This window comes from Ochotona curzoniae, unplaced genomic scaffold, assembly GCF_017591425.1.
Source record: "Ochotona curzoniae isolate NIBS_2020 unplaced genomic scaffold, NIBS_Ocur_1.0 contig_3819, whole genome shotgun sequence".
Classification (NCBI taxonomy): Eukaryota; Metazoa; Chordata; class Mammalia; order Lagomorpha; family Ochotonidae; genus Ochotona; species Ochotona curzoniae.
The window spans coordinates 11,681,239-11,825,417 of NW_024466004.1; the positions used below are offsets into that span (position 1 = coordinate 11,681,239).

The following is a 144,179-nucleotide window of genomic DNA, read 5'->3' on the forward strand; positions in this document are numbered from 1 at the left end:
ACTTGCAGTTGCTATTTGGCTGCTGTATTGGGGTTATGTAGATAATTATTACCCCTGAATTATCTATTTTGGCTGTTATCACCACCCTCATTTGCTTGGCAGTTGGGCATTCTACACTTTATGCTTGAGCTGTTGCACTTGACTGGTCTCAGAGCTGGAGGGTTGTATTGATGTTTTTAAGCTCCATGGGTCATGAATTTGAATTGCAGTAAAGTATGTACTAGAGAGTTCTGGAGTGAGAAGTGTGATTAAATGACCTCTAATGTATCTTGGATTTACATAATACTCTAGCTCTTGGGTCACAGACATGTGGGGCTTTTAAATTTTTTTTTTATTTAAATTAAAAGCAGGCAATTGAAGGACAATAACTCAAACATGAGTCTGACTTTGATAGAGGTTGGGATCTGGTTTCTCAGTAGGAGGTTTCCATGTGGGCTCTCCCAAGACAAAGGCAGGACAGGACGACGCTGAATCCCCTGCACCCAAACATGACTTCATGTTCTCCCACTGGTTCCCTGGTTTGACTCAGTCTCACTCACCTATTTTCTTCATTTAGAGTCAGTTTCCCAGGATCTAATTTTACTTTCATGCTCAAGTATGGCCCACCCAGTTCTCATCCTCATTCATAAGCACAGTCATGCCTCCATCTCTAAGGATAGATCTAGTATTAAAGAAGGAAAGCTGATTTTCTAAATACTGAGAGCCTTGTAGCCCTATGTTTCACCTCCCTACACTCAGACTTTGAATAGTGAATCAGGTTTCTAACCCTTTCCTCAGCTGCTTCAGGGACAGGCTGCCCAACACTTGCCCCTAGCCTTCTTCGTGCTAATACTCTGTTCTCGGGGCATTGACTGATGTCTCATCTTGTTCCTGCTTGCATCCACGTCTAGATTTTAATCTGTGAGACATCAGAAATGATCCTTGTGACCCATAGGTCTGAAATCCCAGAATCACATAGCCTCTGGATTCACCCACACACTTATCGTCCAGCTAGGTACCACGTAGACCTTTAGACCCTGTCATGAGGACAGCTCAGCTGAGCACAATCCCTCGGTCTGTTCCAGCCCCTACTCCAACTGAAGCCTCACTTATGACCCTGGCCCCAAGGAGAAAGTGAAAATGAAATCTCAGACCTTGCCAAAGCCTTGCCTAAGTTAAGATTGCTACCTTATCATCTTCTGGTTACTTTTCTCAGCTGTTGCTTTTCTTTCTCAAATATTCAAAGGTTAGTCTGTGATCCAAAGTTTGACCTGACTATGATAACAGTGTCTGTGTGTGCCTCTTGCTTCCTTGCAACTCTCAGAGCCTCCTAACCTACGGCAGTATTACCTTACCATGCCGCTTGCCTTGGATTTACTCAGCAGCTCCTAGCCCTGAGAGTCCCTGCAGCCTTAGGCTAGGGACTTTTCACCCAAGCAGTGTTATAATCTGTTTCAGTATCTCGCAGATGCTGCTCTGGAGAAGACAGCTATTCCAGGAGATAATAGACATTTGTGAAAAGTAAACAGAAATTAGAAGGTTCACTTTAAGTCAAACGTATTAAAAGATCATGTGTATCTGGGAAATTCTGTACTATATACTAAATAATAATAATAATAATAAATAATGCTAAATAGATTACTTCACTATAGCCCTTCACTATTCACTTTATATTTCACTCTTGGTCCTTTGCTCTGCCACTAATGAGCACTATTATAGTTAACTGAGAATTGAAGGGGAAAGAGTATGTACATAGATTTTTTTCAAACGTCTTGACCTATAGAAGTTTTGTTTTGTTTTGTTTTGATGGAGCACTCTACATGTCTCGCTAGAAGTTCCTGAAAACACCATATGGGACAAGCTGAGTGATTTATGTTCCATGGTGTGACACAGAACCAGAGACACCCAAAATAATTTCTGACAGTTGCAGTGAAGCAGGGTAAAACGTCTTCCAAAAACATTGGAATTAAACTGGCCCCTTATCATACACCATATCAAAAATCTACTCTACAAGTTTAAGAAAGTAAAAATGCCCTGTTTGATTATTATACAATGTATACATGAAATACAATATTACACTATATCCCACGCAAATATACAAAATTTTAAAATGTAAATAAACCCAAGTGTATCAGAAACTTAAATATCAGACCTAACACTCGAATAAAATCTAAGAAGAAGCATAGGGACAACCTTTTTACATTGTTGTTTGCAATGATTTCATGGAAGTGACACCAGAAGCCCAGGCAAGAAAAACAGGAACATACAAAAATTTCTGTACAGCAAAGGAAAATAAGGAAGCAAAATTAGTAGACCATTAATCTTTCTTTTAAGCTTTATTTTTATTGTACTCAGATATACAGAGAGAAGGAGAGACAGAGAGGAAGACCTTTCTTCCACTGACTCACTCCCCAAGTGTTCACAATGGCCAGAGCTGCATTAATCCTCAACCAGGAGCCCAGAGACTCCTCCACGCTTCCCACATGGGTGCAGGGTCCCAAAGCCTTGGGCCATCCTTGACTGCTTTCTCAGGCCACAAGTAGGGAGCTGATGGGAAGCGGGGTTGCTGGGATTAGAACCAGTGTGCATATGGGATCCTGGCGCATGCAAAGTGAGAACTTTAGCTGCTAGATTACCATGACAAGAACGAGACCAATTGAAAACCAAGAAAGCTTAATATAACGATATTAAAATCAACAATAGTGTAAGTAGATATTTATCCAAGGATCACTTGTAAGTGGTACACAAATATGTAAAGATACTCAATGCCACTAATGGGCAAATCTAAATCCCAATGAAATATCAGTTCACTTTTGCCAGGCTGATTCATAGAAACAAAAAGAAGGCAGCAGTGTTGGTGAGGATATGGAGGAATTGGAACCCTTTTATACTGGCAATGGGCAGGCAAAGTGGTACAGCCACTGTAGAAAAGAGTAGTTTCCTCAAAGATTAAAAACAGAGTTGCCTTAGGAGAATCAAGACGGCAGAATAGGAAAAGGACACATTAAAACAGACAGAGAAACATTAGCCACTGTGAACCAGAGAGGACATGTTCCAGGAAATAGGAGAGGATATAACAACAGTAGAGGGAAACCTGGAACTGACAGACACAGGAAAGCAGCAGATATAACAATATGGTGTTGCAGTGACTGATACCCCAGCAGCATTCAACAAGCAGAAATCTGAACTGCAACAGCAGCTGGAATTCCATGAGCAACAAGATAGGAAGAGGTGTTCACCATGAGCTCAGCAGGTGAATCAAGACAAGGAACTGCCCATCCTACTGGTCTGTTTGATTTAACCAGGAGCAGAGACAGAGTAGCAAGTCCCAGATAGGTGGTGTGAGAACAGGGTAGTTTTCACAACCCAGTCTGCCCTCTAGAGCCAAATTTGGCACCATTTTGTATAGAGAAACAAAGGCTATGGACAGCACTTTGCATTTACTGAGCTGGGAGTGAACTCATTCTGGCTCAGTGGATTGCAACAACATGTCATCTTACAGGTTCAACCTAAGATAGGTTTGAGTAACCCTCACACCTGATGGCTAGCAGATCAAGAACTCTAGTACTGGCACATCAGAAGCCATTTTGTGTGGCGTGGAAAAACGTTAAGACTGAAGGAACAACATTGAGCCACAATATGTTGGGCTGGGAGGAAACTCACTGAGCTCAGTGCGTTGCACTGATACCACAGGAAAAAATAATACTGACTTTGGCATCATACTGGCCAAAATAGGTCTAGGTCCATGTGGATCTCAGACCTAACAGCCAAAGGTTCTGACAAGATCAGCACCACCAGCAACCTAGTTATATAGGACTGGTGTCTCCCTAATCCTGGGAACTGCTCAAACCGAAAGTGGGAGAAAGGTTGTACAGACAACAGTGCAGCCTCAGCATGGATCACAGTAGGTGGAGAGCAGTGATCCAAGATATGGGGCTACGGAGACTATACTAGAAGTCTAACATAAGAACCCAGATCTGGAGCTCACTGGAGGGAGTGGCACAAATGACCTAAAACAAAGCCAAGTACTTACTGCAATAAGTAAAATCGAACTGTAGACCTGTGGGTGACACAGCTTAGAAATATTCCCTGAGGAGAAGAATCTGATAACCAGAAGCACAATGACCAAGAGCAAAAGAAGAGACAGAGGCACAATGAAAATTACTGAAGACTCCCCTGCAAAGGAGTTTGCCAAATTCCGAGTTAACTGAGGAAGACATTGAGAAATGGGGGATACAGAATTCAAAGCACTTGTTACAAAGTTTCTCATCAACAACTAGAAACACATAAAGCAGGCATTCAAGAAATATGTCAGACTTGAAATGAATCAAATGAAAGCTGATATATCAAAGATGAAGAATATATTGGAGCAAGTTAAAAGTGTCTTCAAGAGTCTCATAATAGAATGAAGGAGGCAGAAGAAAGAATCTCAGAACTGGAAGATATGTCCTGTCATCAGGGCGAAACAAAAAGCTTGAAGCAGAACTAGATCAAGATTTAAAAAAAAACTGTTTAAGAATTAAGAGACACTATTAAAAGGCCAAATATAAGAATTATGGGAGTCCCAGAAGGTGCAGAAAGAGAAGCTGGGTTTACAAATACATTTAATGAAATAATAGGGGAAAATTTCCCTAGTCTAGAGAAAGAACTGGGAAACAACATCCAGGAGGGGCACAGAACTCCCAACAGGCTTGACCAAAAGCAGTCTTCACCATGACACATGATCATCAAGCTCTCTTCAATTGAACATAAGGAAAAGATCCTTAAATATGCATGTGAAAAAAATCAACTGACATATAAGGGAATGCCAATTAACCTCACAGGAGACCTCTCTCGGGAAACTCTACAGGCCAGAAGAGAATGGAGAGACATATTCCAGATTCTAAAAGCAAAAAATTGCCAGCCAGCCCAGGATAACGTGCACAGGAAAGTTTTCCTTTGCCTCTGAAAATGAAATAAAATCCTTCCAGAGTAAAGAAAAACTAAAAGAGTATACCTCTTGCAAACCTGCCCTACAAACGATACTTCAAGATGTTCTCTTGACAAAGAAGAGGAATAGCACCTGCCGAAACCAAAGGCAAATGGGAAGAACATCCCAGTAAAATGACAACAGAAGACTAAATCAATGAACAATCCATTGCTAAAATGACAAGACCAAATTACCAACCATTCGTTTTTAACCTTGAATGCAAATGGATTAAACTCATCAATCAAACATCATGGATTAAAAAAACAAAACCCATCTAGTTGTTGCCTATAGGAGACACATCTCACCAGCAAAGATCAGCAGAAACTGTATTCAAGGATTTTGATTTTTTGTGTTAGTTTCATCTCTTCAAAACACTTTCTCAGATTAAATTCTTCAATGAATCATTGATCACACAGAAGCATAATTTTCTTCAAGAAGGTTCTTGATTTTCTTTTTTATTTATTCAGCGACACATTAGCCACTCACCAGCATGTTATTTAACTTCATAGTGTTGTAAATTTCTTCTTTTCTTCCTGTTGTTGATTTTGTTTTGTGGCTTTTCATTTAAGGGGATGTATAGTAACTATGTAATGGAGACTATCATATCCAAATATGAGGATACCAAGCAGTATGCATCTCTACTTCCAGATCAAAGATGGACTCCCAATGAAGCTGTTTACTTTATCTTGACAATAGGATGCTGGACTCTGCCATTGTCCATGCCCACAATGACGGACATATGTCTGTTTATGAACAACTATACTATAGTGATAATATAAGAGAACTCAGTGAGAGGTTAGGGAATTGGGGAAGGGATAAGGGAAATCCCAGGACCTATAGAACTCTATCATAAAATGCTATTAATATTTAAAAGCATATAAAGTGAAAAAAAAATAGAGTTCACTTAAGGTCCAGCATTTCCATATCTGGATCTTTATTCAAAAGAACTAAATTTGGGATCTCAAAGAGAATTGACACTCCCATGGCTATTACAACTATTTTCACTGTTGTCAATACACAAAAACATCTTAAATGTCTATTGACAAAACAAATGAATTTTTAAAATGTGGTTTATATATCCAATGACATATTGTTCAGTCTTAAAAGAATAAAATTCTGCAACACATGACACTATAGACAAACCTGGATGGCATTGGGGTATTATTCACATAAAACCAAGCATTTCATCATACCAGCTGCGCAAGGAATCCCCAAGCAATCAAGTTATTACAAAGTGTGGAATGGGGCCTGGCGTGGTGGCTTAGCAGCTAAAGTCCTCCCGGCAGCCCCGCTTCCCATCCAGCTCCCTGCTTGTGGCCTGGGAAAGCAGCGGAGTACAGCCCAAAGCCTTGGGACCCTGTACCCATATGGGAGTCCCAGGAGAGGTTCTAGGCTCCTGGCTTCAGATCAGCTGGCTCAGCTTTAGCAGTGTAGGTCACTTGGGGAGTGAATCAGCGGACGGAAGATCTTCTTCTCTGTCCCTCCTCCTTTTAGTATATCTGACTTTCCAATAAAAATAAACCAGTCTTTTTTTTTTAAAGTGTGGAATGATGGTTCCTAGCAGCAGTAGGGAGAGTGAAATGAGAAAGTGTAAATCAATGAGCATAAAGTTTCCATCTAAGCAAGATTAATGAGTTCTAAAGAATTGCTGAACAATACTATATGTCAACAGTTAAAAGGATAAACCTCCTGTTAAGTGTCCTTTCCAGAGGAAAAATCATTTAAGAAAAAAATAATGAATACAGCTAAAGAAAAGTTAATGTAACAGAGCTAATATTTTTAACTTTTAAATTCTTCACTGCATGTCTTCATAACCACAAATTCAGGTGAACTACTATGGGCCAGTTAGGATAACTATAATAATAAAACTGAAAACCAAGGACTAGCAGTGACACGGAGAAACTGGCTGCATTCTACATCAATATGGGAACATGCAACAATACTACCGCTATAAAAAAAGTTTGACTGTCTATTATAAAGCTAAGCAAATATTGCCCATTCCAACCAATAACCCTAGTCCTTGGTATTTAACCAAAAATAAAATTTATGTAACAGAAATAGTTGCAGCAGCTTTATATATAATAGCTCTAAACTGCAAAAAAGTACTGATGTCAGACCCAGCAGCGTGGCCTAGTGGCCAAACCTCGCTTTGAATGTGCCGGGATTGCATATAGGCACCGGCTTTAATCCCGGCGCTCCACTTCCCATCCAGCTCCCCGCTTGTCGCCTGGGAAGGCAGTCATGGATGGCACAAAACCTTGGGATCCTGCACCGTGTGGGAGACCAGGAGGAGGTTCCTGGCTCCTGGTTCCAGATTGGCATGGCACTGGCCGTTGTGCTGACTTGAGGAGTGAATCATTGGATGGAAGATCTTCCTCTCTCTCTCTCCTCCTCTTTGTATATCTGACTTTGTAATAAAAAATAAATCTTAAAAAAAAGTACCGATGTCCTTCAATGTCTGAACAAATTTAAGAAAACAGAGGAACTTCAACAGCATGAAATATAACTCAGTAGTAAAAACAAACACAGAGCCTGGCACAGTAGCCAAGTGGCTAAAGCCCTAGCCTTGCCTGCACCAGGATATAATATGGGTACTAGTTCTAATTCCAGCAGCCCTGTTTCCCATTCAACTCCCTGCTTGTAGCCTAGGAAAGCACAGCCTTGGGACCCTGCACCTGTGTGGGAGAGCTGGAAGAAGCTCCTGCTTCTTGGCTTCGCATCAGCTTTGCCCCAGCTGTGCAGTCACTGGGGGAGTGAATCAATGGATGGATGATCTTCCTCTCTGTCTCTCCTCCTATCTGTACAACTGCATTTCCAATAAAAATAAGTAAATCTTAAAACAGCATTGATATATGCAACAAAATGTGATTTGAGTTCAAGAGAATAATCGGAGTGCAGAACAGTGCAACTCAGACTATACCCTGTAATGTTTTTCTTTCCATTAATTATTTTTATTTTTTAATGATTTCTACAGAATTGATGAGGGTGATAAGGGTCAAGAGCTACAGGAAGGTGGGTGAGATCACTATTTCCACATTCTCTCTTTTTCCCTCCTGTATATGAGGGAAGTAAAGAGGTAAGGAGAGAAGCCACCCAAGAGCTTCCCAACAGCCTCTGCACCCTGGGATGGCAAACAGCCACCCGACAGCAGCCCAGGGTTCCTGATATGGGGCATGCTCTGAGGTCCTGCTAAAGAGGTTTTGATAGTTCAACAGTTCTGAATTCCTGCCGATCTTGCCGCCGTAAGCATGTTGGAATCACTCCAGAATCCACTGGTTGACGTAGTTGTCCTTAGTATCTCCGTTTGCCCAGATATTCATTGTCAACACTTGGCTGGAGTAGTCCATCAATTTGTTCTGCACTCTCTCTTGTTGTGGTACCAGGTGTTCTCTGCAGACTTCAATGCACTGCCATGTCCTCTAAGTGCACTGCTCCATCTAAGCTGCAGAGGAGGTCCAGCTCTGACACATGCATTCCATCGTCAGGCCATGGAACCTGCAATTCTCTCCATGGCTGGGGTTCTGAATCCAGCAATTCAGTTGTGGGATCCCCAAAGAAACTTCACCCGAGGTGATCCCAGACCTGATTCTTGTATGTGCTTGCCAACACAGGCTCTGGCATCTGTCACCCCAATCAGCTATGCACACGCTGGTGATTGCACTTGCTGGATCAGTTCTATCTCCAGCCTTGTCTTCTACATAAACTGATGGGTGTTGTAGCCCAGCCCAATCCTGCCCATCACTCAACCTTCATGTAGGCCAGTGGGAGCAGCCACCTAGTAGGAGTGACCTGCAATAACCCTCACCAGGCCCAGCCCTTGCCCTGATTCCCATGCTTACCAGTGTGTACAGCAGACAGGTCCAGATTGTCCTACATCCCATTCAGCTCTCATGCATGTCAATGGGCCTAGATCAACCCAACCGACCCCACTATCCAGCCCACACTGGTGCCAGCAGGTGTCACTCTCTATTTTGCCATGCCTGTCCCAGTCCTGATTCTCATTCCCACCAGAGTGGCAACCCAAGGAGGTGCCCACTGCTTCCTTAATGGGACCACTCCTATTCCTGAACTGTGCACTTTCCAAGTGGTTCTGCAGTTTAACTTGACAGAATTTGCACTCTCATACCAGCATGTGCCAGCTGATGCTATGGTAAAGCCCAACCAACCCCACACCACTCTGGCTTATGCATACACCAGAAGGAACAGTCAACCCAGTCTGGATTTCCCTAATCCAGCTCACATGAGGCCAACAAGTGTTGTAGCCCTGCCTAGTCTGATCTGTCCCCATCCCAACTCACACTCTTCAGTGGGAGTGGTGGTCCAGCAGGGAAGCCCCTCACAGCACCCCTACCAGCTTTTCCCCTGCCCACCCTTGGTCTCACATGTGCTGGTTGGGTGTTGTGGCCCAGTCTGGCATGGCCTTCCTCATCTCGGCATTTGCCAGTGAGTGCTGCAGCCTAACCAGGCCCAATCTACCCCCAATTACAGCTCATGCTGGTGGGGCTACAGCCCAGCCCAGTCCAGCCCAGCCCAACTTGGCCCTCATGTGAACTGGCTTGTGTTGTGACCCAACTCAGCTAGACCCACACTCTACTCTGGCATTTGTATTTTCCAGTGGGTGATATGAATTGGTTCAGCCTGGTTTGCTCCCAACCTGCACCAAATGTATGCTGATGGGTACCATTGCCTGGCCTGGTTTGGGCTACTCCCTCTCATGGTTCTTGCGTTCTCTTGTAGGGACTGTGTCCTAACAGAGGAGTTCCCCAAGCTCCTCCATCAGAACTTCTCCCAATGTCAGATCGCGAGCCCAATAGTGGGTCCTTGGGCCAACCCTACTTAGTCCACATCCTGTCCTAGCAGGAACAGTGACCTTTCTTGACTGCCCTTCACCCATTCTGGTTTATACTGTTGGGTGTTACAGCCCAAGCCTGGTCCACACCCAGACACAGCTCACACATGGCTCTGCAAGGGCAGAGACCTAGCCTAGCCCATTCTACACTTACCTTGCTTCTCATGAGCACCAGTGGGTCCTGGAGTCTGGTCCAGTCTGACGTACTTCAGACCCAGTCCACACGTGTCAAGGGACACTGAAACCATGTAAAAAACAGATAGCAGCCTCCACTCTGGCCTTTGAACTCACCAGTGGGAACCCCAGTCTAGCCAGAGCATCTCCTTTGCTCCCCAACGAGGCTTGTTCCCAGCCACAGATCTTGTGTGTGTCAGAGGTTTCTCTGACGCAACTTCAAATAGTCTGTCACCTGTCTTGACCATTGCCTTTGGATGCTGTAGCCTGGCCTGATCCAGCCTGCCCCCAGTCACAACTCTCATGGCAGGTCCTGGAACCTAGCCCTGCTCAGTGTACTCCCATCCCTGGCTCATGCAAACCAACATGTGTGACAGCCTAGCCCAGCAGGACCTGTGCTCCAACTTGGTTTCTGCATTTGCCAGTGAGCTAAGGTTTGCTCAGCCCTGCCCTGTCCACACTTTTCCACACATTAGCTATCAATTGGAGCTACCTTGTCCAGTCTGCCCGACTGCCAGGCCTGGCATACAGGCTCATCAATGGGAGATATGACCCATTTGAGGAGTTTCCCATGTTCCGCACTTGGCCCACTCCCAGACCCAGATTTCACACATGCCAGCAGATGCTAGACCAGTGCCCAGCATAGTCTACCCTTCCATTTTGGCCTTGCATGATGTGGTGAAATGTTGTGACCCAGCCTGTCCCTACACCCTGTTTTAAGATGCACATGTGGGTGCTGCAGCCTGGACATGCCCAGACTATTCTCGGTCCCTGTATCTGTGAGTGTAGCAGGTTTCATGGTCACACCTAGCTCAGCCCATCATCACTCCAACTCTTGTGCTAACCAGAGGGACTTTTATTTCTACAAGGTTTGACCCACATATTCCCCACAGAATCTACCCTCAGACATGGTTCTCTCGTGTGTTGTTTAGTGACATGAACTTGCTTAATGTGATCCTTTCCACGTTCTGACATTCTGTCTGGTACTGGGATCTAGCCCTGCTAGACAGGTTTCATCTTCATTCCCTAAGCTTTGAAAGACGTGAACAGTGACAGTCCTTGTTTTGACATGATTTTCTTCAAAATTAGTAAGAAGGAAAGCTTTGCACCATTCACTCCTTTATGGGTCTTTGGTTTCTGATTCTCCTCATGTTCTTTCTACCTTACTGTGACTTCATTTGGATGCACATGGTTGCTAGGTCAGTGTTCCAATTTCTCTTGCTGAGTTGTAACTTCTGGAAACAAGTAGCTTAGGTCGATTCATTAATTTAATATGTAAATAACTCAGCATCCATCATGTGGTAGGCATGCTTCTAGGAAATCAGAATACAGCTGTTAAACAAATCAATGCCCTGTTCTCCTTGGGAGTTAAGAATCTTGTATCACATTCTTTTGTGTATGTCGAGCCCTAGTAGAGTTCCTGGCATGTGCTCAAATGTTTCACAGATGCATGAGTAGAGGAGTAAACTGTCTTCATCAGTGGGCATACTGTCTTCAAGATAAAGTAAGTAAAACATGGTGTGAAATCAGCTGTCCTTGGCTACTGGAAATAAGAAGCTGCTGCTGAAGGACTGTAGGAAAGGATGTTTTAGCTTCTTTCCTTTTCTGTCATTCTTCCCGTTTTGCTAAGGAGAAAGCAGCGGGTGAGTGTAATGAGACACTGTCACCACAGAGCAGACACATCTCATTTGGGAGCGGTACAGAAACCTCTCTTGAGCAATCTTTAATCTTTGTTTCATAAAGATATTAATTAGGAGGTTCCTGTGCTAAGGAACAGAAGAAAGATATTTTAGCCAGAAAACAGCTGCTGTGCTCTACCTCTCCAATTCCTAGGTTTGAATTCCCTCCATCTGAACTTTGCCTTACTTTTGTGTTGGTTTGGAAACCAAGTCCAAGAAAAGCATCCATCATTCTCAGGAAGAGGTTGAGGAAAATTAGGCAAAGGTTGCCACGTGTCCTGACAGCAGGGCAATGGGAGGGTTCCTTTGCAGATTTTCCTGATGTGCCCCTCGCAAAGCAAATTCTAGCACTTGAGTTCCTGAGTCTCACCCTGGGTTTAACAGGTGTACATGTCAATAATACATTCAATCACCACAAGACATAAAAGATTCAAAACAACAAATTGTGCGAACAATATGCCCTTTCTCTCCTTTTCCTACCGCCTATCTCTCCTGCCTACAGAAATACATTAGCTTTTTACACATCCTTGCAAGATAGCTGCCGTATTTGAATCCAAGACTATATCGCACAAATGTGTTTTGTGTAGACGGCTATTTAAAGGCAAATCTGCAGTGGGAGCAGTGTTGTGGTGCACCACATTAAGCAGTCACTTGTGACGCTGGCAGCCAAATCGGAACACCAGAGTCCCAACTCCCTGCTATTGAACCTGATAACGTAGCAGAAGCTGGCCTACATGCTGGATTCCTGCACCCATGTGGAAGACCTGAATGGAATTCTGGGTTTCTGGTTTCAGCCCAGCCTGGACTGTCGGAGTCATTTGAAGAGTGAACCTCTGCTTTTCTGTCTCACATATTTTGCCTTTCAAATAGATACATCTTTTAAAAATAGGGTAAAAATCTTTTTTTTTTTTAAAGGTATGTTTAAAGTCTGGTGCAATGGCTCTACTGGCTAATTTTAAAAGCACCGAATCCTATGTGGATGTTGGTTCATGTGTCTGCTGCTACACCTCCCATCCAGCTCTCTGCCTACGGCATGAGAAAGCAGTAGACGATGGTCCAAAACCTTGGGACCCTGTACCCTTGTGGGGCACCTGGAAGAAACTCCTCTTCCTGGCTTTGGATGGGCTCAGCTTGGCTGCTGTATCTACTTAGGGAGCGAATCAGTGGATGGAAGATCTTTCTACCTTTCCTTCTATTTGTAAATCTTCCCTTTCCAACGAAAATAAGTAAATCTATCTATTCAAAAAGCAGAATAGCAAAGAAAGGGAGAGACAGAGATTCTTCATTCCTCCATCCCACTGGGTTATTTTCCAAATGCCCAAAGCAGCCAGGAACTGGTCAGGCAGAAGCCAGGGCCCAGGAACTCCTTCTAGGCCTCTCACCAAGGTGGCAGGAGCCTACCTCATCCTCCACTGCCTCCCCTCCTGCACAGGAGCAGGGAGCTGAACAGAAAGCAGAGTGGCTGAGAATGAAGCTGGCACTCTTAGAGAGCATGTGAATATTCCAAATGTCAGCTGGATCAAATGTGTCACACCACCTATACAGTAATACTCTTTTTAAAAAATATTTATTTGGTAGGCAGTTTTACAGAAACACAGACATTGAAAAAGTGAATTTCCTTCTGCTGATCTTGCTCCCCAAATGGCTGCAATGGCCAGAGCTGAGCCAATCCAATGCAAGGAGTCAGGAGCTTCTTCCAATCAGGCATTGGCTTGCCTAGGAATCTCTTTGAAAGAGATTGCTCATTCCCTGTTGAGTCTTATTTACATGAGTTTGAGATTCATTGACCCAGGCCCAACTTTTTTGCAGAGTAGCAATCATTCGCTCCCTGAAGGGCAGCTTGAACCAACTGCATTTACCTTCATCAGCCCAGAGGAAACCTTTCACTCTTAGAATTCTCTCTGCTTTCACCTTTCAAATGACTGAAGCAGCGTTCCTCCTGCCTGCATGGTCTTCACTGTCAGGCTTAGCAGGTATCAAAAAGGCTCCTGATTCTGTTTCACACTCTTTTCATTGTGCCCTGCCTCTCCATTCCTGGCCTGGAAGTCTTTATCTGCATTCACTCCTCCATCAACCCAAACAAGAGAAAATCTCTAAAATGAGCCATACAGCACAGATATGACACCATCACTGATTCTATTCCAGAATTCTGTGATTTAAAATATTATTTATTTGACAGATCACACACACACACACACACGGCTGAGGAGATCTTGGGTGGCAGTTTCTTGAGCCATCACCTACTACCTCCCAGGATCTGCATTAACAGAGAGCTGGAGTTGATAGTGTAGCTGGGTTTCAAACCCAGTGCTTCAGAAGTACATCTGAACTGAAATCTTACTCCCTAGGCCAAATGCCTGTACTACAACTTTTTGCTTTTAAATAATGAGGCTGAAGATTGCATTTATTTTTTATTTTTAAAAATTTATTTGAAAGGCAGAGTTACAGCAAGGGAGAGACGGGAGAAATCTTCCATCTGCCATTTCACTCCCCAATGTCTGCAATGACCAGAATGAGCCAGGCCAAAGGCAGAAGCCTGCTATTTCATCCCAGTATCCCATGTGAATAGTAACAGTCCTGGTACCTGGACCATCTGTTGCTTTACCAGACACATTAGCAGAGAGCTGGATTGGAGATGGAACAGCTGGGACTCTATCCAGTGGGGGATGACATGGGATGCCAGCATAGCAGGCAACAAATTAACCTGGCCCCAGTAGTACTTTCATTAGCAAAAAAACTGTGTTATTATACTATTAGGCTTCAGTTTGACCATAATTGTGATAAGCCGTTTCCATAGGGCATTAACACTGTCACCCTATTCCTGCACTTTCAGAAGCATTTACCGAACTTGAGTCTAACACTTTACTGATAGCCCAGAAAAATCTAGTGACCGATTTCTGCCCAGTATTTCAACCAACAAAATGTTTCTCTACACTGGTCCTGATTCAGACCTGATCTCTCCAACTTCAGCAGAAACAATGAGTTCCTGTACCCTTTATTAAATCTGTTTTTTCCTCTGCAAAATGAGCATAATAGTTTACCTATTTTATAGAATAGTTGTGAGATTCAATAAGATAATATAAGAGGCACTTTGTAGTATATAAAGCTGCATACATTTTCAGGTTATTAAAATGTGTCCTCAAGCTACGAATCCTCTGCAAACTTTGTTGTAAAATGCTGTTGCTTTATTTATTATTTTTCACCCGCACACAAAATAAGTTGCTGTCTTGAAATCTGAAAAACAAAATCTGTCTGCCCCTCTACCATCTCCAACCCATCCAGCTTTTCTTTGTGAGGAGCTCCTGTCTTCTGTCGACAGAAGGAGATGTACTGTGAGCACCAGTGAAGCCATATGCCAGGGCGGTTCTCTCGAAACCAACCACCCAGAAGTGGATGAAACCAGAAAAACACTTCACGCTGCCAGTGTGGGTGTCGAAATGTTCAGACAGTTTCCTCACCGAAAGAGGAACTTCAAATTGCTATGTTCGTGACAATCGGAATTTTCTAAAGCCAGGACCCCCAAGTTAACGGGACATGCTATAAATGACATATACATCCCACCACACAAGGCCTTACCCCGCCTCACTTCCAGGAAAGTCCTCTGAAGTTACTCAGAGGCAATGAGGTTCATACAGAAGCCCGTGACCTTATGTAGACTTTCCCATGAGTGGTGCACTTCCTAGGGAAGTGGGGAAGAGCATACTCCAAAGCATGCTTTCTAACTGAACTTCTCCACGCTATTTCCCATCCCATATTTCTTACAACAGGAATGATCTCAAAGCTAGAATCTTCATGGTTAACCCAAAAGTCTAGGGCATGTTTGTTCATTTTCCAGAGTCCTTCTCTGGGAACTGCAGGTACCTTTCCAGGGACAGACTTTTGCTAATTTTCACAATTAACAGAATAAAGATGCCAGGGTATTTAGAACACACATGCTTTTTCTTGATATTATTCAAAAAAGTTATAACATGAGCACATGTATAAGGCAAGAAAGTTAAGAATTAAATACACTCAACATACTCTAGTAACAAACACCTAATATTTATTAATAAATTAGTACACTTGAAGGCATTTTTCTGATCTCGGTCCCTTACCGCAACCCACAAATGCTGCCCACACAAAGGGAGTGGATGCCACCTTTGCATTAGAATCTGGCAATTGAGCATTAGAGGGTACTTTATAAATGGGAGCATAGTCACAAATATGTCAGACAAGGGATCTTAGAGCCGCAGCCATTTTTAATTAAAGTGATCAAATGACGAAGGAACCCCTCCAAGACCAATGCCTCGAGGGTTAGACTGCATCTATTGACTATGGATGTATAAAAAAACAAGACATTTTTGAAAGCAAAGCTGGCAATTTTCTACAGAAAATGTGCCAATGGTGCCGAGTTCTGATGTTCCAAAGTGCAGCACTATGTTCCAGGACCGCCTAAAGGATGAAGTTCAAGATCTTTGGTGGCCCAGTTGTCAAGCCACTTACATAGCAAGTCCTGATGGCTTGAGGATGTCATTTCTCCAGCCAATGGCAGATCAGCATGAGGAGCACAAGGAATCAAGCATTCCGTACAGTGTCTGGGGTAAAACCCGACACTCAGCCATGGCGTGGGCAAGTGTCAGCCATGAATGGGAAATCTACAAGAAGACATGTTGAGAGGATAACTCAAGGCCTAACTGTATTACAGTAACTCAAGAGAGCCTGAAATGCTAATTCCTGAAGAAAATCTATAAAGGACAAACAATAAAAATCATCATCATCATCATCATAAAACAGGTGTGGATTGACAGTGAAGACTGCTTATAGAATCACAAGATGCCATTACACTTTGAAGAAAAGCCTCACAATCCAGTGTGTAGGAAAAGTGACACTGAACTGAGAGCAAATGAAGTGAATTTAAAGTGCATGGAACAATTATGAAAATGCCTAGGAAGGCAAAACAAAGAAAATAAGGAACTGAAAAAAGCATTAGTGGTGGGTATCTTGTAACAATTACACCTTGAAAGGTTCATAAACTAACTTCCCAGAAGGATGTAGCAAAAAAGCAAAGCAGAAGGAACTTAAACACTGGCCATATACTCTCTCTCTCTCTCTCTCTCTCTCTCTCTCTCTCTCTTTCACACACACACACATACACACACCAGAAAACAAAATGAATCAGAAATGAAACAAAACAAAAAAATCCCACCCTGCCTCTAAGTGAGCAATTTCCAGAATGCAGTATCCCTATGTTCTACAATAGATCAGGAAGATGGCTATAAACAGAGTCCAGGAGTGTCTGGCTGGCTTCCTGGCTCTTGACTCCAATAATCTCGAACAGCCGGTCCAGTTTGTCCTCAGCCTGGGGAATCTCTTCGATCACTCGCAGCTCCTCTGGATTCAGAATGTGCAGCATGTCATCAAAGATGGGCTGCAGGTCACAGGGATCCAGGCGGACCTGCCGCAACACTGTGTCCTTCTTTTCTGTACGAAAGACAGGCAAGTGGTAGGGACAGTCAGAGGAGGGCGATAGTGGCGGGTGAGTGACAGTCCCACTCCCACCCCCTGCCCTCGCCCGTGAAGTGTGCTCTGAGTGACCCTTGGGCCCATTGTAAACAGCACAGGAGGGTTCTTTTTTTCTTTTTCTTACACTTCATTGCTTATAAGATGGCAAACAAAGTTCACCTGTTCAGACAAGGATCTGCTGGGGCGGGTTGTTGATGTGTCTCTAATGTGACATTTGCTTAGACTTGAGTGACTTCTAAATTCTGCTAAAATAGGAGGAACTAAATTGCTTAAAGGAACTTAAAAAACGAAATATGACTTTGTTCATTCACATCGTACACCTGCCAAGCACAGACACTGTCAGTCGGGTCTTCTCTTTTCCAAATGAAGTGAACGCAGATTGCTTCACTTCTGACTTTCTGATTACATCACAATATTTTAAAAGCTAATTTATTGAGACAGTAAAAATATGTAAGAAAATGCAAATTTATAAACCCTAACATTTTATAAACATAAACTATAACTTTCATAAAAACATAACCGAAATTATTTAAGTCGGGATTTTTACCCTCACTAGTCCACTCCCCTAATGGCAACAATGGCCAAGGTTAGCAGGAGCCTCTAGGTCTCCCAAGTGGGCGCAGGGGGGCCCAGGCACTTGGTCCATGCTCCTCTGCTTTCACACGCAAATTAGCGGGGAGCTGGATCAGAAGCAGAGCAGCTAGGATTTGTGCTGGTACCCATATTAGAAGTCAAAGTCACTGGCTTCGCCCACTATGCCTCAATGTGGCTCCCAAACTAGGAAATTCCTCATCAAACTTTGTCATCACTTTAGTGTGTATGTTCAACTCCCCTTCTATTACATACTTAGTCAATTATTTCCCCCCAAAACAATCAGTGATGTTTATAAGATTTTTATTTAAAATCTAGCTTAGCAGTGTGAATTTTAGTCAGTCTGTGTCAGTAAAACCTATGTTGTACGTTGACTCTCAAGGACTCCAAGCAAGCCTGGTAAATAATTTTCAAAAAACCTGCCCAGCTGCATTTTATCAGACACTTCCTGAAATTCATTTGATAGCAACATCGAATGCAGGGTGACCTATACCTCTGCAGCTGGTCCTCATTAGGCAGGCAAACTGTATAGATTGTCTAGGCTAGGTATGTCCCCATGGACTGGTGATATGGTTTCTGGGGCCAGCCTTATCTCTGTGGGAGTACGAGGCAGGTCTCCCGGGGCAAGTCATTCAAATGACTCAGCCACAGCCATGCTGCTGAACCGCCCAGGGAGAAGTCCCGGAGCCATGTTGGGGAGCCCTCCCTGCGGCCACCTGTACCTTTGGTAATAAAGGAGCCGGTCCTGCTCAGGGCTGAGGAGCCACTGGATGTGGAGTCACAGCGAAGAAGGGGCTCAGACTCATCCACGAAGAAGCCCTTGCTCTTCTCCTGCGGGGACGGCTCCACGGTCAGGAGCGTGGAATTCTCAAGTTTGGTGTTCGGGCTGGGAACGGGGCTTGGGCTCAGTGGACCAGGGCTCATCGGAAGAGCCAGTTTGTCGGTTTCCAGCTGTGGGAGGGAAAACGATACTTACTACGCACGTCAGAGATCATACAGGACACCAAAGGCACTAAAACTCCTGAACAAATTTTCTGAATATCTGTTCTTTCATACATAACCTGTCCCATTTATAATCATTTCTTATGTAATTGTTAGAGAGACCCACTTCTGAATCCTGTAAAGACACACATGAGACCATATATGAGTATTACCAATCAGGAAGTGTGGACCCAGCCATTCCCTCTGGGGTGGAGCTGCACACAGGTGCGAGGAGAAATGCACAACTTCACATCTAGGTTTGTTAAGCTGGACGGGGTGTTGGCGCCCTAGATCTTCTCTGCTGGAACCTACAATGTATGCCTGCCGTCAATAATTCTAGGTTGACATTTTAATTCCCAGTATCTCAGATTGCAGCCATTTCTGGAGACCCAGCCTTTAAAGAGGTTACTGCAGTAAAATGAGATCGTCGTGAGGTGGGCCCTTGCCCAGGAGATGAAGGGGTGTGTGTGTGTGTGTGTGTGTGTGTGTGTGTGTGTGTGTGTGTGCATGCACACATGCCTACACACAGGCAAATGAGAAGAATCAGGGAGAACACAGCCATCCACAACTCAGACGCGTCTCGGATCCTGCAGTCAACTTGACGTCACACTTCCACGCTGTGGCATGGTGAGAAATCCCCAGACACTGTCCAGGTGGGAAACTGAGGCAGGGAGATGTGAAGCAGCTTCCTCAGTAAGGGCTACCAGAAAGCAGTAGCACAGGACCACAGACCTCAGGTCTTTGGAGGTCCCTTTCCGACCAGCTCAGGCAAGAAATGGCTAAAAGAAAGGAGAAGGGAGAAGAGCACAGGCAAGCCCAGCCCGGAGGAGTGAGCCAGCAGAGCAGCTCCGAGGAAATGACAGGACGGTGAAGCTGGGCTTCTGGTGTGGCAGGAGGGGCTGCAGAGGCTGGAAGCTGGATAGCACAGAGGGTTTCCCATGCCAGGGGTTGGCAAAGCATGCGACCAGCTAGTGTGCTTCTGTGTGGCCAAGGGAGGAATGACTCTGGCTTGCAAACCAGGGCAGTGTAGAGAAGGGGAAAGCGAGAGGTGATAAAAACCCCATTTTACAGATGGAATTTTTTGGGGGGTGGTTCACGTTACACATTTTACTTGGATATTTTCAAAATGTACAGTACAAATTAGTATCTCAGACAAGCTAAAGGAAACTGAAAACAAAGTCCTTTTAAAATAATGTCACTTTGCCTCTTTCGCAAAGGAGCACATCGTTGTGCCTGGCACCTGCCTATTAGAGCACGGCCACGGAGCAGTGGTGGAAGGACCTCAGCGTGCCCGTGCCCCCAGGAGGTTGGCACCAGCTCCTCACGCAGGTAGCCCTGCCCCCACGGTGTGCGTCTCTCCTTCCATACAGAGGCATCACTTCTGAAGCAGATCTGAGAATACCAATTCGTCAGTGACTCTGTCCCTCCCATATCTGTTTATAAGTAAAGTATCACTCTGTCTGGGCTCAGTTCATCCTCAGTGTCTGGGATTGTGGGCAGCAGAGCAGATCAGGTTAAACCCGAAAACTTCTGGGGTGCCATGTCTTTCTTGGTGGCTGTAAATTTCCATCCGATGTGGCTTGCACAGATCTTGCACTGGGCAACAGTCCACACATACCCAGGAAACCAGCTGTGCTCTGTAGAAGGCCAGCCAATTAGATTCAAGTTGCAGGCCTCGTACATGGTAAGCATCTCGCGATCGTATCTGTGGGGGTTCACAGATTCATTTTACAGAAACCCAGCACAGGCACACAACCACCTGGCGAAGGCTAGCATTCAACTTAGGTCTGTTTAACATGACCACCTGGCTCTTTCACATGAGAAAATACTTCCGAAATCCGGCAGACATTGTGGCATCTGCTCATCTAATGACCTTATCTTATCACTGGCTTTTCCAGTTTGGGTGAAATACTCGAAGGAGCCAGATCACAGGGTCAAGGTTCAGGGATTCGGGATGGTATTGTGGTGCAGCCGGTTCAGTGGCTGCCTGAGACACTATCTAATCACTGATGCAAGTGCTGGCTGCTTCACTTCGGATCCAGCTCCCTGCTAAATGTCCCGTCAAAGCAGCATAAGTGTCCCCAAGGACTTGAGCTCCCGCCATTCACATGGGAGACCTGGAAGGAATTTTAGGCTCCTAGCTTTAGCTTGATTCAGAGTCCATCATTATAGCCATTTGGGGAGTGAACCTGAGGATGGAAGATCTTGCTCTCCCTCCGCCTCTTCTATGCTATTCTCTCACACACACACACACACACACACACACACACACACACACACACACACGTCAGAGATGTGCACACTTTTAAGAGCTGTTAATCACTTCTTAGAATGCCCGTTACTCTACTCACACACTTTAAGCTCTCCCACAAAGACATTACTCCTTTGTCAAAGTATTATATCAGTCAGATAAAGTCATAAGCAAACACAACCGTCGTTTGCAACTTCCAAGGCCTGGGCCATTCCTATAACTGACCAGAGACTGCAGAGACCAGTGATGACTGCGCATGACTACAGTTCTAACAGCCGTTGCCTCTGGATTACCACCCACGCCCTGCTTCTGCTTTCACTGCACCTTTCAGATTTGCTTCTGTTAAGAGTCCACTTTTGATCCACAGCAGGCTTTATGTATATGCGTGCAAAATTTCAGCTCAGCAGACCCTGGCACATGTCCCTCCTCCCTGAAAATGCACATGGCCATTCGTGCCAACACACTTTTTATTCACTCAATGAGACAAAGAGTGCTTGTCTACATTCTGGTTCTCGGGGACATTACATTGGATGATGTGGTCAGTCAGTATAGTGTACTGTTCTTGCTTTAAAAAAAAAAAAATCCCACCCACACATCACATGGCAACAGATGAAGAAGTCCACCCACACAGTTCCTGAACTCAGTTCAAAACTTTAAATATTTAATCCCGTCCCCCAATCCGGCCAGTTATTTAGAACTTCTTATCAGTGGAAATGAATCACATGGTTTCCAACATAAATTAGAAAGACAAAATGTTGAACTGATGGATTTTTATAATGAACAATTAGTCAAGTGAACATAAAATGTTCCCATAAGCACAGCTAAAGCCAGAGGCCATTTATTTGACAATCATTTTACTAGCAAATCTACTTAGCTATTAAGTGTATGTATCCCTCACTTTGTATAACAGCAGAAAGTTGTATTCCAAATACATCTGAAGTTACTTGTATTTTACTCTATTAAAAAAAACTGTCCACAGAAAATCACTTCTTTCCCTCCTTTACCTTAGCATTTACAATCATCATGAAATTTGGTTTCCTGCAGGGCAATTGCATTAGGCATGTGCTCCCTGAGACTTCTATAACCAGAAAATTGAGTCAGTAAGATGTGGAGTGAATTCTTAGTTTCAAGAATGCTGAACGTTCATGGTTCAGTAGTCTGAGTTTGTAGCAAACAAAGAACATCCATCATGTAAAGTTAGATATGATAAACCAAATACCCTAAGCAAGAAGACAGATTTCCACTGAGAAGGGTCTTTTATTTAAAAGTACTAACTGATAATTATATCTTCCTTCTGCTAATTTGGAAAATGTTTTGGCCTGACAGCTCTTATCAATGTTGGCAGCAAGAAACAGCTGGAGGTTGTTGGTAGCAGGAAGGTAGCTGCTGTGGCTGAGCTCTCCATTCTTATCTAAGTGGTCCTGGATGCAAGAGTGTGCACAGAAAATGGAGTTAAAGGATTAAGGTTTGTTGTATAGCAAAACCTATTTTGGGGGTCTTGCACCGTAGCACAGCAGGTTAGAATGCCACTCTTACTGTATCGCATATCTCAGTGTACTGCTTTGAGTCTTCACTGTTCCAATGCAACTCCCTGCTCTTGTACCTGCAAAGCAATGGAAGAAGGCCCAGGTACTTAGGTTCCAGAAGTGCGTGTCCTGCTCTGGTGCATCCCTGGCTGCAGTGGTCATGTGTGGGAATGAACCAGAAAAAGAACAACCCCTCTTTCTCTCTTTCCCTCTCTGTCATTCTGCCATTCACATAACTACCTTATAATTTAAAAAATCCATCAAAGGGGTCCTCAGAAAGCTCAAACAAAAACCATGCATGAATTTAAATTTTGGGCACCGAAATAAACATTGCCTAATCAGATTTTGCACAAACTTTTTAAAGGGTCCTTGTACACACCCCCAACTCACTGCAGATGGACAGGAGGACTTGGAACTACACCTACCAGGTATCTGAAAGTCCTTTAGAGAAACCTGCAAACTATAGTTTCTTCACTTAATAACCATAAGATAATCATGCTGTGTTGGAAAACTCACTGGAGAAAGCTGTAGATAGTTGACACAGACTGAAAATAAGAAGTGCTCGCCAAGTATTCAAAACCAGAATTTTCTTGTGTGAATCTCAAGAGTGTGCAATTTCTTTTGGCCAAATAAGTCCCAATGTCCTGATTGATGTCCAGGCGAAGGGTCTTACTCTTTCCCTATCTCTACCAGCCCAGGCTGATAAGGGAAGAGAGATAAGTGACTTTCCCATTACTTCACCACTGAGTCACACTTGCAGCTCCCCAGGTAACCTATTTTCTTTCCCCGGTGTCAGCAGCGCTGAGGACAAGGACTTAGATAAACAGAGTGTTGTTTGAAATCTGAGGGTTTGAATATCTCTGGGCTACTGAGGCTTCCAGCGAGACAATGGCTTAGCTTGTATTTGGACTACACCAGAATGAGCCACACCTTCATTTTCTCCTTTCCCCAGCTGTGTCCTTGTAAATCCGACATTTCCACCTCAACCAGACTGCTCAAGTCAGAATGCTACTGTGAGCACTCATCCAAATCATATCTGAAACTGAAGCTCAACAACAGCTTTCAATTTGTCTTAGAAAAAAAGTGTCTATTTCAAGCAGACACACACCGAGCACCACCCACCCACACATACACTTTCTTTTCGCCGAGGTGTTCACAAACGCAGTACCATGACAGGTGAGACTGTCTCGTGGAAATCAGGACCTCACGACTCAGCTACTTCAGCCATCACTTTCTGCCTCTCAGGATCTGCTTTATTTTTATTTATTTTTAAAGATGAATTTTTTTTTCTTGGAAAAGCAGATTTACAAAGAGAAGAAGAGATAGAAAGATCTTGTGTCTTCAGGTTCATTCCGCAAGTGGCCACAATGGCTGGAGCTGAGCTGATCTGAAGCCAGGAGCCAGGAGCTTCTTCCCATGTGGGTGCAGGGTCCCAAAGCTTTGGGCCATCCTCAATTGCTGTCCCAGACCACAGCAGGGAGCTGGATGGGAAGTGGAACAGCTGGGACATGAACCAATGCCCATATGGGATTCTGGTACTTGCAAGGTGAGGATTTAGCCACTGAGCGCTAGTGCTGGCCTGGGATGTGCCTTAGCAGAAAGCTGGCGCACTGTCAGGTGTCCTGAGTAACCTCTCCACTGCTGGGTCCATGTCTGCCTGGATAATCCTGCACTGCCAGGATCAACTGCAAAGTCATTTCCCCGTTTGTTCACCCTTTCTGAGATGACATACTGTAAGAGGCTGCAGTGTCCCCACTGGAGATAGTGTCACATGGACAGTAAAGGAAAATCTGAGCTTTGCTCACAGTGAGGTGATCTTGAAACAAAAAGGCTTTGTCATCACCTGTTCTCACCCGTGGTCCACCAGCAGCTCTGAGTATCTGTGAGCAGGACTGTCCCAGAACTCGGACTCGGCAGCGCTTTTTCAGAATATCTTCCATATTCCCCACAACTTCCTTTCCAGAATCAAAGTCATGGGGATTCATTCCAAGGGAAGAAAAAAGGCGTGCCTTTAACTAGTTGTATGGCTTTAGAAAAGCCACTTCCTTTATCAGACCTACTTCCTCAATTCTAACTCATAAAGGGTACGTGAGGTCATCTCCAAGTTCCTACTCTTCGAGTTATGTCTTTTGTTTTTCTCACGGTTGTTATTTTCATTCTCACCATCCTATAGCCCCAACCCCAATGCTCTTTCCCCTCCAGTTAACCCCCATTAGTTCACACGACTGCGGTTGACTACTGTTACTTCCAATTACTACCGAGTTATAATCTATATGTTTTTATTTCTTTCATAAAAGTAATTAAGATCTTTGATGTATCAGTGACCCTCTTGAAATGAAGCATTCTCCTGGCCAATTGGCTAGCATGGCCCAATCTAACCCCTTTGTGCCCGGAACTATCCAGCTGGACGCTACCAGGTCTTTCGCTCTCTGATGTTGTTTGGATACACGGGATGGTTTCTAGAAGAAAATTTCCTACAATCAAAAGTGACACTTTCATCTTAACTTTTCCTCTCCAAACCTCCTCTAACCCTTAGAAAGAAGGAAGAGTTCTGTATTACATCTGTGAAAATCTCAGTAAGTTTGTAATGTTTTCTGCACTTGATCTTAGCCAAAAGGCTGAGAAGCGATTGCAACATTTTCTAAAAGACCGTTTGCTGGGGCCAGTGTTATGGCACAATGGAATAAGCTGCCACTTGTGGTACTCATATCACAGCACTGGTTCGAATCCGAGCTGCTCCGCTTGCATTCCAGCTGTCTCTAATATATCAGAAAGGGCAGTGGAGGATTGTCCAACCACTTGGACCCCTGCCTTCCATGTGAGTGATGTGATTAAAGACTTTAGCCGGACTCAGCCCTCACTGCTGAAGTTATTTTTTGGTAATGGACCAATGGACAGAAGCTCTTTCTGTCTCTCCCCCATCTTCCTGTGGCTGTCCTCTTCAAATAAATGAATAAATCTATAAAATCAAGAAAAAAGGGTCATTTTGTTAAATCTAGTTGAAAATAATTGCTATTGGGCCTGGCGTAGTAGCCTAATGGCTAAGTCTTTACCTTTCCTGTGCTGAGATTCAACATGGGTACCGTTTCCTGTCCTGGATTCTCCACTTGCTATACAGCCCGTTGATTGTGGCCTGGGAAAGCAGCAGAGGACAGCCCAAAGCCTTGGGACCCTGCACCCGCATGGGAGACCAAGAAGAGCTCCTGGCTCCTGGTTGCTGATCAGCACTACTGCATCCGTTGCAACCACCTGGGCAGTGAGTCAACAGAAGGAAGATTTTCCTCTCTGTCTCTCCCCTTCTCTGTATATTATATTCCAATAAAAATAAATCTTTAAAAAAATCCAGCTGTTTACCTCAAGCTTATTTCTCCTTTTGTCCCAGCTGCCCAATTTTACTTTACAGCCAGAAGAATGCATAGGTATGCTCAGATTGGGTTCTGGGTTTAAAAAAAACCAAAACAAACAAACAAAAACCCAAACGCTGTTCTCTTTTTATATCGGCATTTCATGATATCTGAATCTATTTGGTCTTTTTCTGCAGAGAATGATAATTCAGATATAGGGGATGCTATGTTACCTGAAGTGTCCATGGCTCTAGAATTTCAGAGAAAAAATGAACATTCAAATAAAGAGGTTTAATGGCCTAATTATGTAAGATTTACCTGAATCTACTGAATTTCTAAGTTAAGGTTTTGAAGAATATCCTGATATACAACTTCCTCCTAAATAAATAAATACATCTTGGGCCAGTGCTGTGGTGTAGCGGGCAAAGCCACTGCTGAGGTGCCGACAGCCTGTATAGGTGCTGTTTGCTAATGTGCCTGGCAAAGCAGTGGAGGACAGCCTAAATCCTTGGGTCCCTGCACCCATGTAGGATACCTGGAAGAAACTCCTGGCTCCTGGCTTATGAATGACCTGGCTTCAACACTGTGACTATTTAGAATGTGAACTAGCAGGTGGTACAGCTCTGTCTCTCCCTCTGTCTTTGTAACTCAGCTTTTCAAATGAATAAATAAAACTTAAAAGAAAAAAGAAAACAGATTTGCTTAGAGTCCCAGACAATGGCTATTTTTATCTATGCATTTATTTTTAACATTTAGTTTTCATTTTAAATGTCAGAGTTGCAGAGAGAGAGAGAGTTAGAGTTATTCTGTCTGCTGGTTTATTCCCCTAATGGCCACAACAGCCAGAGCTAACTTCATCCGAAGCCAGGAGTCAGGAGCTTCTTTTGGGTCTCCCACACAGGTGCAAAGTCCCAAGGCTTTGGGCTATCCTCGACTGCTTTCCTAGGCCATAAGCAGAGAACTGAATTGGAGCTGTAGCAGACAGGACATGAACTGGTGTCCATATGGAATGCCAGCACTACAGATGGAGGAATAGATTGCTAAGCCACACCACTGGCCCAAGTATTTTTATTTTCATATACTTGAAAGACAGAGTAATATAGAGAGGGAGAGAAAGATATGTCAGAGCAAAAGAGATTTTTAATGTTTAGGCTCACTTCCTAAATGCCTGCAGGCAAGGCTTAGCCAGACCAAAGCCAGGAACCCAGAACCCTCTCCTGGTCTCCCACAGGGGTGGCAGGGACCTAAGCACTTAAGCCATTACCTGCTGCTTCCCAGGGTGCTTAACAGGAAGCTAGGCCTGAACTAAACCAGTACTGACATGGGTTGCAAGCGTCCTAAATGCTCGGTAAACTCAACTCGGAATAAGGAGCCTTGGCGAGACTAATCCAAATTTACTTAGTACACCTTTTTGCTATTGTTGCAAACCGAAAGAAAAATACTTAAAATTTAGAGAGAAATTGGAAAATGCTGTGCCCTTTCAAGCTTTGAAAGACTGTAAGAAATGTGGGTATGTCTAAAACTGAGGCTACAGATTGTAAACATATACACATATGTTGAGTAATTACTGAATCCAAATGGTAAGTTCATAAGTGCTTTTTAATTTATATATATTACTTAAGGGGCCATAGACAGAAAGCTTTGCTTTCAGCTTTTTTGTTTTTGTTGTTTAATACATTTTATTTTTAAAAGTGATGAAAATGCTGAAAAGAAAGGCTAAAAGCCAAATAACCTTCACACAAGAATTCCCCAAACTTTTCCTAGGCTTGTGGCTGTCTGGCCAAATCCTTGTATTCTCTTTCCTCCTTTGTTCTTTTCGGGTCACCTACAGACACAAGAGACGGGTGCAGGGAGTTGCTCCCACTGCTTAAGGAGGGAAGAACAACACCTCTTCAATCTAAGCTATGGATGGCCAAGTGCACAGTGGAGACCTCCCACCGTGCGGCTCACCTGGGGTCACAGGTCAGGAAAGGCAAGGAGGAAGAGGAGCACCATTTCCACACTCTGCTCTCCTTCCCGGGGAAGCCTCAGAAGGCACAACGAACTCACCCACCCCTTTAGGAGAATCTCAGGATTCACCCGCTCCCCTCCTGCAAGATGCCCAAAGCACTGAAGCATGACTTACAGACACTAGACCTGTTCAAGCACAGGCTAATGAAAGTGAGCTTTGCTTCAAATGCAGCTGATTACATTTAAAATTAGCCCCAGGGGGGACTGGCCCTGGTGTATTCCTTTTCTATGCCCTCACAGCCACATGAAAGCAGCCGACTATAATTTTGCGGCAATTTGTCATCTCTCAAGTCTGATCGTTTCTAAGAGATAACTTCAAAACTGAACCCTGAATGCTACAAATCCATCCACGATTTAGGTTCAATGTCAGTGGCAAATCCTTGCCCTAAGGAGAAGTTTCTTTACAGGATGCACAGGGGAAAATGCACAGGAAGTCACAACAAGTTGGGCTGTTCAGAGCTGCCAAAGCTGGTATGAACCAGTTGGCTCCGGAGGGAGGGAGGGAGGACTCCACCCAACCGCCAGCAAGAGCGTCTGCAAGCTGTCCAGGCTGCTGACATCAACAGGAATGCTGTTGCAGCCTGGTGGTGCTGACTCACAGCCTAGCTTGAAAAAAAGGAAGTAAGGGCACAGCAAGTGAGCTTTCTCACACTGCAGCTTATCACCAAACTTTAGGGCTCAGCACTCCTGCTGCAGTAAGAGATCACACTCCACAGGCAATCACTTGCATTTCCCTAAACTTCACTCAGTGTCTATCAGGAATCCTTCCCCACCAAAAACAAAACAAAACAAAACAAAAAACAAAAAACAAAAAACCCCTCAATCATAACCATAAAAAAAAAGTTGTGTAAACCTTCTCAAAACTTGCCTTAAAACTCAGTGGATGCTAGACAGCAATTTCATAGGCCGTTCAAAATCTTGAGATTAGAAGGTTTGAATTCATGACTCAAGATTTTTAGAAGTTGACAATTAACCATTTTAGAAATGCGTTTGCAGCATTCTAGTTGTAACATACCTAACGACACAATTCTAAAACCCCCTCTGATTTCCAGGTCTCACCTGCTACTCCTCCTTCCTGGTGGTAACTGCTGTTATCACTTCCCTGTATACTGTTCCAGGGACAGTCTATACTCCGGCCATAAAGATAAGTACATATATTCTCCACCCTGCACCCTTATGATTTAACAAGAGTTTTATAGGCATCTGTATATATTTTACAATAGTAGTCCAATGCACACACCAGTCTTCACTTTGCCCTTTCATATGTGAAAACCACCCCTGAGGTTAGCACGTAAAATGCCGACTCATTCTTTTTGACAAGTGCCTACTGTTCCACTGCATGGATGCTCCGTAAATTGCATAACCAGTCCTCTGATAAAGGGCATTTGTGTGACGTCCACTCTTACGCTGTAATGAGCAGCATGCCATGACTACTACAGTTCTTGGGTCATTCTGAATGTACGTGAATGTGCGTAGGGCACATTTCTAGAAGTGGAATCATGGTCAGCTGACACATACCTCAATGGATACAACCAGATGGCCTTTCCCAGGAGATGGATTCCTTTATGTGCCCATCAGCCTGAATGCTGTTCCTCTTTCCTTAATTCTTCAGCAAGGCTAGACTCAGAGGTTAAAAATCTGTGTATGTTTGTGAGCATTCATTATTTCCTCGTTCTCCAGTTATTATTCTGTCATTTGTATCTGGTATCCTCTGCCTTGTATATTTATTGTTAACTAGTTGACTTTTCTATGTTTTCCAGGTTTTTCATCATTCTCACAATGAAGTTTAACTGCTGTGGTGATTTTTTAAAAAGGGAGCCCATATTTCTTCTAGAGGTTTTTGTTTGTTTGTTTGTTTGGTGCTAAGTCAATAACTGTTGGTCATTCTGTCTATTGGCTCAGTCTGACTTAATAAATCAGTTTCTTTTGTAATGATTTTTAAAATCGGAAACCCAGGATTAACAAGGAAATGGTGATAAACCAGACAGGAAAGTACTGAAATTGACAAGTGTACAATAAAATCTACTGATGATTGTGTATTAACTTCTCCTGAGCAATATACCTGTTCTTGATACATGCAATACAATAGACCAGGGGTTTGCCTCACAAAGATGGGGTGGAAAATAAAAGCCCAGGCTGGAAGCTACTGAGCTTTATCGGAGATGTGCTTTGCATTTAACAAAATGATGAAAATTGTTCCATGGATAAACAATGGAGAAAGTAAACCTCTCTCAGTACCGACTGGCCCAATGCAGTCTGCGAGAAAGTCAATCAGGGTGTGTGCAAGCAGCGACAACAAACAGATGCTCTTCTGAAGTTGCAACACTGTTTCTCAGGAAAACATCAAAAGTGCACTTTAATCCCACTACATAGCAGTTCACAGAACATATAATGCCTGACTCATATTTTATCTATCACTCCTATAAAGCTGTCACCCCTCTATAGAGTAGTTTCGTAAAAAGTATTCGAAAGTCTGACTCATAGATCTACATCTCCTATAAAACTGTCAGCGAATAGAAGAATAATCCTTTTTTGTGTTTGTTTTGTTTGTTTTGTTTCAATTTAGTGTCTCAGTCTCTTGTATAGGACTCAATATATAACTTGTGCCCAGTTCATGTGTAAATAAAATACCGGTGTTAAATCATCTTATTCCTTTTCTTTTTAAAAAAGGCTTACTTTCAAAGAAAAATTATTATTTTAAAGATTTGTTTATTTGAACGACTGAGTGACAGAAAGAGGGAGAAAGAGACACGGAGGGAGAAGAGAGAGATATCTTTCACTCACTGGTTTACTAACCAAATGGCCACAACAGCCAAGTCTGGGTCAGGCTGCAGTCAGGAGCCAGGAACTCCATCTGGATGTCCCACAGTGCATGGCAGGGGCCCAAGCACCTGAGTCACCCTCTGCTGCCCTCCCAGGCTCCCTAGCAGGAAAACGAATGGGGAGCAACCAGGACTCGGACTGGCAGTGCAATATGGGATGCTGGCATTGCAAACAGCAGTTTAATCAGCAGCACACCACCACCTCACAGTCTCAAAGCCAATAACCAAGTGTATGTTGGAAAGGGAAGCTACATCAACACTGAAGAATCTGTCTCCCAGACTCTTCTTCTCATAACATGTTTATATCAGGCTCACCTATTGTATTTCATTGATTTGATGATGCACATTGTTTTTCACATTTTAACATCTCTGAAATACGCATGTTTGTTACAACTATAATCAGCACTGGTTTTCTTTCTTTCTCAGTGGCACGTATGTTACACCTTACAACTGAACATGGGATTCAACAGCATATGGTAATCTATCTTTTTGAAAACACTTTACATATTTATCTGGCAGGATGTGAAAGAGACAGAAAGAGATCTCACATTCACTGGTTCACTTCCCCAAAATGGTCCGGGACGTCCAGGAGGCTCAAGCTGGGAACAGAGAACACAGTGGCATGACCCCATTACTGGAGCCATCTCCCCTGCCTCCACGGCCTGAATGAGCAAGAAGCCAGAGGGAGCAGCAAGCACACACTCAGCCAAGAGGACACAGGATGTGTACATCCTCAACAGCATCTGAACTGTTAGGCTGAACATCTGCCCCAGGAACACATGTTAATTATAACACCAACCTGTGCCTCTCAGGACTGTGAAGTTCTTAAAGTTAGCACAGATGTAAACCAATTAGACAGTGATTAGGACAACACAGATATTCATTCAACACTGGTCCATTTTCTCCTCAAGTGTGCACATACCGAAAACCGAGTGCTTTTGCTCTCTAGTTAATACAGGACGCTGTAGCATTCCAACACAGTAAATGGTCACTAAGATTCACTGACAGCCCCACCCTGTCAACTGCAGGATTGGGCATTTATGTACCTTATCTTCAGTTCTCACCAGATCTTCTCAAAGCTGCTACACACAACTTGAGACTTGGAAACACTGCAGGACTTGCCCAAGGTCACACAGCGAGTAGCAAAAGCAAGCCTCGTATTTGAAGTCCAGCTGGACAAAGCCAGAGGTTTCTGAAATGCTTGCTACTGAGAAATGCAAAACAAAGATTGAAGGAAAAGGAATGCTATTTGAAGAGTCAGAGGTTCAAGAAACCCTTCGAGTGAAAACGCGGATGGGCTCCCTTGGCAAAAACCAAAAAGGAAGTTGACAGAATAACAAAACACAACTGTAAAAACAACTACCAACTAATTTTTTTTTTCAACAGAATTTTCAAATGGCTAAATATATATCAGCTCCAGTTTTCTAAGTGTTTTTTCGGTGAGTACAAACTTCTTCCTCCTGATGCTATTTGTCGCTTCTCATACATTTATTTATTATGATACTTGCTTATATCATTGTGTTGCGATTACTTATAGATTTGTCTCCATCCTGGCAAATAAACTGTTGAAAAATCAAGACCATCTTTTCTTTTACTGAGTACCAGGAATCCAGTGGGTGGTTGACAAAAGATTGTTGAACAACTGAATGAGACCTTGAAATAAGATAATAGAATAATCTGACATGTCATCACAAATCTGAAATCTATTCACAGACACGACTTCTTTGTGCACAATGAAAACCTTAAACACAAACTTCATCAATGCTTCCTTGGACCCCATTGTGAGTAATGCCTTTACAATGCCTTTATAATGCTCTTGGGCCTGGCGCAATAGCCTTGTAGCTAAAATCCTTGCCTTGAATGTGCTGGGATCCCATATGGGCACCAGTTCTAATCCCAGCAGCCCCACTTCCCATCCAGCTCCCTGCTTGTGGCCTGGGAAAGCAGTAGTGGATGATGGTCCAAAGCTTTAGGACCCTGCACCTGTGTGGGAGACCTGGAAGAAGCTCCTGGCTTCGGATTGGCTCAGCTCTGGCTGTTATGGCCAGTTGGGGAGTGAATCATTGGACAGAAGATCTTCCTCTCTGTCTCTCTTTCTCTCTGTATATCCGACTGTCAAATAAAAATGAAAAAAAAAAAAACCTTAAAAATAAATACAATGTCCTTGTCTCACCACTCCAGAAATTCCCTAAAATTGTAGCCACACCCCACAAATGAAACACTTGACCTTGAACGATCCTTTGTGTGGTATGTTACACAGCAGAGGGCAGTGATTCTCTGTGCTCTAGTGAACGCACACATAGCTTTGGCTAAACTCTTAGGACCCTTAGTCTGTTGTGAATAATCCCTGATCTTCTAGAAGACGACCAACTAGAATGTTCAAGACAAAGACTGATTTGAACAGCCCAAGAAGGCAGCAGTTAAATGTACAGCTGGTATTTGCCTCAATTCACCCTTGCTACATTACATTTCTGAAAATAGCTGGTCTCAGAGACGTAGATAAGGACAGCTGCATCCTGCAGCTGCTAAGCAAGAAGTCAGTAACTAGAGTCCCCTGCGCAGCAGCAGCAGGAGCACGGCTCTCTCGCCAAAACAGAAGACCCGGGGCTTTCTCTAGCTTTAGGATTCTCCCAGTTACCCAACTGATCACACATGGCAAGGCCCCACGCTGCAACACAGAGCTTACTAGCAGAAAAAGAGGGAAAGGATGTACAATTGTTCTGTTCCTAGATACAACGATATCTGAAAGAAAATGGAATTAAAGGTATGAGAGTTTTTTTGGTGCCAGAATATTTTAATAATACATGGGAAAATGCACACTATGAAAAAAAATCCATGTATGAATAACTCATACTTTTAGTCCCATTTTCCAAGCATTTTAAAAAAAAGATTTACGTATTTTATTGGAAAGGCAGATGTACAGAGAGGAAGATCTTCCATCTCATGATTCACTCCCCAAGTGATCGCAACAGCCGGAGCTAAGCTGATCTGAAGCCAGGAGCCAGGAACTTCTTTCTGGGTTCTCCCACGTGGCTGCAGGGTCCCAAGGCTTTGGGCCATCCTTGACTGCTTTCCCATGCCACAAGCAGGGAGCTGGATGGAAAGTGGAACTGCCGGGATTAGAACTGGTGACCATATGGAATTCCTGTGCGTTCAATGCAAGGACCTTAACTATTACATTATCGCACCAGGCCCACGCATTTTTTAAAGTAGGATAGTAAATATTTTGTGGTTTGGAAGATAAGATAATAATATCTTACTACACACCAATCACCAACATCACTAGCATCGGTTTTTGGTTCTACTTACTGTTATATTACTGATATAATTTCAAGAAAAGGATTTTTTTGAAAGGGAGCGTTGAAGAAAAAGAGAGAAATAGATAGCAAGTTTCCATCCTGCTGGTTCACACCACCAAATGACTGCAATATATAGTAGGGATTGTGATAGACCAAAACCAGGAGCCAGGAGCTTCACAGGGTCTCCCTTGTGGGTGTATAGGCCTTCGCACTTGGACTAGTTTCGGTGACTTTCTCAGGCAGGGAGCTGGGTAAGAAGTGGAGCAACAGGATCTCAAACCTTTGTCCACATGGAATCCCAGTGCTGCAGGCAGCAACTTAACTTGTTGTACCACATCACCAGCCCCTGTTACTGAAGTAATTTTAATCAACTTCAGCTTATGGGTGCCTGATCAAGTACTATCAATTTGTGAATCTGGTTAAAAATAGATAAAACAGATAGCTAAGTTGACACTTCATAATATCTCATATCCCACTTGATTTTAATATAATTTTTAAAGGTATAGAAAAAAAAATTGTTCCCCCTTTTCAAGAGGGAACAATAAAGGGATGCTGACACCTCAATCACAATTACTTCCGAACCTGGCCACTAGGCTCCATGTTAATATCTCCCTTTTTGTGCATCTCAATGTTTAATAGGTACCTATCTCAGTTAGCTCTGATAATGACTCACAAAGTGTGAAGCACAGAGCATAAATGGCAAAGATGTCAGGCAGACACTTCATTTGTCCAGGATTTCCTATGAAAAGAGCCCTTTCCCCCTACCCTGTTTGTGCTGCAAAACAGAAAAAAGGAGGGGACTGCATTAGTAAACCCTGTCTGCATACAGCCACGTCTTAAAGAGGAGGTGATAGAAACCCAAAAAAGCAAACGGTTAAGACTATCTGAAGGTCTGATGGCCTCAAGCTGTTTCCCTTCTCCAGATGGCCATCTTCGAGGGAGCAGCCCAGCAACTCTACACATGCCATCAGTTGGCCTGGTCAGCCTTGGAACACTTGCTCAGGCAACAAAGAATAAATATTTGCAGTTGGCCAGCATCCCCTGTTCTTGGGCACTGAGAACCATGAGAGCCACCTTCCAGCCCCACTGTCCCTTGGACGTGTGAGACTCCCTCTACCTGACACTATGTGATCTGGTATGTGTGTGAACTGCAGCCAACTGGGAACATTCTTCCACTTCTCTAGCTTCTATAGTCTGGGAATAATTGCAACTATCAATAGAAAACATTCCTTGAATGGGTCACACCCTCTTAATGACCAGACAAGCACCCACGTTTTGATACTGTCTCATCAAGAAATGGGAGCAGAGAGGCCTGATAATTAATCCATGCAGTACCCAAAGCAACTCCACAGGGTAGCAACTGGACCGTTCCTATTGGATCCCAAATGGCTGCTTGCACATTCCTTCTCCAAAGTCCTGGATGCACTCCCCTGGGTTACATAAGTATGTATACATTTCTTCATTCAGCTCTAAGCTTCCTTGACAGCACTGACTTTGTCTTACTCATCTTCGCACTGCCCAAAGTGCCTGGTACCAATGCTGCACACCTAATTTGTTATGTAATATAGATTTAAAAATAAAACCACATCAACTCCTTTGCTATTTAGTAAGGAAAAGTTAAACCCAGGCCAAGGTCTGAAAAGCACCTGGCAAGCAAAAGCTTGGCTTCCAGTTTCCCTTCCAAAACTAAGGTGAACTAGCACGAGGAGCATATTTACTTGTTTTCTTGAGAATCTTCTGCACAAAGGGAAAAAAATTATGCTGGAAACCTTCACTGAGAAATATTCTTTAGGCTGAAGAAAAATAATCCCAGGGAGAAATGCTGAAGGAAGTATGAAGAACAACAGAAAAAAATCAATAGACAAAGAAAGCCTGTGTAAGACTGTGTTAACTATTACTTAGGGGGTATTCAATGCATTAGTATCACAATGCATGTCAACAAAAGCAAAGTTCTGGAGAAGATAAAGTAGGAATAACTTTTTTTTAAGGTTGCTTTATTACTGAGAAATGGTAAGCCGTACACATACATAGCATGTGTCTTATAGTGTCAGTGTGCATGCTGCAATTCCTAGGATACCCATTGCCAATAATGTATAAGAAGTCGAACTAACAAGCTTACAGAAGAGGAATAAAACCAAACAATAAATAATACTTCTTATGGGGTGGGTGAGTGGTCTAGCTGTAAAGGCATTGTTTGAGGCCCTTGTGTTAGGGCCAGCATTGTGGTATAAACAGTAGTCATATCCCATGCAATGCTGGCATCCCATTTGGGTGCAGGTTCCTATTTCAGCTGTTTAAGCCAAGCAGGACACCTGGATGAAGCTCCTGATCCAGCCCTCTCAGTTGCAGCCATTAAGGAATGAACCAGAGGGCAGAAGCTCTCTTTTTCTCTCAAATATATACATTATTCTTAAAAACAACACTGGTGTCCCACAACGAAGTGTCTGAGTTCAATATCTAGCTTTAGCTCCAGACTACAACTTCTCTTCAACACAGACCCTGGAAAACAGTGGTGGCAGCTCAAGGAATTGAGGTCCTACCACCTAAGAGAAAGACTGGGATTGAGTTTTTAGCTTCTAGGTTCAGCTTGGCCCAGTTCCTGCAACTTGGTGCTATTGGGAATGGTAACTAGCAGATGGCAAAAATGTCTGCGTCTTTTCTGCCCCCTCCCTCATTCCTCATCTCCAATAGCAAGTTTTCAAAAATAATAATAGAATTTTAAAATATATTTGTTTTTAAGCCAAAACAGGGCTCAATTTGGAAGATGGAAGAAAGCAAAAGGAAACAAATAATAAGATGGTAGATTTAAACCCAAATATATTAGCAAAGAAATCCTCCCACTAAATAGCAAAGTTGTTAGACTAGATTCCTGAAAAACTCTAAATACATACTCCTTACCAGAAACTTTCTTTAAATAAAGACACAAGGGAAAAAAAGGAGAACAGAACAAACTGGACAACTACCCCAAACAAACAATGACAATAAAAAATCTCAGTGAATGGAGTCAATGGACATTGGGAGGGTGACATCATCCTCGGATCAGTGAAATCAGCAGCATCTCAGAACTATCCAAACCACTTGGACAGCACCCTCGGAATATGTACACAGTGAGACTCTGGGTTGATATGAGGTGGCGGTTCCTCATCCCTGGCACTGGGATACGTGGAAAGTCATGAGTGGTCTCCCCCTTTGTCACTCCCCTTCCCCAAGGAAGAACAAGAAAAAATAGCAAATTTGGAAGCAATGAGTTCACCCAATTTTCCCTAAACCTCAATCCTTCCCACCCTGATCAACCATGTAATCATTATTAAAATATAAAATTTATTTAAAAATAAGAAATAATTTACATGCTCAAGATAAGTAAACTATAGAAGATACTGGAAAAGTTTATGAATTACATTCTTAAATTGTAAAGAAAAGATGTTCAAAAACTACATTCCAGTTTTCCCTCCTATTGGTTTTTTTTCTGAACACTATGCCTATAGTGGGATAAAAGGAAATTGAAGGAAAAACCCTAAATTAAAAGGTAAAGCTAAGTAACTCCAAAGAAAGAAAGAGAGAGAGAGAGAGAGAAAGAAGCAAAGGAAGAAACAAAGAAAAGAAAAGGAAAGAAAGAAAAAAGAAAAGAAAAGACAAATGGAGGGGAGGAAAGACAGACACACACAAGGGAAAAAAGGGGGTGGGGTGGAAAATGAGATGTCACAAAATTTGGAATGCTGTGTTAGGTGTTTATTTATTTATTTTTTGTCTTTGAATAGCTTTGGAAAATCCCAGTGACTTCCAGCTGTTATTCCACTGAGTTGCTGTTGCTCCTGCCTAGAAAGGGGGAAGCTGGGCTTGGTTTCAGTCTTGACCTTGAAGGAAGAGGGTGCTGGGAAACGCACCTCATACCACAGATAAAAACAGAGTCAGGTTCTGGATGTGTTTAATTTAAAAGTGGTGACTAGGCCACCATGGTAAACAAGGAACCAGCTGTTCTGCAGACGAGTAACAGCCACACTGGGACTAATCCTTCAAGTAGAACATAACACAGGAGCTCTCAGGCGCCTGACCGCCCTATAAAACAGCCAGTTTTAAACATTAAGTGTCCATTAACTCCCAGGGCAAATCCTGAATTCCCATCACCACCACCATACACAAACTGTACATACCCTTCTCATAAGAACATGTTGAATGATGCCTCTACCTTTTGATTTTCTTGTTTGGCTTAATCTCAGAGATAAACTAGGGAAAAAATCTCAAGCAGGTCTTATCAAGTCTTGGTGGCAATATTTCCTTTACTTTGGAAGTAGATTGTGAAACAAAGTCTATGGGAAATAAGACTCAATGCCCACATCTGTGCTTCATCCATGGCCTTTCAGTAGATGTTGCTCCCGAGTCTGGTACTAGAAACTACACCAATGACAATGACTGGGATCCCTTTGAGAACTTTGAAATCATGCCGACTCAGTCTTCACCCTGCAAATTCTGACTTGACTGGTCTGCAGTAGAATTCAACGCTAGCATTCTTTTTAAATTTTATTGTATTCATTTGAAAGACACAAAGGCAGAGACAGAGCTCTTTCACTTCTGGTTCACTCCCCAAATTCCAAGAGCTCAACACCGGCTTCCCACGTGACAGGTATTTGACTTCTTGGGGCCGTCACCTGCTGCTTCCCAAGGTGTGCACTGCCAGGAAGCTCACAAGTGGGGCCTGGATTCAAACCGAGGTCATCTGGTGAAGGGCACAGGGAGTCCCAAGCTGCATTTTAACCAATGTGTCAAATACCTGCCTTAATCAGACTTTTGAAAACATTCCTTAGAAAATTCTAATAGCAACGATTCAGAGTCACTGCCCTGGAAGGTCAGGGTGTGGTGGGTGTGGTGTGCTGTGGCTGTTGCATCATACCAAATACAATTCAAAGCACAAGGACAAGGGTTCCTGGCAGAGACACGCAAGGCCAGGGCTCCCTTACCTGGGTGGTGTCTTCCATCAGCCCACGGATCTTCTCCACCACATCATTGCGCCGGTGCTGGCGCAGGGCACTAATCAACTGGGCAAGGCTGGCTTCAGGGCCGCGGATGGTCCAGTGCTGCAGAGCCGCATAGGCCCGCTCATGGTCTGCTGTGTAGCCATTGGAGAAAGCAGCCACTTCCCTCTCGCTGGCATTGCATAGAAACTGATAGATATCCTTCCACTGGCTCCCCACTTGGGCAGCTACAAGTTTGAGGATGTCAATACCTACACCGGAGACAAAATAAATGAAGGCATGTGAGGGAAGGTGTTTGGGTTAGGCCGCTTCAATGAACTGGAAGAAGCAAGCTTCCTCACTGCTCTGTGATGAAGGAATCTACTGCCTTCTGTAAACACGTGGGGGCACTTTAATCACCCCCTGCATGTAGGGGAAGAAGTGTGAGGGTGGAAATACAACAAACCATGCCCAAAAGATGTTTGAAAGCGATGTTCAATCAAACAAGGTAATAAGCGTGAGGTTGCTGTTATTTCTAAATGTAACCAGAATCTCAAAAAATTAGAGACTCTCACACTAAAAAAAAAAAAGTGGTGACTCTACGGAATCCAGAAAACCCGAAGTGATAAATTACAACTGCATTGGACTTTATCCAGAACTGTTAGGAAGGGAGTGCATATTCTAGAAATAGTCCCTAGAAACAGATAGAAGTATTCCTTAAGAATATCTTACTTCCTATGCACTAATTAAAGGCCCAAAAGCAATTTTATGATGTTTATTATGCAGTGATTTAATATGATTTGCATGGTTATAATCAAGAGAATAGACAAAGTGACATTATAATAAAAGTGAACAACTTCCAGGTATGGGTCCAGGCTTTAGTTCATTGATTAGCTTTAAAAGACATTAACATTCCAACTGCACAGGTAAGAGGAAAAGCACTCAGAATTCTAAGTTAGGCATCTGGCTCCCTGTCACAAAGGTACATGGTTGTTACTTTAAAATCCATATATGGACCTTGCGTGCTGGCCTAGCAGCTAAAGTCCTCGTCTTGAAAACACTGGGATCCCATATGGGCGCTAGTTCTAACCCCAGCAGCTCCACTTCCCATCCAGCTCCCTGCTTGTGGCCTGGGAAAACAGCAGAGGACGGCCCAAAGCCTTGGGATGCTGCATCCGTGTGGGAGACCTAGAGGAGGTTCCTGGCTCCTGATTTCAGATGGACACAGCACCAGCTGTTGCAGTCACTTGGGAAGTGAATCTTCCTTTCCATCTCTCCTCCTTTTTGTATATCTATCTGCCTTTACAAAAAAAAGATAAATAAATCTTTAAAAAAATCCATATGTGTAACCATGCTTAAATTTGTCAATGCATACTTCCTTCCAAGGGAGGAAATGCCTTAAGCAAATGACCAAGGGTGGTTATTCTGAATTTCTGTCCCCCATAATTTAATATGCAGAAGACTCCCAGTGGATGACTAAAAGTACAGGGTACTGAACTCTAAAATTTAAATTTTTCCTTCTTAAGCACTAAGCACACCCTCTGAGACCATACCCTCTGGAGTTTGAGGCAAAATAACAAAACTAGCACAAATGTCTTTTTCCTTCTTCATAGATTAACAGACAGAGGGTTCATTCTTAGCATAGGTTTTAGGAATTTAAGCATATGATTTTTTTTCCCTTAGTAAGTTCAGAACTTACACTTTTGCACTTAATGAAAAGAATTTTGTGGCTTCTCTTAGGGTTATTTGAATTGCCAGTCACTATTCTTGCGTCTGGGGCCATTATTAAGTAAAATAGGGCTTGAACACAAACATGATGACAAGACAGTTGACATCACAGTCCAAGTGGTTTGCACAATTTGGATCCCAGGCACCAAGGAGGACACTGAGCCCAGGCAGGATGTACTGGGAAGTTCTAACATTTCCCACGTTACTTAAAACAACAAACATTAAAACTTATGAAATGTTTCTTTCTGAAAATTTCTATTTAATATTTTCAGGCTAATACTAACCACAGATGATCATTAAAACAGTAAAGAAGGAGGGAATTAATGTGTGTCATGCTGGCTCATTTGTCACTTAAAGTGCACGCATGTGTGTGTGTGTGTGTGTGTGTGTGTGTGTGTGTGTTTGGTTCCCAAATCTGCAAACTCATGATAAACACTGGGTACAAAATCTCTATGTGCTCAGGCACTCCCTGGCGAACTAGTTTGGTGTCTCTCACTTAACATCTCCTCTTTGCAATCATAAGTTGCTCTTGCCTGAATTTGTACCTAAGGTAGATGTATACACCCCACATAGGAAATGGGATCTGGTATTTGGCATCAATAAACTAATGAGTCCTCTGAATAAATACTAGGTCACTGAATGAGGTCATATTCATATGACCAGATACCAAAGTTGCTATAGTCAACATAGCTTAAATACTCATTATTTTAAAAAAAGAAGAAGAAGAAAGGGGAATGGAGTTACATTCTCAAATGAGTTTTAGAGAAGAAAGGAAAAGGAAAAACAAAGCAGAGTTTAGAGTTACTAAATTTTTAATTAACCAGAAGTTAACCATGACAATAACACTCTTTTCCTCCAACAAATTAACGAGGAAAATATTTATATGAGCTATCGTTTTTTTTTGCCTAAGAAAGCAATAGTATTGCATAAGTGTCTCTGAAAAATGGAGGACTTTGTGGTTCTTCTACATTAATACTTTCTGTGCCATGCAATTGTGTCAGATGACTTGGGAAAGTATAAGAATATATACAACCTAAATCCCCTAGAAATTGCTTTCAAAACTAAGTTCCCAGTAGCTGATCACATTTTTGTCAACTGCAACACAGTATAGTCCCACATAAAAATAAAAACTACAAAAAGAAAAGTTTTATTCCCAAACTGAGACATTACTGTACTTCTCACACAATTTTCCGTGGCACTGCAAGGTGTCCTTGAATCAGTGGCTTTTCAGTTTTCATGCCAGCGTACAGTCAGACACAGAACTTGTGATTCCAAGCAAAGGGATGCCTCAAAGCCCAAGTCCTATTAAAAACCCTGCAGCTACCTTTAAGGAACAAGCCAACTCTTTGTGGTTAATATGTTAGACTCATCCAAACACCCCAAAACTGGTTAGTCTTTGATTCCTAATTTAGGTCAATTTGACGAGGGCCTACAGTGTCTTACATGAAAACACGACTGTATTTTCTTGTAAGTAAGACCAGTGCTTAAATTTTCATTACACCAATGACAGTGTGGCTTTGGGCAAACCACTCTCATGTCTATTTCCTCACTGTACAATGGAGATACTCACTATGTTTTCTGGGGTTATGCTGATTAACATTTTCTGTGGAGTTTATTTTTGGAAGTAGTCTTATCATTATAAATGTTCCATGTACTAAGCCATAGAATTTAAGGCTCCATGAATTTCACATGCAAACATACAGCATTTATACACGTAATTTCAGAGTAAAAAAAAAAAAAGTGTCACAACAACTCCTTCTTCCACAATCCAATATTTATATCTTTAAAGCCACACCTAAAAGGGGAGGGACAAGAAGGAAAAAAGGAAAGTAAAATGCAATGAGATCTCCCTTCAACTAAAATTGGCTAAGAGTTAAATTTCAGGTCCACAAATCAGATTTCATCTTTTTCTCTTACTCATCTGGATTTTCCTACTACAAAAACGTGGAGTCAACCCTGCGACGTGCCTGAGTCGGCAATGTTCTTTGGCACAGCCCTTCCCATTGTGGAGCTGATACACCAAAGCTGGAGGAGACAAAGGCTCCCTAAGGTGACACTAGACCTTCCCCTCAGCACTTTCACAGACCTCTGGAGAAGAGTCCAGCACATGAGTCTGAACCAGTCCTTGCCCTCCCCATCACTGCCTTGCAAGAGAAAAGACAAACTTACTGGAGTGTCTCAAGAGTGTCCAGGCTGCACTCGCTGCGCTGATAACCTTTAAGCAATTGTAAGATAGGAAGAGTGCACCATCAAGAAAATGAAACAAAAAGGAAATACACATGAGCTGGGCTTTAAAAGTGCTCTGTGTTTAGGAAAAAAAGAGAAATATGTATATATGAGACAACTATAGAGAAAAGTAGCAGATGAATAATCAAACTGAGATGATTAACTCTGCGGGGAGGGAGGAGAATGTGTTACAGCAAGGAATTTAAAGTTCTGTGTCCTAAGATGATAATGGTGAAAGGAGTCTTCTTGTGATGTTATTACTTCACTTGATACTTTTATTCTTGTTTTCTTTTTGAAATGATGCATACAATACACAAGAATAGGCTTTAAAAATGTCACGGAAAATGGAATTGAAAGATTAGTTAATATTTTAGTACACTAAGTTTTTGAAATGCATGCATACTCTTCATGAAATCATCAAACACACACATATAAAGGACTGTATTTTGTAAGCACATAGCTCTTACTTTTAGGTTTTATTGGTAACGAGTCTCAGGGTGGTTGGCTCCTAGTGCCAGGTCACCCACTCGGCCAGTGGTGCCTCTGCTGTGACTACAGGGATTGCCACGTGACAGAGGAGAATTATTGTCTGCTATAGTCTAGATACAAACACCTTCTGGGCTGGCCATGGAGTGTATGTTTTTTCTCAGCTTGTTGTAAATGATTATTCACATGCTGGAACCGTTTTCTCTGTGGCTAACAAGCTCATTTTTTAAAAATTATCACAGCATCCTGAGGTTTACACAGCTTGAGTGTGTCTCCCAAAGGTTCATGTATGGAAATTCAGAACCCAGTGTGGTGGTGATGACAGGACAGCAGAATCTTTCAAAGGCGGCACCTCACGCAAAGTTACAAAGCTGGCCCTTGTCTCGGTTCTGGCCTCTGGTGTCACCAGGTACTGGTACTCCCACTGTTGAGAGGCCTCCGCCTAGGAGGCCCTCACTTGGCGACAGTTAACACTCGGTCTTTGAACCTCCAGAGCTGTAGGCTAAATAAAACTCTTTTGTTTATGAAGTTACCCAGCCCCAGGTAGTTTTATTCTATTGACACTGTAATCCTGTAATTATTTTTAAATAAAATATTAGCATATTTTCTGTAACAACAATAATAAATATTTTAGGTTTTGAGACCATATCATATGTCCTCTACTGAGACTCTTCATTCTGGCAGAGCTTGAAAGCCAGACAGCCCAAGTGAATAAATCCAGAAGAGGGCTGGATATGGACTGTTAGCTGTAGTTCACCAATCCCTGCAAATACTGCAATTTAAAGACCATAACAGAGCCATTAAATAATACGAAAGTTTAGAAAAGCATTTTTGTTGAAATAAACAAACAGAAAGCATAAAAAACATTTGTACCTGAAAGACAATACAACTCTCAATCTCAACTAAATGGAGACTACCTCCCTGCAAGTGCCTTGGTTATTTGTCCCGTCACAGTTCTGTGTTGTGATGTAGCACGTTAAACTGCCATTTAGAACATCTCATCCCATGTCAGAGTGCAACTTCAAATCCTAGAGGCTCTGCTTCCAGTCCAGCTCCCTGTTAACCATGTATAGCACCAGTATCCCACATCAGAGCGCCAGTACAAACCCCAGCTACTCTACACCCAATCTGGCTCCCTGCTCATATATCTGGCAACCGAAGGTTGCCCAAGTGCTTAAGATCCTGCCAAATATGTGGGAGACCAGGATGCAGATCCTGCCTCTTGCCTTTGGCCTACCCATTGCAGCCATGGGGAGTGAACCGGTAAAAGGAAGACCTAGCCCTCAATCTTGTTTTGTCACTCTGCCTTTCATCAATCAATCAATGAATCAATCAATCTTTGAAAAAGTTCTGAAGTTCTAAGAACTTTTGTCAAAACTCGAAATAGCACCATGTGTTAAAATTGTCTATCATCTAGCCGAACAAGATGCTTAGTCTTTTTCCTTATCTTTAAAAAGTTTCCCCCCTAGGGAAAGAAGATGGCCGACGTAGGAGGAAGGCTGTGAGGGAGCGTCCAGAGAAAGAGGGATAGAAAGTTATAGAAGCAGCAAAGAGGAACAGCAGGGAATCGCAGGGAGAGGTCCGTGAGGCTCCCTAGGACAGTGTGGAGCCAAAAAGATCCACACAACTCGGAAGAACAGCGAGAACGGAGCAGGGCAAAGGTAGAGAAACCGACATCCCACTCCAGACCTGCTGAGTCACTTTTGAAAACGGCCTGACGGGAGACGCGGACAGCCCGGAGGCGGGGAGATCGGGCGGATCGTCGCCGGCGGGAGGCGGAGGCAGACTGCAGCGGCCGGACGTTTGGTGAGCGGGGGGGGGGGGGTTGACGTGGCAGCCTCCGCATTCCTTGACCCCTACTGAGGTTCCAGCCTCTGAGAACGCGGGGCAGACAGACTGAAACTGTTGGGTTTGTGCCTTGGGAACTACGCACAGTGGTGTTGGTGGCTGAGGGGGCCCCAGGAAGGCGCCTCGGATGTTCCTACACTGAGGGGGCCAGTGCGTCTCAGTGCGCAGAGGCTGCTGGCGAGGATCTGGAGTCCTCCACATCCTGCCTGGTGGAAGCGCGAGAACATCAGGAAGACCCTGGTCGCTGCGCCGAGCGGACTAGGCGGCCCCGCCTGCAGCAGCCGCCTCCACAGCGCAGGTGTCAGGTGTCAGGTGTCAGGTGTCAGGAGAGCTTTGAGATTTGGGAAGTGTAGCGCTGTGTGTCCCCGACACGCAGGTACCACTCCCATAGGGTGAACTGCTCACCCCTCGCCTCCCACCCCGCAGTTCTGAGCGTGGGCGACCCACCAGGAGAGCTCTGAAAACTCCTGCACCACACTGACACGGTGTGAACCTGCCGTGAAATTATAACAGGGCGCCTGGGCCACTCCTCCGCTAAGGGCCGGTGTGAGAGAGCCACACAGGAGCAGGGGCTCTGAACACCCACACACCACGAGTGGTGGATTCACTGCACAAGAGCCACGCCTGGAAAGTGCCTCACCCACAGTCCCGTGTGTGGGAGACGCACCAGGTGGGCTCTGAAAAACCTTGCAGTCCCTGACACGGAGAACGCAGGGAGAAAGCACATAAAACCTTCTAAGTCCTGTGGATTCCCGTGCAGGGGGCACACCCAGAGAGCGCCTCCATCCCTCCACGCCCTGGGGTGTCACACCTGTAGAAGAGGTGCCCAGAGTGTGCCTGGAATCCACTGGGCCCCCAAGGTGGTGCTCTACAGCCCCGGGCCCTGAGAACGCACCAACGGTGCCTTGAAAATTACCACGCTCGGCAACACCACGCCTGCAGGCTCCAATCTCTACAGGAAAGCACCTGACAGCCCCTCAACACACGGGTTCATTTGCCCCACCAGAATTCACCAACGCAATGGGAAAAACCACTAGAAAGAGCTGTGCTCCAGATGAAAGAGCCAGCACCCCACCAAACATGGGCCAAAAGCCATTATCAATATCGGCGATGCGAGATGAAGACATGGAAGTGTTACCAGCAAAGGAATTGATGAAAATAATGCTAAAATCTCTCAGAGACATGGACACAAAGCTGGAAGACTACCAGAACCGCATAATCACCGAAATACAACAAATCAAAACCAAACTGGATGCCCAAGAGAATAAAATTGAAAGCCTCATCAACAGAATAAATGCGGCAGAGGAAAGGATCTCTGAAACAGAAGACACACAAAATGAAAGTGCCCAGCGAATTAAACAGCTGGAGACAAACCTCAGCAAAACTAATAAAATGATGCAAGAGATGAAGGATTACCTTAGAAAACTGAATATTCGGATCATCGGCCTCCCTGAGGGAGTAGAAAGAGAATCTGGGATGCAAGCAGTGCTTGATGAAATTATACAGGAAAACTTCCAAAACACTTGGAACACGAATCCACCCCGCATACAGGATGGACAGAGAACTCCCAACAGACATGATCCAAAGAGATCTTCACCCAGACACACGGTGCTCAGGTTCTACTCCAATGAAGACAAAGAAGGAATCCTGAGACAAGTACGAAGTAGAGAAAAGATCACATACAGGGGAAAACCCATCAGAATCACTGCTGACTTCTCCGAAGAGACCCTACAAGCAAGGAGAGAATGGACAAAGATCTTCCAAGTCCTGAAACAAAACAACTGTCAACCAAAAATAATCTACCCAGCAAAGATCTCATTTGTATATGAGAACGAAATCAGATACTTCAATAGCAAAGAAAAACTAGAAGAATATGTCTACACAAAACCAGCTCTGCAAAGTCTCCTTAGAAATGCACTAGTCCCGGACAAAAAGGAGGCAAATCACAAACAAAGCTGGCAAATAAGAAGGTCTCCAAACTAAAAGCTGCACAAACAAGACAACTACATAGGCAACAACACACACACAACACAATCACATGGCAGGGCAAAATTGCAAACTCTCAATTTTAACTCTCAACACAAATGGTCTAAATTCACCAATCAAAAGACAGAGATTAATAGAATGGATCATCAAACAAGACCCAACCATCTGTTGCCTACAAGAAACGCATCTAACCAGAAAGGATGCAAAGAAACTGAAAGTGAAGGGATGGAAAAAGATATTTCACGCCAATAGACGAGAAAAAAAAGCTGGGGTAGCTATCCTAATTTCAGACGAAATAGATTTCATTCTAACTAACATCAAAAGAGACAGGGAAGGCCATTTTATACTGGTGAAAGGAATGATCCATCAAGAAGCAATCACCATCATTAATGTTTATGCACCGAATCTTAATGCACCTAGTTACGTAAAGCAATTACTTACAGACTTAAAGGAAGACATAGACACCCGCACAATTCTTGTAGGCGATCTCAACACACCTCTAACAACAATGGACCGGTCTACGAAACAAAAACTCAACAAAGAAACAACAGAGCTCACACAAACAATAGAACAACTAGACTTAGTAGACATATATAGAACTTTTTATCCTAAGGCCACAGACTATACATTCTTCTCAGCGGTGCATGGCACCTTCTCCAGAATCGATCACATGATAGGACATAAAGCGAATCTAAACAACTTCCAAAACATTAGTATCATACCATGTACCCTCTCAGACCACCATGGGATGAAACTGGAAATCAACAACTCAAAACTCCCCAGGAAGTATAGGCACTCTTGGAAATTGAACAATATGCTATTAAACGAACAATGGGTCAGAGAAGAAATTAAAGATGAGATCAAAAAATTCATGGAAACCAATGAAAACTCTGATACAACATTCCAAAACTTGTGGGACACCGCCAAAGCAGTGCTAAGAGGTAGATTCATTGCAATCGGAGCGCATGTCAAGGCCCAAGAAAGACGCCAAATACAGGAACTAACCACACACCTCCAGGATCTGGAAAAACAGCAGCAGAAGAGTCCCACGCACAATAGGAAACAAGAAATCATCAAAACAAGGGAGGAGATAAACCAAATAGAAATCAAAAAAACTATACATAAAATCAACAAATCAAAAAGTTGGTTTTTTGAGAAAATAAACAAAATAGACACTCCACTGGCCCGATTGACCAAAAAAAAACAAGAGAAAGTGAGAATCAATAGCATTAAAGATGAAAAAGGCAACATAACAACAGACACTGCAATCATTAAGAAAATAATTAGAAATTACTACAAAGAACTGTACTCCCACAAATTTGAGGACCACCAAGAAATAGAAAAGTTCTTGGACTCCCACCACTTACCAAAACTCAGTCCGGAGGCAACTGCAGAATTAAATAAACCCATAACCGAGGTAGAGATTGAAACAGTCATCAAGGATCTCCCAACGAAAAAAAGCCCAGGCCCAGACGGCTTCACTACAGAATTCTACAAAACATTCCGAACAGAACTAACCCCAATCCTCTACAAGCTCTTCAAAACAATAGAGGAGGAAGCAACCCTCCCAAACTCATTCTATGAAGCCAACATCACCTTAATCCCAAAACCGGACAGAGAACCATCAGAGAAGGAAAACTACAGACCTATCTCTCTGATGAACATTGATGCTAAAATTCTCAACAAAATCCTAGCCAATAGAATTCAAAAAATCATCAGACAGATCATTCATCCGGATCAAGTAGGATTCATCCCTGGAATGCAGGGATGGTTCAACATTCGGAAATCCATAAATGTTATAAACCATATCCAAAAACTGCAAAACAAGAACCACATAATAGTTTCAATAGATGCAGAAAAAGCTTTCGACAAAATCCAACACCTCTTCATGCTAAAAACTCTAGCCAAAGTAGGCATAGATGGGAAAATCCACAACATAATTAAAGCAATTTATGAAAAACCCAACGCCAGTATCATACTGAATGGAGAAAAGCTAGAACCCTTCCCACTGAGATCTGGAACAAGACAAGGGTGCCCGCTATCACCACTGCTATTCAACATAGTCCTAGAGGTACTTGCAGAGGCCATAAGACAAGAAAAAGAAATCAAAGGCATACGTATAGGAAACGAAGAAGTCAAGCTTTCACTATATGCAGATGACATAATCCTATACATAGAAAAACCAGGAGACTCAATACAGAAACTGCTAGAACTTATACGAGAGTTTGGCAGAGTGGCAGGGTACAAAATTAACGAACGAAAATCAACAGCCATAGTGTATGCAAATAACACCAAGATGGAAGAAGATCTAACCAACAGGATACCATTCAAAATAGCAGAGAGAAGTATGAAGTATTTGGGAATAAATCTAACCAAAAGCGTAGGAGACCTATTCGAAGAAAACTACAAACTATTTAAAAAGGAAATTGAACAAGACCTCAAAAGATGGAATAACATCCCGTGCTCCTGGATAGGCAAAATCAATATCATTAAAATGTCTATACTACCACAAGCAATATACATTTTCAACGCAATTCCAATCAAATTGCCCAAAACATTCTTCACGGAACTGGATACAATGATTCAAAAGTTCATCTGGAAACACAAAAAACCACGAATAGCTAGAACCATCCTGAAAAATAAGAGGTTAGCAGGGGGAATCACAATCCCGGACCTCTGGACATACTATAGAGCAGTGGTTATCAAAACAGCCTGGTACTGGCACAAAGACAGAAAGGAAGATCAATGGAATAGAATAGAAGCACCAAAAGGGAACCCACACAAATACAGCCAATTAATCTTTGACAAAAAGACCAATGATAGCTCAAGCAAGTGGGAAGGCCTCTTTAGTAAATGTTGTTGGGACAACTGGCTGATAGCCTGTAGAAACAAAAGGATAGACCCACATCTATCACCATACACTAAGATCCAATCTACATGGATAAAAGACCTAAACCTACATCCAGAAACCTTCAAACTCTTGCAAGAAAATGTAGGAAATACACTGCAAGACCTAGGAGTAGGTTCCGACTTTCTAAGAAGGACACCAAAAGCAATAGCAGTTGAGAACAGAATAAACAAATGGGACCTCATCAAACTAAGAAGCTTCTGTACAGCAAGGGAAACAATCAACAAAGTAAAAAAGCAACCCACAGAGTGGGAGAAGATCTTTGCACACGATATAGGCGATAGGGGGCTAATTTCCAGGATATACAAAGAACTTCAAAACAACCAAAAAACCAAAACAAACAAGCCACTCAAGAAATGGGCAAGGGAAATGGGCAAACATTTCACAAAGGAACAAGTCCAAATGGCAAACAAACATATGAAAAAATGTTCCAGCTCCCTAGCAATAAGGGAAGTCCAAATTAAAACATCGATGAGGTACCACCTAACACCAGTAAGATTGGCCCACATAAACAAGAACACCAACGACGCTTGCTGGCGAGGATGCGGGGAAAAGGGAACCCTACTCCACTGCTGGTGGAGCTGCAAATTGGTACAGCCTTTATGGAAATCAGTCTGGAGAACACTCAAACAACTCGGAATCTGCATGCCATATGACCCAGCAATAGCACTCCTAGGAATATATCCAAAACACCTGATTTACGACAAACCAACATGCATCCCTATGTTCATTGCAGCACAATCAGTAATTGCAAAAACATGGAAGCAACCGAAATGCCCATCAATAGAAGATTGGATAAGAAAGCTTTGGTTCATCTACTCCATGGAATACTACTCAGCTATTAAAAAAAACAAAATGCAGTTCTTTGTGGCTAAATGGGCACAACTGGAAACTATAATGCTAAGGGAAATGAGCGAATCCCAAAAGATTAGATACCACATGTTTGCCTTGATTTAACCTGTAATTTATTGTTTGGTTGTTTGTTATTTTTTGAACGTGTCATTGATGCTGTCTCAACCCAGATGTTTCGAAGAATGGAACTTGCATTATTTTTAACATATTGTTTACCCAATACTATGTCAATTAATTCCATAATGTTGTATATTGATACTGAGGCCTTGTTGGGGCTTTTAACCGACCGGATCTTTACTCTGTTAGACCTATCTTCAGACCATAGAAGGTCTCCCCAGGAGGCCACTGAACTTATCTGGACAATAAGACGCTGAACTTTATGCTAGGCATGTGTTTGCAAGCAATGAATCTCAACTGAACTTGAACTATGGTTATGCAGCAAGGTGGAGGAATCCACCATGGGGGGAGGGATATGGGGAGGGGTGGGGGGAATCCCCAGCGCCTATAAAACTGTACTACATAATACAGTGTAAGCAACAATAAAAAAAAAAAAATAGTTAAAAAAAAAAAGTTTCCCCCAAAAGAAATCAAAGGAATCAAGCCCCAGAGATTGCACCTGGCCAGAGCTGAGAAGGTAAGTGACCACACCCGCTCAGGGAACCATAACTGGAAGGACTGAGCAGTGGGATAATTATCCATTCGGTATGGTTTCAAGTTTCTCCCTGGCTTGCTAGTTGTATGACCCTGGGAAAATGACAACCTCTAAGGGTTTTTGTGTCTCAAAAATGTTAGTAAAATGGAAATATCTGCTAGGGTGGTCACGGGCTCTAGAATTAGAAGTATCCAGTGCAAAGTCTCAGTACATTGTTGGTTCTCCTCCATTTCTGCGTGGACAATGTACCTGAAAGGTGGAAAGAGTTCTACATAAACATTGCTTTTAGCACCAGCATTGCAGGCATTGAACCACGAAGCAGAGCAATAGACTCCTGGCTTCCTGCAACCTCATACCTAGAGGCCTGCAGTAACAAACTGTGTGACTACGGAAGATATGGCATTTCCCAGCTCAGCATAAAACCCTGAATTCAATGTTATGTCATCCAGAGGACAACCTCACTTTGAGGATCGGTTTTTAAGTCCCAGTATCAGTTTCACTACCTATAGGTTAAAAACCTGACCTTTATAATCAAGGTACCAAAGTCCCTTTGCTTTGGAGATGAATCCCTGAAGTGAGAATCTTCACAGAGAACTCCTATGAAGGTCTTCCTTGGAAAGACATGAAGAACAGTGCAGATAGCGCTGGAGGGAGCCAAAGCCACCTGTCAGCACACAACACAGCACTCGGAGTTCCATGCTGTCCAGCCAAGCTTTGCACAGAATGGGCTCATTAAGAGATTAATAAGGGCTTAAACTCATTGATATTACCAAATCTATCATTTTAAAGGATGTAAGCTGGTTCCCGCGTGGTAGCCTAGCAGTTAAAGTCCTCACCTTGCATGCACCAGGATCTCATATGGGCAGCAGCTGGTATCCCATAGGCTCCACTTCCCTTCCAGCTCTGCCCTTTTGTCGCCTAGCAAAACAGTGGAGGGCAGTCCAAAGTCTGGGACCCTGGACCCGTGTATGAGCCCCAAAAGAAGTTCCTGGCTCCTGGCTTTGGGTTAGCTCAACTCTGGCCATTGTGGCCACTTGGGCACTGAACCAGCTGATGGAAGTCATCTTTCTGTCTTTGTAAATCTGATTTTCCAATAAAAATAAATAAGTCTTTTTAAAAAAAAATGAAAAAAGGATGTAAGCTTTTCTACTGCATCTCTCCTACTTGCCAAGTACATGTTAGCTCTCAATATTCTTGTAGAAAAGAGGACTGAATAATGAGAAAATTCCCAAGGAGGCAATTAACATTTAACCTTCTCCCAGGAAAGATGAATGCACAGTTATTCTCATGAGGATTTCTACATGCGAAAAACATGAGACGTGAGCTTAAACACAGCTTCCTTCAGACTCTGTGAAAGACACACTCTTAAGAGACAGCTTGTAATTCCAGGCTCTCAAACTGTAGATATAAGGGCAAAGACAAACACAATGTATACAACTTAAGATTGGCATATGTCAGGTTCAGGAACAGGAATAAATTAGCTTTAGCATTGTTGGAATCAGTATTCTATTCCACACAATGGTCACATCCTCTCAGTTGCTACCTCTGACCATCATCTGTCCAGTTCCCATATCTGCCTGGAATATTATTATCACCAGCTCCACCCAGAGTCTAGAACATAGCAGGAATATTTTTGAGGCACTGTATGAGTCCATTTAATGCATGATTTTTTTTTATGTCACCCTTGTCCTTTTGTCTGAGCCTCTCACCATCTGTAATCTCATCAGGTGTTACTTCAGCCCCTTGAGAACACGAGTGTCCACAGACCCATGCCATGCATCCTCACAGGATCTACACAATAATGAGGAGAAAGGGCCACAGTCCGTTCTGTATCCAAAGGGTGGGACCTGGGCTTCCTGGAACCCAGTTCTTACGCAAGTCAGCTGCCTCTGCCAGTGCCCTCTTACCACTGAGACCACAGGTCACACGTAGGAAAAATCTCCAGGGTTCCCTCAGTGAAGTCCTTCTGCCAAGATGAGTCACTCAAGCCATGGTCTCTGCTCTCAAAAGCAACAAGCCCACCTGTGTACCTGAGTACATAGCAAGCATCTGATCACAAGATGATTAAAAATGGTTATTTGAACAAGGATCATTCCCAGTTAACTCACTGCATAGGAATTGCTTTATCAGTGCTGGGAACATAGCATACCTGGTTAAAAGTACTCTTCCCTAGTTGAAGCAAAAAGTTGCTACAAACAGCCTGGATTTTATCTTAACTCTCCTAAAACGATTTCTCAAACAGAATTACTTACCAACTTGTTTCAAATTGACAATAACTATAAACTCAGCTGAATCTTAGCATCTCTAAAAACATTGTTTTGATCTCTTGAAGTTAAATGACATACTGTTTTCCAGTGACAAGCCATCAAAGCCATACGCAGTTTTCTAAATGGAAGGAGTTGATATCACTGATCCTATGAGGAAAAATAATCTTTGATTCCACTACAGAAAGAAAAACAGTAAAACAAAAGGCCTCCCTCCTCCTTGGAAGCTGTTAGTTTACTCATCTGGCAAACATTTACTAAAAACCTACTTAGTGCCTGACACTACTCCAGGCACTAGGTGGATGCCAATGAATGAATGAATGAAGAGTGAAGCAAAACCCCTTCCCTCACAAAGCCTTTGTCCTATTGAGAGGAAGTGAGAAACATCATCAAGTTGAGCAAACTGGAAAGTGTGTTTGATCTTGGGGATTGCTAAGGAGGGAAGGGGATGGGGTGTGGTGGTCTTGCTAACACTGAGTCATGACCCAAATGGGGCAAGCTGCATGGCTCTCTGGGGGAAGGGAGTTGCAGACAGATGGAACAGCAGGTGCAAAGGAAGGAAGGGTGTTGGCCTGTTCAAGGAGGAGCAGGAAGGCTGATGTGGCTGCAGCAAGCAAATGGGGGGAGCGGTGGAAGTCACTGGAAGCAAACTGGAGGGTGGGAAGGAGTTTGGTTACACTGGGTCTTTGAGGAAAGAAAAGAGATAATCTCACTCAGCATGTAACCAGCATCATCCAACTATTATACCAAGAACATGCTGAAGGAGGCACATGCAGAAAATGCAACAGCTAGTTGCAGGTCATGGTAAGACGGTAAGAAAGGTTTAGTCAAACAGGTGGCCATAGAGGTGACAGGAGGTCATGGACTTCTGGATCTACTGGGAATAGTGCTGGAAGGGTTTGCTAATAGATCAAATAAATGGTGGGAGAGATATAAAGGGGTCAAGAATATCTCTAACATTTTTTTTAGATATTTAATTTTTTTATTGAAAAGTCAGATATAAAGAGAGGAAGAGAGACAGAGAGGAAGATCTTCTGTCTGATGATTTACTCCCCAAGCAGCCACAATGGCTGGAGTTGAGCCAATTCGAAGCCAGGAGCCAGGAACTTCTTCCGGGTCTCCTACCCAGGTGCAGAGTCCCAAGGCTTTGGACCATCCTTGACTGCTTTCCCAGGCCACAAGCAGGGAGCTGGATGGGAAGTGAAGCTGCTGGGATTAGAACCGGCACCCATATGGGATCCCGGGCATACAAGGCAAGGACTTTAACCACTACACAATCGTGCCAGGCCCTGTCTCTAAAATTTTGACCTAAGCGACAGTAATTCAAGAGAACCACTTACTGTGATGATGGACTTATTTGGAAGTACAGTTTGGGATTCAGCATCGCACATCATTAAGAGTGAGCTGCCTGTTAGAAATCCAGATCTGTTAAGCAGACAGGAGGATATTCCAGCTTGAGCTCAGGGTCAAAGTCCAGGATTAGTTTATGCTCTTGGGACTACCAGAAAGTAGATGATATTCACAGCCAGGGGTCAAAAAGGGAGAAACACCATGTAGGTAGCAAGGAAGTGCAAGTGCCGTTCAGAGATCGGGGCGATGAGGAGGATCCAGCCACAGAGACAGGGAGCAGTCCATGATGTGGAGGATGTGGGAGCGTGGGGTCTTTCAGAGGCTCGCGGAAGAACATGAATTGAGGAGAAGGGAATTGAGAGTGCCAAACGCTGCCAGTAGGCCAGGAAAAGGAAAACTAAGAATTGACATCTGAGTTGGATCTGTGTGCTCTGAGGCAAAATGAGAAAAAGAGGTGACATTATGGCTAACATTACTAACATAATCCACCAATTCTAGCACATTTTGAATGCATATTTTAGCCATCACCCTTTACTAGTTCCATTGCAGGATCTTTTCTCCTTAGTAGTTTTGATTTGATGCAATGCAGTTTATTTCTGGTCTTCTGATTTTCGGTTTATAACTGGTTCCACTTATTTGTTAAAATTCTACATGTCACCAACAAATCTAATACATCGAATTCTATATGTACAGTGCAATGTAAACCACAAACCACTCATGAAGAATGATCAAAAAGTTTCTAGAAATTCCTTCTCCTCCACAACATCTACTTACATAATACCTGATCGTGTTGATTTAAGGACACAGATTTTCAGGGACTTTTTAATGTTTCTTTCCCTTATTTGCATCTGTGTGCTATGTGGGGGAAGATGCTGATTTGTTTTCCAATATTCCAAATAACTTAAATTCAAAAGCTGCTAGATAAATTATAGGATTGAACAGGCATCTAAAAAATTATCTTTTCTTTGGAAACATCCATTGGTAAGTTGCCTGGGAGGGGAGCATTCTGAACCCAAAGGTCAAAGCATGTCGCCAACCACTCGTGCATGAGACAATGTTTTTGTTTTGTTTTTGTTTGTTTGTTTTGTTTTTGCCATGGCTTTTCTCCTGCAATGGTTTTAAGTGCCTTATTATGCCTGGCCATCCCAAGAGGTTAAATAGAAAGTTGTGGTCTGCTGGAAATGGTATTACTGGAAGCAAAGGCGGAAAAGGCAGCAGGGTCGAGTGTACGCAGTGGAACGGCCAGCTCTTCTTGCCCTGTAAAATGACGTCCGGTTGCCCTGCAGCCTTGGGGCTGCAACGCTGGGACACAAGAGCCTCCTACACGGAATAAGCTGCTCCTTTCAGCCAGGCTTCCTGGTGTTTACACTTCAAGTCTACTTCCCATAGGAAATCGGGTCTGACAGACAGGATGAGTGTCTGGAATTTCTAGTCAAGCAGTCTACCTGGCAAAGGAGAGAAGGCCCTGTGGATGCAGCAGCTGTTACTGCTGTCTGGTGCTAGCAAAGTCAGACAGGACTCCTAGGAAAGCCACCGAGGTAAGCAGACACGAGTTCTGATTTGCAGGACTCCAGGCAACCTCTCTTGATCTGAAATAGGGTTTATTACTATATATTCTTTTACACAGTCCTGAACAGTCATTAGGAATTAGGCTTTAGAATTATTTCATTTGAACTAATGCATGATAAGAATAAGGATATTAGTGTGACCTCTACAGAGAAGTCATTTTGATATTCTGTAGGGGTTTTAATTCAGAACAAGCAGGGTTTTATGCAAGGAAAAACTATTTTTTGATTCAGTATGGTTTGGAAACACTCACCACAAAAGCTTACAAGGTTCTAGCACCAAGTAACTGATGAAAAATTCAGATTTTGGCTATTAAGAAACAGAGTCTAAAGTCAGTTTGATGCTGGAGTTTAAAACCTGGGTTGACAGGGGATAAGGCAGGTTAGATAATGAGCACCAAACTACAGTCAGAGAGCAGTAAGGAGCACTGGGAGTGGGCGTTCTGCAGAGTGGTTAGCAAGCCTGTACCCCACATCAGAGTGCCTGGACTTGAGTCATGGATGCATCCTACTTCCTCCTATTGCACAGCTTGGGAAGCAGCAGGCAATGGATCAGACGCTTGGATCTCAGCCTCTCCTGGGAGACCTGCTTTGGGCTGGGCTTGGCACCAGCTGATGTTGGCACTGGGGGAGTGAAACAGAGAGGGGAAAGAGCTCTGTCTCTCTGTGTCTCGCACATAAAATTAAAACAAACAAACAAACAAACAAACAAACAAAGGAACCTATAAAAGGAATAGGGGCCTGGCGTAGTGGCTAAATCCTCGCCTTGATCATCCAGGATGCCATGTGGATGTTGGCTCATGTCCTGGCTGTTCCACTTCCCATCCAGCTCCCTGCTGGTGGTCTGGGAAAGCAATGGATGACAGTCCAGGGCCTTGGGACCCTGCACCCACACTGGGAGACCTGGAAGAGGTTCCTGGCACCTGGTTTAAAATAGGTTCAGCTCCAGCCATTGCACCGCTTGAGGACTAAACCAGCAGATGGAAGATGTTTCTCTCTGCATCTCCTTCTCTCTGTATATCTCTGCCTTTCCAATAAAAATAAATCAAAAAAAAAAAAAGAAAAAAAAAGAGAAAGAGAGGGAAAAATAACAAGTTCTAGTGTTCCACAGCACAGATCACAATAATGTACTACACACCATATGTAGACCTCAAGTCAGGAGGAACTGCAGACTCTAAACACATATACAAAGAGATGAAAAGGCCTGTTGACTAGTTAGATCGGTTTTACCTTATGGGTATGTGTTGAAACACTGCACTGTAATCCATAAAATGTACATTAAATTGCATACTAATACATTTCTAAAATAAGATAATTTAAAAAATCTAACACTGCCACTTGCTAGCTATGCAGCTTGGTGGGGAGGGGTTGTTTTCTCCCCCAGATCTCCCAACTGTGAAATGGGGAAGTTAAGGCTCTGAAAATATAAAACTGAACAGAACACATCTCTCAGTAGGCAACCAGTTTTTGTTAAAGCAGATGAAGAAAAACCATGACAGCAGAAACTTTTTCATAAGATTAGAAACATATTTTAGTAGTCTCAGCTTATTATCTTTGTATCTGTAAATTTTCTTCTGATTTTGCCTGTTTTGGTGGTAGCAAACGTACTTTAAACAAAACAGTAGTGGAGAAACACACTTGGTTTCGTCTTCATTTGTGAACACTGTATGCTGTAGGTTTAACAATGAGGTGAAATGCTTTAAGTCATTTCTGATGCCTGATTCTAGAGTTTTTGATGATGTTTGAATACACCCAGGCTACATCCTCCAGTTGCTCAACCTCTCTCTCTCTTTTTAAAGATTTTCTTCCTGGCAAGGTTCTTTTTCCGCCACCTGTCAGTGAAGCTAGACTGGTCATTGCCTTTCTGAACGTGAAAGAAATGATTTCTATAACCCAGTTTTCAATCTCTATATTGGTGATAATTTTCCTTGCCTTGAAAGGGTTGGCTCAGCTCTGGCCACTGCATCCATTTGGGGAGTGAACCAGAAGATAAAGGATCTTTCTGTTTCTTCTTCTCTCCATCAGTCTATTCTGCCTTTCCAATAAAAACAAATATTTTTTCTTTAAAAAAAAAAAGTTCTTTTCTAGATGACTGAAAATGTAAGTACGAGGTGCCAACAAATTACAAATACACATTGCACTTAGCACACATAAAATTTAAGCTCTGTTTCCTAGCAAGAGAGTAATGGTTCCACTAATGAGTCTTGCCAAGAATATGCCAAAGTAAGTTTCAGTTCAGCTGAAGCCACATCACATCTGGGTGTTAGTGATTAGCTAGATGGGAAGGAGGGAATGCTGGGACACATGCATCCCAGAAACTACATGCTCCTTTCAGAGGATGTAAGGGGCTGGCTTCTCAACCAAAAGAAGAGAAGAGCAACTTTTTCAAAGTGCAGAAAACATTTACGAGGGATGATTCCTCCTCCCTCCACCTGTGACCAATGCAAGCCTATTGTCAAGAATCCAGTTACTGTTTGGGGCTCCTGCAAACACAGATAAGACCACAGACAGGGCTTCTCAATTCCTTTGCAATCAAGGTGAATGTTGGAATACTGTAATTTTTGGTGACACATATGATGGAAATGAACAATTTAAAATTTAAGTTCTTCCTATTTCAATCACTACAAAAATATCTCCTTCAAAGAACACAGTCATTGCATATTCTCTACCCTGCCCTTGCTCTACCATAAGTTCAAGGAAATCTCTTCCAAGCCCCAATAAGCACAAAGTCCTTCTCTGGTACCTAGGTGGAATTAAGGGTGTCTGCCTTCTTCTGACTTAAACAGCCCATGACTCCACATCACAGGACTCATGGTGGGTCAGTGTTTCCCTTGTCAGATGTTAGTATGCGGATGAGTAGTAGAATACTTACTTAAGGCAAAAATAGATCATCCCATTAGTCACCACTTGTACGATGGATTCAAGTTTCCCATTTACAAAAATGGCAAAGATGCAAAGAGAGAAAGTGTTTTGTCCAGGCCATCCATCCTTTCAGTACCAGAACAGATCTGGATCTCAGCTCTCCAAGCCCTTTGTGATTTTTTAAAAAAATCTATTTATTTTTATTGGAAAGGCAGATATACAGAAAGAAGGAGACAGAGAGAAATATCTTTCATCCACCGTTTCACTCCCCATAATGGCTGCCAACAGCTGGAGCTGCATTGATCCGAAGCCAGGACCTTGGAGCCTCTTCTAGGTCTCCCACGTGAGTGCATGGTCTCAAGGTTGTGGGCCATCCTCCACTGCTTTCCCAGGCCACAAGCAGGGTGCTGGATGGTAAATGGGGAAAAGTTGGGACATGAGCCAGTGGCCACATGGGATCCAGGCACATGCAAGGCCAGGACTTTGGACACCAGGCTATCACGCTTCATGATTTCTGTGGCTCTAAACTGCTGCTCAGTAACAGCCCAACATTGAAAGAATGAACTTGAGTCAACTATCACATGCTTTATAAAGGAGCTGCATTGCAGACATACTTCTCATGTGGACACACCTTGCATTCCTCCCAATGCTCTCAATGAGGACTGAGATACGATATTCTATGTAACTCAGTTAATCCTTTCCATTTCTCTAAAAGGAAAATGGGTTGAGCTGGAGACTAACACTAGGTGTCCATCTTCCATTCCTCCTGGTCTCACTTCCTCCTTACGGTGGAAGTTGACTAGAGAGTCTACTCTCAAACTGTCTATTAAAATACATTATCTAATTTTCTAACCTTTTAAATGGACCTAGAGAAATCAAAGGTCTCAAGTGAAAGCAGATGGCTAGGGAATGGCAAATCTAGAGTTCTACTGCTTTTAGAGGCAGAGAGAGATACAAGTGGACAGATAGAGCTCCCATTCAGTGGTTTACTGTCCAAATGTCTAGAACAGCTAGGGCTAGGTCAAACTCAAGTTGGGAGCCAGAATGGGATGGCAAGAACTCAATTACCTGAGTCATTACTGCTGCATTGCAGGGTCCCCATGGACAGGAAGTTGGAGAACTGAGAGCCAGGGATTGAACCTAGACACTGTGATATGGAGCTCAGGTGTTGATGCAGAACATAAGTATTTTAATCTCCATGCTAAATACCAACTCCTGGATCTAGAATTCTGGAACTCAAGTTTGCAGATATAATTTCAAGGTTTGCTCTTGCCTCTCTCCCAGAAGTCATTATCCCTATTGTCTCGCTCATCTTATCTCTGACCCAAACACATGACTCCCATAAGCCTCTCTTGCTTCTCTGCTTAAGGCCACCCATAAGACCAATTAGGTTCAGACTAGTTAAAAACAGTGTGTAAGTATTTTGAATTGGTGTATTTCCTACATCAATTTGCTCTGCGACATCCATAGTTTATTCTACTATGAAATAAGTAAATCACATGAGGAATATTGGCAAACTTTTCTGAACAGTTTCTAATCTCACACTTGAAGCCAATATCATGGAAGGATCCTTTTGTTTTGAAAAATAATACTTTCTGGCATCTACAGCAATTCCCTGCAAAAGGAACCCACCTAAGAGCTTGATTTTAAACCTCTGTCACCAATATCACATTAAGTCAACAGGAAAAAAGCTAAATAGGTCAATGGATTTAAAAACATTTCATCACTGAAGAGGATAAATAGGTTCATTAGCTCATGGGTGCTCTAGACCAATGCAACATGATAGAACTTTCTTTCGGTAATGAAGGAACTGTTCTATGTCTTTTCTATACAGTGTGGTTAACTATGAGCAATGGTGGGTGGTCCAGTTAAGGAGGCTGCATTTATAATTCGAATCCACTTTAATGATAAACTAAATAGCTCAGGTCAGCCCTATATGCCTCCTTCTCAAACACAGGGCATGGAGACTGGAGAATGGTCCACTGTCTGCTCTCTAAGAACTCACTGTGGGATCAAACGACACACCCACAAACACTGCAAGAGGCAACAGCCAAAAATATTAAGAAATAACCTCTTAAAACATGTCTTGTTTCACTTTGCCCTTTTGTTGCTGTGAATTCAAAACAGTTTGCTTGAGATAGTGTGTCCCTGTTGCTTTCACCATCTCTGAAGCAACCCATTTGAAGGAGACGGTATCGTTACATCAGATGCCTACATGGTAAGGAATGCCTTCTCTGGGAAATGCTTCCTATCTCCCTAAAGCAGAGCATGGAAAATGTGCCAATCAGAAACTGAGCATGGTTTGAACTGCATACATTCAGGCCTTTTGCCTCTCATCCTCTTCGTCTCATTTTTCTTTACATCCTTGAATGTAAAAAAAAAAAAAAAAAAAAAAGGAAGTTTGGGTAAAGCCAGAAACTCCCCACGTCACTGTGCAGAGCTGACTTCCGGAGAACTCTCAGGGGCATTTCCATATCGCACCTGCTTTGCAAACTTTCTACATTTACATGGCAACAGGTTACTGAGAAGCTTTTTCACACTTTGTGCAGAAGAGAATCTGAAAACATCCATGGGATGGAATGGAAACATAGAATGGAAACATACATTTAGGGCCTGGTGTGGTAGCCTAGTGGCTTAATCCTCGTCTTGCAACCGCTGAGACTCTATATGGGTGCCTGGCAGCTCTACCTCCCACCCAGATCCCTGAATGTGGCCTGGCAAAGTAGTGGAGAATGGCCCAAAACTGAGACCTTGTACCTGCATGGGAGCCCTGGAAGAAGCTCCTGGCTCCTGGTTTCAGATTGGTTCACCTCCAGTTACTGTGGCCACTTGGGGAGTGAACTACCAAAAGATCTTTCTCTTGGTATCACTTTCTCTCTGAAAATCTACCCGTACAACATAGATAAATAAATAAATAAATAAATAAGTAAATAAATAAATTTTAAAAAAAGAAACATATGTTTGTTTTAGTACCAAAAAACTTTAAAGTCTGTGCTTGCTTTGCTCATAATTAGCATTTTCGGAAAAATATTTTTTTAAGGTTTTTTTATTGCAAACTCAGATATACAGAGAGGAGGAGAGACAGACAGGAAGATCTTCCATCCATTGATTCACTCCTCAAGTGGCCGCAACGGCCGAAGCTTCACCAATCTGAAGCCCGGAGCTTGGAGCCTCTTCCAGGTCTCCCACATGGGTGCAGGGTCCCAGGCTTTGAGCTGTCCTCAACTGCTTTCCCAGGCCACAAGCAGGAAGCTGAATGGGAAGCAGGGCCTGCAGGATTAGAACTGGTGCCCATATGGGATCCCAGCTCATGCAAGGCGAGGACTTTAGTTGCTAGCATATCGCGCTGGGCCCGCTTTTCAGCGAATCTTGTAAAGAAACCTTGCATCTACAGATTTCAAAAAAGTTTTCATATCAAAACAAGTTTGTTGTTTAATTCCATATTCCACTCTTTGATGTACCCTTAAGATAAAGGGGCAGAAGAATGAAGAGGAGTGCATGGAGACTGAAGTAGGAAGAGGAAGGACCACAGAAAGAAAGGTAGTTTCACAAATTAGAACCAGCAATGCAAGAACAGTCAGTGGGGTCCTATTCTTAGCCACTCCATTATCATCTGACACCGAGACACTGTTTTGCATCTTCCAGAGATACAACCAAGTGAACAAAGTGACTGTGTTTGGATCATTTGAGACTTTCTCAGTGCAACACATGAACCATTGTGGGGAACCAAGTTTTACTTTTGTTCCCTTTATGACAAAATACACCAAATACGAACACTGTTTTCCATGTACCCTTCCAATCAATGTGACCCAAAAGTAACCTTTGTGAACTACCCTCAGACTTATCCCATTACTTTGGACAAAACATGACAAAAATAGGATAAACTGAGTGTTTACACCATAGATTTACAACTTGATAACACCTTGACTAGGAAGTAACCAAGCAGAATTTTGGGTTTAAGATATTTCAAAAAACTTTCTTTTCCATAGCCTGAAACACACATATTGAAACTGCAGTCCAAACCTAACCTATCAAGTGTAAAACTGCCCTGGCTTCAAAAAGAAGATGCACGCAATCTGCCGTGGCAATCCCTTCTCCCATCTTACTAGGCATTTTAGGCCTCAAACTGTGCTTCCAACACTAGGACTCAACGAAATCCAAATTGCAGTTCTGTGGAGTTCAACCTTAATTAAAAACTGTAATCCTGTGGTAGGTCAGTAGAGGTGGATGATAAAAGAGATCCTTGTTGGCAAGATAAACAAGAACCAGCAGCCTAGTTTCAGAGCACTGAGGATCTCCACGGCATTCAGGAGCAAAGCATGTCCGGTTTGGGTGGGCAGGGCTATGTGAGGCCTTACAAGACCTTGGATGGAAAGCAACCCAGAGCCATGTGGTTTCCTCCTATCCTCATGAACAATTCATTGTTGAAGAGACAAGGGCCAGAAAAAGGTCTTGTTATACAGAATCTACTGGCTGGCTGAATTCACTGCAATAACATCAATAAGACATTGTTTCTAGGGGCCTCTCTGAACACCTGGTGTGGTTTTTATTAAACAGAACCTCTCTTTGTAATAACAGGCTTTCACCTGGTTGTTCCCTTGAGACTATCACTTTGGGAATAAAATAAATCACTTAATAAATTAAAAAAAAAAAGTATTCTTCCGAAAAACTAAATCCTGAAGGGGAAGGTTAAATCTTTGGGAGAGGTAGTTACACCTGAATAAGACCACGTGATTTCTTCTGAGAATCGCATTACGGAAATACTGCTTTCGCTGAAGAGGATGGTGAGGTCTTGTTTAATTGACACTTCCATGCTGTTTACAAAATAGGATATTGTTTTAAGGATAGTGGCATAATGGTTCATAAGGTTAGTGTGGCCATAAGAATGACTAAGGTTGTGGCATTAAGTTTGTTTCTGCTGCTAGAAAAGTTTTTATTTCTGCAATTTGTTGTATTCTCAAGAATAAGGAAAACTATACTGAAAAAAAAAGTCTTGAAATGTAGCAGACCATAATCTATGAATACAACTGCTATAGAAGTAGAGATAATTCTTCAATAAAGTGAGAGGTCAATTATAAATAGTTGCGCTTACATTGCTTACTTGGTGCTTATATGCTTGTACATGCAGACACACACACATATAACACAGTTCAAATACAACACTATGGATAACAAACTATTCCAATGCATATTTTAAAATATGAAAGTTTATGTTTTTTAAAGAGGCAGCACATGAGAATGCAAAAGTTAACAAGAAGGAAATTTGGGCATAGATACACAGGTATTCTATATATTTGTAATTTTTCATTTTGTTTGAGATTATGTGCAAACAAAATTATTTCTTTTGTTAAAAGGGGGAAGTTGTGCCAGCACAGTGTCCTAGTGGGGAAAGTCTATGGTGCCAGCATCCCATGTGGCACTGGTTGCAATGCCAGATGCTGCATTTTCTGATCCAGCTTCCTGCTACTACGCATGGGAACGCAGTGGAGGAGGAACCAAGTGACTAGAGCCCTATAATCACATAGCTCCTGGATTCTGGCTGGGGATTGGCCAGCTGCAGTTACTGTGGTCACTGGGGGAATGAACCAGCAGATGGAAGATTCTCTCTCACTCTCCGTATCCCACCCTGCCTTGCAAATAAGCAAATAAATCTTTGAAAAATAATGAAAGTAGAGAGGAGGATTAAAGCTTTCCTGAGCTGGATTTCAGGTACACAGCTCATTCAGAGTCCATGCAGCATGCCTTCCTCAGCCTGGTTTTTCACTTGGCTTTGATCACTCTCCCAGATCAGCAAGGGAAACCAAAGTGAGGTTTATTTAAAAACTTCTTTAAATTTTTAAGCAACAACCGCTTATTACAGAAAATTTGGGGCAAGTATAGGGAGTTTTCTTTAAAAAAGGAAGTAACTATATGTAAAAACTGCTACATTAAAGAAAAAATTGTCATTTTGGCATATTTATTTTAAGAGAGCTAGGGTTATATTACATAGAGTATCTGTCTTATATTTCTTTGCTTTTAGAGTTTTATCTGTGTCTCCCACCTGGGTGCAGGCAGGGTCACAAGTAATTGATCTGTCTAATACTGCTTTCCCATACACATTAACAGGGAAATAAATTGAAAGTGGTGCAGCTAGGACTCAAACTGGCATCCATACAGGTTGCTGACACTGCAGACAGTGGTACCTCACAGTGCCACAGAACCAGTCCATGTTTCCTAAATTGGTATAAGCATTGTCCTATGCCAACAGTAAGAACCACAACTGTCACAGCACTCCAGCCTTGATCAATTCACATTGGCTACTAGGTAAGATATAAAGAGGAGCTCTGCCTCAGATGACGACCCCCGTGCTATGCTATGAGTGTCTATCAATTCAAAGACCTCTCACCTTGATAGAATAGGATCCTATAAAGATAAGTGGGGAAAAAGTGTTCATGTAGAAGAAGTGGTAAGGCTGTAATAGCAAGGATTAGATGCAAAGGGCAAAGTTGCGACAATCAGTTTTGTCCCCCTTCTTTCTTAGCTGCCTAGAGATGTAGAAAAAAGGGCTCCATCCGTCAGAAGACAGGCAGTCTAGCCCCATCTGTTCTGAACAAACTCTTGTCGGAGGAGTTCAATGCAGGAAAATCTCTCTGAACTTAATTTCCCCACTTGGTAAATGACAAGGTCAAACAAAGCCCCTAAAGATCACTCCATGTCTCCTGATTCTGCCACATTCTCCTGTTTAAAGCTAGCAGGAAAGATGCCAGTGTGTTCCCTCTTCCAACAATATCATCAATCTCATTTTTCACCTGACTAGATCAAGTAGTACTTGGCCTACAAGAGATTCCATAAACTCGATTTCTCAGTCCTTCAAAAAATACAGATTGGGTAGAAAGGCAGGGAGATTTTTAAGTAAGAAAAAGCGAGACGAGGCTCACCATGGCCATTGCAGTAGTAGATCCACTTCTCTCGGTTCTGGGTTGGAGTCACGGATTTCTTCAGCCCCGCCTTCTCCACAATGGCGCTGGGATCCTGCCGAGGCCCCTTTTTCAGAGTCCTTGAGCTCTTCCGAACACTGCATACCACAATCACTACAAGCACCAGCAGCAGGAACAGCACAATCATCCAGGGCAGATGCTCGTTGATGTCAAAGTGCTTGTGTAGGTTCTGCCTGGGGTGGCCTCTCTTGGGGCCCTTGACGGGCGTGCTGGATTTTTCACCCGCAGTGGCCTCCATGGATGGTAGCAGCTTCAGGATGTGTCTGTGGTGGGGGCCTTGCTGGTGGTTGACTACTTGGAGGACAGGGAGGGTCCTGTTGGTGCCTTTCTCCCCTCCTACTGAGCTTGTGTTGTCAGGGACTGTCCCTTCCTGGATGTCGCTTGGTACCTTTGGTCTAACAGAGGCAGAAGAGTTGGGTTCTGTTGAGTTCATGCCTAGAAAAAGAGTAAGGAGGCGGGGAAGAGCTTTTCCATATTTGGGGATCCATATATCCTTCTCTCCCTGGTCATCTCTAAATTGGGCCAGATAATCAAAGAGGAGATGACCTTCGGATCTTACGAAAGAAAAAAAAAATCACATTATGTGTTTTTATAAAGACTCTAACAGCATTTTTATGTGGAAGATAAGAACTCAATTGCACAGCTAATTTCACTTCTTGTGCCAAAGCTAGGAGACTCCAGGAATTAAACATTTGAATTTCATGGCAACCTCTCCTATATTTCAAGCACCAACTAGATACATGTATGTTCAGCATGCCAGGTAAGGCTTTAATTATTTTTGTTACTCAGAGGACTAATTCAAATGTAATGCCAACGTTCAATTCTCTTTCTCTCCGACTTTTTGATAAGATTCAGGATATGACTATGATGATAAAGAACTCAAATGCAAATCCAAATTTGCTGAGTGAGAGGTTTGGTGGGACAGGTCAGTGATTGAAATAAGATGGTAGGTAGATTAAACAAGATATGGCTGGCAGCTTAATTGGCTTAGTCAATTTCTACTAGAAAAGCTTCCACAAGTAAGCGGAGAGATCAGGATTCTGAGAGATAAGAACCTTAAATCTCCACAGATGGGACCTGGCTTGTTCCAGCCCTTGAAAAAACCTGGATCTCAACTGAACTTGAACTGTGGTTATGCAGCAAGGTGGAGGAATCCACCATGGATGGAGGGTTGTGGGAGGGGTAGGGGGAATCCCAGTACCTATAAAACTGTTTCATATAATACAATGTGATTAACAATATAAAAAAAAAAAACAAAAACTGGAGTGGCCATTTTAGTTCTTGGATTCCCACTTCGTTACTTCAAAATGGTGGCTGTCAGGAGGCTGTCTTTACAAAGTCATCATGAAGGTCAAATATTATCTCAGGACAGTACACTAGGAAACATTATTCAAGTTAGTTATAAGTTCATAGAAATGAGTTCAATCAGAAAGGATCTGAAAATAAAGGCTAATTTTAAAAATTTCTGTCTGGGAAAAGAAGGGCATTAAATTAAAACAACTGGGGGGGCAGGGGAATGCACTTAATATTTCCCAGATGTGAATGCTAGCTACCTTCAACCTGAAACAAATTTGCTTCCTCCCTGAAACTTTATCATTCCTTCCTATCCTTTACTTCGCCTTGGATTCTCTATCTACCCCTCTCTCTCAAATGTAATGAAAATTTCTCCCCTTTTTCATCTTCCTTTCCTTCTGACTGTATCTATTCAGGATGGACTCCATGCTGGAAAATTTTCCATCTGAAAAGAATGTGAAATATCTACAGTGCTCATTTCCTTGGTAAGTTTGAAATCAAGGCCTGAAGAGGTTAAATATCTTACAGAAGGTCACACACTGTCCTTATTTCTCTCAATTCTGATTTTCTAGCTTGATATGACCTAGTTTTTAAATAACTGGTCTTCTGTAATAGAAAACTTCCGAGTACGAATGTTTCTACCAAGTCCAAAGAAGTTAGATTTAATTAGAAGAAAAATGAAGGCCTCCTTCTCTACAGGATGACTTTGGAACACACAAAATCTAAAATTAAAAAAAAAAAAAAAAGAAGGAAACACCTTTGCTATAAGGCCACTCTTGGTACCTCCTATGGGTTCAAAGTGGTCTTCAAACAAATATTTGATGGTGATAAGTTACCTTTGGGAACGTACGTGGAGGAAGGAACTTCATTGGATTCCATGTGCTCAGTGCTTGAGGAGATGGCTGTGGCAGGAGAAGGTGAGGTCGTGCTGGAGGAGGGCAGGTGCATGCCACAGACATTGTCTGTCTCCTTGGTCCCTGGCTTGATCACGACCAGGTTCTGACTCAGACAGTCCGTGTGTGTTTTGCATTTCATCACACTAGAAGGCACATCAGAAAAGGTACCCCGAGCACACTGCTTACACCGGACGTCCTCGATCTCTGTTCCTTTCTTCCGTACACCCCACCCCACAGGACAAACTGTATGGGGGGCGCAGGTACCATTAGACTGGAACATGCCAGGTGGGCAAGTGCATTCTCGGTCAGTCAAGGCAGCACAAGGTAATTTCTCGATCATTGGCCATGGGCATGGCTGACTACAGTCATGGCATCTCTCAATGCCATTCTCATGCCTGGTAAAGGTCCCCGTGGGGCAACTGCTGCATACACGCAAGCTTGTGTTGGTACAATGCTCAGAGACATAGGTTCCTGCTGGACACTTGTCACAGGTTAGCACCTGGCCAGTGGCACGGTCAACATGGCGGTATGTGCCGATGAGATTTGGAGCCCTCTGTTCTGGCTGAGCTGTGGCGGTGCTAAGCAATCCAAGCTGGAAGAAATAAAATGGGAGGGGAAAGAACAAAAACCTCTGTTATGAAGGGGCAGAGAAACACAAAGGACAACAACTCCAACATCTGCCTCACTGGGCCTGTTTTGAACGTCTGGTGGTAGTACATCTTCTTGACACTACTGCTATACAACACAGTAGGAAGAGTGAAATCAAGACCTGGATCCCCTCTGTGAAGTTCTTTTTGAGTTGCCTGGCCTTTCCTCAACTTCCTGTTTTTCCTTTTGTAAAATGAAGCTGTCACACTTCTCAAATTGGTTATGAAGATTAAATGAAAACATGTATTTCAAAGCACTTTGTAGCTAGCATTAAAAATGCTACATAGATAGAATTCAAACTCCTACTGCAAGAAGAAAATACACTGGTGAGCAGTTGTCTTCTTATCCCTGACCCAAATCGTAAGCTGCTATTCCTTGATATCAGTACAAAGCAACTGAAAACCAGGATGGCATATATTCAAGCTGCTACTTTCAAGGCACCAGACTGCCTGTTTGGGGTTAACTAACAAATGTGGTATCACTTATAGGAGGCCAAACTTTTTGTTTATTAAAACAGAGAGGCCCTTGGCACTCTTGTGAATGTGCTTTAAACAATAATTAATGTTTTTTTTAAACACCTTGATGGTTTAGCCTTTGTGGGCCAGAGCCATAGCAAGCACGGACCAGAAACCAGAGGTGGGCCCAGTAAGAGAGGCTCAGCATACATCTAAATTAGATACTTCCTTCAACCAAACCAGATATTAAACCAGCTTCTAGAATGAAAATTGAGAAAGGGACATTATATTTGTGATTTCAATGTTACAGTCCTTTGAAGTAAAATAAAGAGGGTAGAATATTAAAAGGAAGCTTGCCTACATTAGTAAAGATTGAATTTCTAATAGCTTTTACCGTCCCCTTCAAAATGCAGTAACTTCATGTATCAATTCATGTGGAGTGGACACTTGGTGTAGCCCTATGTTGTCACTTGAGATGACTGCATTCCATATTGGAGTGTCAGATATGGAGTTCTGACTCTACTTCCTATTCCAACTTCCTGCTTATATACATCCTAAGAGGAAACAGGTGATGGCTCAAGTGGTTTCACTCTTCTGACTACACAGGAGACCCAGAACGAGTTACAGGCTCCGGACTCTGGCCTGTCTCAGACTAAGCTATTGAAGGCAAGTGGGAAATGAACTAGTAGATGGGAGTTATGTCTCTCTCTGACTCATTCTGTGTGTATATGTGCATGTGTGCATGCACGCCACTGCTCTTAAAAATAAATAAACAAATAAATAAAAGTTAGGGACCAGTGTTGTGGATTAAACCATGACTTGGAATGGGTTGAGTCCTGGCTGCTCTATTTCCTATCTAGCTTCCTGCCAATGTGCCTGGACAGCAGATAATGATGACGCAACACCTGGTTCCTTGCCATCCATATGGAAAACCAGGATAGAGTCCTGGTCCTTGGATTTGGCCTGACCCACCATTGGCCACTGTGAGTATTTGGTGAGTAAACCAGCGGAGGATGGAAGATTCCATTCTCTTTCTGCCTTTTGAATAACCAAAAAAATCAACTTCACAAAAAAATACATAAAATTCAAATAATAACTATTACTAACTATAACACCAGCTACCCAATAGAAGAAAATTCCTTCTCAACTTGCTGCTGTACCAATAATTAGAGAGAATAAAGCAAAGATTTTGTCAAAGTAATCAGACTTTCTGTCTTAGTAACTTAACTCACAATTCAATTCCTCCTTCTGGAATTTAGGAACAAACCCTAACATTTATTTTAACTAAAATATCTCCCTTAAACCCATTTTCAGCTTATGAGAATATATATGCATTTTGTTCTTTATTATGACACCAAAAACGAAAAAGCAGGAAAAGTGATATGCCTTCTTAAGAAGCTTAATTTTATCTTGGGGCCCTTAAGAAAAAAACCTTCTGTTTGATGATGATTAATTCTGTAATATCTTCCCTTTTCTCTCTCACATTCTTGCTCCTTCATGTACAAAAACAGCCCCAGCTACCCTTTTCTAAGCACATCAGATAGACTGGGTAGAGGGATTTGTCTTGTAGCGCCTAAACTTCATTTGGCAAGCACACCTAGGACAAGATGAGACCCAACCTCGCCAACACAAATGACCCAACCCAACAAGACTGCAAAGTGTCTCTGCACTGTACTTTTTTTTTAAATACCTACATGCAAAATCAGTTTAAGTTAGCCGTAGTGTCCTGAAAGTTTAAGAGATGTATAAGTAACTCAAATGGCAGGTTATTAGAAAGCAGAAGATGGAAACAGATTCCTGACCAAGGAGTGGTGGCTGGAGCAAACATCACTCTGATATGCTACGATCCAACTTTGCCTCCCTACCTCTGTGGGAAGCTGGGCTGTGAGCCACACACATATACCTAGAACATCAAAGAGGCTGGTGCTGTCAAAAGAGCAAAGGGTTATCACGAATGGCACTGAATAAGTATGTGTCTGAGGTCTGAAGTTAGGACTAGACTCCTTATGTCTTCTTCTTTCTTCCCAGGTAACTTGTAGTTCCAGATAGAGGATGGCAGGTCCTGAAACAATCACCTGATTATCATATTTCTAGAGGTCTCCCTAGTAGTACACAAAACTTAACTCCAAAATGACCACACCCTCATTCTTTCTAATGCTTTGAATTTTTCAGTTCTTAAGATACTGAAAATGTATCTTTAGTTTACTCCACACTACAGGAAGCAACTCCACCTTCTACAAAGAGAGCTAACAAGCAGATGCCATAGTGAACTTCAGTGGGCAGAACAACAGAAATCAGATTTGTCAAAAAGCTTTTCACAGAGCTTGCATGGTAGCCTTCTGGCTAAGTCCTCGCCTTGCATGTGCTGGCATCCCATATGGGTACCAGTTCATGTCCTGGCTGCTCCACTTCCCATCCAGCTCTCTGCTTGTGGCCTGGAAAAGCAGTCAAGGATGGTGGTAGGCTTAGCTCTGGCCTTTGTGACCATTTCGGCAGTGAACCAGTGGATGGAAGATCTTTCTGCCTCTCCTTTCTGTAAATCTGACTTTCTAATAAAAATAAATAAATCTTAAAACAAAAAAACTATTTACTATGAATTCACTGGAGAAACAATCTACCACATGTGCATACAGTACTGTGATCTGAGTTAAGCTCATAACTTAAGAACTCTATGACAAGACACAAGAGTGACAACCATCACATAGGTATAAATGCCACACTGTGATCTTAATCCAAAACACAATGAAAAATCAGCAAGTGCTCTCTAAATGGTGGGGACTGAGGAAGCATATCACCACAATGGTGAGTACAAGATTATCTGGCTAGAGAACAAAAGGTAAAAGGTAGCTCAGGGAAGAGTAGTAAAAAAAGTCAGTGGGGACCTGGACTAGGGTGTTTGCTGTGGATATCTAGAGAGGGTGACAGAATTGAGGGTTTGTTGAATAATTTCCTAAGGAAAACAGAAATTGATGCTTTTCATATTGAACTCCCAAGAGCCCAAGGGAAAACACTGCTCTCAAGGCTGCCTGCCCCTGGTACCAGGGAAGACTAGGGTATAAACACTAAACCATCCACTCCTGCCTTTCACAGAGCAGCTCTGCTACACTCATTTTCTAATGTGGCTTCCAAGAAAGGATCCACAAAAAGGAGAGTTTATTCCTAAAATAAGTTTGAGGATCACTAAGCTTGAGGGACCTCCAAGACGTCTGCCAATTCTGAAGTTAATATACCAATCCATACCAACCCGTGCATTGCGCTACTAAGTTGGAGAATTGCTCCATGGGGTCTCTTTCTGTACAAACATCCTGTTAGGGGGAAGAGGTGAGAACTTTCCTTTCTCCTTCAAGAAACCCAGTTGACAGGTAAGGGAAGCTATTTTCCCTGTGGCCTCTTAGTCAAGTGAAGATACACCATCTAAAACTAGAGTTTATCTTATTAGTCTGGTGCCAACTTCCTGGTTACTAAAACAATTAAAACACAGTAAAGGAAATGGTACTATGGCTTAGCGGCTAAACCCCTGCCTTGCAGGCACTGGGATCCCATAAGGCACTCATTCCTGTCCGGGATGCTCCACTTCCCATCCAGCTATCTGCTTGTGGCTTGGGAAAGCAGTAGAGGATGGTCAAAAGCCATGAAACCCTGCACCCATGTGGGAGATCTGGAAGAAGTTCCTGGCTTCAAATTGACTCAGCTCTGGCTGTTGCAGCCACTTAGTAAATTAGTGGATGGAAGATCATTCTTTCTGTATGACTTTCTCTCTATAAATTTGATTTTCAAAAAAAAAAAAAAACCTTTTAAAAGCACAGTAAAAATCATTAAAGTTAATTCCAGCTATGAATGAATGAGAATGAAGTGGATCAAGTTCAATGATAACATGTAAGATAACCCCTCTAAAACTTAAAAGCAAGATTAGGTGACTCCTAATGTTGATGCCAAGGGAAACACCTGAAGCAGAAGACACAATCATTGAAAAGTGCCAAAGAGTGGCAGTCAGAAAACCTGAGGCCAAGATTCTTCAGGCTGGGGCCGGCGGCGTGGCCTAGTGGCTAAAGTCCTCACCTTGAGTGTGCCTGAGATCCCCTATGGGTGCCGGTTCTAATCCCGGCAGCTCCACTTCCCATCCAGCTCCATGCTTGTGGCCTGGGAAAGCAGTCGAGGACGGCCGAACCCTGCACCCATGTGGGAGACTCAGAAGAGTGTCCAGACTCCTGGCTCTGGCCGTCGTGGTCACTTGGGGAGTGAATCAATTGACAGAAGACCTTTCTCTCTGTCTTTCCTCTTCTCTGTGTATCTGAGTTTGCAATAAAAATAAATAAAATCTTTAAAAAAAAAGATTTTTCAGATCAAAGGGCCTCACTTCAGATCTTAAACACAACTACAAAATTACCTAGGAAGTTTTTTTTTTCTAAAGACTTACCTATTTTTATTGGAAAGGCATATATACAAACAGGAGGAAAGACAGAAAGGAAGATCTTCAGACCACTCCCCAAGTGATGGGTCGGAGCTGAGCCGATCCAAAGCCAGAAGCCAGGAACTTCTTCTAGGTCTCCCATGTGGGTACAGGGTCCCAAGGCTTTGGGCTGTCCTTTGCGACTGCTTTCCCAGGCCACAAGCAGGGAGCTGGATGGGAAGCAAGGCTGCCAAGATTAGATTTGATGCCCATATGGGATCCTGGCAGGTTCATGGCGAGGACTTGTGTCGCTAGGTGCAGCATCTAATTTATTTTTTTCTTTTTAAGTTCATATTCTGTGTCTCATCTCTGAGATCAGTGTTGTTTTTCAGTAGAGGTCAATAATCTGGCTTGTTTTTCACTTCACTTTTCCTTAGTGTGTGTGAGAGAGAGATTTTTTTCTTCTAAGACTCATTTATCTTTGATAGAGTTATAGAGCAAAAGAGACAGTCATATCTTCCATCTGCTGGCTCTCTCCCCACATGTTCTCTGCTAAAATGAGCCTACTAAACACATTTATTCAATCCAAGCGTTATTCAGAACTTGGATGTAAATAATATTTAGGCAAAGATTTACAGAATAGAAGATTTATGTTCTTGTCCAGGCCCTGTCTTAAAACCAGCTGCATCTTGTTTTATTCACTTTACTAGTAGAGTGAGCGAGGTGTAGTCTTCTAACTGTTCATAATTATTTAAGTCAAACTCCACATCCTATGAAGCCTTTAAAACTATTCCTAGGAATGAGCCTGCAGCAGGTTAAGCCTGTATCCCACACGAGAGTATCTGTTTTGAATCCCAACTACTCACAAGTTCTGGTCCAGCTACCAGCTAATGTGTGCTCTGGGAGGCAGCAGGTGATGGATCAAGCACTCGTGTCCCTGCTGCATACATGGATGGGAAACCTGTATGAAGTTCTGGGCTCCTGGCTTCCACCTAACCTAGCCCCAGCTGGCTGTGGGAATTGGGGGAGTCAGTCAGCAGATAGAAGATTTCTCTGTGTGTGTGCGTTTCTTCCTCTGTCACCTTGTCTTTTAAATAAGTAAGATCTTTAAAACAATAAATGTAAATAAAACAAATCTTTAAAAAGTAAATAAAACTGATTTCCAGTAGATGAGTGACACTGTATCACATTTCCTGTTTCTGCTCTTCACATTGGTGCTTAATTACATACTGTCTACTAATGTTGACTGAAGGCCCAGTAGTGTATGTACTTATCCTCCCATAATGATTGTAAGCAGCTCAAGGCCAGGGACATCCATTTCCTTCCTTCCTCAATGACCTCAATAATGGAGATTACAGAAATAATAAGCAAAACACCCTCTGAGCCAATGGTCAGCAAAATACATCTTGTATACCAATAGCTCTTAAAAATAATTGGAATCTAGACATTTGTGTGGGTCCTGCCTATGGCTGCTTTCATGCTAAGGTAGTAGATTTGTGTGGTTGCAACAGAGACCATATGGCTCTCAAACTTAAAATATTTACTATCTGGCCCTTCATGGGAATAGTCTGCCAACACCTGTGCTAAACAATCAAAACAAGTGTCAAAAAATAGAAGCTCACTAAGGGAAGCCCTCAGAACTCTGGTGCGTAGTAAGTTCTGGGCTGCCTTTTCTGACACCCCTTGCCAGTCACACACAAATCTGATCTCTTCATCGTCTGTTCAAAACTCCCAAACCCTTTCCCTCATGACTTAGGATGAAATGTAAAATCTTTAATAGAGATCAGATTCTTCTGGAAAGCCATTCCTGCCCACGCCTCCTGACTATAAGCAAGTTGCATCACATTGCCTGTGGTTCTCCCATAGGACTACTGTAATTCGGTACTAGCATCTCTCTTTTATTTGTTTATTTCATGCCTTCTCCTCAGAGTTCACTGAGGAAAAAGGGCAGCTTTGTTTTAGTGATACCACCCAAGCCCTCAAGAACCCAACTGATAGCATAACAGACAACCATGCTTGTTGATAATGTGAATGAATGGATTTTCAGACCTCAAATAATTAAAAGCAACACATTAAAATGTAGAGTTGGGGGAAGTTACCGAAGATGAGCATGCCTCTAAAGAATAAGAGAACTCCAAACCCTCCACAACGTTGCCACAATATATAAAGATACAAAGGACTGTGGTGTTCTGTGCGTGAGGGCAAATAATAAAATTTACCAATAAAGACACCGAGGGTATCATGCTGTTTCACCAGAACCATAAGCAGCTTTCAACAATTATCCTCTGTGTATAACAGAAGTGTGGTGGAGACCAATATGTTCAGATGTAGGGACAAATGCAGTATGTCTATGCATCCAGACCAAAGATGGACTCCCAGTGAACAGTTGATAATATCCTAACAGTAGGATGCTGGACTCTCCGACACTGTCCATGCCTACAGTGTCGGGAAACATTTCAATAACAGCATGATGGACTTGCGACTGTTCACGAAGGACCACCCTTTGTAACACTAGAGGGAAAATCATTGGGGCGGGAGGAGGGAACTTGGGGGAGGAAAAGGATGGGAAATCCCAGAGCCTATGGAAGTTTCATAAAGTAATAATAAAGAATAATTTAATAAAAAAGGAATTATCTCCTGCAAGGTGAGGGGCTTAAAACAACAAACAAATGTACTTACTTGAGATTTAAGCACCCCCATCTTAAAAAAATTTAAGCATTACACTAAATAGGTGCTCTAGAATTATAAGCAATACATTGAGATTTTACGGAAGTTTATCCACGCTCCATATCAGTTTAACTTATCTGGAAAATCTAATTCAACCCAGCACACTTACTTCACCAGCAGTATTCGTATGCCTTCCCAAACTGTACAGGATGTCAGTACACTATAAATACTTATTGCATGATTAAAGGTAAAACGAGGATAAATCTAGGGCCAAAAGAGGACAGAGTAGACTGCTGTAAGGGTTTCCAGGGCCTCAGAGCTCACCCTGGTGACACACATGACACCTGTGTTGTCACTTCTCCAAGGCACAAAGATCGACCAAAGACAAGAAACATCTGAATGTGCCAATACCCACCCGAATGCTGTTGACTCTTTTTCTCCTAAAGGTTCTTATTCCATGATCTCACCTTCACGCAAAGAAAAAAATCCCTTGGGACTTATGATTACAACATATTTATGCCTCTCATCTTCCCTACCAAGTTCCCTATCAAGTTATGTCATTCCTTTCTCTATCAAATTCTAGCAAATACTAAAGGAAAATGAGCAAACTCAAAGTAGTGATGCACTTTTGCCTATTTACAGTGGCCAAGCAGGTACACGGCTGTGGATTTGTTACTGATTCTTTTATAATTTTGCATGACATTTTCAAGAGGAAGCTCAGTTAGCGTAGAGATAACAAGGCAAGCAAGTCATGTCTGAAATGGTAACTGGAAAACATGAGAACATGATCAAAAAGCCAAAAGCCACACAAAGCTGGACAGAATTTCTTACTCATTTTGACTCTCATGTTGTTCAATCTGCAATACTAAGACAAGAACTGCATGGAATTCTCAACATTTGAAGGGAGAAAAAGAACACATGAAGAGAAATATTGTACGGGTAGGGCTTCTACAAATTACAGAACTCTTTCTAGTTGTGTTATGTAAATTTGGTTAGCTTTTGTGGTTCTGATTTAAAAAAAGTCTTATGTTGTAAGCAAAGGTAGGGACTGTTCTAAAAGCTGACGAACAGGGAGAATGCCAAGGCTAGAATGTGCTGGCTAATCAAGATCAGAATGAAGTAAGCCCGGGGACACTGGAACAAGGGAGGAAAAAGAAGTATGCAAGACTTCACCCAGAAACTGCTTTGTCTGGGAACTGCAATGCAGAGGATGTGCACTCAGCAATCCGTCAGTGGGCCACAGTCTCTTTCTATCACAATAGTTACTCCTAAGACATCTACTCACATGTAGAAGCCAAGAGTGGGCTGTCCATTTATTTCGTCATTAAATCATACATAAACCGGCATAACAGACAGTAGAGTCCACATAGAGAATGCTATTCTGCTAAGAAATTTGCCAACAGCATATAAACCAAGGTAAAACCACCAACTCCTACATGAGATTACAAGCAATATAGGCAAGCAGGCCCAGCCCAATCAGGTACCAAGGGGGTATGATATTGTGATATAATAGGAAATATGTATTTGTTCTCTGTCCTTGGTTCATGGTCACATCTCATAAAACCTTCCAGAGTATCTTTTGTGTGCTAGAGGGTGTAGCCACTGGATGATTTCTGGATAGGAAGTGGTCACCAGAAAGACCAAGACAGAATCATAGGGTTGGGACTATTAGCCCCATTCTCAATCTTTTGAGAGGGAAGAACTAAAGGCTGAATTGATTCGTACAGCTTAAGCAGCTGGAAAAAAAAATCATATCACAAAATGTCATGTTTTGTGACATAGGACAATTGTGAAATTCAAACTTCAGCATTCATAAATAAAATTTTATTGGCACAGCCACACCCATCCTTTTGGGTATGGCTTAAACCTACTTTTGTTATACAAAGACAGAACTGAACAATTTCACGGCGATCACAAGACTATGAAACAAAAAATACTACCTGGATCTTTATAAAGTTTAACCAGTTCATTGTCTCAAAGTTTAGGAAATGCTTCCTATTGTAGCCTTCTTTTGGAATGGCACAATAAACATTAACCCGCTGAGCACTCCAGTAAGTTCTGCAAGAGATATGCCAGAATGTTGAAACCAGCACCCCATCAACGTACTTGACCAACCAACTTTTTGTTCACATGGTGTTGTTTTAACTACAAATATGACACTGAAGTCCAGAGATCAAAAAGATGAAATACAAAAGTGAAAGTTATCAGAACAGTTTATTTACCCCATGGTTTTCTGAATAATAAAACAAAATGAACAATAAAAATTATCCTCATTCAAAAAAGAAAAGTGAGTGAAATACATAAGCCTAAATTTGTTATTAAAAATACTACTATTATAAGTCGGATGTAAAACATGCCATCTACAGCTAACAAAACCTTATGATTGGGGTGAACAAGTGGGCATAGACTTCAGAATCCACTTGGGATGCTCACATCTCATTCTGAAGTGTTGCGGTTCGAATCCTAGCACTAATCCAAGAACTAGGTTCTGCCTCTGACCTACTGGTAGCTAGTGCTCACCATGGGAGGCTGTAGGTCCTGCGGGTTATGAATCAAGTAGTTGGGTCCTTGTCAAACCTCTCAAATACCTGGCTGGCTTTGGCTTAGTCCAGGCCCAGCAACTGCAGGGGAATAAATTGGTGAACATGAGATCTCCGTTGCATGTCTCTCTTTCCCTATCACTGTCCTTCTTGCTTTTCAACATAAATAAAGCTTATAATAAAAGTGGGTAAAGAATTAGTGGAAAGGTGGTTAGCTATTTCACTAAGTGGTTGAGACAGAAGACTAATGGTAATTACCAATGTAACCATGATATGACTAAATGTATGACTTCCCTAGCAATGACTAAAATGCAAATTTACACAACTGAATGTCCTTACACATCTATAGTACAGGACCATTATTAAAATAAAATGATAAACTCCAATGCTGGCAGGTTTGTGGAATACAAAACACATTTATACATGGCTGGTAGTACTCCAATTTCAGTCTTCTTGAAGACAATCTGGAAATGAGCAGCAAAAGTCATAAAATTGCTCATTTATTTATTCTGACCTGGCAATTCCGCTTTGGCGAAAGCACAATGACAAAACAACGCAGAAAGAAAAAGAATAATTGCAGGCTTGTACAGTCATCCATCCAAGCAGCAACAGCAGGAAGGCTCAACACACTGGCCAGCTATTGGAAATGGCAGGCAATCAGGCCTGAAGAATCACAGGCACCTTAAACTTATTCAATACACCCAAATGCTGAGTTTCACAAATCCATCCAGTCCTTTCCAAATCCTTTCAAAGTAATCAGATCTCCATAAATTTCAGTTTAGAAAACTGGGAGCAAGCCTCGATGATCGCTTTCATTCAATATCACCTCCTCTTATCTCACCACCAGTAACCTCCCCCACATCACTGTCTAATAGTCCCCGCATTTACTGTCACCATTCTAGTGCTATCACCTTCTACCCGAATTCCTGTAAAAGACTCCAACTGGCCTTCTTTGTCTAATTCAATCTCCCCTCTAATTCAATCTCCACAAAGAGATCTTCAAAAAATTTTTGAATTAAAGCCATATTTAGCATTCCTTCGCACTGAACTTTTTAATAATATTCTGATGATTTCATGCTTTTAAAGGTCTTGCATGGACTGACCAATGCCTGCCTCTTCAACCTCAATCTGAGTTCACATTTATTCCACTGAGTATCCAGCACAATGACCTTTCTAATCGATGAGTATTTATAGCTCTTCCCCATCTCTGGACCATTCCATATGCAATTCCCTCCTACTAATTTACTCTTCTTCTGCCTTTGAGTGGCTAATTTTTTAAAAAAGATTTATTTATTTTTGTTGGAAAGGCAGAATTACAGAGAGAAGAAGAGGCAGAAAAAGACCTTCCATCTGCTAGTTCACTCCCCAAGTGTCCACAGCGGCCAGGGCGGAGCTGATATGAAGCCAGAAACCAGGAGCTTCTTCCGGGTCTCCCACACCTGTGCAGGGTTCCAAGGCTTTGGGCCATCCTTCACTGTTTTCCCAGGCCACAGGCAGTGAGCTGGATGGGAAGTGGAACAACTGGGACAGGATCCACTGCCCATATAGGATGCTAGAGTCTGTAGATAGAGGAGTAGCCAATTGAGCTATCTCACTGGCCCCTAAGTGTGTGGTTCTTATTCAACATCATGTCTTTTATAAACTGCAAAAGGGAAAGATTATGAACAGCCTTTCACTCTAACAGTCCTCAACTTCAGCAATGCCTTATATTTAGCAAATGTTCCATAAATTTAATTAAATGAATGGCAACTGTGAATATATCTCTGTGTGATAATAGAAAGTAACTTCATAGAAAAAAGAACACAAGCAATTTGAAATCACCAATTTTATTTTTTATTTTGTATTATTTTTTTATTCCCCCTGGAGGGAATAAAAACATGAGAAGAATAAAAACATGGAGATCTCTGTTACATGTCTGGTACTGCAATACCAAGTCAATGTGAGAGTGGATGGGTCAAGCTCCTATTCTAACTCCCTGCTCCAAAACTCCATGTAATATATTGCCCTTGGATAGAGGACGTATCAGATATTAAACTGATAAGAACAGATATTACACTTGATCTTAGCCAAAAGGCTAAGAAGCAATGAAATCTCCAAATTTACACAACCATAAATGCTGTTAAGAAAAAGAATTGTAAGAGGGAAGACACAGTGAAAAAATTCAACATCCACTACGGTTCTTCTAGTCTGCCAACTATCTTACATTTAAAACGTTCTTTTTAAATAATTTCACCACCCTTTGCTGAAGCTCAGAGTAACCAGGAAGCTCCAACCACCCTCTAACTTATCTGGAATGAACAAAAGTTAGTTTAAAATATTATTCTGGAATTCATTTAGCAATCATTTATTCCTCAAAGACTATGTGTAAGGGCATTGGGCCAGAAAGAGGAAGATGAATAGTAATTGTTTTTTGTCTTTGAGTAGCTGAACTAGAACAGCAGCACTTGTGGGAGGCAATGCAAATGAAGAAATACACAAATTTTATCCATTTTCTATTTTTTCTTGAGGAAGCACCCAAGTACCTAAAACGAAGGATAAGCCATGGATTTTTTGAACATAAAGAAAGAGCAGGGGGTTGCCTAGTGGCTAAAGTTCTCGGCACACATGCATGAGGATGCCATACAGGTGCCCCACTTCCCATCCAGCTCCCTGTTTGTGGCCTGGGAAAGCAGTGGAGAATGGCCCAAAGCCTTGGGACCCTGCACCCGTGTGGGAGACCTGGAAGAAGCTCGAGGATCCTAGTTTTGGACCTGCTCCAGCCATTGCAGTCACTTGGGGAATGAACTAGTGGATGAGAATATCTTCCTCTTTGTAAATCTGACTTTTCAATAAAAATAAAACTTAAAAAAGAAAAGAAAAAAGAAAGAGCAAGGATTGGATAAGAATCATTTAACTGATTCTAAGAAACTGTCACCGTTTGCCTTTAGAATTTTTCTTCCCTTCCCAACCTGTCTTTCCCCTTCTAATCCTGTTACCTAGCCAAATGTAAAATGAGATTCCGGCAGCCCCACTTCTGATCCAGCTTCCTGCTTGTGGCCTGGGAAAGCAGTCGAGGATGGCCCAAAGCCTTGGGACCCTGCACCTACATGAGAGACCCAGAAGAGGAACTGGGCTCCTGGCTTCAGATCAGAGCAGCACCAGCCATTGTGGTCACTTGGGGAGTGAACCATCAGATGGAAGATATTTCTCTGTCTCTCCTCCTCTCTGCATTTATATCTCACTTTGCAATAAAAATAACTAAATCTTTTTTAAAAAGAAATTAGATGATAATTTTCTCCCTGTCTTATCTTAGGGGGACAAGATTTCAAGCTCTTTTTCAGGACCAATGGGGAGGAAAAAAAGCCTGTTTCTTCACATCCTTTGCCTTTCTCTAGTCTATCACATCTCTACAATATGTAAGGAGATATGTTGAAAAGCTTGCGTAAGACAGTGCTACCAATGAGTTTCATAAAATACACACAGACACATTTTCTGTGGAATCATTCAAACCATCATGTTAAACCAGTTTCCAAGAGACCTGGAACAAAAATGAGCAGAGAATAAAGAAAATACTAATAACAGATGGTACAAGGCCATGCACTTGCCCTCTACAAATAATAAGGTGGGAAGTAAAGAAAACCCCAACAAATTCTCAGGATAAATGAGTTGAAACTACATTGCTAAGCAGAACCTAGGTTTCACTGTTACTCACTAAGCAAATATTTTTCAGAGTGACCCAAGGACCCAAGTAAAGCAAAGTATCCATTCCCTATTTATAACATTTCCATCTTAGCAGTGGCCCCATTGCCTGTCAGTGTCACACCATAGGAAAGTGCCTGCCAATAACTCCATGCCCTCCCTTTTGAAGTCGCACACAAGTTGTTCTTACTGCAGAACCAGTAGTTTTGGTTAAACCTCCAAACACCATCATGAGGCAGAATTGCTCATCAGAAGCAAACAATGTTCAATTCTTAGGTAAAACCGTTCCTTGTACACGAAACAAAATTCTGGTAAATTAAGGTGACCTGTTGCCTACCTACGGCTTGGCAGAAAGCAGCGGGTAAAAAGCCAAACTGACCTAGCTTCAAACTCTCTTCCTGGCAGTTAGTAATTGTATAGTCAAACTCTGAAATATCAGTCTTTCATCTATAAAACTGAGCTATTGTTATGACCTTAGAGACCTGGAAGATTCACTGACGTGCTTTGCAGAAGGTATTCAACACAGTGTCAGTGGTAAGCACGCAGTAAGAAAAGCTAATGGTATCAATGTAAACGATCAATATTTACAATCACTTTCATATTCTTCCCCTCTGGACTCTCAGGATCCCTAGCTACTCTCATTTTATTCCAGGATTCCTGGTCTCTCTCCTCTCCTCACTTAAACCCATTAAGATCATGTACTTTTCCTTCAGCAGATGGAGCTGCAAATGGTACCTGGCTATAGTTCTGGCAGCAGAGGAGCAAATAGGAAATAATATAAAGATTAGATCATGAGCATTTCTGTGACTTAACTAACAAAGCCCCTCTGTTCTTCTTTGTTTTTATTTCTAACAAAATCTTGGGCATAATTTTTAAGTATTCTAAAGAACATGAATCTATAGTGCCAATCCATCCATCCATCCACACTCTGGCCCCCCGCGCACTGCCTAAGATCCCTCTGGGGACAACTTTCCAAACACTGCAAACATCTGTCATCCCCAACACCCAAGCAGGAAAATGTTCACAACATCCCAGAATCAGTATCCTAAACACCAGTAAGTCTCTACTCTCTGTCAGCCGAAGTCCTGTCCACGTGTGGGCATGGTCCCACCATATTAGAACTTCTGCCCAAACTCCCTTACTCTTGGATTCAGGCTGGAAATGAAAGATGGAAGGAAAGCCAGGTGGCAACATTCAGGTCAACTTAGAATCCTTGTTGATTTTTTGGTATTTGGCAAACATAAACACAGTGGCAAGGTCACTGTTTATTCATGATTTTGCCCCTGTTCTTAAAGAATCAAAACTAGGCAGTTGCTACTGCAGCAGCAAAGTCCAATTTTCACCTACTGTTCCAGAAAAAGGTCAACTTTGGCAATGCACATTTGGCTTCAGCTACGACTCTGCCCAGTACACACACCTGTGTCTAATAGTACAGAGCGAGTCTTCCAAACGGTCACTGGACATGCTGAGATACCCTGGGCTCTTCTTGCCACAGAAGAGAAAAACCTGAGTTTGCCAGGAAGTACTGGTGACCTGGCAGCACCAGAATATGCCAGGTCTGTTTGCGGGAAGAGGGCCAGTGGAATGCTAGTGCTTACTGGAAAATAGGCACAAGCGTTTAAACAAGGAAGGGTCACTCGATTCATTTTAGCCCCTGAATAGTCCGATGATGCATAGGACCATTTGCCATCTCACACACACACACACACACACACACACACACACACAAAGGTTAATCAAAATTATGCTTTATGAAAGACTGGCTAAGCAAATACAAAACCAACTTGCAACTTGCCCATGAAGCCTTCGGGGCAGGAGGTACAAAGCTAAAGTGTGCGATCTCCTTGTTGTGATCTACCAGGCAGAAAGCACACAGGAGGAGTTTCTATATATTCGCTCCTAACGAGAACACAAATGAAGAAAGGGACTGTCCACAAACTATCCTGAAAGATGTGCCATTAACTGTGCTTACAATATCTAACAGGATAAGCTTTGTTCAATTTTGGCTATACTGACATGTGTAGTGGGACAACAGGTGGATGGTACAGCTATGCCTAGTCAGGTTTTTTTTTTTTTTCCTCTCTCTCTCTCTCTCTCTCAAATTACACTAGTAGAAATCCCAGTACTAGGAACTTTTTTTCCCCTGCTGCTTTAGTTGACTTGCATGGAGTGTTTAGATTGGAGACTCATTTGTTTGTCTTAGACTGTACCTGAGTCAGTTTCAAACATACGGCTCTAGACACGGTGTGATGAGAAACCTGATCCAATTCTATATGTTGGACTCTAGATGACGCACAGGCAAGTCAGGAATCCTTCACTCCATTTCTGGGCCACCACTCCTGACTTCCCACACACCGCTTTCTCCCCAGAACCTGATGTATACTGTGCTGAGAGTTGGAAGAGTTTTTTCTTTCCCCGACTTTCACACTAATAGCCAGAGGGACTTCAGGGATTTTATAGAGTTTAACAATCCATTACATTTAGTGTATGACCCTGAGTACAACAAATTCATCCTCTGATTCTACAGGAACAAATGAAAATCAACTAGTGCTGCTGATGGCCACTGACATCTTACATACCATTTACTTATCTCATATCACTAAAATGTCATTTTGTATACCATATAATTGTACCTTGGCAAATTCCAAATCCCAATTCACCCCAAGAACAGAGTCTCATACCAGGGGCTCAGCACAGGTTTGTTTGTTGACATGAAAACGGCACTTCAAAAATTTAAACTGTTTTTTCCCACTCACCCAACAAATATAGCGTGTTAAAAGAGTGCTTTTTTCCTTTCAGTTCTCATTTTCTAGGATTGTAGAATAAATGTGTAAAAGTTCATAAAGGAGATACTCTTTTGGATATAATATCAACTCTAATCCAAATTTCTGCTTGAATTTGCCATCTTGTCTTTTTATTTTTAAAGATGTATCTCTATTTTTATTGAAAAGCCAGATATACAGAGAGGAGAAGTAACAGAGAGGAAGATCTTCCATCCTTTATCTGAAGCCAGGACCTAGGAGCCAGGAGTCTCCTCCGGGTCTCCCACGAGGGTGCAAATTCCTAAGGCTTTGGGCCATCCGTGACTGCTCTCCCAGGTCACAAGCAGGAAGCTGGATAGGAAATGGGGCTGCCGGGATATGAACTGGTGCCCGCATAGGATCCTGGCATGCCACCAGGCTGCTGCGCCCGGCACTGCCACTATGTCTTGACACAAGTCAGGAGGTAAGGCCCTACCAAACCATCCCACATCTGCCTAGTTAAACAGACAGAGTGCTAAAATAGGGAAATGACTGTGACTAGGTCAGGAAGTAGCACTCAACTAGGTATATAGTCCCTGGGGCAGAGGGAAACACTTCCTAGTTAAACACACTGGGCAGGCTATGACAGCAAACAGCCACCTGATCAGAATTTATAACACATGCAAACAGCGGTTTCTAAAACTTAAGATCCACTTTCCTCATGAATTATGGCTCTGCTCTCTTCTGACTGCCGACAGCCAATACCCTCTTTGGGTGGTCAGAATAAGTTCTCTGAGAGCCAGAAATAATTTAACTGTCTAGTGTCACACTGGGCAAACCTATCTAGGGCATTCCGTGACACTGGCACAACCTGATGGTCTCACTTGGTTTGTCTCCAGACTTTTGGCTGGGGGAATGTATCCTGCCAGTTTGTATGTGTCTGTGGTTTTTTTTTTTTTTTTTTTTTTGCTAATATTACACAGCTGCCTCAAGTCGTCATCAACAGAGATGCAAGTGGCAAGAATACTTTGTTCCAGGGTCTCTCATGTAATTGTCTTCTATGTTCTGCGACAAACCAAACCATCTCAACTTTCCCCCAGTAAGCCTTCTTGGTTGCATTTAGCTATCAAGCACTTTGGAGCTGTGAAATTGGCACTGTGGCACAGGAGTAAGAAGCACGACAACTGAGGAGTCAGGTAGCTCTGGGTTCTGGTTCCAGTGCCACCGTGGACAAGCTGTGTCACTGGACAAACCAGTGAAGTTCTTGGAGCCTCTGTGTGCTCATCCATAGAATGGCGATAATACCATCTGCTTCGCTAACACGTTAGAAATAAATGATGCACTGCACATAGACACCTAGAACACAGTAATCTAAACATTTTATATAAGGCAGAACACAATGACAGTATTTGCTCTCTCTCCACATAGATACATACATATTTGCCAGATATAATATTACACATTATAATGTGTGCATATATGACACACTGGCATTTTTAAAGGTTATAATAAACTATCTTCTACGTGGTTAGTCTATCATGACCCCAAAATATGTCACAAAAATGACACAGATACACGATAGGATGGAAGGAATGGAATTAATTCAAAGCCATACTAACCAGAGCATCTCACCGAGGTCTTCATTGTCCTATTCTCACTGCAGCACACAGACACATCTCCAACCTCTCTACCTTCCCTCGAAGTGCTCAAGCTCTCCTACTATGCAAGCTCTAGTGCCAGTTGCTTATTTATTTATTTATTTGTATTTATTTGTTCTATTTGAAAGCAGAGAAGAAAAATTCTTTCTGCCGCTAATTCACCCTCCAATTGCTGTAACAGCTTGTGCTAGGCCAGGCTAGAGCCAAGGAGTCTTGAACCAAGTTGTTTTTAAGATTTATTCACTTTTATTGGAAATGTGTCATGGGTTAGAGCAGTGGGAATTCAACGATACATTCAACTCCACTGACAGATCAATGGACCAGGTGTATTTCTCTGTATACCAAGACTCTCAATCGAGGTTCACCGTCCCTATGAGGTCTCCCTACTTCTTACACCACCACACTTGTTCCAAGCATACAAAACCTTAACTTTGCTGTTACTATAAATGGGCAGACATGATTCTCTGAAGGGAAACTGGGACTTGCCTCATTATAAATGCTGACAGCCACAAACTTTCCTTTAGTCTCTCTCATGCACTTAAAAACACACGGAACCACAGAGTCTGTAGGATGAATTCTCAGGCCATAGCAACTGTAGCGCCTTGGGATCTAAGCAGATCTTGCCTGGCCAAGCTTTAAGCCTCTGTGGATAAAGAGACAGCAAAGCACAGCCTTTCCCTTACTTAGCACTGCAATGAACACAGGCTCTTGTTCTGTCTGATTGGTTTGGTTTTTAACTAAAACAAAAACATAAAAACTCCCATCTTCTCTACTGAGATAAAAAGTATGGAACTACATCTCCGATTTTCTTCCATGTAACTGCACCTGCTCTCCAGTACTTACAAGTAAGAGGAAAAGATTTAAGACAATGGAGAAGTTTTGGCCCAAGGGTGGTTTCAGGCTTTGGTCAGGTGAGTGATGGGGGACTAAGAAACACAGCACGCTCCAGAGCAGCATGCAGCGTGAGCGACGAACCCCGTGGCACCCACAGCAGGATCATCTGCCTGGTCACAGGCACTGAAGATATAGCAAAAACTAGAGAAAATCCGTTTTCCTTTGGGTGGATCTCTTGTCCCCTCCTCCCAACCCCCATAAGAGTATCAGAGCCCTGGCTGGCTGGGAGCCGACGCTTTGGAGGCGCCTGGGAGGGGAGGGCGTCTAAGGGCTCTTTTCTGGCTTGTAGACACAGGGACCCACCCGAGCCAAGAGGGAGGCGAGAGATGCTGGAAGGACCCAAGGAGGATGGGGGTTGGGGGCGGCGCGCGCCCTGCTCGGGAAGGGTCCCTGGTGCCGGGCGCGCACCGGTGCCGCTGTGTCCGCTGCGGTAGCATCCAGACATGACACTGCAGTGCAACAAAGCGGGGCCGCGGAGAGCCTTGGCGGCCCGCACCACAGCCGGATCCCCACACTACTCGGGGGGCGGCTGCTGACCAACGAGGTGAGGGGTAGGTGTAGGTGTCGGCACCCGGAGGTAGGCCGAGTAGCCGGGAGAGCCCTGAAATGCGTAGGAAATCGGGCGGCCACCTCTAGCGCAGCCAGACTGCAAGGAAGATAATTTCGCCTTCATTTCCGAGCCCCTGCTGGGCCCGTAAACTGCCTCAAAACACCAAGTGAGAGCCCTCTGGTCGTGGTGTCTTCCTTTGCAAACCTCCCAACCCAGCCACCCCGGCCCGGCTCCTCCCGCAGCACCGGTCCGGGGACCCGCCCCGCTGCTGGAGAGGAGCTTCTTCCCCGGCGTGGCCGCCACCCCGGTCCCCGCGTGCGCTCACCAGGAGAAGGGAGCCCGCGATCATCGTGGCTCTGGCTCGGCCGGCGATACGGCTGTTGGGGACGAGGGTGGTGCTCTTCCTCGCGGAGGTCCCCATGGCTGAGCTCGGGGCTCGCAGGGGCTCCAGGGGCGCGCAGCCCCACGGCAGCTGGAATCGGCGGCTGCTTCTGCCCAGCGCCGCATCCACCGCCGCCTCCCGGGCCGGGAGCCCATCTACCTCCAACACCCCATGTGCACTGCGGCAGCCTGGCAGCCGAGCAAAGGAAGGAGGTGACGAGCTAAGATCTGGAGGCACTCAGCACCTGCCCAGCCGCGCGGCTGCCGGAGCCGGGAGAAGCAGCCGCGGATGCAACCCGCGTCTCCCGGTGCTCTTCTCCGACAGTGGCAGCGGAGAACCAGGGAGGAGGGCTGCGCGCGAGAGCGCAAAGGAACAACTTCCCATAGCGAAGCTTCCAGCCACTGCCAACCACCCTCCTCTGCCCAGACCGGCCGGCGAGGGACTGAGTCGGTGGCCGCGGGGCGCGGGGACACACGTGGTGGCGCCGAAGGGGCGGAGGGCCGGCCCTTTGTGATGTCACCCGGGAGGAGGCCGGGCTCTTTGTGCTGTCGGGAAGGCGCAGGCATTCCAGGTACAGCGGGGAGACAGAGGGCGCCCCTTGGCGTTCGATTCAGAAATTACAGTTGCCTACCCAAGGCCAAAGCGTGGCCAAGCCTGCACACGCTGACCTAACTTTGCTTTCATGATTACAGGAAAATTGTTTCTGTGGCACACGTCCTTTTACTGGTTTTGACACGAAGATTTTGTAACAACGCTTATACCGAATGCATGACAAACAATCTATACATGGGTTTGCCAACCTTTGCTATCCCCTGAAACTCTTGGAGAGTTTGTAATACATACATAATGTATATTGATTCTTGAGTCCCACCTTCAGGTACTGTGATTTCATTGGAAAAGAAAAGGATCCAAGTTGGATATTGCCTGCTTCAAATTCTCCAGTTGATTTTAATATGGGGCAAAACTGGAGAACTTCTGGGTTAATGAAAGCAATTCAGGAAATTCAGATCACCGGTTCTGAACCCAGGCCCTCCGCTTTTGGGTTTGTGGTTGGACTTGCGGGAGCTTTGGAACTCCTTGAAAGTTTTGGTCAGAAGCATTTATCTAATTAGGGATTCAGAGTGGCTTTTTTTTAAAGATTTTTTTTTTCATTATTATTAGAAAGTCGGATATGCACAGAGGAGTAGAGACAAAGACGAAGATCTTCCATCAGATGGTTCACTCTCCAAGTGGCTGCAATGGCTGGAGCTGAACCAATCCGAAGCCAGGAGCCAGGAGCTTACTCCGGGTCTCCCATGTAGGTGCAGGGTCCCAAAGCTTTGGGCCATCCTCGACTGCTTTCCCAGGCCACAAGCAGGGAGCTGGATGGGAAGCGGGGCTGCCGGGATTAGAACCAGCGCCCATGTGGGATCTCGGGCGTGTAAGGTGAGGACCTTAATCACTACGCCACCGCGCTGGGCCCTGGGATTCAGAGTCTTAAAGGAGATTATTACAGGAAGAAGAAATACTTCTCTCATCCACCACCCCCAGTATCACTGAGAGGACTGTTGTGAGTTGCAATGCCTTGGGGGGATGTGGGACTACAGAAGGGATGTAGTTCTGTTTCAGAAGCAAGCACAACACGAGTTTTCTCTTGGGCACTTCCCACGTGTGAGTCTGAGGACCTGCTGTCCTTCGTTTCACCTGGGACGATGCGGAGAGTGTTTTTGTTCTCACCATCCTTCCCGAATGGTGCTGTCAATCATCTGGGTACTGGTGGTATGTGGCACTCTGAACTGAAACTACCTTGCCAGCCATCTGGTCCACACGACACACTGGTAAGTCCCGAGGCACCGGGCTTATTCTAGATGTTCCCTGGCTCATCCTACTTCAAAACAAGCAGTGTTTCAGGTTTCTGCTTCAGCACCCAGCACCTAGTGCCGTCACAGGTAACCTGTAAGGGCAGGAATGCCAGCTATTTGTTTTTTTAATCATCACTGTATTGTCTTTTGCTGCTTTGCTCTAAATACACTTTGGAAGAAGCTGAAAAACTGATGAATGAATCGCAATCTATTCTTTCAACCAGCTCTCATAAAAGGAAACACCATACTATACAACCTCTGGAAAAATGCAAAGGTGTTCTAGAAAATGTCGCTACTAAATATAGAGTTTGGGGGATAGAATGATGGCTGAACTTAAAACTTTCTAGCTACAATTAGTTCTGGAAGTTCAGTCCATTTTTGTTCTTCCACTTTTAAATACGTCCTCAATTTTTTAAAATAAAAACGCTGATTTATGTTATCGTTTGATCCTGATTCTTATTTTCATGATTTATTTATCTTCAACACCTTGCAAGTTTTACCAAAATTTAATTTCGGTGGGGGAAGTAGCATTAGGGTACAGTGGGGTCACTCCCTGGATCGCCAGTGTCCTCTGTAAGAAGAGATTAGAATTCTGGAGGCTGCACTTCTGACCCAGCTTCCCACTGAAGCACTGGGAGAGCATCAGAGGATGGCCCCACTGCTTGTGCCCCTGCCAGTCATGCAGCCATCCAAACAGAGCTCCAGGCTCTTGCCTTCTCCTTGGGCCAGCCCGTCATTGTGCTCATCTGGGAAGTGAAACAGGAAACAGATGATCTCTGACTCTCTTCTCTCTGCTACTCTCCTCCTTTCAAATAAAATGTGTTTTTTTTTTTTAAAAAAAAGATTCACAGAGAGAAGGAGATACAGAGATAAAGCACTTACATCCTGCTGGTTCACTCCCCAAGTGGCTCCAACAGTTGGAGCTGAGCCAATCTGAAGCCAGGAGCCCGGAGCCTCCTCCAGGTCTCCCATGCAGGTGCAGGGTCCCAAGACTTTTGGGCCATCCTCCACTGCCCTCCTAAGCCATAGGCTGGGAGCTGGATGGGAAGTGGAGCAGCCGGGACAAGAACTGGTACCCACATGAGATCCTGGTACATTCAACGCAAGGACTTTATCCATTAGGCTACCACATCGGGCCTGAAATAAAATATTTCTATAATAACAAACTTTTATTTTTTAAATGTAAGCATACATTGCAAGATATCCCATGGGTACCTAACACAATTAATATTCCTGAGTGGTATATATACCATTTTTACTTAAACCTACAAAAAATTTAATTCAGAAATTAGACAGTGACTGATGATAATAACTAATAATGTTCAACATTTTTAAGCATATGTTCAATAAAAAAGGTACTCTATCAAAATATTTTCTATATTGTACTCACTCTCCCTGTGACGATGCAAGATGGTACAATGCTTCTGCCATGTGGTGAAGGGAAGAGGCATTGTGTTGCAGCATTAGGTGGTAACACCTCTGAAAGAAGATTGCCAGGCTTTGATGATGCCCGGTAACTACAGGTAACTAAAACAACAAAGGGAAGCAGGCTCTTCTAGCCCCTACTTCTTCACAATGAAAAGACCATTTGTCCACATTTTGAGAAGTACTGCTATTGGACAATATCCTGAGATAATCTGTAAAGGAATGGTAGGAATAGCTATGAACAAGCCTTTTGCTTGTTTGCCCATTGAACTAAGCTTCAATTAGAGTAAGAACATGAAATATGCCCTCAACAGTAAGATGGCTTCATTTCAAATGTACCGCGTATCAATTCTATATCAGGCCCCCTTGTGTAGTGTAGCTAATAGTGAGAAGAAATAGCATGAAGAACTCTCCGTTTTTTCACTATAGAGAAAGGTAAAAATATGATAAAAATGGTGAAGCTGCGATATGGGCATGGGTGACAGAGTGCCATCGGCCCTCACACCTGTAAGTATACACCTGTTTTCAGCTGACCATGTGACTGCCCAGAATAAAAGGCCATCCTGCTAGGTAAAGACGTCTAATTCCAATCCAGCAGAATTGCCTGTCATGACTGCCTCATGGGAAACTTCCCGTTGACTTGGCCTTGGTTAGTTATCATCCCTCTCATTTAGGTGAGCAGCAAGACCTGCTCTCTGAATCTAAAATCTAATTTAAATCTCTCCATAGCAGCTGTGTCTCCTGTCCCCTTCTCTATTCTCTTTGCTCTAGGTCTCTCACTCAGATTACACATATCTCATATTTGGCATCCCTTCCTTCAGTTTTTTTCTTGAACATTTAGTCCTATAATACATCTCTTTTGTCTGCTGAGCAAAGTGAGCCTTTCAGAATCCAAATCTGATCATGTCCTTCACTCACCAAAACCCCAGCCACTTCCTCATTGTTCTCAGCTTGAAGTCAAAGTTCTATTAAAACCATTAATATTGACCTTTGCTTATGATTCTACCTTTGGCACTGCTGCAAGATTGAGTAAACATTCACAAATGCAGCACACAGAGCCTTTGCTTCCAGTTATCCCTAAAAATCCTCATCCCAGACTCCACACAGTAACCCTGATAAATCATTGTGTTGTTCGACTACTTTATGCCAATCATCCTTCCAAGTCTTTGTTTCCCTTAATTCCCCTCTCTCTGGTGAAGTTCTAAGACTTCACCCCAAAAGACTAAACTCATTGATACTTTAGTTGAGAAGCTTTCCCTACTGTACGCTCTTCCTTCTCCTAGTTTCTTTCCATATGGTTTAGTTACAATGCCTGATATCATGTCATATATATTTGGTATAGCTGTGTGTGTTCCTGGCCAGACGTTAAGTTCTTTGAGGATAAAGTCCATGTCTCAATCATCTTCCTAATTCTATAGTCAAGATCTAGAATAGTTATCTAACTCAATAAATATTTGCTGAGAAAAACAGAATGAACAAGTTTGAGAGTTAACAAATCTGATCATGCATTTCTTTTCCAATCCTGAATTCAAGCACCCTGACTTGAGTTATACAAACAGTAACAGTTTTAATCTTGTGTCTTACTACAGCATCTACAGCTCTGTTCCCTTAAATGATTCTAGTAAGAACCTGTTGTACTTTGATCTGACAAAGAGTACCAGTCATTTAGCAACAGATTGCAAGATTAAGTGCATGGATGTAAGTTTGGTCAAATGTCCATGGTGAAATGCTACAAAGACAGCACTCTTGGATAAGAGCAAATGGGGGCAGAACTGCAAATTAGACACTATTCCAGGGGGCCTGTGCGGTGGCTGGGCAGGCTCATTCTTCATCCTGCAGCAACAGCATCCTATAAGTATGTCAGTTCTTGTCCTGGCTGCTCCACCTCTCATCCAGCTCCCTGCTTATGGCCTGGGAAGGCAGTAGAGGATAGCTCAGGTCCCTGGGCCACTGCACCCATGTGGGAGACCCCAAGGGAGCTCCTGGCTTCTGATCTGCTCAGCTCTGGCCATTGCGGCCATTTTGGGATTGGATCAGTGTATGAAGATTTCTCTTTCTGTGTCTACCCTTCTCTCTGTAAATCGGCCTCTCAAATATAAAATAAATCTTAAAAAAAAAAAAATAAAATGACCAATCTCATGAAGGTTGACACGTGTGTGTCACCCCCCAATAATGCCATTACATTACTTGTATCTTTATAGCGGGAACTTGTGAATATTACAGCAATATGAAAAAAGGTCACCTTGAATTGCTGAAACAAAGGCCTCCTATCTGTACTATGCCGATTAGATTAATACTTTACCAAGGTCTCTTGTTTTCATTTCTTTGTACCAGTAACAGAGTTGGAATTTTTAACACCTTTAAAACATTTACTTAGCTGATTCATCAGCTTCAAAACTCTGTTACTTTTTTTTCCCAGTCCCTCTCTTTTCACACCTCTCTTTTCTAACACCATGGTGAAACTAATCTTGTTAAGTCACAGCTTTGAATATTTCTCTTACCTGCTCAAGAACCCTCAATGGCTCCCCATTAATTGAAAACTCATTTTTTAAAAAATCAATTTTGTACTCAAGGCAAAGGTACTTCAAAGAATTTATGGAAAACAATGTTATGAAAAAGTATGCATTCGTGTAAAAAAACTTACACAGAAATAAGCTTACTTTTTAATTCCATTTATCTACTGCTGTCAGCTACATTCACTCTCACTGTCTCAGAGCACCATTCCTTGCATGTCCTGCTAGATACTTTTGTCAATTTCATTTTCTTTGCAGAGAATCTCCACCAGTTGAAACCATCAATCAAGACTCATCTTAATATTTCACCTTTCATATTTAATTCCATTCAGTTTACAAACATCTGTTAAAGACCTACTAGGTTGTATCAGCTTACTATGGTATATAAAGGTGACCGTGATATTTAGATCCTGCTAATAATATTGGGGAAATATTCATATATATATATATGCCTATATACACATACATTCATATTTTTACATTCTTTAATGAATGCATAAAACAGAGCCTGACACACAGATTATACAATACACACTCATTAAATGACTGAATAATTAAGTACTGTATGAGGCACAAATAGTACAATCCTAGTGTAGATGAAGTAAAGATTCATTTCAAACAAAAACTCACCTGGGATTATAGAAGGAGTTGGATTTTAGCAAAGGGAGACACTGCAGGCTAGGAGTTAAGATCATGGGCTCAACACAAAGTTAGGTCAGATTCTATTGTTCTGCAAGTTAATTCACCCACTAACAACCTCCTTCCTCCTGTAGCTTCTCGTCTTGTTTCTTGTGCCTGTTCTCTTTACAGTGTTCTTTTTCACATCTTTCTTTCTCTGGCATCTTAAGATTTCTCCAAATCTTTCTGGAGTCTGACTTAAGAAAATTTAAAGTTATTTTGCTTAGGACAAAAATCTTGATATTTGGAGGTGGCACTGTAGCTTAGCAAGTAAAACCACTTTCTCTCTCTCTTTCTGTCTCTTTCTGTCTCTCTCTCTCTCTCTCTCTCTCTCTCTCTCTCACACACACACACACACACACACACAGCAAGTAAAGCCACGACCACGTGCAATGCATCTCATATGGGCACCAGTTTGAGTTCTGGCTGCTCCATCTGCTGCAGCTCCACTTGCTAATGTCCCCGAGGAAGCAGCAGAAGGTGACCCACATCCTTAGACCCCTGCATCCATGCGGGAGATGTGAAGGAAGCTCTGAACCCCTGATTTCTGCTTATTCTAGACCTGGCCATTATGGACATTTGAGAATGAACCTGTGGATGGAAAATTCCTCTCTCGATCTCTCCCATCACCCTCTGCAACTCTTCCTTTCAAACAGATAACATTGGATCCACACAGTAAATTTTTACAATATATATTATTGGTATCATTTTCTCTTTAATGGGCAAATAGAAGCTTGACGAGATCTGTTTTGATGGCATTCTGTGGTCACTGCCTAGACACTAGTACAACCAGGATTTGAACCCATGGCTCATGGGTTCAAACTCACCTCCTTAGTCAAGACTCATTAAAGCGGAACTGCCTTAAAATAATCGATTGTTGATTGTTGCTGAAGGTCTTTTGAAAATAAAAGGTATTCTAAGTTCCTCTCTTGTGTAGTTTCTTTGGCTTTGGTAAATGGTAAAGGAAACATTTAAAGTCTGTGACAAACACAGAGACATCTTCATTAAAGAGAGAAAACAAGAAAGTCTGAACCCAGTGTCCCTAAAGAAACAAAAATGTAGGCAGTATAAGTTTTTAAGTTACCTTTTACTTTCTTCCTTGAGCTATTGATTGTCCAGAAGCCAATGTTATTTAATTTCTGTGAGCTCATGAGTTTTTTAGTGTTCCTCATTACATTAATTTCATACCAATATATAAAGTTCACTGACTTGGATCCTTTATTAGTATTATAGACTAGTCTTCTTTTTTCTAATTTTACAATTTTTTTGTCACAAAATTTATTTTATCTGATACATAGAACTACTCTGCTTTGTTTTTCTTTTGCTTAGAATCTTTTTCCATCCCTTTAGTTTCAATTTATGTGTGTCTTTACAGATAAAGTGAGCACCTACGTATACTTGTGTCTTTTTAAAATAATTAATTAATTATTGCACGGCTGGGTCTCCCAAGAGTAATGAGCAATAAGAAATTTGAGAACTCTTAAATTAGAGCATTTTTTCCACTTACAAAGCAACTTTCCTAACATTTACCTTGTGTCTTCTGAGTTTCTTTTAGGGCATAAAATGTGTTTCTTCGTGCTAGTATCAACATCTTCATTCTGTGTGGTGGCCATAAAAAGGAATGGGCTTCTCAGGAAGTAAAGATAGTGGTGAAAGAGGAGATGAGTATTTAAGAGATGGCGAACTGTATTGACGAATATACAGAATATGTTTCCTCTTCCACACTTTGAGTAGCCCTATGGAATTTGTTCACTCCCAACGTTCTCATTCCTTCCCAGTCCTGGTGCGATGATTTAGTGGCTAAAGTTCTTGCCTTGCATGTGCCAGGATCCCATATGGGCACCAGTTTGTATCCCAGCTGCTCTATTTCCCTTCCAGCTTCCTGCTTGCAGCCTGAGAAAGCAGTCAAGGATGGCCCAATGCCTTGGCACCCTGTAGCAACATGGAAGACCTGGAAGAAGCTCCTGGTTTCAGATCAGCTCAGCAAAGGGTGTTGAGGCTACTTGGGGAGTAAATCAGAAGATGAAATAGCCTTCCTTCTCTCTCTCTCTTTCCTTCTCTCTGCAAATTTCCATTTCTAATAAAGATAAATAAATCTTTTAAAAATACAGAAATAACCAAGGATGATTAGATCCTTTTCAATAGAACCAAGATCTGGGAGGTCTTGTTTCTTGAATCCAGCTCATTTCTTCTGTATAACGCAGCTACTAGATCTTGCTATAGCGAAAACAATGAGATGCTACTCAGGGTAAGAAAAGCGAAGGGACAGACGGTTGGAAAGGAAGAAATGCACAGAATCTTCGAGAAACCATGTGAGTCAGGCATAAAGGGATGAGCATAGAACTAGGATTGTGAATGCTTGGAAGTAAGTCACCTTCACATTCCCTTCTGATGAAAGCAGACCGCGGGCACTCGGGTCACATATAACTGCCCTGAGAAGAGCTGAGCCACAAACCAGGTGATGGCCCTCAAAAAGGACTTGTCCAAAAGAAATAACTATGAAATGGAATGAGTTTGTCCCCATCTCCTAGAAAGTTCAAGGCTAGATACACGAGTCATCAATGAGCACAAGATGAGAGAAGCTGAGAGCCTGTAAGCAGAAGCTACCATCAGACAAGGTCAAGAGACGGCAGAAACCACCAGGAAGACAGATGAGACTTCTCTTCCTTTTTTTTCCCCCTGTTAAGAGTATTCATGTATTTATTTGAAAGGCAGAGAAAGAGATCTTCTCTCACTAATTCCTCCCCGAATGTCATAGTGACTGGAGCTGGACCAAGGTGAAGCCACGAGCCAGAAATTCCATTTGAGTCTCCCAAATCGGTGCAGGAGCCCAAGCACTGGACCATCTTCCACTGCTTCCCCAGGTGCATTAACAGGGAGGTAATTTGGAAGTGGAGCAACTGATACTCAAACAGGCATTTATATGAATATTGCAGACTGTGGCCTTTACTAGCCGTACCATAACACTGACCATCTTGAGGGTTTCCTTTCAAGTTATTAGCCTGAGGTGGCAAGATCCACAGAAGTAGAGAAGAAAGGAAGCAAGGTCATGACTAGACCTAATACATGAATAGGAGGTAGCAAGTGTCCTCTGCTGCTGAGGTCTTGGTCGGGGGCCTGGGTTTTGTGCTGTCATTGCCTGATTACTACATAGAGTGTTTCAGCATCCACAAAGCACGAATACATGACTTTTGGGATTGCCTTGTCTTCCCTGTTTGTCCCAAGACCTTCCAGCATATGCTCCCCTCTAATGCTCCCTCACATGTACACATGCACAACAACCCTGCCCCACCCCAGGGGTGATTGAAACAACATGTGCCTCTGTTGCTCTAAACTCCAGACCTAGTTAACTTCACATAAGTCCTTCTGAGGCTGTTTTTCCTTCCTTCTTTCTTTCTTTCCTTCCTTCCTTCCTTGTTTTCTCTCTCTTTCCTTCCTTCTTCTTTCTTTCTTATTCTTTCCTTCCCTTTATTTTTTCCAAATGAAAGTTGTTTTTGAAGGACACCATTTCTAAGATATTGTCCAAATATTGCCTTTAGAATTTCATAAATCTAGGGCCAGTGCTATGGCTTAATTTTTCACCTCCAAGTGCTGGCATCCCATATGGGTATCAGTTCATGTCTCGGCTGTTTTCTTCCCATTCAGCTACCTGCTTATGGTCTGGGAAAGCAGTAGAGGATGACCCAAATCCTTGTGGCCCTTCACTCATATGGGAGACCCAGAAGCAGCTCCTGGCTCCTGGTTTTGGGTGGGCTTGGCTCTAACCATTGTGGCCATTTGGGAGATTAACCTTCTCTTTGTAAATCTGCCTTTCCAATGAAAACAAATACACTTTAAAAAAAACTCATATATGTAGTAAAGAAGTGAATAGATTAAGATTCATTTCTCATCACCAGTAACTTCTCCCACATCAATCGAAAAAGTTTTAATAATTTACTGCTTCCTTTTATGAAATTCAGAGAACACAGTAACTTTTCATAACAAAAAACAGAAGATAGTATAAAATATGTGTGTGTGCGCATGTGTGTGTGTGTGTATGTGTGTGTGCGCGCGCGCACACTGCAGGTAAAGGGATGAGGAAAAGGAAGGTAGGGAGGAAGGGGTTAGCGATGAAGACAGACTGAGAAGCATAGTAGGCTGGAGCAGCCAGGATTTAATTAGCAGGGTCTGAGCTCTTCTGCTTTCAGACTAGTCCGGATCACGTTGTTTGAGGGTATGAAATGGTTCTGGTGCCTTTTCTCCAAATGATGTTGACACATGTCTGCTGAAATAAATTTGTGCTCATATCTCCACTGACTCATTTGGTGGGATATCAGGCTTACAGGCTGAGTGGAAGAGTGAGAGGAGATGGCAAAACTCGAGTAAAAAAGGAAGGCAGAGATTTTTGCATAATATATAAGGCCTTACTCTCAGCACAGGACAGTAGCAAAACACTAGCTATGTGCACGATTCTTGACCCATTCTCTCTTGGTTCTCCCATCCTTGACCTCCCACTCACTTTATACGAGCCAATTTAGGCATATTTCATGCTGTTTCCTCTTTGTGTATCCACTTCTTTACATTTGGGAGAGTCTTGGTTCCCTTATCTGCACAGTAATTTCTATTCTCCCCTCAAGACACAAAGCAAAATTCATATTCTCCCACCACTTAGACCATAAACTCTGATAAGCACTGTCTTGTTCACAACTATAAACCCAATGGCTAGAGCCAGCAGTAACTGGCACTCAGCCAGTCCTCAGTCAGTGCTTGTTAGCTGGATGCATGGAGAGTGTGAAAGAAAAACATTACTCATTCTGACACTTGCTAAAGAACAGTAACGGAGACTTTATTCACATGGGACTACTGTGTATATGGTGGGCTACTACAAAGGGGTGGAGAGAAAGGGGGCTCAATTCCAAATACAAGAAAAGTGAGAATTTATAGCTAAGGATCATGGTAAAGATCAGTGGACGGAACATTTACAAGGAGAAATATGAAGGATAATGGAGGATTCGGGCTAAGCCAACCTGGCAGGATTCTCCCTGAATAGACGGCGGAGTGGTAAGGTATTATCCAGGACATGGTTCAGAGTGAGGAACTCTAACAGATATCGAGGTGAAGAGTTCTGGTTAAACTGACTTGGCACGATTCTTGTTGAATTTGGAAAATGCAGAAATGAATACAGAAGCCCAAAAGTAAGAGCCTAGTTGAGAAAACAATTCAGAGAAGGTTTGGTCAAAGAGATTATTCATGTCAGTGCATAATGGATGGATGGATGAACTTTCACTTAATCCTCAGAAGTCTTTGGGTACAACTTTTTCCTTTCCAGGTGCCCTTTCAGCACTTTAAATACATGTTCTTAGGCTTAGTTTCCAAGAGATTAACATCTAAAGTGAGGTTATCATGTAATAGTAGAGGCATAGAACAATTCAAGGAGAGCTTTGGAGAAGATCCCCTAGCTACAAGCATAAATTTCCCATTAAACGGCTGGATTTTGTTATAGCACTTCTACTGTTCTATTGAGTCTTGAGTCACTTTGATACCCAATAAGACTAGAGGCTGCTGAGATCTGGATGTCTTCCCAGAACTGAGAATTCAAAGTGGGAGGAGAGGAAGGTGGCATGATTGGAGATCTGTTCTGGATGACAGAATGAGACAGTGGAAAGCTGCTGTTAGGTGTAAAACTGGATGACTTTTTGGATTTGGACATCTTCCGGTAGTTTATACCCTTCCTTTGCTTCCCTTAGGCTTTAGACAATCTTTTATATCATGCTTGAGTGAAAGGGGCCAAGCTCTCTCTTAAGCAGGAATAAGGAATGGTACAGAGTTTTGTCAAACGATCAGTTAACCTACCAAAGTCAGAAAATCCAGGGTTGTGGGTCTCCTATGAACAGTTTTCTGAGAGTGGTCTTTAGACTCTCACAGGGCATGAAACAGAGGTTCCAAACAATCAAGTCTAGATATTCAGAACCAGCAAATGCTCAGCTGATGTCCAACTCAGATCCACCTCTGAGCAAATTTGCTGAAGAAACACAAGGAAGAAGGGAAATGAAGAAAGAGAAAAAGGAGAGATGCAAATACTTATGAATACTAAAAGCACTTTATTTTCAGAATTGAGTCTTGGTTACTTAATACAATCATGGAAAAGAAAATAACATAAAAAATAGGAGCTGCTCACAGTGGAAACCGTAGTTCACAGTAACCTATTATGCATTTTACGAGCAACTGTAAGAGAGGAGCTCAAAAACTCTAAATGTTAGTAATGATAATGAGATGGAAATGAAGATCATCTTGATTTGATCACTATATACTATATGCATGTATTGAAACTGAATACACATGTATTCCCAGAAATGTGTACAGTCATTAGTTTATCAATCAGAAAATTTTACAAAATATCTTTATGGAAATAGAAATACTAACCAACATGATTTTATAATCACACACTGCAAAATTGTATTAATGTGACATAATGGCATTGGGATGCAGTGGGTTACTCCATTATCCTCCATGCCAACATCCTACATCAAAGTACTGGTTTGAATCCTGGTTGCTCTGCATCTGATCTCTAGGTCCCTGCTCATATCATGGGGAAAGCATTAGATGATTGCCCAAGTGCTTGGGGTTGTGATATAAACATAGGTGACCCAGATGAAATTCCAGACTTTTGACCTCAGTGTGGCCCGGCTCCAGCCATAGCAAACGTTTGGAGAGTGAACCTTAGAGGGAAGATCTCTCGATCTTCTCTCTCTCTTTTTCTCTCTTCACACACACACACACACACACACACACACACACACACACAGTCTTTCAAATAAATAAAATAAGTCTTTAAAAAGTATCACACTATAGTTCTAGAAAAATGTCTTCATCTGTAAGTAAGAAAAAATTGGTAGCCACCTTGCAGAGCTGTTTCTAAAGGATAAGTGAGATGATCTATGAAACATGCTTAGCACCATAGCTGGTCCCAGTAAGCTTGAAATAAATGTTAGCAGCACAGTAAAGGCTTTCATACATTCAATTTTCTTAATTTATTCATTCTAATCCCACCTTTGACAATACTGTATTTCTTCCTATTCCTATCAAAATCTTTTCTAGCCTTCAAAATCAGGAATTCTGCCTGGGTTGTCCTTATTTAATATTAATTCAGTTTTACAGCAACATTAATAAACGTGGGTGAGGTACATACAGAAAATACAGGTCCTTGATCTTATGCCAGAGTTTCCAAATTCTAAGACATGCATTTAAAGCAATGTATCCAGGCAGTCCTATGATGAGCATATTTAAATAATATTACCAAATGCACCAGCTTTCAAGTGAGATCAGTCTGATTTTAAAGCCTCCCCCCCTTTTTTTTTACCAAGCTCTATAATTCAGGTTAATCATTTACCTCCTCTAAGTTAATTTCCTAGTCTACAAAATGGGGATAATACTTACTAATTTATAGGATTGGTGTGGGGATGAATTGAAATATTGTGTAAAGTGCTTACAGTATTACCTGGAACAGGATTAAAAGTCCAGTCAATGTCAAGCTATTGCAATTGCTGACTGTGTTTATACTTGGCAGAATGTTTCTATTCACCGTGCCAAAGGTATAGCAAGTGATAGACCACTATCTTCATTTTACAGAAAACTCTAACATACATTGAATGGCTCATAAAATGTGGGCACCTTATCAGGTATCATAAAACCAACCACTGCAGACCCAGGATGTCATCTAAAACTCTGTTGCTTCAAAACCTTTCTTCTTGCTGTTACACCTCATGCTCTTCTTTCTCCCCTTCCTCTTCTTTGCTTCTATCCTCCTCTTCCTCATTCTCTTCCACTCTTCTCTTTCCTCCATCTCTTCTGCTTCTTCTAGTTTCTGTATACCACTGCTTTTGCACATCTTGTAGTATTAATGGTTTTCAGTCAAGTTTTAATCTTGCCTGAAATCATGTCTTACATCTTTAAAGATCATGGTTCTCATGTGGGGGTGATCTCCACTCTCCCACCAGGCCCTCCCACTGCCCTCACCCTCAACCTCCGCCCTGCGCACTTTGCAATAACCACAGACATTTCTGCTTATGACAGTTTAGGGAAGGCACAGGAGGAGATGAGAGGAAAGGAGAACCCAAGGATTCTCCTATGGTGCACAGGACAGCCCTTTACCAAAAAACTATTTTCTGGCTCAAATGTCAGTAGAGCCAAGGATGACAAATCCTGCTCACAGACACATTTCCCAAGGGCAGAGCGTCGGTGTCCTCTGCATATGTATCCTTGATCACAGACCTTCTCAGTATGTGCTGCATTTCACAAACATTTGAAAAGCTGTCTCAGAAACATCATTTCATTGGTTTAGGATACGCCCGAGCACTGACCTTTTTTTTCCCAAAAAGAAAAAGAAGTAAAGAAGAAAAAGAAGTAAAGAAAAAGTTCTAAGATTGGACTGGAGCAATGTTTGTACAGATCTGTAAACTTACTAAAAGTTCATTGAACTGCATGCTTAAAATAGGCACATTTCATGGTACGTAAATTAATCCTCATCAAAGTTACTAAAAAGAAAAAAGCAGGGGGCGGGGAATCCCTCCCCAGGTTTTGAGCTTGCTTTGGCAGCACACACAATAAAACACCTCCCCAGGTCTTCCCATGTTCCTCCACTGCTAAGAAGGCTGTGTTTAATGGTTGTTATAGTCCTTTGTTCATAGCAGCCACTCGGTAAATTAACTGTATAAATCTAAATGTCACCATAATCATTTAAATGTGTGGAACAAATGGCTTGGTACAACAGCCAGAATAGAATAACTTTAAGTTCCTCTTAAGGCTATAAGCTCTTCAATGCAGTTTGTATTACATTAGAAGGGACAAAAGTCCTTGGGACCAAGAGCCCGAGCAGTTTGGACATCCAATGCTTGGCTCAGTAACTGACTTCCTGGGGAACATGAGGAGGTGGAGGCTGAAAGGACGGTCTGTGTGAAACCCATAATGCTGGACACTCAGTTACTTGTACCTAGAAAAATGGGAAACATCTCTTTACACAGTGTATATTGGGGAAATGAGCTTGTCATATATCAAATATATTGAACTTCACTTTTTAACACCCTCCTTACCAGTTAAACTATAGTTTTTCTTATGAGATGAAGTAGGAAGAAACTATTTTTTGTGACTTAGTAAGGCTTCTACAACAATATAAGATATGAGTTTCAACAAAGTAGAAAAAGAGAAGCCTTTTGGACAGTGACAGCTGCCTGACTATTTGGGGGAAAAAAAGATTATCTAAAAATTAAAGTTTTCACAGAAAATGAAACTGTGGCCTCTAAATCAAGAAAGGTCTGGCCTCCCCTGTGCTTGTAGACTTGGTTCACTTTCTGGGGCTTCTTTTATGACACAAATAACAATACAAGTGCTTCATCTGGTTTTTGTTCTACTATCTTTTTCTGATGAGAACTTTTAGACTTTTCTTAAAAAAAAAAAAAAAGATTTATTTCTTATGGAAGAGAGGGAGAGACAAAGATCTTCCATCTGCTGGCTCACTCTCCAAGTAGTCCCAAAGGCCAGAGCTGAGCTGATCTGAAGCCAGGAGCCTCTTCAGGGACTCCCATGTGGGTGCAGGGTCCCAAGGATTTGGGCCATCCTCAACTGCATTCCTAGGCCACAAGCAGGGAGCTGGATGAGAAGTGGAGCTGCTGGGATGTGTACCAGCATCCATATGCAATCCTGGCATTTTTTAAGCATTTTTTTTCATAATTATATGGTTGATCAGGATGGGAAGCATTGAAGTTTTAGGAAAATTGAGTGAACTCATTGCTTACCAATTTGCTATTTCTTCTTGTTATTCTTCTTGTTATTTCCACATGTCCCAGTACCCAGGGAAGAGGAACCCCCACCTCATATCAACTCAGAGTCTCCATGGGTACATATTCTGAGGGTTCTGGCCAAGTGATTTGCATAGTTATGAAATGCTGCCAATTTCACCAACCTCAGCATGACATCACCCTCCCAATGTCCATTGGTTCCAGTCACTGAAATTTTTTGTTGTCATCATTTGTTTAGGGTAGTGTCCAGTTAATTCTGTTCTTCTGCTGCAGCACCAAATGAGCTGCCATATTCTCCTTTTATAACAGGGTCTGTGTCCACTGCGCCACATTTTTCATTAATTAGGACATGTTCTTGCAAGCAAGTCCAAGTATCTGGGCCAGGTGTTTCGAGCATCGCCAGATCTCCCACCCCTGGTGCTCACAAAACCGACATCCACCTAGTAGGTGCCAGGACCCGGCATAGGAGGCCAAAGCCCTGCTGGGAGCCTGGCACTTTGAGATGAGGACTACCCAATCCAGCCTTTGCGCCAACCCTCAGGCTTTTTCAGTGATAGTCAGAGAAGTATTCTAAGGGATGTTCCACGTTCCCTCCCTTCAAATTCATGGTGCTTTGTACAGGCAGGCCGTTATCCCAACACACATTTCCAGGATGTCCTTCTGACGAGTTAGTTCTTTCTTAATCCTATGTCTTTTATAATACTTCTTCCCAGCTTGATAGAACTAGATTGCCTGATTATGATGTACCTTCCTAAGATGTACCCTCATCTTCCACTGCAGCCACAATTGAGTCTGTAGCTTACAGAATTGTACCTTTATGTGTTGATAAAGTTCCAAGATTGACAAGATCAGTACAGGAGAGAGTAGTCAAGGAACATGAAAGGAAATAATGAGGCAATAACAGTTTTAATGCCTCCTTTCAAGATTTAATTTTCTTGTTTCCAAATGTTTGGCTTTGACAAATATTAGCAATAACACCAATGTCAATCACTTTCTCTTTGTTCTTTTTGTTAAGATTTCTTATTCATTTCAAAGGCATAGTTGACAGAGAGAGAGGTTTTCTATCTACCTGTTCACTCCCCAGATGGCCTCAATAGCAAGAGTTGGACGAACCTGAAGCAGGAGCCAGGAGCTTCTTCCACATCTCCCACGTAGATGCAGAGGCTCAAAGACTTGGGCCATCTTTTGCTGCTTTCCAAGGCAATTAGCAGCGAGCCAGATTAGGAGTGGAACTGCTGGAGTTTAAACCAGCATCTACCCTGGATGTGGATGTTACAAGAAGTGTCTTAAGATGCTACATAACAGTGCAGGCCCCTCCTTGTTTACTTGTGAAGGATTTTCTTTGGTAAATTTTGAAATTCATGCATATGCAGGCTCTTTTTAAAGGATTTATTATTTTTTTATTGGAAAGGCAGATATACAGAGAGGAGGAGAGACAGAGAAGAAGATCTTCCGTCCGATGGCTCACTTCCCAAGCAGCCACAACGGCTGGAGCTGAGCCAATCCAAAGCCAGGAGCCAGGAGCTTCTTCTGGGTCTCCCACGTGGGTACAGGGTCCCAAGGCTATGGGCCATTCTCGACTGTTTCCCCAGGCCACAAGCAGGGAGCTGGATGGGAAGTGGGGACGTGGGGATACGAACCCCCGGTGCATTCAAGGTGAGGACTTTAACCACTCTGCTGTCACGCCAGGCCCCCTTGTGAAGGATTTTATGACATTTAGCCAAGCATGAGATTTTCTGAACTATGGGCTAAATGTATATATGATTTCACTAAATACCAGATGACCCTCTAAAAACCTAGCTTCTTAACTAGTAGTGCATGAAGCTTTCTGTTCCCCATTTCAATAGGGTTTGATAGCACACAACTTATTTTTGGTCTTTTTTTGAGAGTAGAGTGAAATCATATTTAAGTCATTTCTTAAATCACTACTAATGAAACTAAACCTCTCTTAATGAGTGTATTCGATGTGACAGTTTCTATCAGTTTTTGAATTGAAACTAGTGTCCACTGTTTTATTAGCTTGTGCACCATTTTTTTATAGTTTTAAAAAAAAATCTTTCCTCTGTATCAATTAGCAATATGCAATATTTAATAATCAATTCACTCAGTAAATATTTTATATCAGTCTGACACTTGATATTTACAAGTTAATTTCTTGCACACTACTCAACTGACTTGTTGACTTACTCATATAGTACTATTTTTTGAATAAATTCTTTTCATTTTCACATGTTAAGAAACCAGTCCATTTCTCCCTGCATGGTTTTGTGGTTTTGTCTACAAAGGCACTGCTAGTTCTGCTTCAGAATGGCAGAAGGATTGCTCACAAACATCTCCCCAGAAAACAGTTATAATATGGATGAAAATTGTGTAAAACAAGGGTTTAAAATGTCTGGAAATTGTCCTAAGGGCATATGACACATAAAAATATTTGGTGAAAAAAACTCACTAAATCTCAGTAGGAACAGCAAGAGCCTGGTATTGCGGCCTCACCAGTCCCTTCCTCCCCAATTCATAACTCAGTGCCATGATTGCAGCTCCAACCAGGGAGGGTATCATCAAGAAAACAAACTCCCTTTCCTCTCAGCTTGCAGCCAAGCAACTCACACAGTATCTCTCCAAGGGGGAGAGATGTCTGTGTTTCTCATTCCTTTCCAGCTCAGTGGTGTTCAGACTAAATTCTTGCAAGTGTGGCCAACAGATAGAAGCTTTCTTCCTCTACTCATCTCACCCCTTTAGAAGCACAAGTGGAGCCCGGGATGTGACAAGCCAAAAACAGCAGGCCTCTGATCACCCTTACCCCAGCTTACTTAGGAGGCAGAGGCTTATGTTGGGCAGAGCAAGCCAAGAAAAAAGATCAGGGCTATCACACCCAAGGCCCAGCTTACTCAGGGGTATCACTCCAAGAAAAAAGTGCCATTGTTTCCTTCTCCTGAGAAAGGTTTCAGAAATTTTGTTCAGAGAGAAAAGTCTGTGAGAATACAAAAGAAACTTTCTATAGAAACTGAATTTATTTAGGTATGGGACAGTTAAAGCCTATAGTCACTCTCAAAAACAAAGATTGGTGGTAAACAATTAAGAGATGGCTGGAAATTTCACTGGAGTAACAAGTTGTACCATAGGTCAGCTGTTCATCTGAATGGGCTAGGGAAAGGAAAAGCTCAGAAAATCCCTCCAAGAGTCAAAGACTTGCCTCAAAAACTACCTTGGCACAATGCCTGAATTGAACTGTGGACGCGAAAAGAACTGGTCAGCAAGCTGGGTATTATACCGACAGAGGCAGGTGGCTTAACAGAGAAATTATGAGAAACAATTGAGGAGGGAGAGCGAAGATGGCCGACGTAGGAGGAAGGCTGTGAGGGAGCGTCTAGTGAGAGAGGGATAGAACGCTACAGAAGCAGCAAAGAGGAACAGCAGGGAACCGCAGGGAGAGGTCCGTGAAGCTCCCTGGGACAGTGTGGAGCCAAAAAGATCCACACAACTCGGAAGAACAACGAGAACGGAGCAGGGCAAAGTCAGAGAAACCGACATCCCACTCTAGACCTGCTGAGTCACTTTTGAAAACGGCCTGACGGGAGACGCGGCCAGCTCGGAGGCAGGGAGATCAGGGGGATCGTCGCTGGCGGGAGGCCTTCGGCAGCGGTGGAGGCAGACTGCAGCAGCCGGACGTTTGGTGAGCTCGGGGTTGACGTGGCAGCCTCCGCATTTCTCGCCCCCTGCTGAGATTCCAGCCTCTGAGAAGGCGGAGCAGGCGGCCGAAACTGTTGGGTCTGTGTGGAACTACGCACAGTGGTGTTGTGTTGGTGGCTGAGGGGGGCCGCGGGAAGGCGCCTCGGAAGTTCCTGCGCTGAGGGGACCAGTGCGGCTCGGTGCGCAGAGGCAGCTGGCGAGGGTCTGGAGTCCCCCACATCCTGCCTGGTGAGTGCACGAAACCACCGAGCGCACTGGTGAGTGCGCGCCGCACCGAGCGGGCTGGGCGCCCCGCCTGCAGCAGCAGCACCTCCGCAGCGCAGGTGTCAGGTGTCAGGAGAGCTCAGATTTGGGAAGTGTAGCGCTGTGTGTCCCTGACACGCAGGTACCACTCCCATAGAGTGAACTGCTCACTTCTCGCCTCCCACCCTGCAGTTCTGAGCGTGGGCGACCCACCAGGAGAGCCCTGAAAACTCCTGCACCAAACTGACACGGTGCGAACCTGCCGTGAAGTCATTATAACAGGGCGCCTGGGTCACTCCTCCGCTAAGGGCCTGTGTGGGGGAGCCACACGGGAGCAGGGGCTCTGAACACCCACACACCACGAGTGGTGGATTCACTGCACAAGAGCCACGCCTGGAAAGTGCCTCACCCACAGTCCCGTGTGTGGGAGACGCACCAGGTGGGCTCTGAAAAACCCTGCAGTCCCTGACACGGAGAACGCAGGGAGAAAGCACATAAAACCTTCTACGCCCTGCGGATTCCCGTGAAGGGGGCACACCCAGAGAGCGCCTCCATCCCTCCACGCCCTGGGGTGTCACACCTGTAGAAGAGGTGCCCAGAGTGTGCCTGGAATCCACTGGGCCCCCAAGGTGGTGCTCTACAGCCCCGGGCCCTGAGAACGCACCAACGGTGCCTTGAAAATAACCACGCCCGGCAACACCACGCCTGCAGGCTCCAATCTCTACAGGAAAGCACCTGACAGCCCCTCAACACACGGGTCCATTTGCCTCACCAGAATACACCAACGCAATGGGAAAAACCACCAGAAAGAGTTGTGCTCCAGATGAAAGAGCCAGCACCCCACCAAACAAGGGCCAAAAGCCATTATCAATATCGACGATACGAGATGAAGACATGGAAGTGTTACCAGCAAAGGAATTGATGAAAATAATGCTAAAATTTCTCAGAGACGTGGACACAAAGCTGGAAGACTACCAGAACCGCATAATCACCGAAATACAACAAATCAAAACCAAACTGGACGCCCAAGATAATAAGATTGAAAGCCTCATCAACAGAATAAATGCGGCAGAGGAAAGGATCTCTGAAACAGAAGACACACAAAATGAAAGTGCCCAGCGAATCAAACAGCTGGAGACAAACCTCAGCAAAACTAATAAAATGATGCAAGAGATGAAGGATTACCTTAGAAAATTGAATATTCGGATCATCGGCCTCCCCGAGGGAGTAGAAAGAGAATCTGGGATGCAAGCAGTGCTCGATGAAATTATACAGGAAAACTTCCAAAACACTTGGAACACGAATCCACCCCGCATACAGGATGGACAGAGAACTCCCAACAGACATGATCCAAAGAGATCTTCACCCAGACACACGGTGCTCAAGTTCTACTCCAATGAAGACAAAGAAGGAATCCTGAGACAAGTACGAAGTAGAGAAAAGATCACATACAGGGGAAAACCCATCAGAATCACTGCTGACTTCTCCGAAGAGACCCTACAAGCAAGGAGAGAATGGACAAAGATCTTCCAAGTCCTGAAACAAAACAACTGTCAACCAAAAATAATCTACCCAGCAAAGATCTCATTTGTATATGAGAACGAAATCAGATACTTCAATAGCAAAGAAAAACTAGAAGAATATGTCTACACAAAACCAGCTCTGCAAAGTCTCCTTAGAAATGCGCTAGTCCCGGACAAAAAGGAGGCAAATCACAAACAAAGTTGGCAAATAAGAAGGTCTCCAAACTAAAGGCCGCACAAACAAGACAATTACATAGGCAACAACACACACACAACACAATCACATGGCAGGGCAAAATTGCAACCTCTCAATTTTAACTCTCAACACAAATGGTCTAAATTCACCAATCAAACGACAGAGATTAATAGAATGGATCATCAAACAAGACCCAACCATCTGTTGCCTACAAGAAACGCATCTAACCAGAAAGGATGCAAAGAAACTGAAAGTGAAGGGATGGAAAAAGATATTCCACGCCAATAGACGAGAAAAAAAAGCTGGGGTAGCTATCCTAATTTCAGACGAGATAGATTTCATTCTAACTAACATCAAAAGAGACAGGGAAGGCCATTTTATACTGGTGAAAGGAATGATCCATCAAGAAGCAATCACCATCATTAATGTTTATGCACCGAATCTTAATGCACCTACTTACGTAAAGCAATTACTTACAGACTTAAGGGAAGACATAGACACCCGCACAATTCTTGTAGGCGATCTCAACACACCTCTAACAACAATGGACCGGTCTACGAAACAAAAACTCAACAAAGAAACAACAGAGCTCACACAAACAATAGAACAACTGGACTTAGTAGACATATATAGAACTTTTTATCCTAAGGCCACAGACTATACATTCTTCTCAGCGGTGCATGGCACCTTCTCCAGAATCGACCACATGATAGGACATAAAGCGAATCTAAACAACTTCCAAAACATTAGTATCATACCATGTACCCTCTCAGACCACCATGGGATGAAACTGGTAATCAACAACTCAAAACTCCCCAGGAAGTATAGGCACTCTTGGAAATTGAACAATATGCTATTAAACGAACAATGGGTCAGAGAAGAAATTAAAGATGAGATCAAAAAATTCATGGAAACCAATGAAAACTCTGATACAACATTCCAAAACTTGTGGGACACCGCCAAAGCAGTGCTACGAGGTAGATTCATCGCAATCGGAGCGCATGTCAAGGCCCAAGAAAGACGCCAAATACAGGAACTAACCTCACACCTCCAGGATCTGGAAAAACAGCAGCAGAAGAGTCCCACGCACAATAGGAAACAAGAAATCATCAAAACAAGGGAGGAGATAAACCAAATAGAAATCAAAAAAACTATACATAAAATCAACAAATCAAAAAGTTGGTTTTTTGAGAAAATAAACAAAATAGACACTCCACTGGCCCGATTGACCAAAAAAAAACAAGAGAAAGTGAGAATCAACAGCATTAAAGATGAAAAAGGCAACATAACAACAGACACTGCAATCATTAAGAAAATAATTAGAAATTACTACAAAGAACTGTACTCCCACAAATTTGAGGACCACCAAGAAATAGAAAAGTTCTTGGACTCCCACCATTTACCAAAACTCAGTCCGGAGGCAACTGCAGAATTAAATAAACCCATAACCGAGGTAGAGATTGAAACAGTCATCAAGGATCTCCCAACGAAAAAAAGCCCAGGCCCAGACGGCTTCACTACAGAATTCTACAAAACATTCCGAACAGAACTAACCCCAATCCTCTACAAGCTCTTCAAAACAATAGAGGAGGAAGCAACCCTCCCAAACTCATTCTATGAAGCCAACATCACCTTAATCCCAAAACCGGATAGAGAACCATCAGAGAAGGAAAACTACAGACCTATTTCTCTGATGAACATTGATGCTAAAATTCTCAACAAAATCCTAGCCAATAGAATTCAAAAAATCATCAGACAGATCATTCATCCGGATCAAGTAGGATTCATCCCTGGAATGCAGGGATGGTTCAACATTCGGAAATCCATAAATGTTATAAACCATATCCAAAAACTGCAAAACAAGAACCACATAATAGTTTCAATAGATGCAGAAAAAGCTTTCGACAAAATCCAACACCTCTTCATGCTAAAAACTCTAGCCAAAGTAGGCATAGATGGGAAAATCCACAACATAATTAAAGCAATTTATGAAAAACCCAACGCCAGTATCATACTGAATGGAGAAAAGCTAGAACCCTTCCCACTGAGATCTGGAACAAGACAAGGGTGCCCACTATCACCACTGCTATTCAACATAGTCCTAGAGGTACTTGCAGAGGCCATAAGACAAGAAAAAGAAATCAAAGGCATACGTATAGGAAACGAAGAAGTCAAGCTTTCACTATATGCAGATGACATAATCCTATACATAGAAAAACCAGGAGACTCAATACAGAAACTGCTAGAACTTATACGAGAGTTTGGCAGAGTGGCGGGGTACAAAATTAACGAACGAAAATCAACAGCCATAGTGTACGCAAATAACACCAAGATGGAAGAAGATCTAACCAACAGGATACCATTCAAAATAGCAGAGAGAAGTATGAAGTATTTGGGAATAAATCTAACCAAAAGTGTAGGAGACCTATTCGAAGAAAACTACAAACTATTTAAAAAGGAAATTGAACAAAACCTCAAAAGATGGAATAACATCCCGTGCTCCTGGATAGGCAAAATCAATATCATTAAAATGTCTATACTACCACAAGCAATATACATTTTCAACGCAATTCCAATCAAATTGCCCAAAACATTCTTCACGGAACTGGATACAATGATTCAACAGTTCATCTGGAAACACAAAAAACCACGAATAGCTAGAACCATCCTGAAAAATAAGAAATTAGCAGGGGGAATCACAATCCCGGACCTCTGGACATACTATAGAGCAGTGGTAATCAAAACAGCCTGGTACTGGCACAAAGACAGAAAGGAAGATCAATGGAATAGAATAGAAGCACCAAAAGGGAATCCACACAGATACAGCCAATTAATCTTTGACAAAAAGACTAATGACAGCTTAAGCAAGTGGGAAGGACTCTTTAGTAAATGTTGTTGGGACAACTGGCTGATAGCCTGTAGAAACAAAAAGATAGACCCACATCTATCACCATACACTAAGATCCAATCTACATGGATAAAAGACCTAAACCTACATCCAGAAACCTTCAAACTCTTGCAAGAAAATGTAGGAAATACCCTGCAAGACCTAGGAGTAGGTACCGACTTTCTAAGAAGGACACCAAAAGCAATAGCAGTTGAGAACAGAATAAACAAATGGGACCTCATCAAACTAAGAAGCTTCTGTACAGCAAGGGAAACAATCAACAAAGTAAAAAAGCAACCCACAGAGTGGGAGAAGATCTTTGCACACGATATAGGCGATAGGGGGCTAATTTCCAGGATATACAAAGAACTTCAAAACAACCAAAAAACCAAAACAAACAAGCCACTCAAGAAATGGGCACGGGAAATGGGCAAACATTTCACAAAGGAACAAGTCCAAATGGCAAACAAACATATGAAAAAATGTTCCAGCTCCCTAGCAATAAGGGAAATCCAAATTAAAACATCGATGAGGTACCACCTAACACCAGTAAGATTGGCCCACATAAACAAGAACACCAACGACGCTTGCTGGCGAGGATGCGGGGAAAAGGGAACCCTACTCCACTGCTGGTGGAGCTGCAAATTGGTACAGCCTTTATGGAAATCAGTCTGGAGAACACTCAAACAACTCAAAATCAGCATACCATATGACCCAGCAATAGCACTCCTAGGAATATATCCAAAACACCTGTTTTACGACAAACCAACATGCATCCCTATGTTCATTGCAGCACAATCAGTAATTGCGAAAACATGGAAGCAACCGAAATGCCCATCAGCAGAAGATTGGATAAGAAAGCTTTGGTTCATCTACTCCATGGAATACTACTCAGCTATTAAAAAAAACAAAATGCAGTTCTTTGTGGCTAAATGGGCACAACTGGAAACTATAATGCTAAGGGAAATGAGCGAATCCCAAAAGATTAGATACCACATGTTTGCCTTGATTTAACCTGTAATTTTTTGTTTGGTGGTTTGTTATTTTTTGAACCTGTCATTGATACTGTCTCAACCCAGATGTTTCGAAGAATGGAACTTGCATTATTTTTAACATATTGTTTACCCAATACTATGTCAATTAATTCCATAATGTTGTATAATGATACTGAGGCCTTGTTGGGGCTTTTAACTGACTGGATTTTTACTCTGTTAGACCTATCTTCAGACCATAGAAGGTCTCCCCAAGAGGCCACTGAACTTATCTGGACAATAAGACGCTGAACTTTATGCTAGGCAGGTGTTTGCAAGCAATGAATCTCAACTGAACTTGAACTATGGTTATGCAACAAGGTGGAGGAATCCACCATGGGGGGAGGGGTATGGGAGGGGTGGGGGGGATCCCCAGCGCCTATAAAACTGTACTACATAATATAATGTAAGCAACAATAAAAAAAAAATGAGAAACAATTGAGTCCTGACAAAATTACCATCTCCCTAGTTTGTCAAATCCACTTAAAATAGTATAAAAGTAGAATTCCTAGAAAAAAAATTTAACCAAGTTTTACATACATTAAACTATAAAACACTGCAGAAAACATTAGAGAAGACCTCAGTAAATATTCGTGTATCAGAAGGCAGTGCTGTTAATGTGACAGAATCCCCAATACTCATCTACAGAGTCAGTGTGATGTCTAAATGCCAATCATTTTTTTTTCAGAAACAGGTCAGCTGATCCCAAAATTCATGGGATTAGCAAAGGTTTCTAAATAGCCAAATAATCTTTAAAACAGACACTATTAACAAGGTAAATAGATAACACATATTTTTGGCAAAATCATTTATCTGGCAAAGGTATGGTATCCAAAAGAAAAAAAAAATGCTTATAATCTTATAACAAAATGGCTCAATTGAAGAGTAAGTAAAAAATCTGATAGACGTTTTTGAAGAGAATACATAAATGGCTAATGGAAATATGATGCAAGCCACACACACAATTTCAAACTATCTAGCAGCTACAGTCTTAAAAAGAGAAATCATCAAAATGAATTTAAGCAACATATTTATCTAATCCAGTATGTCAAAATGTTAATATTTAAATATCAATAATACAACAAAATTGATGACATAGCTTACTTTTTTAATGCAGTGTCATCAGAATCTGATGTGTGTTTTACATTTCCAGTAAATGACCAATTCGTCTAGTCACATTTCTAGTACTCAGTAGCTATATATGGCTGGTGACTACTGTGTTAGACAGCAGAGCTCCGTAGCAACGTTGGCTCACCATCTCCTAACACTTACCTCTCCGGCTTGTCATTCAGGTAATCAGTCTCCACTTACAGTGTAAGACCCCCCCAGAAGGAAGAAACTCGCCATCACTGATAACACTCTTTGAATTTAGCATATGTCACAGTGCATATATGTTTGTTGGATGCATTTGGTTAGAAGGCAAGAATGTCAGGTTAATTCTACTTGAGATGTTCACTGTGTGGGCTGCTGTATCTCCAAAGTCTCCAAAAACATCCTGGGGTTTGTGTTCACTTCTTCCCAGGAAAAAGGACCTTTGGTACCTCCCCTAGCTAATATGACCCATTACACCCCTGAATAGTTTTTTCCATTTGTCACTATGCAACTTGACACAACATTTCTGTGAGATCAATGCAATTTTTAGTTCTCCCCCATCTAAAGATTAAACAATGAGATTCAAAGATGCTAAATTCCCTGATCAACATCCATTGACGTATTGGGAAATGTTTGATACTGCGGAATGTACTGAGAAAGCCCTGATTTAAAAGAATTTGTCAGTTTCTACGGTGTAAGTATTCCAACCACAGCAAATGCCAAGCTACAAACATGGTACCCTTGTACGTGTACACACTTGGATGCAGCTCCAGCCTGAGCCAGTTTCTAACACGTCACTATATAAGAAAGAGGAAATGCAGCAAGCAGTTAGTAGTGACTGATATTTCTGAGCATTGCTAAATATGGGGTCATCTGCAACGTGTTCACTACCATTACTTTATTTAATAATAAACTTTTGAGGTAGGTATTAATTATCTTAATTTTACAGCTGCGGAAAATAAAATGTGAGGTAACATGCCCAAGGTCACCTGCTAATATATGGGATCACAGTTTGACTTCATTCGCAGCCAGCCCTCCTGCTTCTCCTTTGCTTTCCAGTTCTCTCTCTCTCTCTCTCTCTCTCTCCCTCTCTCGGGTTTTTGGCTTCTCTGTTCCTGGTATTGGTAGAAATCCTACTTTTCACCTGGACTGTATTAGCTCCTTTAGGCTCCAAGGTCATGCCACACCAACTTAACTAACTGAAGATTCCTACAGCTTCACTTGCTGCTCCACAAGACTTGATGCGCTTTTCTGGTTTCCACATAATGGAAGTCTGCTGGTGCCTGGGCTGAGCTGCCTTCCACAAGGGCAAACAGAAGTGTCCGTGTGTTCACGCCAGCACTGGGGCAGCCTTTGGTAGTCTGGGACCCAGTCAATGTCGGTGTGTGAACATGAGGCGTAACTGAGTCATCATCACTAACTTGTGTGCCCTCAGAAGGGGAACTCATTGGCATGTTAGAAACTCATATTTAGTTTTTTTTTAATATTTATTTATTTTTATTGCAAAGTTAGATAGACAGAGAGGAGGAGGAACAGAGAGAGCTTCCGTCCGTTGATTCACTCACAAAATAGCTGCAACGGACAGAGCTGAACCGATCTGAAGCCAGGAGCCCGGAGCCTCTTCCAGGTCTCCTACACAGGTGCAGTGTCTCAAGGCTTTGGGCTGTGCTTGATTGCTTTCCCAGGCCAAGCATGGTGCTGGCTGGATGGGAAGCTGGACCACCGGGATTAGAACTGGCGTGTGCAAGGTGAGGACTTTAGTTGCTAGGTTACAGCGCCGGTTCCCCCATTTAGTTTTTAAATTGCTTTTACTTATTTTTTGGAGAAAGAGGGAGAGGGAGCTCTCCTATGCCACTTCACGTCCCAAATGCCTGTAAGGGTTGAAGCAGGGCCATCGCTGAAGCTGGCAGGCGAGATCCAACCCGGGTCTCCCACATGTGTGGCTGGAGCTCAGTCACTCTGATCATCACCTCCTGTCTCCATAGTCTGCATTCACAGGAAGTGAAAAATCAAAGCCAGGCACTTCGCTGTGGGATGCAGTATTATCTAAACACCCACCGCAGTATTTCATTTTTAACTCATTTTTTAGTACATCAGTTACAGACAAGGATAACATTGCAAGCAACACTAAATAAAGTTAACGGATGGAGAGGCAAGGAGGTATTTTTGAAGCAAAACTCCACCCCCACACTGTTTATCAGTCTAACAAGTAATGATGGCTGCTTCTGAAATATAAGGGAAACTGGTTACTTTTTTTCACTTGAGGATACAAAAGGATTTATCAAAGTTAACTCTCCTTCTCCCTAGAGACTCAGAAATAATCATTCCTGCCAAGTATGAAGAGGTACAATATCACACAGGATTAACCCATGTGTCTTTCATTCCTTATGTCCTAATGTATATTTTAATTGAGACATAGTAATCCTGCATATTTATGGGTATCACGTGGCATTTGAATGCATGTATACATGATCAGAAAAAGGAAGTCAGCATATCTTTCACCTTAGACATATGTAATTTCCTTGTGCTTTAACACGTGTCTCTCATTCTTACAACCCTGGAAGGTTTGCATCATTATCCCTTTCTCCTGGAAAACAGACTCTAACCTTTAAGTAACTTCCGCAAAGATCCTCTACAGGCAAGTGACAAAACCAGCACACGATCTGGGTCTGCTGAACAGTCAAGCACAAGTATGCTTACTCTCTCTTCCGAGACATGGCAAACCTGCCTGCAACACGACAGCCTCTCTGGATTCCTTCTCAGCTGTTGCCTGTCTCCTTGTCTGACTAGTTTCCGTGATGCCTATCTCAGGCTGAATGTTGGGTGAGTGGCACCTGGCTTGTGGGCAGATAGATAATTAAAAGACACTTTCCATCTTCCTGTGTTCTTTCTGGCCAGACAAACATCAGCTAATGAAGCTTGCTGACGTCAAGGTTAGAGTCCTGTGGGAAGGTGTGGTGCTTACACACCCATTTCATGGATCAGTGAGGCAAACAGGATTACAGAAAGAACCAGACCTATTCAAAACAAATAGGAAGGGGCTGGTGTCGTGGCAGAGTCAACGAACCTTCCTTCTGTGGTGCTGGCATCCCATATGGCTGCCAGTTCTAGTCCCAGCTGTTCTACTTTTGATCCAGTTCCCTGTTAACGGCCAGGGAAAGCACTACAGAACAGTGTAAGTCCTTGGGCCCCTGAACGCCCAGGAGAAATGCAGAAAAAACCTAGCTCCCAGGTTCAGACTGGCCCAGCTCTGGCTGTTGCAGTTATTTGGGAGTAAGCAGATGAAATCTCTCTCTCTCCTTCCCTGTAACTCTGACTTTCAACTAAACAAAAAAACAAAAACTTTAAAAAATGGGAAGGAAACCCTAACTCTTTGTTCTATTTCTTGGCTCACATAGATTATCTTTGAAATAACATTAGTACCATATGACTTTAAGGTATGTTCCAGTACTTTTCTAGAGCTAATCATCTTGGCCAGATGGGTACTTCCTCCCAACAAAGACTGTGTGAATATTATCCAATGTTCCCATTCATGACAAGAAATGAATTCTTCACCCGTGAAGGGCACTTGAATTGTACAATTTTTGCAAAAAAAATTACGAGCATAGTATCATACTGTAGCATTGGAGGATTTATAGAAGTAGATGAGAAAATTCTTACACAGAACATCTGGGAAGGGCCTGGTAGCCTAAAGGTTAAATCCTCACTTTGCATGCGCCAGGATCCTATATGAGCACCGTTTCATATCCTGACTGCTCCACTCTTCATCCAGCTCCCTGCTTGTGGCCTGGGAAAGCAGTTAAGGATGGCCCAAAGCTTTGGGACCCTGCACCTGCATGTGAGACCCTGAAGAAGCTCCTGGATCCTGGCTTCAGCTCAGTTCCAGCCATTGTGGCCACTTGGGGAGTGAACCAGTGAATAGCAGATCTTTATCTCTCCTCTCTCTCTCTCTCTTTCTCTCTCTCTGTAAATTTGATTGTCCAATAAAAATAAATTTTTAAAAATCTGGAAATCCATGGGGAGGTACAGTTTCAAATATGGAATAATGGCACGGCCATTTGGCCTAGCAGCTAACCCGTAAACTGAGACACCAATACTCTGTATCAGAGAGCCTAGTTTTAGGCCTCAGTTCTGACCATGATTCCAAGTACCTACTAGTGTGCACCTTGGAAGGCACCTGGGGCCCTTGCAATTCATGTGACAGACCTGGACTGTATTCCTGACTCCCCACATTTTGTGCATTTGGATGAGAACTCTCTATCTCTGTTTCTCTATCTGCACGTGTGTCCATCTGAATTCCTTCTTTAATTTTTAATGTTTCATCATTTATTTCCATTCATTTGACAACTAAAAAGATAGAGAGCAAGAACTTTCACTCACTCCCCAAACGCCTGCAACAGTGAGAGCTGGACAGGCCAAAAGCAGGAGTCTGGAACCTAATCTAGATCTCACACGTGAGGGGCAAAAATCTGAGAACTTGAGCCATCACCACCTGTTATAACCCAGGTGGTACGTTAGCAAACAAAAAGTTGAATCCAAAGTGGAGCCAGAACTCAAATCAGGCACTTAGATATCAGCTGTAGGTGTTCCAAGGGGGTCTTATCAACTGCTCTAAGTGCTCCCCTCAAAGAAACTTTAACAAAAATTTAAAATAGTGGTAATACAACCTGTGATATAAAGAATAATGTGAAATCATGGTGTGCTGTCCTCTACTTCTGTGTCAGGGTCAAAAGCAAGTACTGTTTTAAGGAAAGATTCCATGAGGAAGGTTACTGTTAAAAATGACAAATGTGATTTAAAAAAAAAAAAGAAATGACTATGAGCTTGAAAACAACATAAACTTATATTTTTAAGCTTGAAATCAAGAAGTTGGCAGGATTACTCTCCCTCCAGTGGTTCTAGGAAAGAATTTGCTTTTCACTTCTTTCAGCTTTCGCAGAAGTAAACTTGTATAAGCTGACCTGTGGTCACACCATTCCAGTCTCAACCTTCCCTGCCACTTACATCTAAATCTCCTCCTCTGTCTCTCTCTTAAAAGGGTACATGTCGCTGCATTTAGGATCCACCTGGATACTCTAGGACAACATCTCCCCAAAGTGTTTCACCTAATCACAGCATTTGTTTTATGAGGTTAGTAATCACAGGTTCTCGAGACTGAGACAAAGATATCTCTTTGGTTGGGGGTGCACACTCAAATTACTGCAGTGTTCCTGCAGCGAAAGTTAACCACAAAGTGAAAAATGCTTACCGTGCTTTACTTAGCACAAAATTATGAGACAAAAAGATTCTAAAATAAGCGCTTAATTCATCTTTATGTTTTCAGAATTAGCTGATGGTTGACAGATTTATCTGAATTTTACCAAATGTAACATAACATAAAATAAATATGACAAATCAATGAAGCTAGGAATGCTGCGACAGGGTCCCCAACAACTCTGGTGAAACTAAATTGGAAAGGAAAGGTATACGCCTGAAAAATATTATTTTGCAGAGCACTCTACTGTCCCTCCCTCCAAGTAGTATTCCTTCTTTCATACAGTGAATCATTCAAAACATTTACTGAACCCAACTATGCATGACACATTGTCCTGAGGTCTAAGAATGTCGGAGTGAGTAAGACTCCTACAACCCTCCTGACTTCTCTGACTGGGGCCTATACATGGGAGTGACAAAAGAGGGATTAACAATAGAAAAACAAGCAGGTTTGTTAGAATATGTGTTGTGCTGGCGAATGGAAGCTCCTAGAGATGAATAATTTAAAGGACTGCTTATAATTTAGCATGTCAAACATCTTACCAGAAAATAAGAAATTTTAGCATCTCTGTAGAGAAAAAATAATACATTTTTAGATGAATGATAAGAGTGAGGAAAAGGACTTTGAGTTTCTAGGAAAACTAACGAACTTTTAAGGGCTAATAAGTAAATTAGTAACATCTGCAATGCGTATTTTTCTGGTGTCATCTCTGGGTTGATGAGGGTACTATAGTTTGCATTAATTTTGCACTTCTTCATATGGCTAAAATGTCATATTTTTGGTTGATGATTTCTAATATAGAAATAGTAACTAGTAAATTTCATTTTATGAGTTAACATAAACAATAAACATTCATAACCCACCTATACATAAACTCCTGTAAATTCTCCTCCAATGTTCTATTATCTTCCCAATGTTCAATAAGCAATAATCAATGGTCTATGATAAAATTTAAAATAATGGATTAGATAGACCATACGAAAGGCCTTTAAAACCTAGCATATCCCTATAGTCAACATTCCAACTGGTCCTTTAAACTCTGCACAGCCAAGTGTTGGGATAGAAAGACTAAAAATCTGGCAAAGATATGTTAATAATCAAAAGAAAATGTTGTAAGTGAAACAAAAATGAGATACAAAACTCTTGTACTGGGAGAAATACATCAACCACATCACAAAGAAAATGTGTGGATGAAACTAAAGAAAAAGTATCAGTCCAGGTTTAAGTACATGGGTACAACTAACAAAGAGTGAAACTCATCCAGTGCGCAAATATTTACCAGGAATTGATTATATGCCAGTTTCTGTTCCAGGCATTGAGCATAAAGCAATGCACTAGACAATATTTTTGCCCTTGTGGGAGGCAGAGACAATAAAACAAATCTCTAGATACACATATGATACATCAGGTGCTATCAAGCAAAACAAGGTAGGGCAAAGGAATGTGATTTGTAGGAACAAAAGAGTACCAATTTTATATTCAAAAATTAAGAAAGAAGAAAGCATTTAAAAGTTTGAAAATCAAAAAGACAGAGAGAAAGAGGGTTACCATACATTAGCTTGCATACAATGAACACCAACAGGGGCCAAAGCAAAGAGAGAGGAAATCAATTTGAACTTCCACATGGATGATCAGGACCACTCGCTTGAGCCATCACTTCTGTCTCTTAAGGTTTGTAATCAGAAGGAAAGCCAGGAGATGGAACCCAGGCACTCAGATTGGGATGCTAGTGCCTTAATCACTGGGCCAAAAATATCCCAGGAGAGGATATTTTGATCAGTGACATGAATGAAGTACATGATATGAGAATGTTTGAAGAAAAAGAGTTCCAAATGGAGATAAAGGCAATGTAACATGATTGGCATTTCAGGGCTTGCATGAAGACAATGAACATGGAGGGGAATGAAAACAGACAATGTGCTAGGAGTATATGACACTGTTACCTTATGAGTTCAACCTAAAGATGAGCAGATAATCAGGAGTTGCATGTTTCAAGTATTTATTCCTTTGCATTCCCCTTCTAATTCTTTCAAAAGACAGTGCTTTATCAGTTAACAGTAGAACAGATGTAAAATCATGTGTCACAGCCTATTGCTGGTGAAATTAATTATAGCAGTACCACCCGAGCTTTCAGTTTTGGCGTGTGGAGTTCTAATCCCATCCCACGTTTCCTATCTCCAGTGGAAAACAGGAAGACACACACCTTGGTGAGGTGTACTTCAGTGACGTTCCTAGATGTCAGTGTCTCATTACTATTTAGGATATACCCTCATAATTGTTTTACTTGGGGATTTAGTTTTTTGCAATAATAATTTGATATGTGACACCTATACCTGAAAAATAAGAAAATTACGTTTCAGAAAGGCTGGTTTTTACATCCAGTGTCACCCAACATCAGTGTAAAGAGATCTAGGAGCTTTAGACAACTCTCCAGGGCTCTGCCTTAAGCCCTGAGGACCTAAAGGTGGAACAACAAGGGGAATGACGGAGGGGGTTATTTTAGGAAACACTAACAGAATACTACCTTAGAAAATTCAAGGAAGAAAGCATTTTTTAACCTTAGGTGGTTTGTTTCTTCCTTTCAGTGAGCTTACACTCAGACCCACTTCCCTTTTCTAATATTCTGTTGTATTTTTCTTACTACCCTGGACTAATGTTCTTAGATGTATAGCCTCCTGTTTGCTTCAGAAATGGAGCTATGTTCTAAATCCAACTAATTTCACCTACATAAATGTCTTCAGGGACAAATGTAAGTTAAGGGCAACCTGGAAAGCTTAGTAATTTTGCTCTAGCAACTCTAGAAAACCCATAGGCTAATAATAGTTCTTTGGAGATAGATCCTGAACCATTTTAGAAAGTTGGATCCTGGGAGTGAAAATTGGACTTATACTCCATTTTCTCCACAAATACTTCTTGTTTCATTTTAGCTGTGAATAATTCTTCTATAAATTGCCTGCAGTGGTAAGGTTTAAGGCTTGCCCACATCACAGCTGGATGGTGATCACTCAGCAGTTGCAAAACAAGGTCTTCTGACTCCCAGGACATGGTTCCATCCATAGCATCAGGTTGCCTTCCCTAGGTGCTGGATATTACTGATATTAGAGACTTTGGCTTTCCTAAGGTTAACTCACAAGTTGTACTTGGAAATTCTGTAACTTAGTTGCTGGTCCAGTGGCAGCAAGCTTTTCTCACCAACAGGTTATCTCACCTGAACAGGTTATCATGCTTTTTTTTTTTAAGATTTATTTTTATTATTTTTTTTATTGGAAAGGCGGATATACAGAGAGGAGAGACAGAGAGGAAGATCTTCCGTCCGATGATTCACTCCCCAAGTGAGCACAACGGGCCGATACTATGCTGATCCGAAGCCAGGAGCTTCTTCTGGGTTTCCCACGCCGGTGCAGGTTCCCAAAGCTTTGGGCTGTCCTCGACTGCTTTCCCAGGCCACAGGCAGGGAGCTGGAAGGGAAGCGGGGCTGCCGGGATTAGAACCGGCGCCCATATGGGATCCCGAGCGTGCAAGGCGAGGACCTTTAACCACTTGCGCCACCGTGCCGGGCCCATGCTTTTATTCACTTTGAGTGAAGGTCGTTTCCTCTCTTTGGACCCTACCCACCTTTGTAGCATCCTCTCTTCCCACTGTATTCACTATTTGTCACCCACTGTGCTCACCCAATGCTGGCCTTATCTTAATGCCTGAATGAACAGAACTTATCCTTTCCTCAACCTTACCTTCATGTGACTGAATTTACCCATAATTTTGCAAGTGCAAGTTTGAAAAAGCAGCTTTGAAGAAAGGTTGGTGGAAACCATCAGGAAAGAAAAAACACTTAGAGTGGGGAGAAAACAGTGATTTCCAGAGCTAATATTTATAACACCCAGTTTAATCAGACATTACTCTTAACTCAGGTTTGTCTTCAGACCTGTTGCGGGTGTAGAAATATTGTTTCACCTATGTTACAGGTGAGGGACTGAGGCAGAAAGGTTCAATGATATGTCCAGGGATGATGTCAGGAAGTCACAGAACCGAGGAGAACTGCATGTGGTTCAGCCTGTCCTTAATTTTTAAGAAGACTTATTTGTTATTTTTATTTGAAAGTCAGAGGGAGAAAGACACACACACACACACACACACACACACATACACACATATACACACGTCTTCCACCTTCTGGTTGACTCCATCAAGTGTCTATCCAGGGGTGAACCAGGATAAGGCTGGGAGCCAGAAACTTCAACTGGATCTTCCATGTGGGTGTCAGCCTGTTTGTATTCTGTCTTACAAAGTGCTCTCAGTTGGCCAACTGCCCTATTTTAAATATAATCTCATGCTTTAGAATCTTCAGATTCATATCAGATTCTCAAAATTTGTGCAAAAATAGGTGTTTTAGAGATAAAGAAACTGAGGAATATTTGAAATGACTTGACCTTGTCTAGCTTATTGGTAAACGGTAGAAATGCCATTTCTAAACTGGATCCTTGCTCCTGCAAGGATTTTGCTGTTCAAGCCGGACATGATCAAGTCACTAAGGGGAAAAAAGGGAATTTCCTGGGAGTAGTTTGCAAAGAGCACCCCTGCACTATTCAATGTATGGCACTCAGATCCCATAACATGGTTCAATTACTTGGGCCCCTGCACCCATGTAGGAAACCCAGATGAATCTCATGGTTCCTGTTGGGCCCAGGTCTGGTCACTGTAGCCATGTGGGGGGTGAGCCATCTGATGGAAGATATTTCTCTTTCTTCTCTCTTTCTCTCTCTTTTTCTCTCCCTCTCTGTATTTAAAGGCTCCATCAGCCTTCAACAAATTAATGAATAAATAAATATATTTTTAAAAACTTATCTTGTGACCCTTTACAAAATCACCTGGACAATACAGGACAAATTCCTCCTCTTCAATTCACCTTTAAAGATTTGGATGTTCCCTTTGCTAAAGTCAGAATATGCAGAAGGCTAGAAAACTGATAATTATGATGATAACAACAAAAATTACAATCACACTACAATGGCTAGTTGGCACAAAACTTCCTACCTTGAAGAACTGGCAGCTTCAAGACTAAGTTCAAAGAAATTAACCCAGTGAATTCATTAACCAGTCCTATTGAATTTCTCAATCAATGTGAGCCTCTAAAGATACTTTTCTTAAAAAAAAAATTACTTTTATTGCAAAGTCAATATATAGAGAGGAAGAGAGACAGAGATAAAAAGCTTCTGTTCGAAGATTCATCCCCAAGTGGTTGCAACAGCTGGAGCTGAACCAATCCAAAGCCAGGAGCCAGGAGCCTCTTCCGGGTCTCCCATGCAGGTGCAGAGTCCCAAAGCTTTGGACCATCCTTGACTGCTTTCCCAGGCCACAAGCAGGGAGCTGGATGGAAAACAGGGATACTAGAATCAGAACTGACATTCATATGGAATCCCAGTGCTTAGGAGTAGGGGAGTTTAGCTACCAGGCAACAACATGTGGCCCAAAACACTTCTCTAAACAAAGAAATTATTGCTGAAAATAAAAACCTTAACAAAGTGCTTAGTATTGAATTTTTTGCCTGTATAAGAAAAATGTCAAGCGATTTTTTTGTGCTAAAATATAACCTGTGGGAGAATCAAGATGGCAGAATAGGGTGAAGACACGTTTAAACAGATACATATTAGTCAGTGTGAAGCAGAGAGGACACATTGCAGGAAACAGAACAGGACAGAACATCAGCAGAGAGGTACGCGGAAACTGACAGACACAGCAAAGCAGCAAAAACAACGGTGCAGTGTTGCTGTGACTAATAGCCCAGTGGCACCCAGCAAATGGTGATTTGAATTGCAAAGGCAACTGGAACTCCAGCAGCAACCAGGTGGGAAGAGACTTTCACCAGGGGAACTCAAGAGGTGAACCCAAAGAAGTGCTCGTCCTACTGGTCTGTTTCATTTGACCAGGAACAGAGACAGAGCAGTAAGTCCCAGATGGGAACAGGGTGGATTTCACAACCGAGTGTGACCCTTAGAGCTGCATCCAGGCACCATTTTGTTTAAGGAGGCATGGGCTATGGGGCAGGAATGTGCATGCACTGAGCTGGAAGTGAACTCATTTCTGGCTCAGAGAACTGCAACAGCGTGGCATCCTACAGGTTCCATCCAAGATAGGTTCAGGTAGCCCTCAGAGCTGATGGCCAGCAGATCAAGAACTCTAGTAGTGGCATATCAGGCACCATTTCGTGCATTGCGGCAAAGAATTTAGGTTTGCAGGGACAACAGTGAGCTGTAAATGCACTGAGCTTGATGAGAACTCACTGAGCTCAGTGCATTCACTTTTCCCACAAAGAAATAATACTGACTATGGCATTGTACAGGTCACAATAGGTCCGTATGGCCCCCAAACCAAGTAGCCAGCAGATTCTGGCAAGATCACCACCAACAACAACCTAGCTACATAGGACAGCTGGTGCCTCCCTAATCCTGGGAACTGCTCCAACTGGAAGTGGAAGAAAGGTTGTAGAGACAACAGTGCAGCCTCAGCACAGTATCACAGGAGGTAGAGACTGGTTAGCCAGAAGCTGGGGCTCCAGAGGCCATGATGGAAGTCTTACATAAAAACCCAGACCTGGAACTCGCTGGAGGGTGTGGCACAAATGACTGAAAACAAAGAGCCATGTACCAACTGCAATAAGTAAAATTAAACTGTAATTTTACAGTGGGTGACACAGCTTATAAACCTACATCAAGGATTAGAATCTGATAACCAGAAGTACAATGACCAAGAGCAAAAGAGAGACAGAGGCACAATGAATATTACTGAAGACTCCTCTGCAAAAGAGCAAAACCCTTTGACAACCTCAAAGTTCACTGAGGAAGACACTGAGAAAATGGGGGATACAGATTTCAAAACACTTGTTATAGAACTTCTTATCAACAACAAGAAGCACGTAAAGCAGGCATTCAAGGAATTTAAGGAATATGCCACACTGGAAACAAATCAAATACAAGCTGATATATCAAAAATGAAGAATGTAGTGGAGCAAATTAAAAGTACAGTGCAGTTTCCAAAATAGAATGAGGGAGGCAGAAAAAAGAATCTCAGAATTGGCAAATATTTCCTGTCACCAAGAGGAAACAAACACAATGCTGGAAGCAGAGCTGGATCAGGCTAATAAAAGTATTCAGGAATTGAAAGACACTATTAAAAGGCCAAATATAAGAGGTATGGGAGTCCCTGAAGGTGCAGAAAGAGAAGCAAGGTTTACAAATATATGTAATGAAATAATAAGGAAAATTCCCTAATCTAGAGAAAGAATTAGGAAATAAGATCCAGTAGTGGCACAGAACTCCCAACAGGCTTGAGCAAAAGTGATCTTCACCACGACACATGATCATCAAGCTCTCTTCAATCCAACGTAAAGAAAAGATCCTTAAATGTGCACGAGAAAATAAATCAACTGACATATAAAGGAATGCCAATTAAACTCATAGAAAACCTCTCACAGGAAACTCTACGGGCCAGAAGAGAATGAAGAGACATATTCCAGATTCTAAAAGCAAAATATTGTCAGCCCAGGATAATGCACCCAGCAAACTTTTCCTTTGTCTTTGAAAATGGAATAAGATTCTTCCACATAAAGAAAAGTTAAAAGAATATACCTCTTCCAAACCTGCCCTACAAATGGTACTTAAAGATGTTCTCTTGACAAAGAAGAGGAATAGTGCCCACCAAAACAAAAGACAAATGCAAAGAACATCCCAGTGGAATTACAACAGAAGACTAAATCAATGAACAAACCATTTCTAAAATAACAGGACCAAATTACCACCCATTCATATCAACCCTGAATGTAAATGGCTTAAACTCATCAATCAAACATCATAGATTAGTAGACCGGATTAAAAAACAAAACCATTTTATTTGTTGACTACAGGAGACATATCTCACCAACAAAGATCAGCAGAAACTGTATTTCATGGATTTTGATTTTTTTAAATTCAGTTTCATCTTTTCAAAACACTTTCTTCTGATTAAATTCTTCGATGACTCATAGATCGTACAGTTGCATCATTTTCTTTAAGAAGGTTCTTGATTTTCTCTTTCATCAGCAACACATTAGTCATTCAGTAGCATGTTATTTAACTTCATGGTGTTGTTCATTTCTGTTTTTTTCCCCCTTCCTGTTGTTGATTTTGTTTTGTAGCTTTTCATTTAAGGGGGTGTATAGTAACTGTGTAATGGAGATTATCTTGTCCAGATGTGAGGATGCAATGAGGTATGCATCTCTACTTCCAGACAAAGATGGACTCCCAATGACACTGTTTCCAATATCTTGACAATAGAATGCTGGACTCTGTGCCATTGTCCATGCCTGCAATGATGGACATAGGACTGTTTATGAAGAATTATACTATAGTAATTATATAGGAAAACTCATTGATGGGGGAGGGGATTGGGGATGAGATAAAGGAAATCCCATGGCCTATGGAACTGTATCACAAAATGATAATAATTGAAAAAATAAAATTAAAAAATAATCTATACTACATCTTAATTTTTTTCTACTGAAATGAAAATTCCTTTGTGTTTCTACTTTAAAAATTGGATACTGTATGGGCAGGGTTTGGCCCAGAACACCTGGAGCTGATACCTGGCTCCTGCCCTTAATTCCAGTTTTCCTGGGGACCCTATGAGTAAGTACCAATGTTTTAAATGATTAATTTCCTTCCATCCACATGGCAGATTTAGGTTGAGTTCTTGACTGTTGCCATTGGTCTCTACACTACAGTGTAGAGCTCTTGCAGACACTTTGTGAAGAGAATCAGTAAATGGAAACTCTATCTCTCTCTGTTCTATTTCTCTGACTCTTAAACAATTGCAATGGACCTTATGAATATCAATAATATTGGCTGGCTTGTATTCATTCCTTTTCACTGACAGAAAAATAAATTGTAGTTGAAAGAGATGAAAATTAGGGATGGGACAGCGATATTTATTAAAATATATTTCAAGGGGCCAGTAGATGGATCATGTTGTCTACTGCAGGAAAATAAAGTTCACAAAGAATGTAAAGGGAGGAACTGGCCAGTCAAGAAATGACATGATATGGCAACTTGGATGACCTGGACCATCTCTCTGGATCCCATACCTCTAGGGGCCCTTTATCCAAACAATGTCCCGATTCAGCAGGAAGCAGCCAGAAGACATCATCATTCGTTACCCCTACAGAAGTAGGATGTGGGATTTCAAGAGGGGGTTTGAGACCATTCAGGCCTGCTGAGGTCCTGGCCACAACTTCAGGTGGCCGGCACCAGCATTGCCCATCCATTTGCTAACTAGTTAAGAGACCACCAATGGGGAACATCTTACCTGTAGGTTCCCGCCCAACAAGGAGGGGTCAGGGAAGGCTTAAGATCCCAAGACTCTTCCTCAAACCTTTGGTGTCTCTCCTACCCTTTTCAAGAGGCACCCCACCTCCCTGCTTTCCCCTTCCCTCCCTTTCCTGCTCACCTGGTCCCTTCGCAAATAAATGTTTCTGTCTGCAACAGAAAAGAAAAAAGAAGAAAAGAAAGAAATGACACGACAGCATTTCTTTCTGGCTTGGGATTTTTATTCTCAATGAATGAGAGTCATTCACTGGCGATGCGGCTGTGTCGGTCATGACTGGCATCTGACTGACAGCTGGGAGTTGTCTGCCTTTGGGCTCTCTGTGCATGTAGCTATAAACTAGACTTCTCAAGTATGACTGAGCTCCCATTTCATCAGGATATATATTTTTTCTAACATATTTTTATTTTGAATTTTGGATTATGTGGTACAATTTTGTATAGCCTGGGATTCCCCCCAAACTCCCACCCCCGACAGGTTTTACACATTCTACTACAATAGTGTAGTCCTTCATAAAAAAATCATAATTCTATCAAACTCTTATTTAAGTGTACCCCGACATTGTTGGTACAGACAATGTCAGACAGTCCAACATCCCATTGTCTACAGATGTCCAACAGTTTCATTGGGGATCCATCTTTCATCTGGATGCTGGGATGCATGTTCCATTATACCCCCACGTCTGTATATGATCGACCCCAATACTCCCCCACTATATATTTCCATAATTTAGAAGCCATGAAATCAGGTCAACAACTGGTATGAGTTAGAACAGCAACAACAACAACATCAACAACAAATTACAGCACCATGAAAAAACACACCACTGAGTAACCAACACATGAGTGACAAAAAGGAAACACAAAAGTCTCTTGGAAAAAAATGATGCCACTGTGTAATCCATGAGCCAGTGATGAATTCAACAAGAAAAAAGAAATTATTTGGAATAAACAAAACTGAAATAAAAAAACATCAAAACACTTGGGATACGGCCAAAAAAACAAACAAACAGTATGTATTGGATTATTGAAGTCACACTTTCCATGTTGGTTTTCTTATATAAGAGAGAACACATATGGGCCCGGCACGGTGGCACAAGTGGTTAAGGTCCTTGCCTTGCACGCTCCGGGATCCCATAGGGGCGCCGGTTCTATCCCAGCAGCCCTGCTTCCCTTCCAGTTCCCTGCCTGTGGCCCGGGAAAGCAGTCGAGGACAGCCCAAAGCTTTGGGAACCTGCACCCGCGTGGGAGACCCAGAAGAGGCTCCTGGCTTTGGATCAGCATAGCATCGGCCATTGCGCTCACTTGGGGAGTGAATCATCGGACGGAAGATCTTCCTCTCTGTCTCTCCTCTCTGTATATCCGCCTTTCCAATAAAAAATAATAAAAATAAATCTTAAAAAAAAAGAGAGAGAACATATGGTATTTGTTCTTTTGTGATTGACTCATTTCACTGAGCATAATGGTTTCTAGTTTGGACCACCTGGTTGTAAATGGCATGATTTCATTCTTTTAATAGCTGAATAATATTCCGTGGAGTAGATGTATCACAGTTTCTTCAACCACTCTTCTTTGGACACACATCTAGATCGTTTCCATGTCTTTGCTATTGTAGATTGTGCTGCTGCAAATATAGGATTACAGATCACTTTCTCATATGCAGATTTCACTCCTTTTGGGTATATTCCTAGGAGTGGGATAGCTGGGTCATATGGCAGATTTATTTGCAATTCTCCAAGCACTCTTCATACTGATTTCCACAGTGGTTGTACTAGCCTACATTCCCACCAGCAGTGAAGGAGGGTGCTTTTCTCCCCACATCCATGCCAGCAGGTGTTAGCTGAGTTCTGAATGTAAGCCAGTCTCACTGGGGTTAGGTGGTACCTCAACAGTTTTCTTTTTTTTTTTTTCAAGATTTATTATTATTTTTTTTTATAACAAAGTCAGATATACAGAGAGGAGGAGAGACAGAGAGGAAGATCTTCCATCCGATGACTCACTCCCCTAGTGACCGCAACAGCTGGTGCTGAGCCAACCTGAAGCCGGGAACCAGGAGCCTCTTCCGGGTCTCCTAAGCGGGTGCAGGTCCCAAAGCTTTGGGCCATCCTCGACTGCTTTCCCATGCCATAAACAGGCAGCTGAATAGGAAGTGGAGCTGCCAGGATTAGAACCGGCGCCCATGTGGGATCCCGGCATGTTCAAGGCAAGGCCTTTAGCTGTTAGACCATGCTACCGGGCCCTCAACCTGGTTTTCATTTGTTCTGTCTGATGGCTAGGGAGCCTGAGCATCTTTTCATATGTCTGTTAGTCATTTGAATCTGTTCTTTTGAAAAATGTCTGTTCATTTCCATTGCCCATTTTGTTACAAGTTTTTTTTTTTCTTTGCTGTACCTGGGTTTCTGAAGCTCTTTGTAAATCCTGGATATTAGTCCCCTATCATTTGTATAGTGTACAAAAATTTTCTCCCATTCTGTCGGTTGCTTCTTCACTTAATGATATTTTAACCATGGGTTAAACCACAGAGTGGCCAGTCTTGTGTGGATCCCTGGTTCCTCCCCAAGCTGAGGGTTTTGTGGCTCTTTATCTATCACTCATCGCTAATCATCTACCTAGTACGAAGAAGAAATTTTAATATGAAGTTTGGAAGGGGAACAGACATTCAGATCATAAAATTCATTCTCCTATTTTTTCCCCCAGTAACAGAGCCCTGATATTATTGAAACTACCTCCCATTGAATCTGTTTTATGTGACAGTGCAATTAACTTACAACCTGTTAAAACACTGTGGTTAGGGGTTTTCTTTGTTTAAAATTGATTGATGATGACTACTACTATAGCATAAACTGTGATGATATCCTCCTTCAAGACTGAAGAACTGGGGCTGATCCACTTTCCATCCAGCTCTCTGCTTGTGGTCCTGGAAAGAAGTGAAGGATAGTAAGCCTAATAGGAGGCAGGTAACTGACTGGGATTCTGTCTTCAGAAAGGTATTCATTCAGAGTTCCTGGGTTTGAGTCCCATCTCCATTCCTGACTCCAGCTTCTTGCTAACACGTGTGTGCATTCCCAGATTCAAAGCCTCTGCCTGTGATGCCACCAGACCCTATAGCACTGGTTTGTGCCCCAACTGCTCCATTTCTGTTACAGTCTTTTGCTAGTGCACCTGGGAGAGCAGGCGAAGATAGTGTAAGCATGTAGGTTTCTGAAGCCCACATGGGAGATCAGAATGGAGCTTCAGGCTCCTGAATTTAGCCAGGCCCAGTACCCACCACTGTGGCCATTTGAAGAGTGAATGAGCAATTGGAAGATCCCTTTCTTTATGCCTCTCTCTGTTAACTCTGCGTTTCAGATAAATCAGTCATTTTTTAAAAAAGGAACATTTTCTCTGATTTTTTTTTTTTACCAAATGATATGTTGTATATGCTGCACAGTGGTGAAGGCTAGACTGATGTTCCCAAATATATTATTCCGAAGCCCACTAATGTCACTTCTTCTTCACCATGCTGCCTTTATGTGTCAAGATTTATTCTCTAGCTGTTTCCTCCTCCTATACTGAAAATTGGCCTTTTACAAGGACCCGCTTTGTCTCTGTTGGCCACTGCAGCGGTTGTCAGAGGGTAGTTCTCCCCAGAACTCATCAGTGTGATACAACCCACCGACAGCCTGAACACCTGCTATGGGCTGTCCCCATCTCTGTTGCCTTTATGAACACAGAGAACCAGCGCCAGGAGGGAGGCCCATGTAAGCAGCAGGCATGCTCTTCCTCACAGCTAGATATCAAAGTTACTCTAGAAGGCAGTTTCTCACACTGCTGTCCACGTAAATTTTAAGATTAATGAATTGCTAGAAAAACAGTAAAGATGTCGCTGAGTGGGAGTACAGCACACCATCGCTGCCGTATTTTTAGGTTGTTAATTTAATGCCAGAAAGGTTATTTCTGCTTGGGCCGTGTTGCTTAAACAAGGCTCCCTGGCATGAAGAAAGCAGTCACGGTTTGGGCAAGCTATTCAGGAAACAGGAACGTTTTGCCGTGGGCATGGTCTACTTGAATTGGAAAGTTCAACAGAAGTAAAACAAAAACAGAACTATATCTAAAAACAGCTAACCTGATCAAGTATCACCAAACTATTCTAAGCCTACCCACCAAGGATTAAAGATAGAAACAAAAAAATTGGTCTTTTTCTCATTAAGTCTCATTCCAAATTATTTTGCCCTGGGTTGTTTTTTTTTTTTTTTTTTTTTTTTTTTTTTTTTTTTCAAAGTAAAACCCCTAGCCCTATGTTCTCACTCCCTTTCGTCAATTCTCATAGTCTTATCATTCATCACTCAGCACGGTAAAGTTGTTTCAGTTTGGTTTTGTGGGGTAAATGATACAGATTTTGGAAAGAATCAAATGGCTTCTCATCCCTTGGGTTTCTAAACCTCATTAAGAGATTCCTGGTCAGAAACCACCAGTATCTGGACTATAAGCTAAGCCATTTATGTGTGGATTCAGAGTTCCTGGGTTTGAGTCCCAACTGTACTCCTGACTCTAGCTGCTTGCTCACATGTGTGTGCATTCCCAGATTCAAGGATTTCATTTTTAAGTATATATGCTTAGGAAAAAATTCTTACAAATGCCTAGATGGAAAAAAAAAAAGACCCAAAGATGCCCCATTTCATCCATCGTAACATTGAAAAATATTATAAAATAATTAAAATATCCATTGCTGTGGGGAACATGATAACTCAACTGACTATTCCCCTACCTCGATGCAGCAGCATCCCATATGGCGCCAGTTCATGTGCCAACTGCTCCACTTTCCATCCAGCTCCCTGCTTGAGCTCTGGGAAAGCAATGAAGGCTAGCGGGCCTAGTAGGAGGCGGGTAACTGACTGGAGTGCTGTCTTCAGAAAGGCTTTCATTCTTATCTCATGGGATCCTAGTTGGTTCTATTGAGCAACTTGTTATAAAAAGAGCAAGGGCTCTGTGGCGTGGCCTAGTGGCTAAAGACCTCACCTTGAATGTCCCGAGAGCCCATATGGGCGCCAGTTCCCATCCAACTGCCTGCTTGTGGCCTGGGAAAGCAGTCGAGGATGGCCCAAAGCCTTGGGACTCTGCACCCATGTGGGAGAACTGGAAGAAGCTCCTGGCTCCTGGCTTCAGATTGGCTCAGCTCCAGCTGTTGCAGCACTTGAGTGAATCATTAGATGGAAAACCTTCCTCTCTGTCTCTCCTCCTCTCTGCATGTCTGACTTTGCAACAAAAATAAATAAATCTTTAAAAATAAATAAATAAAAAAGCAAGCCTTGTCCCTGACTCCCTCTTGCATCTTACAGGTCCATGTTATGCCCTCTCCCTGCCACACACACACTCCCATCACCATGTCATGTTGAGATGTAAACATGAGAACCTTATCAGAAGCCAAACCAATTGTGGTAATCTGATTTTTGACTTTTAGGGTCCAAAATTGTCATCCAAAGCACTCTCTCTTTTTTGTACACCACCCAACCTTGGGTATTTTGTTATAGCAACAGAAAAATGGATTTACAAAGATAACAAACTATGTTTTTTTTTTCCATGCAATAGAATGCTATAGAGTCACGAAAACAACTGAGATGGAGTTATTTAGAGAATCATGAATAGATGTCAAAAGCAGAAGGTGGAATGAAAAAGCCAGGTGGTAGGATGGTGCTTTCTGCTCACTTATGAACATATCTAAGTCATGGGTACGTAAGTATAAGTGAGTATAGAGTAAGAGGGCACAGCAACCTCATTGTAACAGCTGTCTCTGTGGAGGAGAGTAATGGAACGAGGGGAACTGTTTTCTAACACAGTGTAAGACATTCATCAGATAAACAAAATAATGTTGCTCATTAAATGTTTGATGTGGCAGTTATGAGGCCTTTTTCACAGTGTTTGCTATATTTTCAATTTCTCTAAGTAAATAATAAAAACACTAAATCCTTTAAATCAATATATTTAGTTTAAACATTATTTTATACAGTAGATTTTTATTATTTGCAGGAGTTATTTTCTATAATGCTCATCAAATCTTGAACAACTGCAGGTAAGGCTCCTTTCTGGGAGCCTCTGGTCACATCTTCAGCCGCCCACTGGTACCTAGTCTTCCATGTGTGTTCATGCTTACTTAGCTGCTGAATTCATAGTGAACAGCACCACAGTCTGTGCCTGAACGGAGCTTAGTTAACTCACACATATTCTCACAACCTTCATGCACTTCAAGCACTGTTAATGTCTGCAGATAACCACGAAATCCCTGAGAGTACTGATTTAAGGATTACAAATACACTGTGAGGAGTGGGTGAATTTGCATACATGCACCCACCAGCAATGATGATTAACTACATTTGCTTATAAAAATCAGTGACACAAATTGCAAATGTCAGCAATATCTAAACAAGAACCTATAATTAAGACCCACTAATTTGGGGTAACCTTTCAAGTAATAAACATCAATGGTCTTCCCTCCTCTCTACATTGGTGCTTAGCTGCTCATGCTCACTCAAATATGCCAATGTATTTACCAGATGGCGTTTCCATCCACAACACCCCAAGGCTCACATGTTTCTTAAAATCCCAATCCATTTTTTGTATGTTTTCAGTATGTGTTTTTTCCTACTTAGAAAAAAAAGTACTGTATAAGCTGAATAAGTTATTAAAATTCCACTTAATTTTGGCTATGAACAATCTGAATTTTGACTAGGTAAAGGGTCACAAGTGCAAGTTCTTACCTTTCATTGATTTAAATCATCCTGACACAGAAGACAAAACTTTTAGGGGAGCACTTGGTGCAGTGGTTAGAATGCCATTGGGGATGCATGTATCCTGAATTGAAGTACTTATGTTTAGCTCCTGGCTCCACCTGCGACCCAGCTACTTGCCAGTGTGCACCCTTGGAGGCAACAGATATTGGCTCAAGTACTTGGGTACCTGCCACCTATATGAGAGACTTTGAGTTCTTAGCTCCTAGATTCAGTCTAGCCAAGATCTAATTGCATGGATATTTGGGAAATGGACTGTAGATGTAAGATTTGGTGAATGTGTGTATATGTGTGTGTGTGTGTGTGTGTGTGTGTGTGTGTCTGCCTCTCAAAAATAAATAAATAAATAAATAAATAAATAAATAAATAAGTCAACAAAAAAAGTAACTTGTAACTTTAGGAAACGCATTTTTAAATGGGACATTTGAAAAAAAAAAAAAAGAGGGATTAAATTAAAACCAAACCATCACTTAAAAGCTTTGAGACCTAATATTTTGCCTTTTGAAGATTTATTTATTTATATCTTTTTTGAAAGGCAGAATTAGAGAGAGAGAGAGAGATCTTCCATGTGCTGGTTTAGTCCCCAGATGGTCCTAACAGCTGGGACAAGACATAAACCCAGGAGCCAGATGTAGGTGCCCAAGGACTTAGCTCATTCTCCACCGCTTCTATCAGCAGAGACTGGAGGTGGAACAGTTGGGACATTAGTTGTCAGCCACATGGGATGTCAGTGTTGCAGGCATGGAATAAAACTGTTGTATCATAATGCCAGCCTATTTAATATCTCAAGGGTAGTGCTCAATGACAGATAACCTCAACCATTTCTGCCGGGAAGGTGAACTATGAAAAGAAACTTAGAAAAGAAAGCCAGGTCTCATAGTGGGTTTGTGCATTCTATGTGCCTACAAATTACAAACTTTAAATATGATGTTTTCTAAAGTGTTTCTAAATCATAAAAAAAATTGCATGAATTTCATCTTTTACAAACAGTCCATCTAGGATTCAGTCATCTCAATTATACTATAGTTAGATCTCTCTCTTTTTCCTCTTTTTTTTTTATAACTTTCTCAAATCCTAAATCACTCCAGGATAAAAATTCAGGAAAATCGTCTAGTTCCAAGAATCCTATAGAAAAGTTCTTCCCTAGAAACTCTTTGGTGTGAAAAGGATGAATATCAATGTGATGAAAACATTTGCTCTGATAGAATCCCCAAGGATTTAAATGTACAAATACAAGCTTTGTAATGTTTGAGAACCACAAAGGCCAGTATAAATAAATCATAAAATAATAACTCAAAAAATATGAGAAGAGACAGGAGAATGAAAGACAGCTTTTGCCCAAGTGTCTCTCAAATAATGAGAAGACAGATTAGGAGATAAATAATAGATTGGATGTTCTTCAGAGGCCTTAGTAGCAGTCCAAGTACATTATGTGAAATTTCTGAACTTTCATTTCAGGAAGTGTATGCTAAGACATCCACATTGTCCATTTGACACACACACAGGTAAGTTTTGAAAAATCTTTTGAGGAGAGTTATATAGTGGAAAACAATTAATTGTAGCATTACTTTACCCAAGCAACAGGGACCACACCAAATGCTTACTTTTTTGCTGCAGCCATTCCTGGAGAATCTTGCCTTCTTTATCTTTGGATTCCATGGCATCAACACAGCTCTGTAGACAAAATCTCAAATGCAGTATTGGAGACAGACATGAAAGAGCCATTGGTGGCAACACCAGAAACTGAAAGAGACAGTGAAGATAACACTCTTAGAATATAATTTTTGTTTTTACAAGCGGAACAATTTTAGTCATAGAATCAATCCCAAACTGAAAACAACTCAGTTTCATCACAAATAAATGGATACACAAGTTGTGATACTGATGTATCATATGAAATTCCACTCCGTACAGAAAAGAACTACTAACACACGGGCCAGTGTAAATGAGTGTTAGAATGGCATGTCAAGTGAAGATTGTCAGACACACGTATCGGTGAAGTGACTCTCATCATGCTTCTCAGTTCTGAAGAGAAGTAGGAAGGTGCGAATCAGTGAAGATAAATATTCAAAGAAGCTGAGAAAAACACATCAATGTGGAGTCCAAAAGGGGTACAGGCTGAATGAATTCCTCCCTTTCTCCTTCCTTTCTCATTTCTCCCACTTTCCGTATGTTTCGTCCACTCCTCCTCTTTCTTTTCTTTCTAAGTTTCATTTTATTTATTTAAAAGTCAAGAGTTACACAGAAAGAAGGAGAGATGGATGGGAAGAGGGAGAGGGAAAGAGAGAAAATCTTCCATCCCCTGAAGCCAGGAGCCAGGAGCTTCTTCTGGGTCTCCCACATGGATGCAGGAGCCCAAGGAGTTGGGCCATCTTTTGCTGCTTTCCCAAGTCATTAGCAGGGAGCTGGATTGCAAGTGGACCATCTTGGACTTGAACTGCTCCATGCTGGATGTGGGCACTGTAGGTAGAGAACTAATTTGCTATGCTACTGTGACAGCCCCAGTGTGCATATTTCTAATAGGGATCAGCTTATGTGAGTGGAATATGACATGAACACTAAAGCTAAGTACGAAGTATTTGTCTATTCTTGCACATACTGAATACATATAAAAATCCATAGAACAATGACTTGTGACATATTGCATTGTATGCTTCAGAATTATTTAAGAATAAACAATAGAGTTTGCTTGGTACTGATCCCTAAATGGTTTTTAAACAATGCTATCCTTTACAAATACTACAAGTTTCTTCTAGGTGAAACATAAAATATTTCAAACAATTAAGAAAAGTTTATATTAATAACTAATCTCCTGCTTCTTTTCCTAGCTCCCTTCAATATTGTCTCACTACAGCAGCTACAGTAATGGTTTTAGAATGGAGAACAAGGGACTGGTGTAGTGGCACAGCAGGCTAATGAATGCTCCATCTTGTGGCATTAGCATCCCACATGAGCACAGTTCTAGTCCTGGGTGCTACACCTCTGGTCCAGCTCCCTGTTTGTGGCCTGTGGAAGCAGCGGAAGAAGGCTGGGGTTCTTGTGCTCCTGTACACCTGAAGGAGGCTGCTGACTTTGGATCTACTCACCTCTAGCTGTTGTGATCATTTGGGGAGTGAACCAGTGGATGGAAGATCTTTCTCTCTGCCTCTCCTTTTCTCCGTAAATCTGTCTTTCAAATAAAAACAAATCAATATTTTTTTTTAAAAAAAGGCAGACAAATGGCATCACTCTAATCAGATCTTCACAGCTGATTCCTATGTGTTCCGTAATAATCCTAATTTTAAACGCTCTGAAGAAATTCAAAACAGGAGAAGAGAGCAGAGAGTGAAGAGAGATTCTATTAACCATAGAGTCAAAGACAGTGATGAAAGATGGCATTATCCATAGAGTGAAACAGGAGACAATGCAAAATCATCCTGAAGAAAGTAACGAAATAAGAAATATGCATTTCATGAGCCACAGGGAAAGACAAGCTTTGAATCCAAAGTGGAAAAATGTCACTATCTCAATGGTCTAGTCATAAAAGGTACTGCAATCTAAATAGTCATAAGCTGTTTTCACTTCTTTAACCCTTAAGCACAACATTGTATGCTTCATAACATGTCCATACAATCTTTTTTGTGTATTTTTTAAAACGATGTATGTATTTATGGCATCCCAGCTTGCAGGGCAAGGACTTAGCCAGTGAGCCATCGTGGCGGGCCCAGGAGATTATATTGATCAAGTAAAAGACACAGTGGAAAAGTTTTGAAGGTGGAGCACAATGGGAATGTTTCCGGAGGGCTGAGTACAATGAAGAGGGGGACAGTAGCAGGAAATACAGAAGAAACTTGGGAGGGCAGAGAGTAAGTACAGGCAATGCAAAGTGAGGCAGGCTTTTAGGCCATTGGAAAGACTTGGGAAATTACTCTGAAGGAGAAGGAAGCCAATAGCATCTCTTCTAAAGAAAATATTTATTTATTTAGCGGCAGATAGACAGAATTTCCATTTATTGGCTCTTCTCCCAAATGCCCGGACTGGGTCATGCTGAAGCCAGCATTTTAGGATTCCATGCGTCAAGGATGCAGGTAGCTAAGCCATCATCTGCTTCCTCTCAGGGAGTGTATTACAGGAGGCTAGAACTAGAAGCAGAGCTTGAACGCAACCACAGGCACTTTGACAGGGGATGTGGGAATCTTAACTTCTGTGCCAAACACCCACCTCAGTGATAATTGGTATGCAGAAATTTTCATTTAACAAAAGTTTTGGGGCCCTAATGTGATGGCTTAATTGGCTAAATCCTCACCTTACAAGTGCCAGGATCCCATATGGTTGCTGTTTTGTGTCCCAGCTACTCCACTTTCTATTGAGCTCCCTGCTTATGGCCTGGGAAGGCATTAGAAGATGGCCCAAGAATCTTGGGACACTATACCCACGTGGGAGACCCAGAAGAGGCTTCTGGTTCCTGTCTTTAGATCAGCTCAGCTCAGCTCTGGCCATTGCGGCCACTTGGGGAATGAACCAGCAGATCTTTCTATCTCTCCTTCTCTCTGTAACTCTGCCTTTCCAATAAAAATAAATAAACCTTAACAAAAAAGAAAAAAGCAATATAGTCTTCCACCCACATGGCCATTGTGATGTACTCCTATACCTCTTTCTGGCCTTCATGCAAGTGTTGCCTTCTCTTGAATCTTTTACCAGCATCTTTTCTAAAATTGCAAGCCTCTTCCTCACACACCTCATACATTTTGTGTTCCTTTTTTTGACCTTTTTTTTTTCCCTTGTTGGCACTTAATGCCATGTAACACATTATAGTCTTACCTAATTTTCTCATTTCTCCATGAAGTCAGAGATTTTTGTCTGTTATTGCTTACCTAAGATAGTGCCAGGCTACGTGACAGCTACTCCCTAAATACTTGTAGAATAAAGAAGTCAATGTTTAAAAACTGTACTCAACAAAATGATCCATTTTCAATAGTACTCCGCATTTCATGAAGGTCACAACGCAGCCATGAAGACTTGAGCCAGGTGTTGAGATCAAAACCATAGTAGGCCACCCCAGGCTTATTCCAGGACACGGAAAATGGTTTGTGCATCACCGGAGCAGAAACAGCAGGGATGCCGCAAGGTTATAAGGCGGGAATGTTGAGTCGGCAAAGTATTCCAATGGGAGACCAAGGAATGAACAGAGAAACACTTTCACTGACTAGAAGAAGAGTTCTATAACTCTCACTGGGGAGAAAGTGTTCTATGAGACTTCCTGGAGGATGGACACTGTTATTGTGTTGACTTCCAAAGAACTGGTCTTCAAACCTTCCATCCAGGAACTCTCATCACAAGCTGTACAACTTGGCTCTGTTTCCAGCTCTTGGTTTTCTCCCACTTAGGGAACTTTCTTTTACCACTTACACAGAGCAATGGATAGGACCTGTTTGTGGATATATTTCTACCTTTGTGGCTTCATCAAAAACAAATGGGAAACTTGCCTTGCTCCATCACTGAGATAATCCTTTAAGAATCTTCTTTTTTTTATTTATTACATCCTGTGGCATATCTAGCACTCTTTTGTGTTCAGTAAATGCTGGCTCATGATCTAATGCTCAATTATTTATGACTCTGGTCAATATGGAGCCTTTACTCCAGAATTCTCTGCAAGACTGTGGGCACTGTGCCTTGCTGGTAATTAGATGATGCCCTAGGGATCTCTGGATGAAAGTGAGCCTGTCTCAAATGTTATGTTTCAGGATCCTAATTATAAAAATCCATAATTGGCTGCCTCCTTAAGAACAATGAGAACGAAGGCTTGTCTGCTCCAAAGAAGAACACAAACAAAGAATTGTTGCTGTGGATAAATAAGATTTTTTAATGACCTGAGAAAACCTGGTGGTATGCTGCACTGAAGTAAACCCTGCATACATTTAAAAAACTAAACTGGAACAAAAGTAATTGATGTCTATATGAAATCTCTCAGGAAAAACACTCTGAAACTGAGGCTGGATCCCTGGGATGACGGAGAAATTTGAAGATAATCACCTATGACACCCAGGTGTTCCTAGGAGTTCAATTTTAAACACTGACCTTATTTCTGAGCTGAGTGGATGCCAAAGTTAAATTTCTGCTCAGTTGGAATCAAATTCTTTTCTAGCCATCTCTCAAGTGAGTTGGCAAGGCTCACTTTGAATCATTTGTCCCACTTATACAGAAATTAATTTGAGGTCATTCTGAAGTCTTCCCTGTTCTATGCTGAAAGCAGTATGGGGTACTGAGGTCTTAAATAGCCTTTTCCATATGTCTGTTCTGTTTTCCACTTCCTGGAAGGATAGATCACAGGGTAAACAAGTCTATGTTAGAGTATAGCTCAATTCCACAAGAACTTTTGAGTAGTTACCAAGGGAGAGTGCTATGTTAAATGCTAAGGATTGTGAGCGTGGGAGTGGAGGAGTAGAGCTTACAGAGGGAGAATATGATGGGACATAGAATATAGGCTGTATTGTCAGACTTCTGCTCTTGGCCTCACCA

The 144,179-nt window shown here is 42.3% G+C and overlaps 1 protein-coding gene and 1 non-coding gene across 2 annotated transcripts; both read right to left on the reverse strand.

The window, feature by feature from the left end:
* Positions 1-15,675: 15,675 nt before the first annotated feature.
* On the reverse strand, positions 15,676-89,874 carry TNFRSF21 (TNF receptor superfamily member 21). The gene is made up of 6 exons (XM_040983508.1): positions 89,365-89,874; positions 68,759-69,410; positions 66,570-67,064; positions 38,932-39,197; positions 18,466-18,694; positions 15,676-17,110 (listed from the first exon to the last, which is right to left on the reverse strand). The coding sequence occupies exons 1-6, from the start codon at positions 89,458-89,460 to the stop codon at positions 16,881-16,883; spliced, it is 1,968 nt and encodes a 655-aa protein (XP_040839442.1). The 5' UTR covers positions 89,461-89,874; the 3' UTR covers positions 15,676-16,880.
* Positions 81,413-81,604, reverse strand: LOC121158866. Its single transcript, XR_005884250.1, has one exon. It is a non-coding gene; the product is annotated as a U2 spliceosomal RNA (small nuclear RNA).
* Positions 89,875-144,179: the final 54,305 nt, after the last annotated feature.

What these genes read in the sequence shown, in the direction of transcription:
- TNFRSF21 (XM_040983508.1), bottom strand. Translation starts at nt 89,460, where the DNA reads ATGGGGACCTCCGCGAGGAAGAGCACCACCCTCGTCCCCAACAGCCGT. An exon ending in TGATGGAAGACACCACCCAG is followed by an intron (nt 18,695 to 38,931) that starts GTAAGGGAGCCC and finishes TCCCTCCCACAG; the next exon opens with CTGGAAACCGACAAACTGGC. An exon ending in CGGCTCCTTTATTACCAAAG is followed by an intron (nt 17,111 to 18,465) that starts GTACAGGTGGCC and finishes TCTTTCGTACAG; the next exon opens with AAAAGAAGGACACAGTGTTG.